Source organism: Barbus barbus (assembly GCF_936440315.1).
Source record: "Barbus barbus genome assembly, chromosome: 2".
In the NCBI taxonomy this organism is placed as follows: domain Eukaryota; kingdom Metazoa; phylum Chordata; class Actinopteri; order Cypriniformes; family Cyprinidae; genus Barbus; species Barbus barbus.
Genome location: NC_136730.1, coordinates 9,132,643 through 9,276,821, shown reverse-complemented (window position 1 = coordinate 9,276,821; position 144,179 = coordinate 9,132,643). Strand labels below are relative to the sequence as shown.

The 144,179-nt window shown below is 37.0% G+C and overlaps 7 protein-coding genes across 15 annotated transcripts; 2 read left to right on the top strand and 5 right to left on the bottom strand.

The window, feature by feature from the left end:
• Positions 1-7,121: 7,121 nt before the first annotated feature.
• LOC306882127 (uncharacterized protein) lies at positions 7,122-9,264 on the bottom strand. 2 transcript variants are annotated; one of them, XM_079436610.1, is made up of 7 exons: positions 9,163-9,264; positions 8,715-9,065; positions 8,520-8,633; positions 8,289-8,407; positions 7,877-7,984; positions 7,621-7,673; positions 7,141-7,507 (listed from the first exon to the last, which is right to left on the bottom strand). In XM_079436610.1, the coding sequence occupies exons 3-7, from the start codon at positions 8,552-8,554 to the stop codon at positions 7,379-7,381; spliced, it is 444 nt and encodes a 147-aa protein (XP_079292736.1). In that variant the 5' UTR covers positions 8,555-8,633; positions 8,715-9,065; positions 9,163-9,264; the 3' UTR covers positions 7,141-7,378. The 2 variants fall into 2 exon arrangements, with proteins under 2 accessions (XP_079292735.1, XP_079292736.1); XM_079436609.1 differs by having other exon boundaries at positions 7,122-7,507; positions 8,289-8,633; positions 9,163-9,258.
• Positions 9,265-26,985: 17,721 nt separating this feature from the next.
• nitr6a (novel immune-type receptor 6a) lies at positions 26,986-32,492 on the bottom strand. The gene is made up of 6 exons (XM_079432978.1): positions 32,461-32,492; positions 31,996-32,349; positions 31,789-31,863; positions 28,728-28,853; positions 28,545-28,576; positions 26,986-28,414 (listed from the first exon to the last, which is right to left on the bottom strand). Exons 2-6 carry the CDS (start codon positions 32,237-32,239, stop codon positions 28,286-28,288), a joined length of 606 nt encoding a protein of 201 aa, XP_079289104.1. The 5' UTR covers positions 32,240-32,349; positions 32,461-32,492; the 3' UTR covers positions 26,986-28,285.
• Positions 32,493-76,177: 43,685 nt separating this feature from the next.
• LOC306879526 (secretory phospholipase A2 receptor-like) lies at positions 76,178-78,933 on the top strand. 2 transcript variants are annotated; one of them, XM_079432533.1, is made up of 6 exons: positions 76,178-76,254; positions 76,384-76,447; positions 76,555-76,923; positions 77,819-78,160; positions 78,265-78,350; positions 78,502-78,933. In XM_079432533.1, the coding sequence occupies exons 1-6, from the start codon at positions 76,183-76,185 to the stop codon at positions 78,622-78,624; spliced, it is 1,056 nt and encodes a 351-aa protein (XP_079288659.1). In that variant the 5' UTR covers positions 76,178-76,182; the 3' UTR covers positions 78,625-78,933. The 2 variants fall into 2 exon arrangements, with proteins under 2 accessions (XP_079288659.1, XP_079288660.1); XM_079432534.1 differs by having other exon boundaries at positions 76,191-76,447.
• Positions 78,934-85,212: 6,279 nt separating this feature from the next.
• Positions 85,213-103,175, bottom strand: LOC306882110 (mitogen-activated protein kinase kinase kinase kinase 2-like). The gene is made up of 33 exons (XM_079436586.1): positions 103,101-103,175; positions 102,840-103,014; positions 99,229-99,286; positions 98,709-98,799; positions 98,288-98,352; positions 97,152-97,207; positions 97,003-97,050; positions 96,735-96,777; positions 96,582-96,654; positions 95,414-95,545; positions 95,262-95,324; positions 95,053-95,134; positions 94,602-94,709; positions 93,769-93,847; positions 92,243-92,301; positions 92,044-92,090; positions 91,913-91,951; positions 91,574-91,607; positions 91,337-91,490; positions 91,086-91,249; positions 90,159-90,200; positions 89,849-89,933; positions 89,641-89,720; positions 89,470-89,530; positions 89,127-89,250; positions 88,992-89,050; positions 88,753-88,856; positions 87,591-87,762; positions 87,317-87,385; positions 87,146-87,232; positions 86,999-87,069; positions 86,212-86,267; positions 85,213-86,109 (listed from the first exon to the last, which is right to left on the bottom strand). The coding sequence occupies exons 2-33, from the start codon at positions 102,948-102,950 to the stop codon at positions 86,022-86,024; spliced, it is 2,604 nt and encodes an 867-aa protein (XP_079292712.1). The 5' UTR covers positions 102,951-103,014; positions 103,101-103,175; the 3' UTR covers positions 85,213-86,021.
• A 578-nt stretch (positions 103,176-103,753) lies between these two features.
• LOC306882090 (menin-like) lies at positions 103,754-109,499 on the bottom strand. Of its 4 annotated transcripts, none has more exons than XM_079436551.1 (10): positions 109,315-109,499; positions 107,688-108,159; positions 107,377-107,585; positions 106,893-107,021; positions 106,658-106,698; positions 106,454-106,541; positions 106,226-106,362; positions 105,172-105,310; positions 104,888-105,022; positions 103,754-104,805 (listed from the first exon to the last, which is right to left on the bottom strand). In XM_079436551.1, exons 2-10 carry the CDS (start codon positions 108,121-108,123, stop codon positions 104,305-104,307), a joined length of 1,815 nt encoding a protein of 604 aa, XP_079292677.1. In that variant the 5' UTR covers positions 108,124-108,159; positions 109,315-109,499; the 3' UTR covers positions 103,754-104,304. The 4 variants fall into 4 exon arrangements, with proteins under 4 accessions (XP_079292677.1, XP_079292675.1, XP_079292678.1 ...); XM_079436549.1 differs by having other exon boundaries at positions 103,761-104,805; positions 104,888-105,061; positions 109,315-109,472; XM_079436552.1 differs by having other exon boundaries at positions 103,761-104,805; positions 109,011-109,446.
• A 3,182-nt stretch (positions 109,500-112,681) lies between these two features.
• Positions 112,682-134,302, top strand: LOC306887379 (reticulon-3-B-like). 3 transcript variants are annotated; one of them, XM_079445061.1, is made up of 10 exons: positions 112,702-112,958; positions 117,673-117,723; positions 120,592-120,959; positions 121,200-123,471; positions 127,312-127,519; positions 129,071-129,209; positions 129,546-129,615; positions 129,766-129,812; positions 131,871-131,929; positions 132,094-134,300. In XM_079445061.1, exons 1-10 carry the CDS (start codon positions 112,865-112,867, stop codon positions 132,140-132,142), a joined length of 3,357 nt encoding a protein of 1,118 aa, XP_079301187.1. In that variant the 5' UTR covers positions 112,702-112,864; the 3' UTR covers positions 132,143-134,300. The 3 variants fall into 3 exon arrangements, with proteins under 3 accessions (XP_079301186.1, XP_079301187.1, XP_079301185.1); XM_079445059.1 differs by lacking the exons at positions 120,592-120,959; positions 121,200-123,471 and having other exon boundaries at positions 117,673-117,717; positions 132,094-134,301; XM_079445060.1 differs by lacking the exons at positions 117,673-117,723; positions 120,592-120,959; positions 121,200-123,471 and having other exon boundaries at positions 112,682-112,958; positions 132,094-134,302.
• A 430-nt stretch (positions 134,303-134,732) lies between these two features.
• Positions 134,733-142,075, bottom strand: LOC306887365 (zinc finger translocation-associated protein-like). Of its 2 annotated transcripts, none has more exons than XM_079445036.1 (5): positions 141,592-142,075; positions 139,727-140,215; positions 138,547-138,894; positions 137,623-138,066; positions 134,733-136,619 (listed from the first exon to the last, which is right to left on the bottom strand). In XM_079445036.1, the coding sequence occupies exons 1-5, from the start codon at positions 141,716-141,718 to the stop codon at positions 136,135-136,137; spliced, it is 1,893 nt and encodes a 630-aa protein (XP_079301162.1). In that variant the 5' UTR covers positions 141,719-142,075; the 3' UTR covers positions 134,733-136,134. The 2 variants fall into 2 exon arrangements, with proteins under 2 accessions (XP_079301162.1, XP_079301163.1); XM_079445037.1 differs by having other exon boundaries at positions 134,853-136,619; positions 139,727-140,140; positions 141,592-142,014.
• Between the last annotated feature and the right edge of the window lie 2,104 nt (positions 142,076-144,179).

Sequence of the window (144,179 nt, the reverse complement as noted above, 5' to 3'; positions counted from 1 at the left end):
AAGTATGGGTTACCATAAGTGGCTACACGTCATGTAACTTTAGGTATGCTTTCGGTATATCTAAATATTGAGGAATTATTTATTCCCAGATACAGGGAATTGGGTTACAACACTCTAGAAAAAAATAAAAACATGAAGCTCTTGAAAGAGACAAAAGACTTAATTTGCTTATCAAATTTCACTATCAGATTTAACAGTTTTTCACATGTGATTTAACAAAAGGAGATATAACACCGGTTTAAGGGAGAAATTTTAGGGGCTTCTGAAGGGCCAAACACAAGGATCTCTCTCTCTTTTTTTTTTTTTTTACTCTAATAATAAAGAAAATGTAGAGACATCCAGGCTTTAACATCAGAAATGCATTCAACTAGAGAGTCAAGGAATGTTTATAAAAAAAAAAGAAAAAAAAAAAAGATAGTGTCAATGTAAATTGTAATAGCCATTACTGTTTGTTACGTAACGTGCTCCAGGAAACAGGGAGTTCAGTGAAAATAGGGGTTTTTTTTTTAATCGTGCAAACAGAAATAACAGCATAAACATAACTTTAAGACTCGACAACACTAGACATCAAACTGAATGCTTATAAAGCAAACGGAAACAAAGGAGTAAACGAGATAATTAACACAAGACAGGTGAACAGGATGAACGATGATTAACTAATGACAGGAACTACCAAATAAGTGCAAAACAGAACTAAAAGGAAACCGACATGTAACACTGTTTATATGAACAAAAATTATTATACATCATGTAATTATTGCAATACAACATTGTGGAAGATATTTATTGACTGGTTTTTCAGTCATTACACAGTACAGTTCATTAACAGAATTTATTCTGTTTATCAAAAATAATTGGCAGAATTACACAAAATTATAGTTTTAATGATTAATATGAGCTAATATACAACAATGTTTTGCCATTGTCTTGATTTGTCAAACCCGAACACACCCGAATATGTCCTTAAAGCTGGTATTTCTTTTAATTCTTTGTGCATTTGGCGATGGCGGGTGAAAACCAAAAGGCCACTTTCTCTTCCTTGTACTACAAGAAAAAGAGCGTTCCAGACAATATAGTTTCTATTTCCATATGATGATTATAGTAATAATCATAAGTGGTTTTAAATCTGGAGTGTTTAATTTGGCAAACCTGTTCATTTGTTATTGACACGTCCTCATCAGTAGTCTGGATTTGCTTATATTTGCTTTCTGTTGCATTAATAGACTCTGTAATAAATGAGACAATAGTCAGACCTCACATGAGTTAAACAGCAATAGAAGCAAGAGATGATTTCAAACACTTACCATTTCTCCTCGTGCAACACAGAAGAATATTGATGGTAATATTTGATGTCAGGAGCACCAAATATTGTTGTCTAAGTTGTCTAAATCTTGAGGAACAATATTTGATCAAGGAATGCATACACAGGTATTCAGCATGAACAATTTGAGTAGTTGATTAGGAAGCTTTCATATTAAAGATAAAAATGGAAGTGTTTTCATACAAAAAAGTTTAGAATTTAGCACTGTACAACTGAAAAGTTCCGAGCAACAAACAGAAAGAGTTGTCTTGGCTAACCAAAGGTGTCAGATATGTTGAAATGCTGACACTTACCAGGATTGTGTTTAGAAACGTTTCCAAATAAAGCCTCCCCACATGTGGCCAGTGCACAGTTAATTCCCGTTTGTGAGGAACTGAACTTTTTCTTTGGGAGGTTGTACTCACAGGTCGGTGAAAGACAGTCAGCTTCAGAGCTTCTCACACATCCATCACTTGTGTTTCCATGAACATAAATGAATCCTGGAGGAGATTCTCCAGATCCATGTTTGAACCAGTAGAGACGATTTTCACCTCCACCACTCATTTTCAATTGAACATTGTAGAGGCACATTCATGTTCAATCTTGGGCAGCTTTGTACTCGTGGGTTTGCGGATTTCTGCTCCTAGAATGGACGACCTTTTGAGTAAATAACTTTTTGATTGTTTGTTTTACCATCATTATAATGACCACTCAGAGGTTGTGAGCTCTTACTCACCTTTAATAACCAGACGAGTGCCAATTCCAAATATAACTATATTAGAGAAAGAGAAAGCACAATAGTACCTGCCTGAATCTGATTGTAAGGCATTTACAATTGTCAGATTATAACTGTCAGTCCCTCTTACAGCATCAAAATGATTCCTTTTAAATTCATCATGAAATTGGCTTTTTGATTAATGGAGAAGTGAGGAAATGAGACATGGTTCTTCTCCAGTGACTTGCTTGTACCAAGATGTTATGCTTATTTGTTCTGTTTTAATCGAGCAGGACAAAACCACAGGATCTCCTTCATGAACTGATACAACTGGGTGCATACAAATGTCTCCATATATTGCCTTAACTGCTAAAAGATTGCAAACAATGCTTAAATTCTGATGATCCTTACAAAAGTATTATTTACCATTATTTGTTAAATTTATTTCAGTATTATTGAAATGACACTTACGGATTTCATACAAGAGGAAGATCATCACACAAACCTTTCTGTCCATTTTATCGTCATCCAGATCATTCTGTGCTCAGGCTAAAAAAAGTATTTCACACAGAGTTAACTGCTATATACACTTATACCTTAAGATCACATGGTTCTGTTAGTCAGCAAATCATCATCCATTTCCTGAACTTGACACAGTTGTATGTGCAACGCTTCCAACCCACACAAATTATTTCTGTAGGCAAAAAAGATTGATCTATGTAGAATATTCCTGGATGAAGTATTTACCTTTTTTCCCCAAAAAGTGCATTTTATTTTTATTTTGTTTTCAGCCTAAAATTATTAAAAACAAATCAATTAAAATGATTATTTATTTTTATTTAATTTTTAAGTATCCACATTTGACTATTAAATATAGTTACAAGTACATACTATATGGACAAATAAAGTTAAACTGGGCAATATTTAATTATCATCTTCCAACAAATGTTTATTATTTTTTTAATATTAATAGTTTGATTCAGGCCATATGTAAATTAAAATGCACTGTAACCTTTGACACAGAAAATCCCTGTCCATGGTCCTGAAATTACACAACTCTTGGATGTTGTGCTGATTTGTGAGCACAAAAAGCAATATCATATTTTGATGCACCATATTTAGTGTTCTAATTAATAAATGAAATGTGATATTATTATAATGCACATCACATTTCATATGATCATCTTTGATTGGGCCAATGTTGATATTGCCTTCATCACCTTCTCTTCATTCTGCAGCTGTACTAATCACTAATAAACACAATTTGTATTTTTAAATACAGTATATTACATTTTTCTGTTGTATTATATTTTAAAATATTTAATAAGTCTGTGATTTGAATCTATTTTATTATTTATCTTAGCTCTTGATGAACCACAACTTAAAGGTGAATTATGGGATTTTTTTCAATGTTAAAGTACTTTTTAAAATACTTGTAGCATAATAAATATATTTAAATATCTTATAACTGTTCATGTTGAGACAATGTTAAGCAGCTTTAACTTACAGTAGAGTAACATTAAGCTATTAGTAGGTTATTTTGAAACACTGGCCCTCTATGGTGCTATACCAGTGCTATAACAGTTAACTTTACTGTGTTTTGTGAGCATTACGATGTAGCTCGACACAGCAATGTTGACTTGACTGATGGTGTGTGATTAAGGTGCGACTACCTGTTTGTATGAACACGAAACCGCCTGAGAGTTATTTTTGCAATTTGGTAATTATATAGTGTACTTCATCTTTAAATTAAAACCCTTGCAGATTTGTGTATTTCATGTATATTTTTGGCCTGCCATCTAAACTATAATTTACACAAACAATGAGCTGAAAATCCTTCACATCAGAAGGTAAGGTTAGTGTGTATGAGCAGGCTAAATTGTATTTTTGAAAACTTTAAAGCTTTGTTTAACTAGAGCAGTGTCCTATGAGTTGTTTAATTTTTTAAAAAAATTTTAACTAGTGCAGTGTCCTATGAGAACAAATGTAACACTTTAAATCAAAGGTCTTTGTAGTTCAGTCTCAGGCGTGATGCCCTAAGTCTAAGAAGCTGTAAATGCATGTGACTGCTTTTGACACCTTTTTTTTTTAGCAACATCAGTCGCTGTGTGGAAACTTTTGACCATTAACATCGAGATCTACTGAAGACTGAAGGCTGTTTGATCTTTCCATTCTGTTTTCACTTTCATGCACGGACCACAAACGCAACACTGAGACCGACAGTCTGCACTGTGACCTCATAAATGAGGTCGCTGATCTGTCTGCTCTGTTTTCCACTGTAATGCTAAATAACACGTAATATTAATAATAATTAATGATAATAATAATAATAATAAAATGTAACATCCTTACACATTTGTCAGATGTTATAAATACATACATATATATATATATTAACTATAATATATATTATATTTAATACACATAGTACATATATTACCTCTTTGAAGAAACTGTATAAAGAAACATACACCGATCTAAATATTATATTTAGAAATGTACATATATTTAATGAAGTAACTTTCAATGTCAATGGTGTGATAAAATAGAAACTGTCTTTTTTTCTATTACTGTATAAAGCTGAACCTATTTCTATTGAAGCGGCAAAAAAAAAGGGTAACAAAACGACCACAAAATATCAAGACCTTACAATCAATTTTATATCTTTTGTGTAATATTCTAACTTTGATGGCGTTAGTTTTCTCTTCTTGCTCAGTTCTTCTTGTTTTCAGCAGCAGGGAGAGCACAGTATAAGTGAAAAACATTTACATTAACTTTTAATTGATGAACTATGATTAAATGTATGCACTGTACATAGTTTATTGTATACTTATTTAACTCTTGTGCTGTGCTATAAATCCTTTACTTAAGTTGGTGTTCTGTTCACACAGTCCCTGCTTGTATGTCATTTTATCTTGGATTCTATCTTTTTGCCAGCTTCTTTTCTTTTAATTTCTTTTAATTAGCAATTGTATTTCTTTTTGGAACTGATTGGTCATATAGGCTTCATTGATCTGATCTGATCTAATGCACATCAGTTTTTGAGTAAAAATAAACATAATTTGTGAATAATTTTGTCAAAATTCACTTAAAAACTCAGGTGTATAAGCTCAGATCACTGAGGCCTACAACCAACTATGCTAATTTAATTCCATGTTTGTGCTAACTTGTGCTAAATGAAAGAAAACAAGCTGATAAAAAGATTGAGTTCAATATTTTGTGATAAAATCGCAAAATGAAAGATTTACACACAATTTTTAGTTGTAGGCCGGTAATTTTTTACTGAGAACAGTAACAAGCAAAGTCTTAGTCCAATGTAACAACTTTAACTAGTATTTTCAAGAAAAAAGACAATCCTCTCTGGGTCAAAATGACCAGAACAAAACATGAGGGGTAAACAACTCAAATACATAATTTTGGGTTTAATTTATATAAATATACACATTTATATACACATGAATGAATGTCTTTAGTAATATGTAACAAGTAAAATTGTCCAGTAAGATCTCAGAGACTTTTTTTTTTTTTTTTTTGGGTGGGCTATTTGTGTTTTTGGTAATGGAAAGGGATGTGAAGACAGGTTGGCGTAAGTATTTTTTGTGGTTTTGATGCAGCAAGTGTTGTGGAAGAAAAATAAATGGGTCTTGTGTTGCGGGTGGAAACTTAAACCATGATGCATGTTCATGCTCACACTGAGAGCAAAGGTGTTGATCCATTTTTACTTTGTTTATTTTTTAGGTGTTTTATTTTGATCATTTATGTATGTATGTATTTTTATTTGTATTTTATTTTATTTGTAACATACTATAATTGTATGTGTGCGTGTTTATTTCACAGGGACAATTCAAAATAACATCACTGCAGCAGTTTTAAACTTCTAGTACAGAAATAAGAAATATAACAACCAACAAACAATCTAAAATTCAACACACAGTAATACAATATATGTGACCCTGGACCACAAAATCAGTCTTAAATAGCATGGTTATGTTTGTAGCAATAGCCAAAAATATTTTGTATGGGTCAAAATTATCTATTTTTCTAAAATCATTAGGATATTAAGTAAAGGTCAAGTTCCATGAAGATATTTTGCAAATTTCCTACAGTAAATATATTACAACTTAATTTTTTATTAGTAATATGCATTGCTAAGAACTAAATATGGACAACTTTAAAGATGATTTTCTCAATATTTTTATTTGTTTATTTATTTTGTTTTTGAACCCTCAGATTCCAGATTTTCAATCTCAGCCAAATATTGTCCTATCCTAACAAACCATACATCAATGGAAAGATTATTTATACAGCTTTCATATGAGGTATAAATCTCAATTTCCAAAAATTGACCCTTACGACTGGTTTTGTGGTTCAGAGACACATATGTGTAAAAAATTAGAAATAACCAATTATGTAAAATAATTGTACTCTAAATAAAATAATGATCAAAAGATTTATTCTGTTTAAGACAAAATGATTCTGGATTAACCAAATGATGTATTTTGATCAAAGTTGCAAGCATACAGTACAAGCTGATCCGCTGATGTTCACCTCAGCAGTTTCTACTCTACACTAAGCAGTTTCTTCCTGTCACTCACTCAGCAGGATATGATGTCATTCACTCACTCAGCCCCTCTTTTTGTTTGACTCAAGTGTTTAACCTGACCAGATTTCATTAGATTTCTCTTACTTTTCTTCTGGACTTTTAATGAAATGAAGAGATTTTCCTGGTGGGAGTCATGTTTTCTTCTGTCTCTGACTTTAATCATGAGAAGAGCTTGTGCCACAGAGTGAAGAGAGAGAGAGTGGGCTGAGTAGGTGTAAAATAGGTCAAAGTTACTGCAGACAGCCTTATGCATGTCGATTGGGAGAAGACTGTCTAAAGCTCTTTTGTGTAGTTTGAGCAATTGATTAAATCTTACTACAGAACAGGTGTGTAAACTGGGCTAACTTTCTATGGCATGACATTGTGGTTTGTGGTGTCGATCTTAAACTTTAATCAGATCCTGCTACCATTCACATTCAAAATAAATTAAATCTTGCACAAATTTGTGTTTTTATCACCAATCATGTTGCAATGGTATCTGAAAATGAAATACACAGAGCATGGGGGTCTGTTTCTGTTTTTAATAAGACAAACATATTGCTCAAATGACACTTTATTCACATACAGTACGACATCAACACTAAAGCACATTAAGCATGAGACAGATGTCTGCAGTAATTTACAGAATAAAGAGACTGATTGTAAATATTTAAGTTTCATATTTATTCAGAGCATAACATAATAACAATTATGATTTATCACATGGTTTTCAAAGTGGCTCTGGTTAGCAAACAATATTAGCAACTATGCATATACAGTATTACAATACAGAGTTTTTTAATTTCAGTCCAGAGTATTCTGTATGCCTTTTCCTCTCTTCTCGCGGCTGTCTTGAGCTTTGGTTTGTGAATTTTAAGGCAGCATAATTCAAATCAGAGGTCCCGTGGTACTAAAATAAAAAATAATATATAAACATTTCCATTAAGTGCTGCACATCATCTACGCCACGTTTGTATAAATACTTGAATTAAAAAAAAAAAAATCTGTCCGTGTAATACAAACCTGTACACTTGACGCTATATTATCTGTAGCATAAACTTGCTGAGATGTGTTGCCTGTTATAAGATAAAATATTAGATGATTTTTAGTACTTTAAAATGACATTGATAGTTTCCTGTGTAGGTTAAAAGGAATTGTGTTAATTTTATTCCATAAATGTTACATGAATGATCTGAATAATACAAAATACTGAATATTTTTCATCTAATGTATATTATATGACGTATTATATACATAAATACATCAAGTCAGCTGTTACCTTTCGTCTTTTTCATGCAAAGTAGAATATTACTGATGAAGCTTATGGTCAGCAGTGCTGCAAGGCCAAATAGAATGTAGATCTTCATGTGTTGGCCTTTATGTTCATCTGAAAAAGTAACAAATAGCTTGAATGCACCGCATGCTGTGTCCCTGAACTACATGCAGCATGCAATTAAAGAAGCATGCGATTTGCATCAACAACGATGCATTTCATTTCAATAACGCTTTATGCGCACTGCAGTATTCTGTGTTATATACAGTGTAACATGTCAAAAATAGACAGGTTTTGTCTAATCATTGTTCAGTAGCTCCCTAAAGTGACATGGAATTAAGTCTTGCTGAGTCATTGCCCATAAAATGGCTGTTCAGGATGTATATAACTTGTTATCAATTGTATTTAACACACTTACCATCAGAAGCCAGATTAATTCCATGTCCAAATAAAATTTCCCGACATGTGACCACAGCACAGTAGTACGTCCCAGCATCAGAAGGCTTGATGTTTCCCATAGAGAGACTGTAGACACAGCTATTGGCAGGAGAAACAGTCACTGAGCTGTTTTTACAGCTTCCTTGAGTGTAAATGATTCCTGAATTAGATTTTCCTGAGCCATGTCTGAACCAGTAGACTTTCTGCTCACCTCCACAACTCTCTTGTTCGTTTTGGATTGCACATTGTAGAGTCCCATTTCCATCTGATGATGTTATTCCAGGATGAGGCTGCTGCAGCATATGAATCTTGTTGGATTTAGAACCTGTTGAAGGAATGCAATGAATTTAAGACTGTAAAATTGCACTTATTTCAGAAAAGGTTAATCTAAATGTTTACCACTCACCTCGAACCGCTAGATTAGTCCCTGCTCCAAAGTAGACAATGTTAGAAAAAGAAACAGCACAATAATATGTGGCAGAATCAGATTGTGCAGTTCTTTGAATAGTCAGATTAAAGCAGCCAATCCCTGCATCTACTTTAAAACGTTTTGACTTTTTAAAATCATCATAAAGTACATTATCTTGAGTCCAATGATATGAAGAGGCTACAAGAACTGGTCTTTCTCCCAGAGTCTGTTTGAACCACATAACTCTATTCAGTTGGTCTTTTGGGTGAAAGCAGTGAAATGTCACATCATCACCCACTTCAGCTGCTACATTTTCCATCTGCAGAATACTCCCAGAATATTGCATAGCTGTAAAATAATGTGCAGACATATAGGCGACATGGTGAAAAGTAAAGAAAGCTCAATAAAACTTGTGAAACCATTACTACTTTAGATTTGTACTTACATGGTTTAAAAAAGAAAACACATGCAATGAAGAGAATGACATACATTTTCAAATGACCTTCAGTGCTCAACCTTAGATTGTGTGAAACCTTTCCTCTGCTCTGAGTGGAAGCACTATCACATCATTGCATTGGCTCTCTGAGCTTACAAGTCATTGCCCATTTCCTTGTTCAACTTGTGCTTCAAACGGATGTGTTCAATTTTCATATAATCTTTAATGTTTTGTAAAGTATTACAGTATATTTATATCCATTTATAGCCTCAAAGGATTTAAACTGAGTATAAATGAAGTTACACACATATAAAATAACTAGCATTGTTTAAACTCAACACACTGATGAAGTTTCTACATCAGACAAAAGAACATTTCTCTTTATAGCACATGTCAGATTAAGGCCAATAAACTGACAATGTGAACTGATGATAATGAGTTATGAAACAACTACTGTGTTCAAATATTCAAATAAATCCAAATGACATCTTGCTACTGGGAGACTATATGTACAGTAAATCTTTATGTAAAAGCATTTGCAGGATTATTGATGAAAAAATATTGTGTAAGTGACTTTACAAGAGCATAATATGTTGGAAATCAAAATAGAAATATCTCTGTCTGTGTTTCTCTATTTGTGATCCCTCGCTGCCATCACCTGGTAGCTTATAATAGTATATGCTACATTATTGTCACGTGACCTCATCATATTGCATGTTTCAGCAAATGGCATCCAGTTGTCATCTTGGAAATTTAAAACAGTTCAGAATTTTGTTAAAACATAGTCAACATTAATCAAAACAGACCATTTTTAATCAAAGATTCATCAGTGCACATTATTTTGAAGAAAAAAAATAAACCACTAGAAACAGAAGGTCAAATGAAGTGCATTGCATTGTGGGATTGGAATGGTGCAACTTTATGAATTTAGAGAGTGGGTTCAACAAATATTATGTCAAATTAAGTTTAGTACTCACTATTTATCATTGGTCAAACAAATACAGTTCATACACTACATCATTTATTGCATGCTAAATTAAAATGTAAAGTATAAGCCTGCATGGATATGATTATGAAGAGTGTGACATTAATGTAACTAAAACCCAACACTTTTCCACCACTTTCCTACCACTCAATGCTTTTCCCCCCGCATTGAATATCCTGTTTCACTCAAAACACGTTCTGTTGAATTTAAGTTTTGCCTGATCTAATAATGAGTAAAGATGTATATATTTAAATATTATATTTGATATTTTTTCTACTGTATTCCTAACTCTAGAAATGGAAAGTCAAATAGAGTGCATTGCATTGTGGGATTAATTATTCAACATGGCATGCTCTGTCATAGAGGAAGTAATTGTATTGTGTTAGAGATGAATGACCAAATCAGAAGGATGACCTAAATCGAATTAGTCAAAGTTTAAAGGTTTATACAAGTGATGAACACAGTACTTTCACATCTAGTTACACCTTTACAGGATGTGGTTATGCTTTTATAGAATTTTGCACGTCGTCTTTAAGAAGTGTTAATGTTAACACATTTAACACACTGCAGAATAAGCACAGACGTGCAAAGACAGATTTGATCTTAATCTTAATATGGAATATTATGGTACGTTTTGACAGTCAGCAGCAATAAGTTTCAAATCTTGTCTCGCAACTTCAGAGTACGTTGTCTCCTCTAGGTTCCTCTTTCTCTGACCTCTTTTTGTGGAAAGGTTCAGGGCAGCATAGTTAATGTCATCAGTGTTGCTGTAATAGAGGAGAGAATAAGAAATTGTTATTATTTTTGTAGCACTCTATTAAGTTACAAGAGTTAACTGTTATTTACACATCTGACTGTCCAAACCTGAACTCTTGTTGTATCGTCATTAGTAGTCTGGATTTGTTGAGCCATTCTATCTGTTAGAAGTCAAATAAAGCATTATGAGAAGGTCTATGATGATGATGATGATGATGATAATAATAATAATAATAATGCTCAAACTAAAAGATCGGAAAAATTGTGAAGAAACTGGGTCTTACCTTTTTTTCTAAATGTATACAGAGTAAAATATTGACTGTAAAACTGACTGTACACAGCACTGCAAGGCCAATTAAAAAAAAATATTGCATCCTCTCACTATTAAATTCATCTGAAACACAAGAAAAATGGTGCAACTTTATGAATTTAAAATACTAAAATGCAAATAGTTTCTCAAATTTAAGAGACTTTGTTTACTTTATATTATAGCAGTAATAGTATTAGAAGTCCTTAAACCAGAAGTTTGTCACACTTCTGAATACAGAAATAATAATAATAATAATAATAATTGTAACAAAAACAACAACCACAATAATAATGATAATAAAGCATTTGGACTCATCTATCTTATCTTTGAAACTTGGTATTATTTATATTTCTCGTATGTGACCCTAGACCACAAAAGCAGTCTTAAGATGCTGGGGTATATTTGTAGCAATAGCCAAAAATACATTGTATGGGCCAAAATTATTGATTTTTCTTTTATGCCAAAAATCATTAGGAGATTAAGTAAAGATCATGTTCCATGAAGATATTTTGTAAATTTCCTACTGTACATTAATTTTTTATTAGTAATATGCATTGCTAAAAACTTCATTTGGACAACTTTAAAGGCGATTTTCTCAGTATTTTTATTTTTTTGCACCCTCAGATTCCAGATTTTCAAATAGTTGTATCTCAGCCAAATATTGTCCTATCCTAACAAACCATACATCAATGGAAAGCTCATTTATTCGCCTCATTTATTCAGCTTCACAAAATTGACCCTTAAAACTGGTTTTGTGGTCCAGGGTCACATATAGTAAACTGCTTGCAATAGTTCTACTTCCTAAGTCGCTTTGGATAAAAATATGTCTGCTAAAAAATAATATTTAAAAAAAAAAGTCTGCTAAAAAAACATAATGCACTTACCTTCAATGAACAATGTTGTGCCATTTCCAAATAAAACTTCATCACAAGTTACCACAGCACAGTAGTATAGTCCAGCATCAGAGAGACCAACATTCATCTTTGGGAGGTTGTACAGACAGCTCTGCGTATGAAAGGAGGCTACAGATTTCTTTTTACACTCATTGTTTATGTCTCCATGAGTATAAACCATTCCTGGATGGATTGTGTCTGAACTGCGTCTGTACCAGTAGACTAGTTGTACTCCTTTCTGACACATCTTCGCCTCTACTGGGCACTGCAGAGTCACATTGCTTCCTGGCTTCATAACACCAAGCACAGGTTGTTGAAAAACAGCAGGTTTGATGTCTGAATCTATAAGGGAAAAAATAACTACAATAAAACTTGACAATGAAAGGAATCGTCTATCCTAAAAAAGTTTATATCAATATCATAACCCTCACCTTTAACCAGCAAAACAGTTCCAATGCTGAAGGAAATAATATTAGCAAAGGCAGCACCACAGAAATATGTGCCTGAATCAGATTTCAAGGTCCCCAGGATGGTTAAGTTAAAGCTATCGACTTTTCGCACTGCATGGAAATGATATGCTTCAAAGTCAGGAGAAAATTCATTCAGTTGAGAGTGGTGATATGATGAGACTATTAAGACAGGTTTCTCTTCAAGAACCTGTTTATACCATAGTGCTCGGTGTAACCGATCATTTAAAATAAGACAAGGTAGCAAAACATCGCCTCCCTCTTTTACAGTTAAAACCTGATCCACATGAGCAACACTGCAGTTGTGTTCACCTGTTAGAAAAATTATTAACATAGTATTCAAAAATGATATGTAGATGTTATTATTCATTTTATCTTCTTCCTGAGTCTTTTGTGCTTCTGGCTACACGAGTTTCTGAGTCTAAGAATCAGTTTGCTCTCTGAGGTACAGTATGACTTCATCATGTGACTGCATTGGTTCTCTACATGCACAAATTACTGCCTGTTTCCTGAAGTAAGCTGCTAAGTATAGTATGTAAACAGCTGCAACTAGTAAACATCTAATCTTGCCAGCAGGCCAGATGAATGAAATTTAGCGAGACGTGTAGGGTGACGCCATACAAAAATCTCAATAAATATGTTACAATATTTTATGATATATGAACTATATTATAACATTGTGGGACAAGTACATGGTATGATGATACTAAAACATTAGTAGTAGTCTATAAGAGGAAGAAGTAAGAAAACAAACATTTGAAGAAGAGTTGTATAAAGATCATAGATTCACAAATGGAAGCTCTTTTATGGTATTGCTAACACGTGTTTATAGCGGATAAAGAGTATATCTGCATACCGGTTTGTGTGCATTACTGTTATCTGACTGCCATTACCTGGACGTGACTAGTAGTACTATATACAAGTACATACTACATCTACTATATCTTTTTCCATGTTTGGGTCAATTTTGGATTGTTTTTAATAACAGTTATTAACAGTTATCAGTTTTTTTGTCTGTTGCAAGATTTTTTTCCTCATTTGCAAAATGTTGCCCCTCTCCATGGTGCTGAATTTAATTGTAAGTTATTGTAAACCTACAATTTTTTTTCATGTTTTAATGTGTACAATTAAGACATCATAATGTACATTTAGACATTGAATTACATGATGACCACACACTCCTATTGCCCTTTAAGACAACAGCATAAAAATCTACAAAAGACAGTAATAGACGTATTTCCTTAATCACTTTGTCAACTGTAAACAGCACTGAGATTAACTTTGTCTTGCAGCTGAGACTACATGATGTGACATTCTTTAAAAAAAAATTACAGACAAAAAAACCTTTCTCTAAAGTCAATATTATGCAAAACCATTAAGAATGAGGAAATCCTTGTTTTATGCTTCTTGTTTGACGGACAGATGCATAAACTACGGAGGTTGCCTCCTCGCGGCTCTTCATTTTTCGTGTAGGCTGGTTAGGAGAAAACTTCAGTGATGCATAATTTTCAGAGTCTATATCTGCAGTCTAATAGAAGAATGATATAATTTTAGGAATATTCAGTTAATATTCATATTCAATTATATATAAAACACAGTTATTAACAATTATCAACACAGTTTTTTTTGTCCATTGATATACAGAGCTGGGTAGATTACTTGCTAATTGTAATCCGTTACTGATTCCAAATTACATAACAAAAATTGTAGTCAGTTTAGGTAATATAATCAGATTACTTTTAGATTACTTTTGACCTAACTCGTTTATCACATTGATTTAAACAGGATAATCTTATACCATAATGATGTAAAAATACAAAGAGTGAGAAAGTATATTCCTTTCATTGTAATTAACAACATGAAGTGCATTAAACATTATATTACATCAAGCTTTCGCAAACTGTGGTTCGTAAATGAACTTCAGGGGGGTTTTGAATTTAATGAAAGGCAAAGATGTAATTAAATCGTAAAAATGTAAAATTAAAATAAATCATTTTAAAATGACAAAATAATTTGCTTACTAAAAAAGAAGAAATATTTTATGCTTACCTGCACACCTTATGTCCATTAACCAATGTCAGAGAACCGTGAACATGCAAATGTGATACTTAATTATTAAAATATTTATTTTCAAAATCTCAGGGGTACTTATAGGGGTCATTGATTATGATTTCACTTTTTTAACGTTAGTTAGTGTGTAATGTTGCTGTTTGAGCATAAACAACATCTGCAAAGTTACGATGCTCAAAGTTCAATGCAAACAGTAAATATATTAGGTGAAAGAGGTTCAGATGACAAAACGTTTGAGGATGTCTGCAAATAAGAAATAACGAGAATTTGTGCATTATAATCAGTTTGAAAGACAAAAGCCTTTCAATAATACATAATAATACATATTTAACAGTACGTTAAATAACCTACTGAGTGATAATTCAAATAAAAATGAATGTGTTCATCAGTAGTTGATGCAATATTGAAACACTTCTTAAACTTGAAATGATTTTTGTAAATCCAGTACTTGCACCTGACTAGTCTATGTGTGAATGTCCATAAAACTGGACTTTCTGAGTGTATATTAGCAGTAGGCTATTTTAGAAAGGGACATTTAAAAGATAAAAAAGGAATTAGAGAGAATTAATAAATGATGAATGTATTATTATTGTGTGAATAATATGTAATCAATAAAAAAGTAACTGTAGTCTGATTACGAGTATTTTAAAATGTAACTTACTCTAATTACAAGTACTTAATTTTTGGAATCTGATTACGTAATCCAGATTATATGTAATCAGTTACTACCCAGCTCTGTATATATATATATATATATATATATATATATATATAAACGTGTGTGTGTGTGTGTGTGTGTGTGTGTGTGTGTCCTGGATTATTTATAAATATCTTAAATGACTAATGGGCATAATTTTTTGTCAGGCAAAGTTTAAGCACTTTCCCCCATTGCATATTGCATAGTATAAAGCTTACCTGGGCTGTAGACTGTAAATGGTCAACACCTTAAAAATGTATCATAAAAAGAAACATTAAAAGTCTATATATATATATATATATATACATATAATTTGGTGATAACTGGTGATAATAAAATTAATTATTGCAATATTTTTATTTTTGTTAAATGTTTTTAGACAATGCAATTTTGTGAGTTGAATAAAATGTCCCTACCTTTGCGTGTAGCTCTTCTCCATAACAGCACCATGATTATATTCACTATCACTGATATCAATAATACAACGGAGAGCAGTGTGATTACATAAGTCATTGTTTTCTGGGGAACAACTGGAAAAAAAAGGCTTAATTTTATCATCTAAATATACATAATCCAAATGGAAATAATAAAATAACTTTTTTACTGTTTATTAATATTTGAAGTCTCTGAAAACTAAGTACTGATTTGGGAAATCTATTGCAAGAATATGAAAAGGATATTATAAGGATAAAGGATATATATAAAGGATACGAGCAAAAAAGCTTCGTTTACCATCAGCCATCAGTTTAGTTCCATTTCCAGCGATTAGCTTTCCACATGTGACCACACTGCAGAAGTAAGTTTCATCACTGGAGAGGCTTTTGGGGACTTTGTGCACACACCTCTGTACAGTTGATCCAGTCACAGAGATCTTCTCACACTGATCTTTTCTGTCTCCATCAGTGTAAATGAATCCTGAATGGGACTCTCTTGGTTTGTATCTAAGCCAGAAGACACTCTGCCCTCCTGAGCAACTCTCACCAAAGATTGAACAATGAAGAGTCACTGAGTCTCCCACATAATGTGAGTCTAAAACAGGATGCTGAATGACTTTAATTGGCTTTGCCTCTATAATGAAAAATAATATAATATTAGTACTGGCAGCAATAACAATAAAAACAAAGTTTTAAATCAAAATTAAAAGTCACAGATCTCACATTCTAGTCTTCCCACTCACTGTTAACTGTCAGATAAGTTCCCCCTGCAAAGTACAGCTTCTCATAAAGTAGCACACCACAATGGTAAAAGGCGGCATCTCTGGAGGAAATCTTGGGGAATATTAATGCAGATTTCTTGTCATAGACTTTGAATTGAAGTTGCGATTCATTTAGAAATTCTTCTTGAAGTTTTGTCTCCTGGTAATATGTGGAAACTATAGGGTTTAATTTTTGCCCTGGGATTTGTTTCAGCCAAACCCAGGCCACAACTGGATCAGCAGTGGTGTGGCATTCCAGGATGACCGAACCACCCACTGGTGCTGTGACTGAGACGTTTGGCTGAAAAACATTGGGGATCATAGATACACCTAAAATAAACAAAGAAAGTCCTGATGAGTCCTGGGAAGTCAATCATTTGGCATATTTTTTTGTATACATTCTCAAACCATACTAGAAAACATGATCATCTGCTCAAGTGCTGCTACCATTAAAGCAAAAGAAAGACCAAATACTTAGAAATTCATATGTATTTTTCAATTAAACTCAAATTTTTAAACCCAATTATTCAGATAATTTAATATATCATAAAAATATTTTAATACATATATACTAAATAAATAAATTCTAATATGTATATGTATAAATTACTTACTTGATATGCAAGACATAAGAATATATGCACGCAGAGCAAACGTCTTGAGAGCTGGCATCAGAGCAGTCTCCATCCTGAGAACCAAATGAGAATATGGCATATAAAATGAAAAAAAAAAAAACCTTCAGTATATCATGTATGCAAATTGTCCAAACTACGAAACATTTTCTCATTGGCCAAGTTAAGTTATAATCATATATACCTTCTCTGTCTTGCAGTTGACACCCCTTGTCCTCATTAACGTTTCCATGCGAATAAACAAGTCTTTGACCTAGTGGACTTCCTGCAGTCGACACAAAACAAATGCCAGGCCCCAAAAGACAGACAATCCTTATTATTCCACGTTAAGAAAAGAAAAATTTCCTTTTCAGACAATTACAAAATGCAATTTGGATAATAAACATTTCATTTTTCCATTCTTCATTTGTATCGTCACATCTGTGTATTTAACTTTCCTGTAGTGAACTTTACTATCTAATAGATCGTTGAGGCCCTATGACACCAGTTATTTGATACAAAGTAGACACAGATCTATTGTTGAGTACTGTGAATGTTATGGATAAGCAACAACATGTCACATATTGTATAATATAACAATCAGATTATTTATCTAAAGGTCAAAGGGTCAGCAAACAGTACTCTGTCTTTGTGTATTGCATATTAGCAGATGTGCTGTATAAAGAAAATGTACATAACTTCAATTATTTACAGTCATTTGTTCATGTAGGCCAATTTACACACATGTAAGTTTTGGGGGTCTGTGGATGCTTTCTGGTTGGTTGAGATGGACATAAGTGGTTAGCGTTTCAGAAACTCTGGTCTAGACCATTTTAACAAACATGTTTTGGAAAGGTAACATTCAGCACTCTGTAATGCATCTGTTCATAAAGTCTTATTTTTAATTTATTGTTACCTATGATAAATGAAGACCATGATGATAAATGCTCTGAGGATTTTACATAAACACACATTTTTCCTTGATACATATGACCATGTAAATCCAACTGCAGATTTCAACAGAAATAGAAACTTAACAACTTTGTGAAAGTAGATTCAAGTTTTCATTTTAAAACAACCTATGAACCTTGCTTAGTTGTGTGTCTACACAAATAGTTAAAGGGATAGTCCACCCAAAAATCTATTATTTACTTGCGCTCCCATTGTTCCAAAGCTGTATTACTTTCTGTCTTCTGCAGAACATAAAATAATATATTTTAAAGAATTCTGGTGACTAAACAGTTTGATTCCCACTGACTTCCACTATATGGACAAAAATTACAGTGGAGTCAATGGGAACTGAAGATCTTTGGTCACCAACATTTTTCACAATAACTTTTTTCAAGCTGCTTAAAGGGATAGTTCACTTGAATGAATGAATGAATGAATGAAAGAAAGAAAGAAAGAAAGAAAGAAAGAAAGAAAGAAAGAAAGAAAGAAAGAAAGAAAGAAAGAAAGAAAGAAAGAAAGAAAGAAAGTTCACTTTTTACTTACTATTATAATTTTTTCCATACAATGGAAGTCAATGGGCACCAATATCGTTTGGTTACCAACATTCTTCAAAATATCATTTTGTGTGTGTGTTCCACAGAAGAAAGAAAGTCATACTGGTTTGAAACCAATCATGACAGTTTGTGTGTGTGTGTGTGTGTGTGTGTTTTGGGGGGAGGGGGGTTGCATGGGTGTGTGTGTGTGTGTGTGTGTGTGTGCGCGTGCATTTTTGTGACAAATAAGGACATAAATTTGTATAATAACATGGGTATGACATAGGTATTGCAAGGAGAAGGTGACTTATGAGGACAAAACGCTTATAAATCATACAGAGTGAGATTTTTTTTTTTTGAGAAAGTAAAAAGGCACAAAGTGTCCTGTAAGGGGTAGGTTTAGGTGTACAGCAATAGCACATACAGTTTGTACAGTATAAAACCATTACGCCTATGGAATGTCCCTGCAATTCACAAAAAAACGAAGTTCAAGCATTTTAAATTTGTGTTAACTGTATGCATTTTGTGTAAGAGCAACAAGAAATGTGTTAATTGTATAGCCTACACAGACAGATGTTGTGCTAACTGTGTTATGAGTTTAGGAAAATTGTTAAAAGTATTGAAAAAAATTGTCATAGCGATTGTAAAAAACTGTAATAGTGTTTTGCATCTTGTTTTGACCAATGCGCATGTCTGAGCAGTTTTCTCCTACACTAGTGTGGTTACATTTATTGTAAAAGGTCACCGGTGACACAAGCACAAACATAACTGAAATCAGGTCAGCACAACACACATCCTGAAAACAGAAACAAGAGAAGACCACAACATTAGACCAATGCACATGCTGAGACACATTTTGCAGCTGACCGCAAAGAGCACACTTTGACCATTCTAAAAGGGAGAAACTAATGTGGGTTGGTTATCTCACGTCAAAACACTTAGATAAAAAGCCTGTGTGTTTGTGTTTGTGTGTGTGTGTGTGTGTGTGTGTGTGTGTGTGTGTGCACGCAAAGACATAAAAGTAATTTTTTAGAAAAAAATAATTAAACACAAATTCCCAAGAATTCTGCTTTGAAATTTTTATAGAGTTTTAGAGTTTACTTTTATAGAGCGGGTTTATAAAGTTTAAGGGGGAAAAAAATCTTGCTGTATAATTTCAATGCAATTTTTTGTAATATAACTTATGTGAGTTAATTTAGGATTCTGAAAATCAAACGATGACATCAATCCCTCACAGGCCTAAGGTTTAAAACACAAGGTACGCCACTAAAAGGAGCCAAACACAACCATAAAGGAGACAGATCGCTCAAAACTGCAACACTCAATATAGCTGCTAGGGGGAAGGAAGTCAATGAACCAAAAGAGTAAATTGGATCATCTGTTTGTTTTAGATGCACATGCACATTTTCTGGACAAACCTGTAAAGTTTCATTAAGTGTTGACATATGTTTGTTTTTTTCATTATCCATTTCCCATTCAAGTAAATGCAGCAGGAGCTGCATGCCTATAAAATGTTTCCCCAGGGGTGTTACTAAAGTTACTCTAGACCAGTAGGTGGAGGCAAAGCACCTTTAAGCTGGTTTAAGAGCTGGTTTGAGAAAGAAAAAGAGGAAAAGGAGGAGGAGGAAGATGTTGTTTTGATTAAAACTTAGTGCTCATCTTTGTTAATGTAAAAGCACACACTGAAAAAAGAGCATAGCATTTTGTGAATCTGTTTTTTTGTTGTTGTTGTTTGGGAGTTAGGTAAGTCAGCTGTATTTTTATTTTATGTTTGGTCCTCGACCAGAGCAATTTCTTTTCTTGTTTTTGGGAATCCACCACCACGACCTTATCTTTGTATTCCCCTCTCGTATGCAACTATTCCACGGGGTGTGATAGTTAGGCATTCCCTGCATAAGTTATGAAACTGATTTGCCATTGATTTGATAAGGAAATCTATGAATGGCTTATGTACATGTCAGCTTTTGAATGAAATAAAATAATAAAAATAAAATATTTTAGATCATAAGCAAATGTATAGCTGTCCCATAGAATTATTCAACTGAAGTCCCGCTCCCCAAACTGCCCCCAAAATTAGTATTTATTCAGTATTTCACTAAGATTAACTGGATTTAATGCATGCAAATCAACTCACTTGTGTGCGTGAACTGTTTTTGTTAAGTAAAAGTTGTATATGGCTCTTACATGGCTCTCACTTTTTCGTCTAATCAAATGTATCCAGATGAAAATAGGTTGCTGATGGTATTTTAATATACAAATTAATTACCCTCAAAAGGCTGTTTTATTCTATATAGGGAATAGTTACAGTGGCTGCCATATGGAGATCACATGACCAAATGCTCACTTTTTTTCAGAGGATCCTTGAGACAGAGTCAAGGACTGTGATTGGTTCTGGGGGAAAATATAAAATAAATATTTTAAAGCATCACACTGGCAAACAACGACACTTCAAGTAATATTGTTATTATTACTATTGCTCGGCATATGTGTTTTCATTATTGTCATTATTATATTTAACAAGATTGATATTTGTTGTTGTGTATTTTTAAATTTAAATATATTATTCACAATCAAGCATATTTGTCTTGAATAAATGGAAATGGATAAAAAATAAATGGATTTTGTACATAGGATGCTTCTCACAGCACTGTTAGTAGGCAAGTATAAAAATATGTTTATGTTTTACATTTAAGTTTAAAAAGAATACATTCTTACATTGACTTGAACAGCCCTGATCAGTTTCAATGTATCTTTTTCAAGGATGTGCAAATATTCCATGGTGCACTTCTTATCATTATTACATTGTCAATGAGTTCAAGAACTAGACTGAGGCTCAAGATTACTACAGAAAATACTACTCTGATTTAGCAACATTTGACAACAAGGAGGAACACAACCAAGTCGTTCAAACTCTGGTGAGTGGAGGTTACACTGACGATGTTTGGATAGGAATGTATGATGATCGCTAGCTGGAGATGGTCCAATGGTGAAAAAAAATGACGCACACCAACTGGGCAATAAACGAACCAGACAGCTAGCAAAATATATGGTAAAGATGTGGTATGCTCTTTAATAGAGGATTTTGGTATGATCGGCATTGTGCAGTGTCCCTTGCTGTCTTGTGCTATAATGGTAATTGAATCTGCTTTTCTAACTTGACTAACATAACTAAAAAAAATAGAATGTCTAAATTAACTATATGCCCACAGCCACAACAAAAACAACTGTCTTAATCCAAGAGATTAAAAATTGGAGTGAAGCTTTAAAATACTGCAGACTGTATCACAATGATTTGGCTAAAATAGGAAACCAAGATGAGAACACAAAACTGAAACTGCTGATCAACAACAATAATGTGGTAAGAGCTTTCATGGGTTTATACAGAGACACCTGGAAATGGTCAGATCAGAGTAGCTCTGTATTCAGGGCTTGGATGTTCTCTGAACACAATAATTTCGGGGGAGTTGAATTTTGTGTGCAACTGAATTTGCCAAGTGCATCATGGGGTGATGTATCATATTCAAAGAAACTCAGATTTGTCTGTGGCGCTGGTAAGCTTGTTTGCTAGTGTTTGAGTGATCATAGAATAAAGACAATACGGTGTTTACTGTTTTAAATTACTGATCTGATTATTTAAATCCCTGTAGCAAAGAAGATTCAAGTACTGAGAATAAATTTACAGTCAGCACTGAACCTTAATGTCGGTGATTTTAACAGCACCATTTTACAGCAGGTCAGTGTTAAAAAGATACACAATGATTTTGTAATGAGGGTAATCATATTCCATATGCTCTTTATCTTTCATAATATCTGCTCTGTGTTAAATAATGTAAATTTTTCAATGACACATGAAACATGTTTATAATGATTATAAGCTCCAGCGGTCGATGGTTCTGTTTGTCTTCAGTTGCAGCAAAAGCTGAGGGAACTGGGACTGCAGAATAACACCAAGCTGATATGGAGGACACAACTCAATGAACAAATATTTCACGCCCTAAACACAACAAACAACTAGCTATGTAAAACTGTAAAATGAATGTTTTCAGAAGAATAGCTAAGAATATATTATAATTAATTGGTATGTCTTGTATGTGGTGTAAGTTAGCATAGTTTCTAATAAATATAGTTTTGTATTGTTGTGTTCAGTGAATTTTAATAGTGCAAGAAGTAATGAAGCTCTACCTGTTTAATTGAAGTTGCTTCCTATGTTTAGCGTGAATGTATTAGGAAACTCTTTTCTAAAATGTTTATATTTATATCTGAATAATCTGTTTGGCATGTATGGGACATTCTGCTGTCCTTAGACCAAAATGAGTCAAAAAAAAGTGGTGGAGGTAAATAAAAATTAAAGAATTGTGAAGTAGCAGCATACAGTGGCCTGTTCATGTTCTGTTGTTTTAATTTAATTAACTGAGCTAAGTCATTAAAAATGTTAAAAGTGTAGATCTATGCATTTCAGCTGCACGTCCTTCTTCAGGTGTATCAAATTTTCAAACTAGTCTACTTAAACAATTAGTAAGCAATCATCAAAGACAGCTGGTTGTTTAGTTGGAGTGGCTAAGGCTCTCGTATTTATACCAAGCATAACAAAGAGAAAAAAAAATCTCTCTCTCTCTATTGTATACGTGCATATACACAAAATAAATAAATAAAAAAATAAAAAGCAAAATAAAAACAAATAATTAAAAAAAATACAAAATAAACACTTTTCAAGTTATCAAACCTAAAAAAAAATACACTACAAAGAGAAACTCATATTATTTCATTAATTTATGAAATTGAATTTCATTTATTTCATCAATGTTGTAGGAATCTCATTTTAGTTCGCATTCGCATTTTTTTTTAACACTGCATTTGTAACTTAAGTAACGTAATTTTATTGACATAAGTAGCTGTAATCAAATTACATAAATTTAAAATGTAACTCATTACTTTACTGCGTTACCAGGAAAAGTAATTAGATTACAGTAACGCTTTACTGAGTAACGCGTTATACCCAACTCTGATAATAATAATAATAATATACATACATACATACATACATACATTGGCGACATTCGACTCTTGCATCGGGGGTGGGGGGGGGACAAAAGCAACAAAAAAAGGTAAAGAAAATAATTTTCAGATGTATGCATCAAAACAATGCCCTACAACGCATCAAAATAGTCAAGAATAACTTGAGGTTGCATGAGTTTACTAAACTGTGGAGCTTTGACTCTTGTTGCTGATTTGAATAGTGATGCTTCCCGTTTTAAGTGGCCTATCATTTTTAACCAGAAATGTGCACGCATTCCTGATGTTCATCTGTGTCTTTTTCCTGTGTCAGGAAACACGTTAGGAAAAAATAAATGATCAGCAATCCTTGACTATTCTGTCATAAATTGCATACCATTCATTTCTTAACTTTCTGTCATCCGTTACTGGAAATGAAATTACTGGTTGGTTGATGTGTCCTGATCTCAATAAAGTTTACACACCCTTTCAGTCCATGAATTGGATCTTGCTCAGGATGCGCGCTGTTTGTGGGAGTTTGTTTGGCCAGGACCGCTTCCAGAATAAATCACTGAGGCATTTTTGTCCCCTCCATTGCTTTGGTTATCACTATCACTGTGGTAATCACTGATATTTCTCGAATGAATCTAGCATAAATATGCAGATGCCATTCCTGAAACGTTGCAGCATGTATGTGTCCAAAAAATTTCTCCCATTATTATCACTAAAAACATCACCCATCTTAGTTCATTGCAATCTCACAAAGTTCTGTTATAATCAATGAAGCTCTCTGAACTACACAATGAATCTCTTATATACATCACCTCTGCACTATGAGACAATTCACAAGCGTGCAAAACTGCAGCGCTTTCAGAGGTGAGTGAATTCTGAAAACTCTAACATTTCTGATTGGCCATTGCGTTGTAACCACTGCGATTGGTTACATTGCTCAATGCCGCAAAAACACATTGGATAGTTCGCGGTGGGCAAGTGTTGCCAACTTAGCAATTTTGTTGCTAAATTTTGCAACTTTTCAGACTACCCAAGCAACTTTTCTTCTCAAAGCACCTAAAAACAAATTTAGCTATTTTTAAAAATTTGTTGGCCCACTATTAGCCGCATTGTCATGTATCATGTATTTGTTCATGTTTTCCTGCAAACACTCGCGACATGATTGACCAGATTCTGAGAATAGTCTTCATCTAAAAAAAATTATGAAAAAGTATAGAGTGGTATCAGCTAGTGGGGTAGGCCATCAAAATCAACATTAAAACTTTAAAAATATATTTAGAAGAGAGGATTTCAGTAATAGGTATTTAAAGTGAAGTGACATTCAGCCAAGTATGGTGACCCATACTTGGAATTCATGCTCTGCATTTAACCCATCCTTCGTGCACACACACAGCAGTGAACACACACACACCGTGAACACACACCCGGAGCAGTGGGCAGCCATTTATGCTGCGGCGGCTCCCGGGGAGCAGTTGGGGGTTTGGTGCCTTGCTCAAGGGCACCTCAGTCGTGGTATTGAGGGTGGAGAGAGCGCTGGACATTCACTCCCCCCACCTACAATCCCTGCCTGTCGGAGACTCGAACCCGCAACCTTCGGATTACAAGTCCGACGCTCTAACCATCAGGCCACGACTTCCCCTATTTGTTATCCTGATACATATTTCTGTTGTGCAAATATATTTCCTGTATAAATGATTACGTCTATAACCTTTTCAAAGGGAATGTAGTATAATGTTATGGTTCTTAATTGTGGTCACATTATCTACACTTTAATCTCAAGCGGAAATGGTGAAAGAAACGAGTACGACAAATAAAATGTGCACATCATCATCAGCTATCGGAACAAGAGCTCTAGATGTAGTGGCGTAAGAAAAAAGTAATTTAAAACAACATTTACAAAAATACAGCCAGATGATCATGAGTGGGTTTTCTGTGCGTATGATAATTTTCTCAGTGACTTGGTCTCTTGAGTTACATAGGGAGCACAAAAAAAATTCCTTGATATTTTGTGTCTGTAGCCTTTTCAAGACTGTGTACAACCTCAAACTTTACTGAATGTGTAGCTTTGAGCACAATGGTTAGATATGTTTCAGTTGTAAGTGTAAAACAGCACACCTTAATTTTCGTGTCGATACTTAATGGGGTCTCACATCAAATAGATGGATAATTGTCCTAAAAAAAGAAATACCCACAAACACTCAAGAATTTTTTCTTAATTTTCATTTATTTCTATAAACACTGAATGCTGATGGCTCTCAGAGAGAAGGCCTCACCTACAGTACAGTCATATTAATGACATATGCAGTGCAACAAACAAAATGTGAGGCGGTTCATCCATACTCCTGATCATCTGACTTAGTAAAATGTCAGTCACAATAGATCAAGAGGAGGATTTCTGTATTCTGTATGCATTATTGCAATTTTTCTTAAATTATGTATACACTTTTGCATTCTGTAATTCAATTATTTTTAGTCAATTCGTTTTGGGCAAAGATAATTCCTATGTAAAGATTATGTTGAATTTGTTCTATAACCTTTACAAAAGCGTGGAACATCATATAGTTCTCAAACTATGTTTGCATTACATCAAATAAATATGACAGAAGTGGAGAAGCAAAGATGTTTAGCACGTGCACACATTGTAGATGCTTACGTACACCAGAGATGTTGCTTTATTTGAGTCAAAGAAGATGGCGATAGTGACTGATAATATTCTTTAATGTTTAATGTCATTGTGTTGAAAAAGATTCTGTGGAAAAACACCTCAAGGGAAATAATTTGAAATGGAGGTTTGTCAAAATAATAAAAAGTTCAGTCAAATGTTCAAGAATTTTCTTAAATTAATAAGTATGTGCTCGTCATGCAATCTTTCCCATGCAAGGATTAGCATGAACTTGCCGAGGAGTCTTAAAACAAACACAGCCAAACAAACGAAATGTGAATTGTGTCATCTGCTTTCTGAGCAAGATGACTAAATCCAGTGGAGTGATAAAAATATTATTTACAAATCCGCGTTTAATAAACTTTCACAATTGTTTGCCAAACAGATTTTCTGAATTCTATATGCATTATAAACATTTTCTTTTCTTGCTATACTCTCTTTCTTAGTGATTTTGTCTCTTGAAATGTACAAAAGGTTATAGATTAAATTGATCAATACTCTTTACAAGAGTGTGGAAATTTTAACATGCTCAAACTTGAATGTGCAGCTTTCAGTGCAATAGTTTGATTTGTTTCAGTTGTAATAGATCTAAGGGTAAAACAGCAAAACTTAATTTTTGTGTTGATGCTTCGTGTGCGCACATTGTGGACAGACACAAAGTTGCACTAAAAGAAATATCTCAAAGAGAAAAGACTGTTACTTAATTTTCATTTATTCCTATTGTGATGACAGGTCACAAAGAGGTGTCTTCACCTAAAAACATACACAGTCCAACAAACAAATTGTGAACGGCCATCTGAAATCGTGATAAAATGACTAAAACTAGTAATGTTAGAAAAATTTTATTTACAAAAGATTGTGATTCTTAGATGAGACACATCCCTAACAAAATCTGTTGGCATGCAAACATACTCATAAATGTTTTGGCACAGCTGTTTACACATATAGTATGAGAACTGTACATTGTATCACTTGCCATAGCAAATTCATTACCAGTTTATTAGGGTCAAAAAAATTATGATAATAGTTGAAACATCCTTGTACTTCTCTTTCATGTTGAAAACACAGATGCTGGCCCTTTAATCATTTAGTAAACCATTTCAAATGGCATGATACCTACAAGAGTCAAATAGTCAAAATGTACAAGTTTTGTGTTCTAGGTGAGAAATTTACACCAATAAAGGTTTCATGAACATTAGAAAACAACATGTATTCCCTGTGGCTGTTAATTTGAAACAATAAATCATTTGAAAACGTAGGTCTGTCAAATGAGAAAAGTTCAGTCATACATTTCAAATACTTTTCTGAAGTAAAAATGTATGTGTTTGTCACAAACACACCCAAAGAGTTTTCTACTCATGTGAGAAAAGTACTTGGGTCAGGCTATTTTAAAGAAATTAAAGAATAAAACTCAAGTTTAATTTAAAGACAATAGACAGCATGACTTGCTTTAGTGACACAATGCGTTTAAAACTTGTAAACATGTTTATCATTGTCATACAATCAAAACAGTGATGTCTTAGCTATCAACATTTAGCCTATAGAGCAAACAAACAATGATCCTGTTAAGGTGACAATACGCACCCCTTTGCTTAGCCATTTTTCCACAATCAGGAAGAACCCAACACCTCCAGACTGGACGTTAGCTACACGTCAGGAAGGAACTCCATAAAAACGCCATGTTTTTATGAGAGATAAAAACATCATAAATACAGTCATAAATCCATCAAAAGTCAAATCTAACATCTGTTTTGATCTTTTCATTTACACACCCTACTGTCATGTCAGTCAGGGGTGACAGGACTCCGGTGACATGACAGTCAGGGTGACAGAGGGGTCAAATAGCCATAAATCATCAACACATATGTACACATTTGACATATGACAACCTGTCAATCAGTCTGACACATGGTATTGGTTACAACTACTTTGCAGTATTTGATTTTGGACTCTATCAGTGCAATCAAAATCATTTTTTGAAGAAACACTGTTATAGCGTTATAGCATGTGATCTCTCTGCCTGTAGTTCACTTCACTGTATTCAGCCAAGTGTCTGTTGTTCGATCTTCTGGCTGGAAGAGCAGGGGCAAAACTGACAGCTGCATAATTCACATCTGAATTTTCAATCTGTTAAAAAAAACATATTTCTTTTTATTTCATTTTTTCGGTTTCTAATCTTAATGGATTAGAAGTACATATGAGAATGTTTTAGAAAACGGATTTCATATGTAAAAAATATATATTAAATTAAAATTACCTCGCATGATGGTAATGTTTCATTTTTAGATCCTTCAAAATGTGCAGAAAATGAAACTTTCAATTAACATTTAAATTGTTTTGCTCATAATATTACAATGTGTAAAACTTTAGATCACTATTTTATGCATTTAATCTCTTAACAAATGGAAAGTGTGAGTGTGAATGTGAGTGTGAATTTTACCTTTTTGCCTTTTACTCCAGCGTTTAAAATAATCAACCATAAGTGCGATTATTAGTATCGCAAACACAACATTGAAGGATATCAAGCAAAGTAACACAGGATTCCATACCATCTGATTATTGCTATCTGAAATGGAGGGGGGGGAAACAGAGAAGAATTTAATAAAGCAACAACGTGCTTCTTTCTTAAAATACTGTGAATTAGGGCGATATGACGATATATACAGGGGCGTGTCTAGAGCATTTTAAATGGGGGGGCCAGTCTGGGGCACTGCCTTAAAAGAGGGTGGCCGGGGGGAGGGGTTGGATACACGATGTTAATAGGCCTATATTATATACAGAGGTGGGTAGAGTACCCAAAAACTGTACTCAAGTAAAAGTAAAAGTACTTCTAGAAATATTTACTCAAGTAAAAGTAAAAGTAATCGTCTGAATAGTTACTTGAGTAAGAGTAAAAAAGTATCGGATAAAAAAACTACTCAAGTAGTTAGTTACTAGTTACTTTGGATCATATAGGTACTGAATATAGTCTATTTTTATTTTTATTTTTATCTTCTGTTCTGCAAAATGTAAACAAATGTAGCCTATATTACATAAATATAGTAAAAATATGAATATTAATTGTGTCTAGAACAGGCCGCGCGCCGCTGCTCAGAGCTAACGCGGGTTCCGCGGGTGTTCATTTCATACTCTGTGACAGTTTATTTAATGTATAAATTATACATTGCATTTAATGTAAGGTACATGTACAACAAACTGGTGATGTCATAGTGGTATCGTGGCCTATACCTGTGAACAGTAGACAGCACACGCGGTGTTCATCTAATAAAAGATCTTCATATAGCTCTAGCAAACAAGCCTTTGCAGATTTGCTTTCAACTGACTGTAGATCCAAAGCCACGTCTTCATCGCTCTTGATGTTCTTAAACTCTCTGTTATCTGAGAGAGAACCGCTTCAGAGACTCAGCGCGTGCGGCAGGGAACTGAACGAATCATTCAAACTGATTCGCGAACCGATTCACTGGTTTGCCAACTGGTTTGATAAAGCCTTTAAACAGAATCGACTCAAAAGAAAGAATCATTCGCGAATGGGCATAGTTCATTGCCCAGAGAAAAGTAGATGGCGCGTTTGGAATAAACCAAAGCATTTTTAACTTGTATTTCATTAAGATACAGTAACGAGAGGAGCGTCGCCCACAGTAACGAAGTAAAAGTACCGTTTTTTTCTCTAAAAATATACTTGAGTAAGAGTACAAGTACCCATTTTAAAATATACTCTAAAAGTATTAGTTACCCAAAAAATGTACTCAAGTAAATGTAACAAAGTAAATGTAACTCGTTACTACCCACCTCTGAGTGAGACCCGAGCCAATTCATAAAAGAACAATGTAGATTTAAAAAATGCGTAACATTATGCGCTCTCGACATCTGTCATTTAGATCACGCTAAAATGCCTAAAATTAATAAAGAAGAGAAGAAAGCGGCCCTAGGCAGCTGCCTACACATGCCAAGATACGCCAGATGCAGTTAGAAATTAACTAAAAACAAGCCTATCGCAAGACATCTGGTAGGGGGGGCACCTGGGGTGGCCAGCCAAATTTCAGGGGGGGGCGGTGCCACCCCTGGCCACCACGTAGACACGCCCCTGGATATATATCGGATGGACGAAATAAAAAGTCTATCGTTTCATATTATGTTCATATTATGTTTCGTGGTGTCGCAAAATACATTGTTTACAGTAATACTTTTTCATCATTTGGATGACTGTGATCTTTACACGCCACCATGGGACATGAAGTGGAGACAGAACCAGGTGGAGAACGAGAAAACGACGAGCTCGTTCCTAAACAAGAGAGACTACATCTGTAGCATGGGCAAGCGTTTTTAAGCAAACAACAGAGCTATATGTGTGCGCTTTTTTGTTTCTGTGTGAGAGGAGCACGCTTTTTCTTTTTTTCTTTTTTGCTGCTTTATTGGCTTTGAATGATTACATAAACACACTTATATGCGTCAGAATCCCAGTCTTTGGAAGTATCCTCATAAACACAGCGATTTAGGTCTTAAGACAGAGTAAACAGCTGAAAGTGAAAACACGTATGTAACTGTATATTGGATCCGGACTTCAGTCTTAAAGGGGAAGCTGTCCAATATTTGTTCTGTCTGCCATTCATATTAATCATAGCACATTGCTAGAAAATCTCGCACTGCTCGACTAATTCACTTTTGTAACTTTAATAGGAAGAAATAATTAAAAAATAATAATAATAATAATGATATACTTATATATTTAGATATATGTATAGAATCTATACATAATACACGTGTTAATTACATCTATCATAGATAGATAGACAGATATAATTAACACAGATTTAAACAACGTATGTAGCATTTCTTATTTATTGTAGTTTTTGTCCTATTGCTTGCAATTAGTTTCTTATCCTTATTTCATCACTGACTGTTTATTTATCTTCAGTGAGCTTGAGTTGTGTTTTGTTCAGGCTTCTATTAGTTTGATATTGGCATTGGTGACAAGGATTATGAAAATTCTATGGTATCAAAGATTTTAATATCATAAAAACCTTTTTAAAAGAAAAAAATTACTATTTCGTGATATAAAATTAGTCATATCGTGAAATAAAATTTTGGTTATATCGCCAATCCCTACTGTGAATACACTGCTGCACATAGTTGTGTTCTCTGTATAGACACCTTCCCATGACTTGTCAAAAACATCTGGACATTTAAGAAATATATTTTTACAGTGTTTAAATGTCATTGCATTTGCTGCCAAAATCAAGTGGCATTAATTGTAAAGCAAGAATGCAAGCACACTTTTCAAGAAAAAAAACATTTCGCAAAAAGGTTTATATTTTAAATAATAAAACAATGGACATCAGATTACACGTGTAATCTGTGAGTAGAACTGTCGTAATATATTCAGTAAGCATACTTTGAGACCTGTTGGGGAAAAGTAACTGGAATAGCTGTAAAATAAAAAAATAAATATCCCCTTGGTTGGATAATTTGTATAAAGCAATAGATCATAGCAATAAATTTACCAGTATTTTTGAAAGTGGTTCCATTCACAACTTTTGTCTCCTCACATCCCATGTTAATGTCTTTGGACTCATGTCCTTAGAAGCAGCAAATATAGATGTCAAGGAATATGATGATTTTAAATTACTTATAAACAAGATAAGTTAGTTATAATAGTCTATACTACAAAAGAAAATTTATAAGACAATAGCATGTTGAATATATTTTACCTGTTAGCATCAGATGTGCTCCAGACATAAATTCTATTTTATTCAAGAAAACTGTCCCGCAGTAGTAATTTCCGATGTCCTCCTTGGTTGTAGCTGTGATGTTGAGGTGAAAAGAATCTTCACTTGCTGAAATATCAAATCTCCCATCTTTAAATTCATTCTCAAATTGGATATTATTCCAATAATTGTATGATAGTGCAATAAGACAAGGGATTTGTCCAATTTTCTGTTTATACCAAACCATTGTGTTGCCAAAATGTTTTTTTGTTGAGAAACATTTGATTGTAACATCATCTCCCAGCTGGAACGTTTGCAATGAGACAATTTCACCACTGCTATCAGGTCGAACTCCAGCTGAAACAGAACAGAACAGAGATTTTATTTTAAAGACTAAATGTGTACACATACATGGAATTGACCAGTAAATAAATATTTAAACAGTGGAAAGAGTGTATATATACTTACGAGCCCAAAAGATCAAAATTGCCCAAATGATCATGTCTGAGGCAATGAATGTGCGAAACTGCTTTTTAAAAGACTTGCATGTGATGTGATTGGACACTTTGAAACCAAGACAGAATTGAATAAGACTGTGATTGGTTGAAATCGATCTGGTATCTCTCACTCCACTCCCAAATTGAAGAAAATTGTAACTAAATTTATGGGGTGATGATCAATAACTGTGTCACTTTATTGTCTGTGATTAAAGACTGTCAAGGCATGCAAAAAAATTAGTTTTGTGTAGCTATATAGCCCTGCTCCTGGACTTCAAATTGTCAAATTTAATGGCAGCAAGATCAGTTTGTGAAGGCATCACTGTTACATATCACATTTTAGACATGTCAGTCTCCAGATTTACATTAAAATATACAGGGACAATTACAGAATTCCCAATTTAACATACAAGTAGTATTATGTGTGTGGGGGGGGCTATATTCAATGGCTGTAAAATCTTAAGTATATGAACTGAAGTGGAAAGTCCAAAGTTTGAAAAGTCCAAATCATTTTGCTATTTTTAGTACTTAAAAATTAAAACTGACAATGGAAATGCAACCTATTCTCTTTCAAGGTTATTTATTTTATGTCTCCAATCTTTGAGATAAATCTTGGACTACACAATGCATGCAAAAGATAACAGTATGTGAACTTGACACAAATTGTTTTTATATAAAAAAGTGCTGCTTGTGCAGTTTGTGGTTTTCTTGTTTTTCTAAAAATGGCCATCAGAAACAACCGCCGACCACATCAGCACCATATATAGTAATCATAGAGAAACAGGTCACAACGAGACGGACGTACATCCTGTGATTACATGAGAGTGAAAGTGCAGGTGCAATTTTTAAGCTCATAGGTGTAACACTGCCTCTGAAATGTTTCATGACCACAGTGTTAATGCATTGGAAAATTGAGAATGCAGAAGACCGTTGCATATTCAGGCTTCTTCTGTTATAGGTGTTTGTGGCAACCACATATTTAATGTGTGAACAAAATAACCTAAAGTTCAATATGCAGCTACAATTTCCTCACAGCTTGACAATGAGTATGTTATTATAAACAAGAGCACACCCACAAATGAGAATCCACATACCTACAGAGTTTTTATTTAGGTAATTTATTCAGAAATAACTTCATCCCACTCCAACTAGTGTTGATGAGGCCTTAAAATGCCATTAAACATATGTTGTTATTTAACGTTCTCTGTTACGAACGTAACCTCGGTTGCCTGAGATACGGGAACGAGTACTGCATCTTGCTAAAGACGCTTTTGGAAAAAGTCTTTTTTCTCCTGAACTGAAGCCTTATTCAATCACGCAGTGTAACTGCACGGCCATCGGTTCGTGCAGTCCATTAAAGACGAACCAATGGCTCGGCAGCGGTGCTGCACGAACCTATGGCTGTGAAGCCCGCCAGAATGGGTGGAGCCTTCTGGCTATATAAGCGGCCACTTTGCCACAGGATTTAGGTTACTTCGACTGAAGCGGCGACTGAGTCACGTCTAGCAACGCAGTACTCGTTCCCCTATCTCAGGGAACCGAGGTTACGTTCATAACAGAGTACGTTCCCTTTTGATACTTCACTCATACTGCATCTTGCTAAAGACACTTTGGGAACACAGTACAATCATGCCGTACTAAGGTAGAGGAACAACCACATGTGTAATCTTGTCCTAGACACCTCAGGGTCCAAGGGAACATGAACAGCAAGCAGGTTAAGCTCAGACCCTACCTTGGGTGATCGTTCAAAAAGACTTGCACAACCTCAGCACCCATGGGGCTGAGAGCGCACAAACAGATCCTCTGATGGGTTTGAACATGTTATTGCCAAATTTCCACTCAGAATGGTACTGCAGAAGCAGGAACATTAAACAAAGAACCCTTGCCTGTAAGGCAGGAACATCTAGGTTATAAAACCTAGTGAATGTGGAAGGCGAGGCCCAGCCGGCCGCCGCACAAATTTCTGCAATGCTCATAAATTTCTGCGATGGCTTCCTAGACCACGCCCAGGAAGAGGCGACACCTCTGGTTGAATGGGCTCTTACTCCTATGGGGCATTGTAGGTCCAAGAAAGAGTAGGCTAGCAGAATAGCATCAACTACCCACTTAGAAAGTCTCTGCTTTGTGGCTGGATGCCCTTTGGCGTGTCCACCGAAGCAGAGAAAGAGCTGTTAAGACTGCCTAAAGGGCGTGGAACGCTCAATGTAGACCTTCAGTGCCCTAACGGGGCAGAGTAGATTCAGCTCCTGATCCTCCTCTGAGGGAGAAAGCGCAGAGAAAGTAATCACCTCTGCTTTGAATGGAGTGGAGAGCACCTTAGGTATCCAGGCCCGAACAGAGTCGTCAGGCCCGAACTCCAGGCAATTAGGGCTCACAGAGAGTGCTTGTAAGTCTCCCATAAGTTTTACCAATGCTAGCACCAGTAGCAGAGCGGTTTTTAACAACAGGGTCCGGAGGCCCACAGACTGCAGCGGCTTGAAGGGGGTATCCCTTAGGGCCCTTAGAACAGTGGGCAGGTCCCACATAGAGACAGTGAGGGAGCAGGGCAGGTTCAGCCTTCTGGCCCCTCTCAGAAAACGGACAACAAGGTTATCTCTGCTCACCGACTGACCCGCTATAGGGGCGTGAGAAGCCGCTACATAGACCTTGAGTGTGAATGGGGAGCCCCTTATCCAGCAGCTCCTGCAGGAAGGACATTATCACTGATACGTCACAGATGGACGGGTCCTCGCCATGGTCTGAACACCAGGCGAAGAACACTGACCATTTAATGGCATAGAGGGGTCTTGTAGCCAGAGCTGTAGCCTGAGAAATTGTGTTTAGAAATACTCTGGGAGCCATGCAGGCTCCCGTTTAGTGGCCAAATATGCAGAGCCCACAGCTCTGGCCGAGGGTGCCAAATTGTCCTGTTCACCTGAGAAAGAAATTCCTGTCCCAGGGGAATGGGCCATGGGGCTGCTACAAGCAGCTGTGAAAGCTTGGCCAACCAATACTGGTTCCTCCACCACGAGAACTCTGCATTCCTGTTCCACAATTCGCCTGATTCCCTGCGGGATCAGAGCAACCAGGGGAAAGCATAGAGCAGGAGATTGGGCTATTCATGGGCCAACACATTCTTGTCCTTGGAATAATAGATTGGGCAATGAGAATAGTCTTTTGAGGTGAAGGTGTGTACTTCCGCCTTGCCAAAGATTTCCCAAATTTACTGAACCGTCTGCGAATGAAGCATCCACTCCTCTGAGGGGACCTTGGTTCGTGACAACATGTCTGCTCCTTGGTTCAGTTTGCCCGGAACATGTACTGCTCTCAGCGAGCGCAGGTTGAGCTGAGCCCATTCCAGGTGGCACTCTGCTAGCACAAAAAGGTGCCTCGATGACAGCCCCCCTTCATGATTTATGTAGAACACCACAGTCATGCTGTTTGAGCGGATCAGGACGTGGTGTCCCCTCAGGTCTGGTAAGAAGGTTTGACAGGCCCGACATACTGCCAGCATTTCTAGGCAGTTGATATGCAGACTGTCCACCCTTTTTGACCAATGGCCAAATGACGAGCAGAGCTCCCCAACCAGTGTTGTACACATCTGTCGAGATTTCTTTCCTCCTGTAGACCATTCCCAGGGGAACGCCCTGTTCCATCCATTGAACATTCTTCCAGGGGGCCAGGGCTGATACATAGGCCAGGTTCACCTTGATAAGCAGGCATTTGTGATGCCATGCATGGGATGGAACTCGTGGTTTCAGCCAGTACCGAAGGGGACGCATTTGAACCAGGCCCAACCGTAGCACTGGAGACGCTGCAGCCATAAGGTCCAGTAGCTTCTGAAATGCCTTGAGGGGGCGAGAGCCACCGGCTTTGAAAGAGGTCACAAGCTGCTGTAGGGCTACAGCGTGCTCTGTCGTGACCATCGATCTTATGTGAGTTGAGCACTGTTCCCAGGAACGAAACTCGTTGGCTGGGGGACAGTGCACTCTTGGCAACGTTCACCCTGAGCCCCAGGCATTCTAGGTGGCTGAGGAGCAGGGCTCTGTGAGATAGTGACTCCGCCTCTGACTGGGCCAGAACGAGCCAGTCGTTGAGGTAATTGAGAATGCGGATTCCCTTCTGTCTCAGGGGGGAGAGAGAGCCGCATCTATGCACTTTGTAAACATGCGTGGAGCCAGGGACAGCCCAAAGGGAAGGACCGTGTATTGATAAGCCACTCCCTCAAAGGCGAATCTCAAGAATTGCCTGTGGTGAGGGGCTATCTGGATGTGAAAGTAGGTGTATTTCAAGTCCAGAGAAAAGAACCGGTCCTCTGGGCGGATTTGAGAAAGGATCTGTTTCAGTGTAGTCATCCTGAACGGCCGTTTCATGAGGGCACGATTCAGGCACCTTAGATCAGGGATGAGCCGCAGGTCGCCATCCTTTTTGGGGATGAAGAAGTAATGGCTGTAAAAGCCTGACTCGCTCTGGGCTGGGGGAACCACCTCTATGGCCCTTTCACCAGCAGATTTCTCATTTTGGCGCACAGGATGTGCACGTTCTAGCTCTGCACCGAAGTGGGGACCACTCCATCGAAGTGCGGTGGTCTCCGTGCAAATTGAAGTGAATAGCCTCGTTTTATTACCCCAAAAACCCACTCTGACACTCCGGGGATGGCTTGCCATACCTTAGCCTGGGAAGACAGGGGTTGGATTAGTTCAAGTGCCTGGTATCTGCAAGGGGACACAGTACTCGTGAGAAATGGAAGAGGAAAACTGCTCTCTTTTTGAAATTGTTTGTGTTTTATTTGGGTCGCTATAACAGCATATCTCCGCTTGGGCGCTTGAACAGACCCAGAGTTTGCAGCAAACACATCTCCGACCGCACCCGGAACTAGACAGGGTGACTGGCGGCTCACGAGAGGCAGTTTTGGGGGTGGTCTTGCTGCAACGAGACATGGCCCCCTACTCTTTCTGACCTTTGGAGCAGGGTGACACCGGCGGCGCGGGATTCAGCGCTATCTTGGGCCAGGGTCCCTGTCGTTTCAGAAACTGGTAGCATTTGGCCAAGGAGGAACGTCGTCAAGGCTCAGGCTTGGCTGGTTGGTTGGGTGGCGGCAGCAGGGGCTCCTGAGTCGGCACAGACTTGGGGTGGCTCGAGGCAGCTGCAGAGCTAGAGTGCTTTGGGAGAAGTGACAACATCTGTGCCTCAGTGAAACGCTCAGCAAAGCCCTCAACCGCTGGCCCAAACAGACCGTTGGGAGAGATCAGTGCGTCCAAGAACGGGACCTTGTCGCCATCTTTGATCGCCGTCAAGATCAGCCATTGGTCGCTAGACTAGACTGTCCATGGAGCATCCTATGCTTGAGCCGTGGCCTTGGTGGCGCGTAAGCCAGGTCTGTCACGCTCCTCTGCTCCCTGAGTTTCGCAGGGTCCGGGCCAGACCCCTCTGTGCTGGCGAGGAGTTTGGCCTGGAAGACCTGGAGAACCGCCATCGAATGGAGTACCGAGGCCGCTTGCCCAGCCGAAGAGTAGGCGCGTCCAGCGAGAGCCGAAGTCGTCCTACACGGCTTGGACGGATGGGCAGCCTTTGCCTTCCAGCCAATCGCAGTGGGCTGAGCTTCTCGTATCCCTTATCTTCAGCGCCATCGACCGAAGATAAGGTGGGTGAACCGGAGGTACGAAGGCATGCGGCGCAACATAACCTTATGAGCTCGTCATGGACCTCTGTATTACCGTATTAATCAACTCAGTTGTCTGAGGAGATGTAAACAGGCAGGCCAGAGGCATGGCAAGGGGACGCAGCCTCATAACATAAGTCTCATAACCTCTCGGGGAACCATGGTTACATGAGTAACCCGAGACGTTCCCCTTCTAGGGAACTCAACGTTGCGTCCTAGTGGACACTTTGGGGACCGATATCCCATCACGCCATGCCGAGGCGTATGCCTGTTCACCAGGGTTGGACTGGGACAAAAAAGAAATCGGCCCTGGCGTTTTGGCCCAGACTGGCCCACTACATACGATCAAAATACTACCCATCTTTGCACGCTATTAAAATTAAAAACTTCTAAAAAGTGTAATTTATTAATATAATAAAACTATAATCCACACTGATGAATCCTAAAACTATAGGCCTATATAGTTATGACATCCATCTTGTGTGTGCCTGTGTGTTTGAGGGAGAAGGGGAAGAGACATTATAACTTGTTGCTCAGATGATCACAGTTTCCCATAGTATAGCATTAAATAAACTGTAAACTTACTTAGTCAAATTTGTAAACTCCTTGGATGAACCTTTAGAAGCATAAGAAGGTATCCTGTGTGTTTGTGTGTGTGTGTGTATGTGCAGTGGTGTATAAAGTATCCAAAAGCCATACTCAAGTAAAAGTACAGGTATCTTACCAAAAAATGACTTTGGTAGAAGTTGAAGTCTTCGTTTAGAATATTACTTGAGTAAAAGTCTTAAAGTATATGATATTTATTGTACTTAAGTACGAAAAGTATTTTTAAAAATCTTAAATGTACTTAAGTACTGAAAGTAAATGTACAAGTAAATGCAAAATGGAAAAGAAGCAAATAAATATATATATAAAAAAATATTCATACAGCTTTAGTAGCAAGATTGTGTTAACTCTTTCTTCCATTTTGTATTTTTGGGTTACTTTTGGGAAGTACTTCATCTGGTACTTAGCGTCTTTCATTCCAACATAAGAAAACATTTCTGGAATCTGCATCCGAAATAGCATTTAGATATATTTACACAGTTTAATGTATCTCAGAGGGGACATGGATGCATTTAAACTGCAGTTACAGATGCATAAATAGGCCTAATGTTGTGTTTTTAACATAAAACATAGAATACTGATATTTGAAATAATTTAAAACATGAAAAAAAATTGTCAAAATATGAAATTAAAACCGCTAGTAGGTGACAACAAAGACTTTGGTGACAGAAAGTGACCATTAATGAGTGAGTCATTGAGATTCAACCGATTCATTCAAACGGCTGATTCATTCAGGAACAGAGCATTTGACTGTGTTAATGAGTGAATCACTGAATCATTAATTCAACCGATTCGTTCAAAAAGCGGATTCATTCAATAAGTACACCGTCCATTGCTCAGAGACGCAAAAGAGTGCTGGGATCTTTGTTTGGAACTATTTTCGTTGGCAAAATTTAGCATAAACAAGCAATAAGTCTAAAATGTAAGTCACTTATTGCTTTACTGAACTTGTATGAAATTATTATTAAATGTGTTCATGCTGAAATCTGCAGAAAAACGGTACTCTTTGTGTGATATAGATATAGAAGTTAACTATATTATATAAATATAAAAAGCATACAGAATCATTTTTGCCGTCTACAATTTAGAATGCCTGGAATTCCGAGTTTTAATACATTAATAAATCAACGTACGTGCACTCTGTGTGTGATTTGATGATATAGCCTACTTGATAATGTCAGATCACACATCATTACAACAACACTTACCCTATTATTGCAGAAGATATACTGTATATCGCACACCACAGACTCGACTTTGAGTGGAAAATGAATCATCCGCGATTGTGAGTGCACTTGTTTGCATGGTTTGCACATGAGCAAAGCTGTTCTAACTTGCAAACACCAGACCACTGATTCTCAAACCTGCTTTCCTGCAGTCTGTGTTCTTCTGACTATTTTGTTGTAAGTAACGAATATGCTTCGGGGAAATGTATCGGAGTAAAAGTAAAAATTGGCTGAAATATAAAAACTCACGTAGGCTACAGATACTCCCAAAAAATACTTAAGTACTGTAACGTATTACTTCGTTAAAATACACCACTATGTGAGTGTGTGTATGTGTGAGAGAGAGAGAGAGAGAGAGAACCCAAAAGGGGAGTTGTTTAAAGATGTGATTGGGTCAGACCAATGTCAATTAAGAAAATAACCAATGGGCTGCTGATTAAATGTCTCATGGGCCGGACTGTCTGGGGGGAAAAAATCCTAAACCGACTTTTTTTTAACAAATACATTAAACAGCCGCAAAGACCACAGCGCTGTCAACTATTTAGGCAGAAAAAACTATCGGCTGCTAAGAGTTTTATGGGCCGATCAGACTTTTATGGGCCGATCAGACAAATATGGTATGAGAAGATGTATAGGCCCGGCCCAAAAAGTACGTCGGCCCAGCGGGAAAATGCCCAGTCTGCCAGATGGCCAGTCCGCCCCTGCTGTTCACCTGTTGAGAGAGCACCAAGAAGGTGACAGACATACACCAAACCTTTCCTCAGAAAGGGGCCAGGCCACTGACGCCTCGGGCCGCTCACATAACTTGGTAAAATGAGGGAGCCCGATACCAGATAAGGGGGAACACCCTAACCAAGCTAAGAACACAAACATTCTCAGATAGCTATGCGAGTGATAGTAGCCAGATACATAAGACCACTGAGAGGCTGGAAGCCTAGAGGAGTTCTCAAGGTTGCTACCAACAATCCCAGGTAGGACACAGCTATCCGCAGATAGTTATATCCAAAAGGTCTAATGAAAAAGGACCTTCCTAAAGAGCTGCCCAGACCAAGGGAATGGCTATCTACTTAAAAGCCTGCAGGGGAGATAGCACTGCCTAGGCAAGGGTTCAGGGAGACCGCTACTTAAAAACCCCAAGAATGGGAGCAGTTATATAGCTATCCTCAGATAACTATATACTTCGGAAGGGGCTACCCGATGGGACCAAAACCAGGTAAAACCTTCCTATGAAGCTGCCCATACCACAAAGAGTGGGCTATCTACTTACGACCCTAGAAGGGGAGATAGTACTGTCTAGGCAAGGGCTCAGGAAGACCGCTACTTAAAAACCCTAGGAAGGGGAGCAGTCCATGAGCTAGCACTTAGATATCCTCAGATAGCTTGTGTGTGTAGGAAGGGCTACCCGAGGTGGAGGAGCAATCACAGAGCTAGTACAGAGCTATCCTTAGATAGCTAGGCTTTAGGAAAGGGACCACTGCAACTGCCAAGACCGCCAGTAGTGGGCTGTCCAATTATAAACCCTGTAAGGGAAGACAACACTATCTAGGAAAGGCAAGTTAGTTATTACACAGCTAGACTCAGATAGCTGTATTCAAGTAAGCCAAGAATACATAAGTGGAGTGGGGCCCCAGGTGACCGGGGCCTGAGCCAACTCAGAGAATGGGAACGAGGTTGAACGCGTAATCCATACCATATAGGATTTCAGAAAAGTGCGCAAGGTTCCTAGCGTGCACAATTACCACAATGTGGATTTTAGAAAGCGCACAAAGACTAGTGTGTACGCTCACCATAAACATGGATTTTAAGAATACTGTTACTAGGTTTTTGAAGTTTAGCCTAGGAGCTGCCTTGACAGGTCCTAGGCAGCAGATGCTCAAGGTGGAGTGGGCCCCAGGTCACCGGGGCCTGAGCTAACACGGAAAATGGGAATGAAGTTGAACGTGTAACCCATTCCATATAGGATTTTAGGAAGGACACAAGAGCTAGTGTGTATCCTTACCCTAGAAAATAGCTGTCCTCAGACTGCTATGTTCCAAAGCAAAACAGCCTGAGCTGGAGCATAATCATCTGTAGATGGCTACACTCTGAGCAGAGACTGTTCCTTTAATACCTGCTCTAGACTACTGAAGCACCCTGGGAGAGAATGCTAGCAGCTTCATTCCATAGAGCCTTCAGTATATCCAGGCACAGCTGAGCTGAATTTAGATCCGCCCACAAACTAAAAAGACTAAATGCTCACACTTCATCGTTATAGCAACGCGAGCAATATCTGCGGCATCCGGCAACCCGATAGTCGCGGGTATGCAGACACCGCAGATCAGCCGAGCCGCAGCAACGGCGTGCCCCGCGTCCCTCGGGAATCGGAACAAACGTGAGCAGACGCATCAACGTGACTCATCACAAAGAGCGCGTGGTCGCCGAGACAAAGACACAAAGGTAGAATATGCCCTCAAGTGTTAGAATCCCAACATGGAGGCACATAGCCCCCAAAGCGCTGCTCGACTCACCAGGATGATGCTTCACAAACACTCAACAGACAGACGGCTCCGAAGACAACAAAAGTTGGTGACGTATTCAGCAGGTGCCCTTTTATACTTTCGGGTACCCGCCTAGGACGTCACGGGCCACATGGACCAATAGGATTGGAGTTGTTTTACACATGCTTCAGGTACCGGTCACGCAGACAGCGTTCCCCAAAGTGGGGTAATATGTTTATATGTTTATATAAATATATAAACATATTTCCTTGTGCCTTAAAATCTTAATACATTTTATGACCACATGAGGAAAGTTATCCTGCGTGATACTCAGCAGCAATGCTAATATTACTTTAATTTTTATTTTTTTTTTAAGTTTGATTCATCTGTCCCCTGAAGAAGAGTTTCTGCTGTTGGCTTCTTGCAATGACTTTTAATCAAACACACCTTCACAAAGTTATGAAACCCTGCAGACCTGCAAAGATAAGGACACAAACCTCTTACCAATCATGTCACATTCTCACAGCAAAACTTGCACTTCTAATTTCTTTACTTTTCTCATTTCTAAGAGAAATGTGATTTCTTTCTGTGGGGTTTTGAATCTCACCATTTACTCTTGTCTTTTAGTTTAGGAGGCTGGAAGCTGCTCTTAGACATCAACATCAAAGCTCTACAAAATAAAATAAAACCTTAGATCAAAAATGCTTTGTGACAGGGCATTTTCTGTTAAATGAGTCATTCTGACTGCATGAGATGAAGATGAAACACTGCCCATATATCACAGATGGTTATATCCACCCTTCTTTTCCACTAAAGCCACCTCAGGGGCCATCCTAACAAAACAAAACTAAAAAAACATTTCCATTAGATATATCACAGCCCGCTGCTGTCAGTCTGGTTGTCTTTTGGGATTATGTAAAGAGTAAAGGAGTGAATTCATTCACTCAGCATCTGGAAGTATTTTAGATAATGCAATATTTCTGTATTGTTATAAATATATAATATAAAACCACACACACACACATATAAGTGTGTGTATCAAGATTTAAAAAAAAAAAATTATGAATTAGCCTCACCTGGAGGGTTTCCCTATTGATGTAAGCAATCTGTTTTTCATTTAAAGGTCCAGTTACTGTGAAGGGCATACTATTTTAACTCTCATTTACCTGGGGCAGTGGTTAAATGCAGACGTTAAACTCTCAAAAGACCTCAAAAATTGTTAGGATGGAAATTAATAGTGGTTTGTGGAAAATATTCCTCTCGTTTTATGTTGTGTTCCCGACCCCCCCAAAAAAGAAAAACATCATTTACTCACCAAAGGATCCTCTGCCGTGAATGGGGGACCTCAGATTGGGAGTCCAAACAGCTGATAATAACATCACAATAATCCACAAATATTGGAAGTAATCCACAAGATGCTTGTTTGAGGGTTAACATGGATTATTGGATTTAATAATTCATATTTTGACCAGAAGCAACGGTTTAAAGATGAAACACCTTAATGGTGAATTTGTTTCTTACAAAAATGCACCTTTTCACACTTACATATAATAAATAAAATAAAGTTTATGCGTATTTAGCATGCTGTTCGAGCGGAGGGCTCCGTGCTCGGAATTTTGGCCCGAACCCAGACTACCCCCTACAGGTTAGGACAGGAATAGATGTAAGTGCGGCGAAGGGGTGGCGGAGGGATGCTGGAAAACTGTCAAGGAACAGAGGTAAGTCTGCTGTGTATATATACACACACCTCTTATCTTGTTAACTGGATTGATTACTGATTGTGTTCCTCTCGTATTAATTAGGTTAATTATCTGGACATGCTCCTCCTGAACTTTGTTAATAAAACATCATTACAAGATGTTAACTAATGGGCTGGAGTTGTGTGCATTACTTGTGGATTATTGTGTTGTTTTAATCAGCTGTTTAGACTCTCATTCACTGCAGAGGATCCACTGGTGAGCAAGTGATGTAATGATAAAATTATCCAAATCTGTTTCGAAACAAACTCATCTACATCTTGGATGGCCTGAGGGGAGGTACATTTTTAGGAAATTCCTTTAAGATGCTAAATAATAACGGATGCCGGTGCAGGACAGGGACACTGGGGAGGCCTCCAGGGAAGAACAGGAAACTCTGGGAACCATGATGGGTCAGGAGACTTGGGGAGCCATGGTGGGTCAGGAGACTCGGGGAGCCATGGCGGGACAGGAGACTCTGGTGCCATGGCGAGACAAGAGGCTCGGGGAGCCATGGTGGATGAGCCATAGAGGCTCTGACCAATGTCCCGAGCATGGCCACTATGGCTACCACGACCACGGGTATATAGCCCCCCCCCCCCCAAAAAAAAATACACCCGGAGCAGTGGGCAGCCAATGGCGCCCGGGGAGCAGTTGGGGGTTCGGTGCCTTGCTCAAGGCTATATGCGTCACCGTGCCCACAAGTGATTTCATTGGCTTTTCAGAGGAAATGCGGTTGAGTACATGTTTAAGCTATGATGATATACATGATATACATCGTACATGATATTAATATATCCAATATAGTAAACAATATTTTATAAATTTCTTAATTATCTACATGGCATATTAATATACCAAACTTCATTTCATTCTTACTTCTAAGCAAGAATTCACTTACTGCTTTTGACTTGTCACATATTTGTGCATTGAGGACTATAAATAACAACGAATAATGTTTATTTACAACTTTGTTTGTTTATGGCTGTTTTTGTTTTTATTTATGCATTTACTTGTATTTTATGTATTTATTTTTATGTTAAAATAATAAGTCATGTAATAACTTATGTAAAATAATAAGTTATGTTAAAATAAGTTTCTTGGAAACATGTTAAAGTTTTACAGTTATGAATTAACTTAATAATGAAGTGGATAATGGTAACATTATCATTACTGTTTTCATAAGAAATACATGACAATTATTAGTTCTAATATCAAAACCTCCAATTACAATAAATTATTTGCATGTGTGTACAGTTTATAGGCCTATTGTCAGGCTTGTGTTTGTTGTGTCTTGTGTTTTTGCCCATATTTGGTCCTTCCTGTTTCCTGTCCTCATTTAGTTTGATTATCTGTTAATTTGGTTCCAGGTGTGCCCTGTCTTCCCCTCGTTATGTTCAGTATTTATAGTGTGTTCTGCCCTGTGTTTCCTGTCCGGTATTGAATTGTCTACACCCTGCTCTTCATGTGTGTACCTGGCTATCTTGTGAAATAAAGACTGTGATTGTGAATCTCCTTCATCTCCTCGTTCATGCGCTGTAGCAGCCAAACCGTGACACCTATAGATATGGATAGATTAAAAGTTAGCTTGGACTGATCGGTGGTCGTTTCTGATGGCCATTTTTAGAAAAACAAGAAAACCACAAACTGTTTTCACACAAGCAGCACTTCATCAAAACAAATATTATATATATTATTATATATATTATATACAAAAAAGTAAAGAGTGTAAAGACCATCGACTCTACCGTGCGACTCCACCGGGCAGGGACACCGGCAAGGGATAGTAGTAGCTTTTTATTTAATTTTTTCATTGATATGTTTATTATTGAAATGTTGTTGTTATATGCATGTGTTAATTTTATTTAATTTCTTTATTTTCTTAAATATGTGGGTAGATAGTATTTATAGAGTTGTAACTTTTTAGTTTTAGTTACTTTTTCTTATTTGTAAGTCGCTTTGGACAAAAGCGTCTGCTAAATGACAAAAGTAAGTAAAGTAAGTATATATATATATATATATATATATATATATATATATATATATATTAGATCTTTTGTATGCATTGTGAATTCCATGATTTATCACAAACATTAGAGATATAAAATATATCAGTGTTTACCCTAGATGGAGTAAGCTTATTTAAACAGGCAGACCTTACTGCACTGCTATGATTTACTGAATACAAAAATGCAAATCTACTATAGTAGTTTATTTACTTTACTTACCACTTCCAGAATAAAATTTCCTTTTTACAGTGTAATTATACATTTAAGTACTGAGTAATATGAATTAACTACATGTACTTACTATATGGTTAGGGTTAGGATTAGAGTTTGTCATATGGGTACTTGCATGTGATTATGCATAAGTAATTGTTATTATAACAGTAATTACATGTAATATGTGTAACACCTTACCATATATTCTTACCACTGCAGACAGATTTGAGTTTATATGAACATGATACATCAATCCTTTTGACAAGGACAGTTTTGCACACAATACTTTTCCAAATAGATTATCGTGTTCAGTAGACTTCCAAAACCTAAATAAGGACTTATTCTTATCTGACCACTTCCAGGTGTCTTTGTATAAACCGATGTAAGCTGATTCCACATTATTTTATTAGTTTATTAGTGATAAGAAGCTTATTAGTGGCACAAACAGTGTGTTGCTTCATGTCAAATCGGATTAGAGGACAGGAAATCAGAATCAGAAAGAGCTTTTATTGCCAAGTATGCTAGCGCATACAAGGAATTTGTTTTAGTGTCATAAGCTTCCAGTTCACAGAGACAACAACAACACGCAGTCAATAGCTGTTTTGGTCAAACAAATTCTCTATACACGTAAACAAATACACATTTTCACTTACCTACTAACATTGCTGTGAGAAGCATCCTGTGTACAAACTTCATTACTTTATTTATTAGACAAATGTGATGGATTATGAAGAATATGTGACAATTTTAAGTAAAGAAATGCACAACCACAAAAGTACTATTGAAAATACTGTGAATACACATAATAATTTGCTTGATGTTATGCTCTCTTTTTTGTTTAGAACCATCCACAGTCCTTGATTTTGCCTTAAGGTTGTTCCCTTTCTGAAGATCCTTTTGATTTGACATTAAAAATTACTATACAAGAGTCATGTGCAACATTTACATTGCAAAATGTAAATCTTTGCAGATTGAAAAGACATGCAAATTGTGAGTTGATTTACATTCATCTATTTAAATTCTGTTATTGTTAGGAAGTACAAGTAGTACAATAAATACTTTGTGTACTCTGAAGAAAAACTAATTTCAGGGCAGTTTGGGGGTGGGACCTGCACCACTCCCGCAACTGCCATTGAGATTAATTGGAATGCTATACTGTATATTTGTGTTTGACCTAAAAAATGTTTAATTTTTTTGTTTTTTTTTGTCGGTTTCATGCAAATCAAGCAGCACAGGATTGCAGGTCAATTCTTCAGAATGAGTCAGGCAATGGTGTCTGTAAAGAACTTTTGCCACCATATTCAAAAGCAGACGTGCGCTTGAGATGCTCAGATTTCCTTATAAAATCAAAGGCAGTTTTGGTACTCGCACTGGGAACAACTCGTAACTACCAATTCAACACATATTCAAACATTTTTAAGCTCAAATTTCAAATTGTACAACTGATAATAACATCACAATAATCCACAAATATTGGAAGTAATCCACAACATGCTTGTTTGAGGGTTAACATTGATTATTGGGTTTATTAATTCATATTTTGACCAGAAGCAACGGTTTAAAGATGAAACACGTTAATGGTGAATTTGTTTCTTACAAAAATGCACCTTTTCACACTTACATATAATAAATAAAATAAAGTTTATGCGTATTTAGCATGCTGTTCGAGCGGAGGGCTCCGAGCTCGGAATTTTGGCCCGAACCCAGACTACCCCCTACAGGTTAGGACAGGAATAGATGTAAGTGCGGCGAAGGGGTGGCGGAGGGATGCTGGAAAACTGTCAAGGAACAGAGGTAAGTCTGCTGTGTATATATACACACACCTCTTATCTTGTTAACTGGATTGATTACTGATTGTGTTCCTCTCGTATTAATTAGGTTAATTATCTGGACATGCTCCTCCTGAACTTTGTTAATAAAACATCATTACAAGATGTTAACTAATGGGCTGGAGTTGTGTGGATTACTTGTGGATTATTGTGTTGTTTTAATCAGCTGTTTAGACTCTCATTCACTGCAGAGGATCCACTGGTGAGCAAGTGATGTAATGATAAAATTATCCAAATCTGTTTCGAAACAAACTCATCTACATCTTGGATGGCCTGAGGGGAGGTACATTTTTAGGAAATTCCTTTAAGATGCTAAATAATAACGGATGCCGGTGCAGGACAGGGACACTGGGGAGGCCTCCAGGGAAGAACAGGAAACTCTGGGAACCATGATGGGTCAGGAGACTTGGGGAGCCATGGCGGGACAGGAGACTCTGGTGCCATGGCGAGACAAGAGGCTCGGGGAGCCATGGTGGATGAGCCATAGTGGCTCTGACCAATGTCCCGAGCATGGCCACTATGGCTACCACGACCACGGGTATATAGCCCCCCCCCAAAAAAATACACCCGGAGCAGTGGGCAGCCAATGGCGCCCGGGGAGCAGTTGGGGGTTCGGTGCCTTGCTCAAGGCTATATGCGTCACCGCGCCCACAAGTGATTTCATTGGCTTTTCAGAGGAAATGCGGTTGAGTACATGTTTAAGCTATGATGATATACATGATATACATCGTACATGATATTAATATATCCAATATAGTAAACAATATTTTATAAATTTGTTAATTATCTACATGGCATATTAATATACCAAACTTCATTTCATTCTTACTTCTAAGCAAGAATTCACTTACTGCTTTTGACTTGTCACATATTTGTGCATTGAGGACTATAAATAACAACGAATAATGTTTATTTACAACTTTGTTTGTTTATGGCTGTTTTTGTTTTTATTTATGCATTTACTTGTATTTTATGTATTTATTTTTATGTTAAAATAATAAGTTATGTTAAAATAAGTTTCTTGGAAACATGTTAAAGTTTTACAGTTATGAATTAACTTAATAATGAAGTGGATAATGGTAACATTATCATTACTGTTTTCATAAGAAATACATGACAATTATTAGTTCTAATATCAAAACCTCCAATTACACTAAATTATTTGCATGTGTGTACAGTTTATAGGCCTATTGTCAGGCTTGTGTTTGTTGTGTCTTGTGTTTTTGCCCATATTTGGTCCTTCCTGTTTCCTGTCCTCATTTAGTTTGATTATCTGTTAATTTGGTTCCAGGTGTGCCCTGTCTTCCCCTCGTTATGTTCAGTATTTATAGTGTGTTCTGCCCTGTGTTTCCTGTCCGGTATTGAATTGTCTACACCCTGCTCTACATGTGTGTACCTGGCTATCTTGTGAAATAAAGACTGTGATTGTGAATCTCCTTCATCTCCTCGTTCATGCGCTGTAGCAGCCAAACCGTGACACCTATAGATATGGATAGATTAAAAGTTAGCTTGGACTGATCGGTGGTCGTTTCTGATGGCCATCTTTAGAAAAACAAGAAAACCACAAACTGTTTTCACACAAGCAGCACTTCATCAAAACAAATATTATATATATATATATATATATATATATATATATTAGATCTTTTGTATGCATTGTGAATTCCATGATTTATCACAAACATTAGAGATATAAAATATATCAGTGTTTACCCTAGATGGAGTAAGCTTATTTAAACAGGCAGACCTTACTGCACTGCTATGATTTACTGAATACAAAAATGCAAATCTACTATAGTAGTTTATTTACTTTACTTACCACTTCCAGAATAAAGTTTCCTTTTTACAGTGTAATTATACATTTAAGTACTGAGTAATATGAATTAACTACATGTACTTACTATATGGTTAGGGTTAGGATTAGAGTTTGTCATATGGGTACTTGCATGTGATTATGCATAAGTAATTGTTATTATAACAGTAATTACATGTAATATGTGTAACACCTTACCATATATTCTTACCACTGCAGACAGATTTGAGTTTATATGAACATGATACATCAATCCTTTTGACAAGGACAGTTTTGCACACAATACTTTTCCAAATAGATTATCGGGTTCAGTAGACTTCCAAAACCTAAATAAGGACTTATTCTGATCTGACCACTTCCAGGTGTCTTTGTATAAACCGATGTAAGCTGATTCCACATTATTTTATTAGTTTATTAGTGATAAGAATCTTATTAGTGGCACAAACAGTGTGTTGCTTCATGTCAAATCGGATTAGAGGACAGGAAATCAGAATCAGAAAGAGCTTTTATTGCCAAGTATGCTAGCGCATACAAGGAATTTGTTTTAGTGTCATAAGCTTCCAGTTCACAGAGACAACAACAACACGCAGTCAATAGCTGTTTTGGTCAAACAAATTCTCTATACACGTAAACAAATACACATTTTAACTTACCTACTAACATTGCTGTGAGAAGCATCCTGTGTACAAACTTCATTACTTTATTTATTAGACAAATGTGATGGATTATGAAGAATGTGACAATTTTAAGTAAAGAAATGCACAACCACAAAAGTACTATTGAAAATACTGTGAATACACATAATAATTTGCTTGATGTTATGCTCTCTTTTTTGTTTAGAACCATCCACAGTCCTTGATTTTGCCTTAAGGTTGTTCCCTTTCTGAAGATCCTTTTGATTTGACATTAAAAATTACTATACAAGAGTCATGTGCAACATTTACATTGCAAAATGTAAATCTTTGCAGATTGAAAAGACATGCAAATTGTGAGTTGATTTGCATTCATCTATTTAAATTCTGTTATTGTTAGGAAGTACAAGTAGTACAATAAATACTTTGTGTACTCTGAAGAAAAACTAATTTCAGGGCAGTTTGGGGGTGGGACCTGCACCACTCCCGCAACTGCCATTGAGATGAATTGGAATGCTATACTGTATATTTGTTTTTGACCTAAAAAATGTTTTTATTTTTATTTTATTTTTTTGTCAGTTTCATGCAAATCAAGCAGCACAGGATTGCAGGTCAATTCTTCAGAATGAGTCAGGCAATGGTGTCTGTAAAGAACTTTTGCCACCATATTCAAAAGCAGACGTGCGCTTGAGATGCTCAGATTTCCTTATAAAATCAAAGGCAGTTTTGGTACTCGCACTGGGAACAACTCGTAACTACCAATTCAACACAAATTCAAACATTTTTAAGCTCAAATTTCATTGTTCAACCAAAACTGAAAAACCATGTTCTGAATCTTTGAAGATGAGTTGTACAGATATGGTGTTTGAAAAATATAAACAGTAATTTTGTTTACTGAGGAAAATTACTTTAATATCAACAAATGCAAACAGAATGACCACAAGCTTGCCTTGAGGAACAATGTGCTTTATAGTTCATAATAGTGACTGTCCCTTTTAAAATACCACAAAAGGTTAAACCCCAACTGTCCTTCCTTAACCAAAAAAAAAAAAAATGATGTGCTGCTGACAGACAATAATTAACAAAACTTATCTGAAATCTGTACGTAAATATGTGGTTATCATTTTGCTATTTAGTTAACTTTAAAACTAAAGATTGCAACCTTTTGTTTTAAAGTTAAAAGGGTTTTGCAATGCAATCCCACAGAAGCAGCATTGTGGGTTCCCCAATGAACCTTTCAGTGAATAGCTCTGCAAAAACCTCTTTTTTATGAAGAACATTTTAATCTAAAGAATCCCTTCTCTATATAAATAACATTTTGTGCAGTGGAGAAGTTTCATGAATGTTCAAGTTTCTTCATGGGACTCTTTACAGTTGTGTGTATATAGCCGTTATAGCCTACACAAGTAACATATACTGTGTTTCTGATTAAATAAAGCAGTAATTAATGTCATAAACTAATTAGTATATTTTGATTTAAAGGTCAGAAGCTATAGCTTGCATGGAAAAAAAATTACAAACATGACACTTAAATTAAATAATTTTTATATACTGATTTATTCATTAATGTCCTCTAAAGGATTTTCAGAACTCTTTTGCTTTAGACCATCTACAAATGTTAAATCTTATAAATAAAATAAAATGTTAGGGTTAACACTGCATCTTTCTTGGGGGAAACCTGCATCTTTCTGTGGGGGAGGGGGAATGCAAAGATTGATATATAGTTTATTTATAGTTATTTTCAAAGCTTCAATATGCCATCAAAATAACTTTCATTGTGGATTATTTAATTCTAACAAATAATTCTTATTAAAAACTAACCAAAATGTAAAATATTTTGCTTATAATTTCTGCACAGGAGAGACTTGGTGTTGTTTCCAAACAAAAAGGAAATATATCGATATCGGCCAAAATGATTTGGAAAAAATCAGCATATCAGATATCGGCAAAGATCCAATATCGTGCATCCCTAACTCCACCAGGTAGGCCCATAATCAGTGGAAATGCATCACTGACAGAGCCGACATAACAGTATTTTCACTTCTTTATAAAACCTTATGTATTCATGCTTCCCTCTTATATTCAAGACAGTACTCATGTCCTTAAAGGGTTAATTCAACCAAAAATGAAAATTAGCCTGTGTTTTACTTATCCTCAATGCATCCTAGGTGTGTATGACTTTTTTCTTTCAGACGAATCCAATCGGAGTTCTATTAAAAATTATCCTGGCTCTTCCACGCATCATCATTGCACTGAGGGGGGTGTTTTCTTTCACTAGTCCACAAGACGTCAAATAAAATGTGCACATCCATAATAAAACGTGCCTCACACAGCTCTGGGGCGTGAATAAAGGTTTCCTGCAGCGAATCCATGCATTTTTGTAAGAAAATATCCATATTTCAAACGTAATAAACACTTTTCTAATCGCATATAATTGTGTGTATAAAGATTTTTTTTAAATAATTAATTAGCCTCGCCTGGAGGGTTTCCCTGCAGATGTAAGCAATCTGTTTTTCCTTTAAAGGTCCACTTACTGTGAAGGGCATTTTATATTAACTCTCATTTAACTGGGGCAGTGTTACATGTTGATCTGTTTTAGTTTAGTTTTCTATGTCTCCGTCATCCTACCTAGTTTGTTTCCATGGTTATTAGTTAATTAGCTCCACACCTGTTTTTGTTTCTCCTTGATTGTGTTTAGTATTTAAAGCCTGTGTTCTCCCCTGTTCCCTTGTCTGCTATCGTTTTGGATTTGTTTGATTGTGCCCAGTTCCTTCTGCGGATTATTAAAATAACTCTTTGATTTGACTCCTTCGTCGTGCGCTTTGCTTTACACACCAAACACGTAACAGAATAGCAGACCAACAAGTGAGTAATTTAGCGGCGTATTTTTTTCTGTCCTCTCCCGGAATGGAGTTCTCAGCCGTCCAACTCCTGTGCCTGGAGCTGATGGACCGTTCGCTGGAGGACCATACCAGGGACTTTCTCGTGCCTTCTTCACATGATCTGGCTTGCCTTACCCACTTCCCTGACCGCTCGCTCTGTACTTTCTACATCACCAGCCTGAGCGACCGGTGTAAGGCACGCCTGCCAGCAAACGGTCCCAAGGAGGATTTTGCCGCTTTCGTGGAGGAGGTGCTGAAGAGAAATGGACTGTATTTCTCCGTCTGCCCGACCGAGAAAAAACCCCACTCACGAACCAGAGACCAGTCAGCTGTCATCTCGCTGCACGGAGCTACTGCCTGAGCCCACTACAGATGGAGAGCCTGAGCCCTCTGCGACTGAGCCAACCATCGCCACGGAGCCTGAGCCTCTTTCATCTTCTGACCAAGTGTGTGAGCCGGCAACATTGTCCATCCCTGAGGGAGTTTTGGTGGTGATCGAGGGCTTGGAGGGAAGCCCTGCCCACACTCCCGCGACTGAGGGTGAGCTGTATCTGGTTTCTGTGAGCTACAAAGAGGAACTCATGGGCATTTTCAAGATGGACCTAATAGACTGGTTTGGAGAAGTATTAACCTGTGCTCCTGAATCTCCTGCGTCTCCGCTGGTTCCGTCCAGCCCTGAATCTCCTGAGTCTCCGCTGGTTCCGCCCAGCTCATGTCCTCCTGTGTTCCCTCCCAACCTCCCTCTCAGTGTCTGCCTTGCGCTCTGAACCGCCGCCTCAGGACTTCCCGTCTCCAGCTCCGCCCAGGCGTGTGGATCCCCTGTCTCCACCTCCAACCTCCGAACATTGGACTACACTTCGGTCCTCTGACCCGTCGGCTCCGCCTTGGCTCCTAGCTCCCTTGTCTCCACCGTGGCCCGTCATCCCACTCCACCGGGCTCCCTCGTCCCTCCGGCTCCGCCTTGGTCAGTCATCGACCATCCACTGCCTCGGGACTCTACTCCTCCGTCTTCACCTCATCACTCCTTCCCTCTGGCTCTGTCAGGCTCCTCCTTCCCTTCAGCTCCACCTTCATCCTCAGTCGCACCGGCTCATAAGCCATTAGTTGATGTTAGTTAGTGGGTAGTTAATGAGTTGACACAAAGACACATTAACAAATCATCAAATTAAATACCATTAATCATGCTGTAAAAGTGTACTCATTCCTTTACACCACCAATACAACAAACAATGATTTTTAGTTATTTTATTATCCATTTACATAATTTAATATATACGGACTCAAAAGAAAGTCCAAACATAACGTTACCTCTAAAGGTCATATTTCGTATTCAGAAGCACAAAACAATGCTGTTAATAACTGTACAAAAGTAAAAAAAAAAAAAGGGAAATACAAACATGACTTTAATTCAATGTAAACACGAAAGCAAGATTGAAACCAAACTTTTTTTACATGACTTTAATTCGGTTTGGACATTTATTAGATTAAAATATCGACATTAATGTAACAACAAACCTTATGCATTGAGTGAGTGCATAGAGTGTGCCACTAATTGAGTGTCCCACCGGAAACAACCCTTACATACTAGTTCCGTTTATTTGAAATCATTAAATTATTGTTCGTTGAAAGTATTAGTGCCATTAATTAGACAGATGGATCTGTTAAATCAAACATTTAAAATAGACCAATAAATAATACTAATATTTTGTATGATTCGTTTATCAGCTCGCTTGGCGCAGAAGGTTTGTTGTTACGATAATCTCAATATTTTAATCTAATAAATGTCTTCTGCTTTTGTAAACCGGATTAAAGTCATGTTAGCATTTCGCTTTTTTTCTGGAAAGTTATGTACAGTAATTAACAGCATTGTTTTGACCTTCTGTGCGTCTTTAGAGGTAACATTATGTTTGGACTTTCTTTTAATGAATAATAAAATAACTAAAAATCATTGTTTGTTGTATTGGTGGTTTAAAGGAATAAGGAGTACACTCTTACAGCATGTTTAATGGTATTTAATTTGATGATTTGTTAATGTGTCTTTATATCAACTCATGATTAACTACCCACTAACTAACATCAACTAATGGCTTATTAAAGTTGATTTTGACATGACTTTACTTGAGAGGGCCTGTAACAGGACGAACAAGACGTGAGGCGTGCGGATCCATGTGCAAGCTTTTATTTATAAACATGGTCAATTCACAGGCAGGGTCAAACAACAGCAGACAGGTATGGCACGGGCAAGACACAGAGTAATCCTAGAGAAAGCGTGGGTCGACGATCGGCGAACAATATCCAACAGGGCAAGGCAGAGAGATAATCCAGGTACACGAGCAAAGATCCAAACGAGGGGCAAACAGAGAGTCTGAAGGGCAAGGCAAAGGGTTAATCCAGGAAACACGGGCAGGAATCAACTAGAAAACACACAAGGCAAGGCTATGATAAATGAGAGGGCTCCGTAGAGTAGCTATCGCTATGATATACGCTAAACAATACTCGGCGATCACAGAGAGAAAGTCCAAGGCTTATAAAGAGTGTGCGATTGGGTGATAGTGATTGTGAGATAGTTCTCAGCTGTGAGCGTGATTAGTGTAATCAGCTGTGTGTGTGTCGTCCGTGCAATGGATGATGGGAAATGCAGTCCAGTGTGCTGTGTGGTGTGAGAGTCAATATGATGGAGAGGCGACCTCTGGTGGCTATCGGGCAGAAGGCCACAGACCGGATTCGTGACAGGGCCCAACATAACTAATTCATTATTAACTACCCACTAACTAACATCAAATAAAGGCTTATTAAAGTTGATTTTGACATTACTTTACTTGAGAGGGCCCAATCATAATAAATTCACTGTTAACTACATACTAAACTCAGCTAATGATTTATGTTATACTTTCTATCAAACACACATGTACTAACACAGAGTATTCAGCCCGGTTAAGAGATGCTGTGTGGATTTTCAAGAAGACAGAGAGCGGAGGTACAGGATCATCACGGCTGTGTCTAGATGGGGAGTGATTTCTTTCCAGTTTGAGCATTTCTTTATGATTGTTTTACAAATGTTTTTTGTGGGTTTTGGGTTTTTATTTTTTATTAATCTGTGTATAAAAGTCACAATAGGGTGAGTTTAAAGGGAAAGAGAAGAACATCATCAGTCATTAGTGTATTTAGTATTTTCTACACTTGATGAGGAGGATCAACTAATCCTTTGCCACCCAATAATGTTTATGACAAAGCTGAAGATGCCAAATGCTCAAATTATGATAGTATTAAATTGTTAAAATTAATGTAACATTCAGAGTATTTCTTATTCCTTCTTAAAGAGGTTGTTTGATTTAGTTTACCAATAAATGTTAATTAATGCATTAACTATCAAACATGTACTAACATTATTCATGCATGCCATTATTCATGCATGAATCCGTATGACTCCAGTAGTTGAGGATAGCTCTTCGTTAGTTCATAATTAGTTAACTCCTTTAATAATCATTAGCAGGGGCGGTTTCTCCATTAGGGCGATCGGGTGATGCACCACCAAAGCGTGAAAGGGAGGGATTTTTTTCCTTTCACATTCAATCACAGTGTTACGCTAGCTTTCACTCTTCTGTAGTGTTTATTCTGCCTCTGGAAATATAGTCCAGTCAGCATCGGTCACGTTCTGTGTAGTACCGCCCCTTTTTTTTGTTTTTCTGTCAGATTGAGAATCGCCCCGAGTGTTCCCATAGACTTCCATAAAAAGATTTATTTATTTTTTTCAAACTGCAGGCACTGCAATACAATCTCAATGGGTTCCCCCCTGGTTATCGTCATCATGCGTAAAGGCCCGTTCACACCAAGCACGATAAAGATAACTATAAAGATAACGACATTAGCGTCCACACCAGCGAACGATATCGTCTGTTAGTGCATTCCAAAGGGGATATATTGCCCTCCAAAGGGCACTTGAGAAAACAATCATGGCCGCCATATTGAAGTGCTCAGAATTAGCCACTACAAAGGGCCCTTCGTAATGAAGGATTTCGAAGGGTACAGCTGATGGACACTTCGGGCTCCCATGATCCTTTGCGCTGATTCTTTGCATGATGATGGCGCCTCCATATAATGACGCTGTAACAATCTCAATATTAGCGATGTCACATCAAATAAAATACAAACAGTTCAGTCATTTCACGATGCAAAAGAGACGTATATTATATAAACACCCAGATTAAACACATCACTAATCACACACATGAGCAAAGTCCACCTTGTCGTGACTTATCGTAGATCCCTTAGTCTTTGCACTAAAAGAGGAGTTGAGTACTTCTTACCGCAACCTTCGTTAGTCCCAGACAAATGTACCCAAGTCCTTTGTGCTGCATTGCATCAAAAAGTCCAATGTCACGAAACACTCCAAAACATCACAAGTAAATCCTGCCAGCGAGGCATGCTGCAAACAAGGATATCCACCTGGTAAACTAGAGGTCCGTCAATTGGAAAAGTTCCCAGGAAAACAACACCCCACACATTGGTTCCTACCCCCTTATATACATAGGCAATCATCATCCATAAAGAAAACATTAAACAGGAAGAAACAAAAACAGGAATTAATACAAGAGTCCAGCACAGCATTATAGGAAATGGAGTCAAGAACTTCAGAGTATTAGAAATCAAGATACAACTTGATAACCTTAATCCAATTTCCATTCTTGGATAACACGCTGACATAAATTAAATATAAATATGTAGAGGTGCTACACGCAGAAGGGCACTTCAAGAAACAGTTGTTTGGTCCCCTTCACCCTACAACCCTTCGAAGCTCTCACTCAGGAGGGTAAACCCTTTGAAGGGATTATGGCATAGGGATGAGCCCTTCCGAATGGAATGCAGGGTGCTTATTCTAAGCGCATGTGCCGCTTTAAATTCTGGAGCACATTATAGCAGGATGGATTCTGATTGGCTGTCAGTGTTTTTATCGTTTTTTAGAACTATATCTTTATCGTTTTTCAAACCTTATAAACCCCCCAAGTCAGATTCCCAGTGAAATGCTCTCCGACAGCAAATGCAATGAGTTTGCTTCCTTCTTTTCTGAGAAGATCAATAATATCAGAAAGGAGATTGGCACATCCTCAAGTTATGCAGAGGTCACACAGATTCGACCGCAATTTCAAAAAGAAGTGACTATGTGTGTTTTTAAAAAAAATTATAACAATTTTGGAAGAAATAGTACAGCACCTTAAATCTTCAACCTGCTATCTTGACTATCCTTTTTCAAAAATGTGCTTAACTGTTTAGAAGCTGATCTCTTAGAAGTGGTGAACGCCTCACTTCTTTCTGGGACTTTTCTAAACTCCCTTAAAACTGCAGTTGTTAAGCCCTTTCTGAAAAAGCGCAATCTTGATAACACCATGTTGAGCAACTATAGACCCATATCAAATCTTCCTTTCATAGGTAAGATTATTGAAAAGGTAGTTTTTAATCAGCTGAACAACTACTTAAACTCAAATGGATACCTGGACAATTTTCAATCTGGTTTCCGAGCACATCACAGCACAGAGACAGCACTCATTAAGATAATAAATGATATTCGCTTCAATTCTGATTCTGGCAAAATATCAGTGCTGGTACTACTAGATCTTAGTGCTGCGTTTGACACTGTCGATCATAACATACTTCTAGAGAGACTGGAAAACTGGGTCGGGCTTTCTGGGATGGCACTCAAATGGTTCAGGTCATACTTAGAAGGGAGAGGTTATTATGTGTGTATAGGAGAGCATAAGTCTAAGTGGACGGCCATGACATGTGGAGTCCCACAAGGCTCAATTCTTGCACCGCTCTTGTTTAGCCTGTATATGCTCCCACTAAGTCAGATAATGAGGAAGAACCAAACTGCCTATCACAGCTATGCTGATGATACCCAGATTTACCTAGCCTTATCTCCAAATGACTACAGCCCCATTGACTCCCTCTGCGAATGCATTGATGAAATTAACAGTTGGATGTGCCAGAACTTTCTTCAGTTAAACAAGGAGAAAACTGAAGTCATTGCATTTGGAAACAAAGATGAAGTTCTGAAGGTGAATGCATACCTTGACTCTAGGGGTCAAACAACTAAAAATCAAGTCAGAAATCTTGGGGTGATTCTGAAGACAGACCTTAGTTCCAGTAGTCATGTCAAAGCAGTAACTAAATCATCATACTATCATCTCAAAAGCATTGCAAGAATTAGATGTTTTGTTTCCAATCAAGACTTGGAGAAACTTGTTCATGCCTTTATCACCAGCAGGGTGGATTGCTGTAATGGTCTCCTCACCGGCCTTCCCAAGAAGACCATTAGACAACTGCAGCTCATCCAGAATGCTGCTGCCAGGATTCTGACTAGAACCAGAAAATCTGAGCATATCACACCAGTCCTCAGGTCCTTACACTGGCTTCCAGTTACATTTAGGATTGATTTTAAAGTACTTTTACTTGTTTATAAGTCAATCAATGGCCCAGGACCTAAATATATTGCTGATATGCTCACTGAATATAAACCGAACAGGCCACTCAGATCATTAGGATCGAGTCAGTTAGAAATACCAAGGGTTCACACAAAACAAGAGGAGTCTGCTTTTAGCTATTATGCTGCCCGCAGTTGGAACCAGCTTCCAGAAGAGATCAGATGTGCTAAAACATTAGCCACATTTAAATCAAGACTCAAAACTCATCTGTTTAACTGTGCATTTGTTGAATGAGCACTGTGCTATATGTCCGAACTGATTGCAATTAATTTTATGTATAATCATTTTCTTTAAATTTATTTTAAATCAATTTCTATATCATTTTAAAATTCCTTGTTTTTATTCTTTTTATTTCCATGTTTTATTGATTTTTAATGTCTATTTTACTTTCTTTTATCTAAAGCACTTTGAATTACCACTAAATGTGCTATATAAATAAACTTGCCTTGCCTTGCCTATCGTTATCTTTATCGTTATCGTGCTTGGTGTGACCGGGCCTTAACCTTAACTTGTGCAGCGATTGGTCGAAACCAACATACCGCTAATAAGAAATATGAAGTCAGGACTAGTCTGTATGGGCTGAATAAAGTAATCCAGTATCTTACCAGTGAAGTTTTGATGGATGACGATTTTAATGGAGGTAAATACGATCATAGTCAGTGACCTACATGAATCGTAACTTGCATTATTAGACGTGCGCGAGTCCGTTATTATTGCAAATAAACAAACAGTGTATGTGCGCTGTCTGATAGCTTTATGAGCACATTTCAGTATGATCGCATGTCTGGCAAGTGTTTTATAATGGACACTCGCTGAAAAAGCGTGTTTTTATAGAAGTTTGCTATGTACAGTGTATATTGGCATCAACATTCACTCTGACAGAGGAACTGTTCACTGGTCATGTTGAGCTGCCTTCAGATCACCACCCTCAACAAATTCATGTTTTTATTGATTTTTATTTATTTATTTTATTTGTGTTTTGCTCTGTTTAATCATTCTGAATAGAGATCCGTGTATATTTATATAACTTTAAGGCGACTGGGAAAGTGGTCTGTTGGCGTCTCCGAGTGGTCCTGCTTGGTACTGCAGCTTGACTTTTAGTTAGAAGTATAGACAATGGTCTAAACAAATGTAACGTTTATTTATTTTTCTCACAGATTTTGCTGTTGCACTGTATACATCAATTTTGAATTATTATTAAAATTAAAAACAAAATGTTTTCATTTTTCTTGAAAAAAGCTTGCAGAAAATATAGTTTTGTGAGAATCATGAATTTAGTAAAACTATTTTCTTTATTTAAAATGTTTTATGTCTTAGTCCTATTCTTTTTGTTATACTGGGATAAATCATATCGGGATGTATGCTAAAATTTTTGGATGTGGCGCTCCACCTAGAAACTTTGCCACCAGCTGCCACTGGTTATTAGTATGCGATGAATAAAGTATTAAATAAATATCTGTTTAGAAACAAACTCATCTACATCTTGGACGGCCTGAGGGGAGGTATATTTTCAGCAAATTCCTTTAAGATGCTAAATAATAAATCTATCATTTATAATATTTTCATTATTCTCAAATACATTACTGTACCTGTGGTAAGTGCCACAATGTTGTCATGCTTACACTCCATCATTGTTATCTCCTGCTGAATGGATGTGATGTCATCACTGGAATAAGGAGTGAAGGACAAGAAAAATAGTACATACCACGGGGGAAAAAAATGTCTATAATAAAATGTTTAATGTATTTTAGCTTAGAATGCAGTGATTGACAAATCTGAAACAACTATTCCAGAGAGCCATGCAAAAATAGCTTCAATTCATGTGACACAATGCAGTCAAATCATTAGTGCATTACAGAGAGGCTTCTGAGAACTGCAATTATGTGAAAACATTGTGCTTATTACATATTACATCTAAATCCTTCATACAAAGATTTGTCTCGGTTACATAGGTAACCCCCGTTCCCTGAAGGAGGGAACGGAGACGTACGTCGGACTGACCAATGAATAGGAATCTCGCTAGAGAGGCCAATCTGCTTTGAGTGTAACTAAAACGAGCCAATGCACATTGGCATGCAATCATATGCAGCAGCTGCTCGCGGTTATATAATGATATATTATATAACCGTTGCATCTTCAGGTTTTCGCTGAGGAGCCGAACAGGTAAGGCGGCAGCATCAGCGTGGTCCAGCGACTGTGGTGACGGGACGTACGTAACCCTTGTTCCCTTCCCTCCTTAAGGGAACGAGGCTTACCTATGTAACGGAGAAGTCGCGGCACAAAGTTCCTGAAGACGAATAGGAATCCCTACCAAAGCGCCACAGGAGCTGCCCCCTTCCAGCGCTCTGTAGCAAGCCTCCTGTACCCCCTTGCTTAAGGACGGTGGGACAGGGCAAACACAGAGTGTCTATCACTGCTGTTCCCCAAAACCCATTCAGTGAGACTATTGGATAACACTGGGAAAGCGTACCCTTTCACTGGATAGGAACGCTGCGGAAGCCACATCCTCCCCCAAAGGAGTTATGTGGAGAAGTACATATGGAATAACCCCGTAGGGCTGTACTACATATGGAAGTACTGGGGTGACTCCAACCTGATGAGAGGTGGGTTCTTCCAGAGGGAAAGACACTGGTTTAGTTACTGCCGCTGCAGCTGCCATATGCCCCAGGAGCCTCTGAGAAAGTTTCAGTGGGACCGCTGTCCTGCTCCTGAATGTATTCAGGCAGTTCAACACCGACTGAGCACGTTCTTCTGTGAGGCGTGCTGACTATTTGACTGAATCCAACTCCATACCGAGAAAAGAGATCCTCTGCACTGGGGCGAGTTTGCTCTTTTCCCAGTTGACCTGAAGGCCCAACTGGCTGAGGTGACCAAGCACCAAATCCTTGTGTGTTCACATAACTGCTCCCGAGACTGAGCAAGAATGAGCCAGTCGTCGAGAACAAGGGATCCCTCCACGACTTTCGTGAAGACACGGGGAGACAGGGCCAGCCCGAAGGGCAGGACCTTGTACTGATATGCTCGACCCTCGAACATTAAGTGCAGAAACGGCCTGTGTCAATGAAGAATCGAGACATGAAAGTACGCGTCATTCAGGTCGATCTCTGCAAACCAATCTCGGGGACGGATGCACTCGAAAATGCGTTTCTGCATGAGCATCTTGAACAGTAGCTTGTGAAGGTGCCGATTCAAAACTCGCAGGTCCAAGATCGGTTGTAACCCACCGCTTTTCTTGGGTACAATGAAGTAAGGGCTGTAAAACCCTGACCTCATATCAGCTGGAGGGACCGGCTCTATAGCGTCCTTCGCCAGTAGGACTTCGATCTCCGCACGTAAGACATGGGCATTGACAGCTTTCACTGAATTGAAGTGGACCCCTCTGAACTTGGGGGGATGCCGGGCGAACTGAATCGCATAGCTGAGATGATAAAAACTGCTCTTTTATTGCTCTTATTGAAAATTTGGGTACCGCTGGCTGTTGGGCCAGCAGCGGAACAGAAAAAAAAAGGAACAAAGGATTTACCACCAGGCCCTCCTCCGGGAGAAGGGGCGGTGCAGTCACCATCTCCTGAAGAGCAGTCCCAACCATCTCCGGGTTGCCCGTCCTAGGGCCTCTTGCTCTTGGCTTTGCCGCCCCTCTTAGCAGGGCCTGGACTGGCTGGGGACGCCACTTACAACTGGCTCCATGGTGCCGCCTTGGGTGGAGGCTGCTGCTGCGGCGGGGGAGCGGGGGCAGCCACAGGGAGTTGCCCTCGGCGACGAGCAGGCTGATGTGCTGCGGGCGACGGAGTGGATGCAGCAGCGGACCGCCTTGGCAGGATGTGACTGATCGCCTCAGACTGCTTCTGTACAGCCGAGAACTAGTGGGCGAAGTTCTCGACCGAAGAGGCCGGTCTGGGACACGGGGGAATTAAGGAACCTGACTTTGTCTGTATCCCTCATGTTGACCAGACACAGCCAGAGTTGGCGTTCCTGGACCACCGAAGTGGACATCGCATGACCCACTGACCGCGCCGTAACTATAACCTTCGTCGCCCGAAGCACGAGGTCCGTTGCAGCACGAAGTTCCTGAAGAACTTGCGGGTCATGACCACCCTCGTGCAGGCCTCTCAGTGCCTTGGCCTGATGGACCTGCAACAACACCATAGCGTGTAAGCGGAAGCGGCTTCCCCACAAGTCTGGTAAGCCTTGCTGGTAAGGTCCAACGAGTGCTTACAGGCCCAGGAAGGGAGAGACGGCTCCCCCCACCAGGTGGAGCAAGGGCACAGTTGCATGGCACTGGCCCGCTCCACAGGGGGGATGCGCGTGTAACCCTTAGCCGCACCGCCATCAAGAGTCGTGAGGGAGGAGGACCCAACGGCACGGTTTTGGGCAGTAAAAGGTGCCTTCCACGTGCTGGTGAGCTCTTCATGCACTTCCGGGAAGAAAGGAACAGGGGTGGGTGGCTAAGAACCAGCTCGTGCCACCCCGAGAAACCAATCGTCCAGCCTCGAGGGCTCGGGACACGGTGGAGGATTCCACACAAGATCAACCCTGTTGTCGGCCCTGGAAAGCATAGCCATCATTTCAGGATCCGTAGCAACAGCTACCATACCAGAAGGAGGCAACTGCGCCGACGCATCATCTCCAGAAAAGTCTGACTCACCCTCTGATACAGCTATCGACATCCGGTCATCGGGAGGAGCGCCAAAGGATACGGCTGGTGCACACCTTTGAAATGGCCCACCGCACTCCCCCGGCAGCTCTACTGGCTGTGGAGTGCAGGAGGAATGAGGGTTCCTAGGGGGTTGGTTCCCCGAAAGAAGCACACTCACTGTAATCCTCAGATCACCAGTGCCACCGCTCACAGCATCCCTCTGAGGAGGATTGGAAAGAGGCAGTGGCACTGGGACTCCGCCCCTTTGCAGGAACTGGAGTCTCGACCACAACTCCGAGATGGTCATCTTCCCACAGTGACTCATCCACAAACACTGCCTCAGCGTATGCTAAACCCAGACAGCGCTCGTGACCATCCGCCGGCGCCAAGTGACGACCGCATCCAGAAACACACAAGTAGAACATCATCTTTAAAAATACGCAAACTCTCACTTACTGTGTAAACTCTTTTAGAGACTTTGCTGTTTTAATGAGTGCTGAAGCACGCAGGGGAATTGCCACGGCAACCCAGACAGGGATTGTGCAGCCTGTCGTGTGCTCTCTCTCTCTCGTAGACGCTCTCTTACCAGCTGTAAATCAGCTTTTACGTGCTCTTTTCACGAATTCGCCTGCCTATTCAGCCCTGCCAGCTAATGGTAAACAAAACTTGGCTTGCTGTCCGCGAAGGAGGCTCGAACCCAAGGCTCGGCTCAAACTCTGAGTAAGAACCTCCCCTATGATGGTAAGGTGTGGAGGGAAAAAAAAGAAAAAAAAGAGGAATTTAGAGGAGGAGAAGGGGTGGTGGAGGGATGCCGGAAGAACTGACACTGGAACGGACCAATGACTGCTTATATACGGTCGTAGCGGTAATTGACAGGACTGGATGAGTAGGGCTCCTCCCGAACCTGCATTTTGGAACTTAATTTCACGAGTTCGCCTGCCCATTCAGCCCTGCCAGATAATGGTAAACAAAACTTGGCTTGCTGTCCGCGAAGGAGGCTCGAACCCCCCAAAAGTAAGAACCCCCCAAAAAAGGCTTATAAACAAGACAGCAAGCTGGCGATCAATTGCGAACAATTTGGTGGTAGAGAAATTTAAAAGAATTTGATAATTTCCCCCCAAAAAGACGCATCTGACATGTTGAGGAGAAAAAAGGCTCCTGCAGGAGCGGAGAGAAGATCACTGCTGCTGCAGTGAAGTAATTTTTGGAGCAATGGGGGCTACGGTGGGAGCGATGGGGAAGAATTCTGCAGCAGAAAAATAAACAAAATGATTAATGTGGACCGAAATTGCTGCTGCTGGGGTGCGCTAATAAGGATTTGTCACTACTGCGGTAGTGAAAAAGGAAGATTATATTTTGCTGCGAAGGCGAAGTTATTAATAAAAGATTATAGGTTGATTGCTGCTGTAATTATTGATGGGTTAGATATCACTGCTGAGGCAGTAGAATTATGAAAATTATTGTAGGGGGAATTCATAGGTGTGACAATATGGTAGTAATAAGTGATTTTTCAGGGGAAAATCACTGCTGTGGCAGTAAGAAATAAAATGGCCAATTTGAGAACAGTGTAAAAATGTTACTGCTGCGGCAGTTACATACTGAAGTTTTGCTGGGTGGCAAGGGGGTCCAAGACGTACAGTTGCCTTAGGGAAATCCCGTGCTGGGTAGAAGGGTCTCAGCACTGACGTGGTATGAGCTGCGGGGCGGAAATCCTGCTAATGCTGGGGATGGCAAATGAGAATCTAGATGACTAGGTAGAGATTTTTGGATGTTAAGTTAATGGCAGGGCAACGTTGATCGAAGATTAGTTTATAGAAACATTGGAATGATTTACTGGAACATCAGATTTGGTATGGAGTTAATCACCTAAATTTCTGAAAGGGAAAAAGTGGAAAAGACAGCAATTTGGATTTTAAATCCAGTTATAAGTTTAAATATTGCTATTTGGGTGGCTGTAAAGAGCGTGCAAGAAGGACGTTCAGCTGATGTAGGTGGTGGATAGCTAGTAAGGGGAAAGACGAGGCAGACATCTTTGTGGAGGCAGCCTCGCGCTGGTGCACTTCTGAGAGAAAGGTTATAGGAAGAAAAGATAGGTATGCAAAGGAGCAGCCAGAGCGGTTCCTTGTTGCGGAGGCAGCCTCACGCTGGAGGCCGCTTTGGCGAAAACTGAGGAGGAAAATGGAGCGCAGTGAAGATGGGTGTGTTTTGGGCAAGGCAAAGTAGCAGTAGGAGCCAAGTTTTAGACAAGGAGTGTCTGTTCACTCCTAATCAAATTACATATACACAAATAATGTGCTCCATTTTCATGGCATGAAAAAGGGAAATTAGCACTTTAGTTTGATCTGAAAAGGCATGATGCATAAATGTAGTCTATATCATTATGATCTCAACTAGCAGAATGCAACAAGGAACTTTAATATTAAAGCTTAAGATATAACCAGGTACGCAAATGTAAGCAGTACACAGTAAGCTTTGTGCAACGTTTTGGATTATATTTTTGTGAAACATTGGTAAAGCATTGTAAATCACATATGATATTTAAAGCAGTTAATCCCGATTCAAATGAGCCTATGCACGCTATAAAGCGATGTATAATAGACCTTAAGATAATGTTTATGGAGTGCAGTGATCTACTATTTGACTGAAGCTGTGAAATTCCGAATATCGGGATCCGGTCACGTCGCAATGATGAATCCAGTGTTGGGGAGTAGTTAACTACAAGTAGCGACGCTACTAACTTAACTACATTTTTCAGTAGCTTGGCAGTAGCTCAGTTGCTTTTTAAACAGTGTAGCTTTTCCAGTAGCTAACTACTTTTTGCAGCAAGTAGCGGTGTAGCGCGAGCAAAAGCTACATTGCGTTTTGTCGAGCCTGCGCGAATCAGCGCGATGCAAGGATATTCTTCTTGTTAGATTACAAACTCATTTTTTGCCATTACCGCCACCTGTTGTTTAATCACGCATCTTGCGGCTAACGGTTCACTGACGTACAGAAGTGGGTTGACACACCCATATTATCCATGATGGAGCAAGACGTGGCGGCAGATTTGGAGGATGGAGAAACAACTAACGTTAATTACCCATGGCCTTATTTGTCCAAGTTCATGTCTCTCAAAGAAACGACAAGTAAAGGTTACACTTTTTGTAACAGTCTGAGATATTTGAGTGTTGTGTGTAATAAAACAATACTCTTTGAAATCATAATTGTATTGCATTGTTTTAAACACTAAATATTTTACTTAAAACATTCCTCAGACACTTGTTCAGTTATTTATAATATACGTTGTTCAAAAAAATCTAAAGTAGTTTCAATGTAGCTAGCTACTTTTTGATAGTAACTTGTAGTAGCTAACTACTTTTCCAAAAGGGTAGCTTGACTGTAGTTTAACTACTTTAACTTACGAGTAGCTTGTAGCTTGTCAAACTACAGTTTCAGAGTAGCTTCCCCAACACTGGATGAATCAGTGTTGAAAACGTAGAGGTGATTGACAGGACTGGATGAGTAGGTTCCTCCCAAACCTGAATTTGGGAACTTCATTAAGCGCACCGTTTATCAGCCATGAGAACAGCTTTTGCAGCTCTTTATGCTTAAAAAGGCAAAAAAAAAAAGATAAGAAAAGGAAAACAGAGAGAATCCGACCCCGCTGCTGTACTGTACACCCACACTTCCACACAAAAGAGATCGTTCCGCAGACACTCTTTTAGACCACTTCCAGCAGAGAACAACTCTTCGGCTCCGAAGTAAAAAGCTGAAGATGCAACACACAGCAGGTGTATATACCCGCACTGCAAGGTGAGCAGCTGCTGCATATGATTGCATGCCAATGTGCATTGGCTCGTTTTAGTTACACTCAAAGCAGATTGGCCTCTCTAGCAAGATTCCTATTTGTCGGTCAGTCCGACGTACTTCGAATGTGACTGACTGAATGGGAACAATCCAATAAAGCCCCTATAATTTTGAGAGATTATTATAGAAACAGTATTCGCCTTGTGACGAGCGTCCCGAGCTCTCATCAGCGTTGCCCTGGAAACGCACCAGGAACACCTGCCCCCACTCATCAAGGCTGAAGCGGCCGCACCTGTTCCTCCTTAGCCCGCGGCCAGATAAGCCGCTTGAGGCTGGGAGTCGGGGAGAAGTGTGGTGACAGGAGGACACACCTGGGAACGTGTTGGGTTGGATCGCTGGACGGAGGTTCCGCTGGACACGAGGGAGGAGAGATGAGCGGAAGTGATGTGGATTCAGGAAGTGACCCAGAAACGGATGGAATGGATGGCGGAGAATTAGAAACGTTAGAAAGCAACTGGAAAGTAGTAGAAAGTCGGAAAAGGAAGAAGTCGTGGGGGCTAACTCCTGAACAACAGTCTCAAAGACCTAAAGTAGAGTATAAGGTAAAGCTGCAATTCGTGGTAGAATCAGATAAAACAGTTAACCCATTCAAATTAACAAAGGCATTGAATGAAGCCATAGGGAAAATAACAGCAAAAATGTTGAGAGATGGTAGTCTAATTATAACATGCAGAGATGAGAATCAGCAAAAATCAGCACTGGGCCTAAAAACGCTAATGGGGAAAAAGATAGCATGCTCTATGTTTGGTGATAGGAAATGGGTGAAAGGAGTGATATCAGGAGTATCAACAGACATATCAACAGAATCTATTAAGGAAAAGTTAACAGGAGCAAAATTAGTTGATGTGAGGAGATTAAAATATGTTAAAGAGAAACAAAAGTTCGACAGTCTATCAGTCATGATTCAGTTTGACGCAGAAAGGCTCCCAGAAAAAGTATATCTGGGATATGTTAGCTACAGAGTAAGACAATATATTCCACCAGCAATAAGATGCTTTAAATGTCAGAGATTTGGACACATTGCTGAAACATGTAAAGGAAAACAAAGATGTGCTAGGTGTGGAGGAGAACATGAGTACGGAAAATGTGAGTCTGGCGTCCCTCCTAAATGCTGTAACTGTGGAAGTAATCATAGCGCTGGTTATGGGGGATGCAAGGTCAGGAAAGAAGCAGAAAAAGTTCAGTTCATAAGAACAACAGAAGGAATTTCGTATGCTGATGCAGTAAAGCAAGTACAGAATAAGATCGAATTACACAATGTAGGTCCGGTAGAGGAACGCACAGTAAGGTTACGGGAACATGCGGAACATGCAAAAATTAACGAAAATTTGCTGCTGATTGATAAGATGTCCTTCTTAGCATTTATGGCGGAAGTAATAAACTGTTCAGCACAAACAGTAAGCCGTACCGAAAAAATCAAAATAATTCTCAGGGCAGCTGGGAAATACTTGAATGCTGAAGAAATTACGGTTGAACAAATAAATGAGAAATTAAGGGCACAAACAACTAATTCACAGACAGTATGTGGTGGATCTTAATGGTGATAACAATAATTCAGTGGAATGCCAGAAGTCTTTTAGCAAATGGACAAGAGTTTAAGAAATTCATCTCAGACAAAACTGATAAACCTCATGTTATTTGTATTCAAGAATCATGGCTTAAACCACACTTGAGTTTTGTACTGAATGGCTATATGGCAGTTAGGAAAGATAGGAGCAATGAAAATGGTGGAGGAGTGATAACATTTATCAAATCAGAAATAACATATAATATGGTGGAGATTAAGGAAGATTGTGAGGCAGTAGCTGTAGAAGTTTGGTCAGGAGCTCAGAAAATACGAGTGGTTAATTTTTATAACCCATGTAAAAGATTAGATAGTGAGTTATTGACAAAAATAGGGGACGAAAGCAGATCAAGTCAGATTTGGTGTGGGGACTTTAATGCTCATAACACGTTATGGGGGAGTACAAGAACAGATATCAATGGAAGGGAAGTAGAGGACTTTTTAGAAAGGAATAACTTGGTTTGTGTTAATGATGGGCGTGCTACAAGACTGGACATACATAAAATGAAATATTCTGCAATAGATTTAACAGTAATGTCAGATAATATGGCAAAAAATAGTAGATGGGACATTGATTACAGTAATTTGATGGGAAGTGATCATTTTCCAATCAAAATTAGAATTGGATTTGAGCTAGAAGAATCTAACATTGAAATGAATTCTAGATGGAAATTTAAAACCGCAGATTGGCATAAATTTAAAGAAAGTTGTGAGCAAAGATTTATGAAATTAAACTGTTCAACAGAGGATATAGATTTTTATAATGACAGCATATGTGAAATTTTATGTGATGTATCTGAAAAAATCATAGGGAAAACAGTAGGAAGAACACAAAAGAAAAATGTACCATGGTGGACGGTAGAATGTAGTGAGGCTATTAAAGAAAGAAATAGATATTTATGGAAGGTAAGGAAAAACTATTCTATTGAGGATTTAATTTCGTATATAAAAGCACAGGCAATTGTAAGGAGAGTTATCCGAGCAGCAAAAAGGACATACTGGAGAGAATATTGTGGGACAATAGGGAAAAGTATAAATATTAGTGAGATCTGGGGAATGATAAGGAAAATGGGAGGAATAAGAAAATCAAACAGAATCCCATTACTGAAAAATGGAAACTATGTTTGCAAAAGTAATAAAGATAAAGCAGAAGTTTTAGCAGAAGCATTTGGTAAAATCAATAGCAATAATAATATATCTGAAGATATGAAGGAAATAAGACAACAGCAAATTAGAGGTAATTCAAGTTCATTAGCCAAAAAGGGGACATCTGGAAGTTCTATGGATGCAGACTTCACTTTATATGAACTTGTGCAGGCTCTAGAGGGAAGTAATCATACCTCTCCAGGAAAGGACGAAATCAGTTATGAGATGATCAAACATCTATCAAGAAATACATTACTGACAATATTAAGTCTTTACAACAAAATATGGAGGCAAGGGAAATTACCATATTCATGGAAATTAGGGATAATCATACCAATAGCAAAGCCTGGGAAGGATCATTCAATACCTAGCAATTATAGACCAATTGCTCTGACGTCTAACTTGTGTAAAATTATGGAGAAAATGGTAATATCTCGATTAAATTATTTTTTGGAATCAAGGAAACTAATACATGAGTATCAAAGTGGGTTTAGAAAGGGATGTAGCACATTGGATGCTGTAGTATGTTTAGAAAATGAAATCAGGAAAGCTCAAGTGAATAAAGAAATGGTCATAGGAGTGTTTTTTTGATATTGAGAAAGCTTATGACATGCTATGGAAAGAAGGATTGCTAATTAAATTAAATCTGATGGGCATAGACGGAAGACTGTTTAATTGGATAATGGATTTCCTAAAACAACGGAGAATTCAAGTGAGAATAGAAAATGAATACTCAGACATATACAAGATAGATAATGGAACCCCGCAAGGTAGTGTATGCAGCCCAATATTATTTAATATCATGATTAATGGTATCTTTGAAAACATAGGTCCAGGAATAGGCAGGTCACTTTATGCAGATGATGGAGCTTTATGGATAAGAGGGAAGAACCTAAAATATTTGCAAAGAAAAATGCAGAAAGCAATTGAGGCTGTGGAGAAGTGGACCAAACAGTGGGGATTCCGGTTGTCGGTGGAAAAAACCCAGGTCATCTGCTTCTCTAAAAAAAGGAAAATTCCAGATGTAAAATTAAAACTATATGGACTAACATTAGAACAAGTGTCTACTATCAGATACCTGGGAATGTGGATGGATGCAAGGCTCACATTTGGGGAACACATACAAAAGGTTGTGGATAAGTGCAAGAAAGGTATAAACATAATGAGATGTTTAGCAGGAGTGGAATGGGGAGCTTCAAATCAATCTCTTAAGAAAATATACTTTGCAATAATTAGATCTACAATAGACTATGGTAGAATAATATATGGATCAGCAGCAAAAAGTCTAATATCCAAAATAGATGTAATTCAAAATCAAGCACTCAGAATTTGCTGTGGAGCTGTCAGATCATCTCCTGTGGCGGCAATACAAGTGGAGATGGGAGAAATGCCTCTTGATATTCGTGAACTCCAGCTTAAACTGGTATACTGGACGAGTCTTAGGGGACATTCTTCGAACCATCCAGTCAAAAATGTGTTGAGAAATTGTTGGGAATATGAGAAAGCCCAAATTAAAAGTTTCGGATGGGAGATAGAGAAGCTTACCCAGACTATAGGGATAGATAAGCTTAACATTAGTCCAACAGTAGTATTGCCTGCTTCCCCTCCGTGGCTCAATTCAATGCCTTGTGTAGATATCAAATTAACACTAAGCATTAAAGATAGACGTAACATAGTCCCAATCGCAACAATTGTTCAACAACACCTTAGAAATGAATATCCTTATTCAAAACAAATATTTACAGATGGCTCCAAAGACCCGGGTACGGGACGAACATCATCAGCAATTTACATACCTACATTAAGGTACAGTAATGCAAAAAGAACGACAGATAATATATCAGTATATACAGCTGAGATGGTGGCCATTATGATGGCATTGCAATGGATTGAAGAAACAAAACAAACATGTACAATAATTTGTTCAGATTCTCTATCAGCCCTTAACAGTCTAACGAGTGGTAAATCAGATACTAGACAAGACATTTTAACAGAAATATTACAGAACCTATACAGAGTCAATCAAATGAATATAACAGTAGCATTTATGTGGGTTCCGGCACATGTAGGAGTAGACGGTAATGATGAAGTGGATAAACTGGCAAAGAGGGCTCTAAGACATGATAACATAGAAATTGATCTCCCTCTGGGAAAATCTGAAGTCAAGAGAATAATAAAAACAGCTCTAAATCAAATTTGGCAAAAAAAGTGGGATAAAGGACATAAAGGACGACATATGCACAACATACAAAATAAAGTAGGTTTAATAAGAGCAAGCTTTGGCAATAGAAGGGAAGATACAATAATTTCTCGCCTGAGAATTGGACATACAGCACTAAATAAATCACTACAGTTGATAGGGAAACACGACAATGGACAATGTACCAAATGTGGTCAGCCAGAGACTATAGAACATGTCATATTTCATTGCGGAGCATACAAAAGAGAAAGATTACAATTTAAAAATGACTTGATGCAAATAGGAATCAACACAATAAATATGGAAAGTGTTCTAAGTAGTTCATATAAAGTTTATGAAGTATTGATTCATTTTTTTAAATCAATATATTCCTTTAAGAGAATTTAGTATATTCCTTTTTTTTTTTTTTCTCATCTCCCCCCATTCTGTTCATTCCTAAACATCCAATCCCCACTTCCTGCGTTACCTCATGAAAACAGAGCTCATTCTCCAAACCCCCAGTAGATGGCGATATGCACCAAAAGTTGGATGCCAACCGCCATAACTGAAGAAGAAGAAGAAGAAGAAGAGTCGGGGAGAGACCTCTCCAGATGGAAGAAGCGCTAACCGACACTGTGGCTGTATCCGAAATCGCCCCCTATACCCTCAAATAGTGCACTATTTGAGGGGACGGCCATTTTAAGTGGTGTTCGAAACCTTAGTGGATGTTCTCGAGTGCACTCATTCAATCCCACAATGCACCGCAAAAACGAGTGTACAAGCGATGTACACTCAACGGCTAGAGAATCCCCAGAATGCACTGCGAGAGTCGCGCGCCGAGTGAATTCCCGCGGCTGTGTCCAAATTCAGGGTCTGCATCCTTCGGAGTACTCATTTGAAGGATGTTACGTCACAGCGCCGCGACGAAGGCTGTCCAAATTCGTAGGATCCTTCAAATGCGGCCCACAAATACGTCCTCCTTTTCCCCGAATTGGAAGGATGGGTGTGGTGGATCCTTTCCCGTCCTACCTATCCCATAATTCTTTTCGGCAGAGCGTAATGGCGGACGAAGCGAGCGGTAGCGGAGTGGGAGAGGAGTTTCTCTGACAAAACAAGCTAAAGTTTATGCTTCGGCTCAATGAATTTGTAGGAGAAATTAGTAGAATACTTAAAAACAAATAAAAATAGGCTATAATGGCTTACCTGGATGTGACTGTCTTGTAGTCTGATATAAAAAACTCTCCGACAACGAGCAAAGAAAGTATTTAATTTATTTAATTGCTTTATTTCTTCCAAAAGAATTAAAATGAGGAGAATAACTCTTTGTTTGTCCATTTTCCCGCTTCTTGCTTGGCGCTGTCACGGTTGCTAGGCGACAGGATATGAGCAACGGGTAAGGGAGGGAACTGAAAGAAGGGTAGGCTGTCCAAATTCACAAACACCGACTTCCGGGTTTTGCGGACGTCGGAGGATCCCTCCTCCTTCAACCGGGTAGGAAGGATCCTAAGGAGGATGCAGACCCTGAATTTGGACACAGCCCGCGTCTCACCAGAAGATGGCGCCCGCAGCTGAATCATCCATTCATTGATTTTAGAAGCGCTCGTCCACGGCGTAATACAGTGGAATACAACAAAGGTACAAAATTAATTGTAAAAATTGACTATTAGGGTTTATACATAATTTCCGTGACAAGAGTTCAAGATAAATCCTTCAATCTTACTATTGGAGCTGCCCGTTTCAAATGATTATTTAACAGGAAGCAAACTATGCAAAAGCGGCAGTCCTTCCGGTGCACTTGGTGTACGAATTCACTCACTCGTTTTCATTCACTCCTTCAAGTGAACTATATGAGTGGACTAATGTAGGGAATAGTGAATGAGGGTATAGGGGGCGATTTCGGATACAGCCTGTCTCTACTCTCTGTTGCAGAAACGAGCGTCTGAGCGACCCAGCCTGCACCTCGCACCACGCCGGTCCACCACGCCAAGGAAGAGCACCGAGAGCACCTCAGCACGCACACTCACCTTCCACCGCTTCTTCACTTAATAAATCCACCCTCCAGGGTATTTATCCGAGCTCTCCTTGTCGTGTGATTCTTCCACCCCGCCACAGCCTCTAAATGTTTACTTATACCTTTCAGGCAGCATGTCTTTAAGGATTCAGAACATTGTTTTTTTCTCTAAAGAAGGTCAGTTTTAGTTGAAGGCCATGAATTTTGGCCCTAAGAGCTTATGAGTGAATTTGTGTGGGACTGATTACGTGTTCTCAGCAAGAGTAAGGAAACTGATTTGCCACTGATTTTATAAGGAAATCTATGAATGTCTTATATGCCAGATTTGAATGCAATAAAATAATATTGATTTTAGATTATTAGCAAATGTAAAATAGCTTTTCCATTCAGTTGTTCAATTGGTGAAAGTACCACTCCCCAAACTGCCCCAAAATGAGTATTTCTTCAGTATTCTACTAAGTTTAACAGGATTTAATCAAATTTATGCAAATCAGCTCACTTGTGTCCGTGAAATGTTTTTGTTAAGTAAATGTTACACAATCGCATTTTATGTCAAATCAGATGCATCCAGGTCAAAATAGTTTGCTGATGGTAATTTATTATGCAAATGAATTACCCTGAAAAGGCTGTTTTATTCTATATAAGGGCAGTCCAGTTACATTGGCTGCCATGTGGAGACCACATGACCAAATACCCACTTTCTCTTGAATTTTCCCTTTTTCCTGAGCTGCTATTAATGGCTATAGGGTGGTCATTTGATAGCTTGAAATGCAGTGTATTTTACACTCTGGTCTGATAGGGTTAGTTAGTGAAAGGGAGCATCCTCAAGGCAGAGTCAAGGTCTGTTGTTGTTTCTATGGAAAAAGAAAAGAAAATAATAATTTTCAAGTTTATTCGTTATTGTTATTAATAAGACTTGATTTTTGTTGCTTTGTTTTTAAATTAAATATATTATTCACAATCTATCAGATTTTTCTAATAAACAAAAACATGGAGATTGTACCCAGGATGCTTCTCACAGCACTGTTAGTAGGTAAGTATAAAAAAATTTATGTGTTTAATAAGTTTACAAAATAATGTTAAACAACAGTTCCTTACATTCCTTACAGAACAAAACAACTAATTAACTTCTTTTTCAAGGATTTGCAAATCTTCCGTGGTGCTCTTCTCATTTTTACATCATCGATGAGTTCAAGAACTGGACTGAGGCTCAAGGTTACTGCAGAAAATACTACTATGATTTAGCATCATTTGAGAACACGGAGGAACACGACCAAGTCGTTCAAACTCTGGTGAGCAGAGGTTACACTGACCATGTTTGGACAGGAATGTATGATGATCGCTACAGCTGGAGATGGTCTAATGGTGAAAAAAAAATGACATACACCAGCTGGAGAGGAAACGAACCAGACAGCTATCAATCAAACGAGGCTTGTGCTGTTTTAGTTAATACAGGATTATGGACTGATCAGTCATGTGCAGTGCCCCATTTTGTCTTGTGTTATAATGGTAATTAAATGTGCTTTTCTAACTTTACTAATTATATATGTGACCCTGGACCACAAACCCAGTCATAAGGGTCAATATTTCGAAATATGAAAGCTGAATAAATAAGCTTTCGATTGATATATTGTTTGTTAGGATAGGACAATATTTGGCCGAGATACAACTATTTGAAAATCTTGAATTTGAGGGTGCAAAAAAATCTAAATATTTAGAAAATCGCCTTTAAAGCTGTCCAAATGAAGTCCTTAGCAATGCATTTTACTAATCAAAAATTAAGTTTTGATATATTTACAGTAGGAAATTTACAAAATATCTTTATGGAACATGATCTTTACTTAAACTGTTACTCCACACCAAAATGAAAATTTTGACATTAATCACTTACCCCCATGTCGTTCCAAACCCGTAAAGGCTTGCTTTGTTCGTCCTCGCAACGAATTGATGAATAAATGTCGTTATTTTTATTTTCTTTGCGTACAAACACTATTCTCATCGCTTCATAAAATTCAGATTGAACCACTGAAGGCAGATGGACTATTCTGACGATGCTTTTCATACTTTTATGGATCTTGACATTGCAATTTACTATGCAGTCAATGGGACAGTCACAAGCCTCCCGGTTTTCATCCAAAATATCTTAAATTGTGTTCCGAGGACGACCGAAACTTTTACGGGTTTGGAACGATGGGGGTAAGTGAATATTGACAAAATTTTCATTTTGGGGTGGAGTATCCCTTTAATACCCTAATGATTTTTGGCATAAAAGAAAAATCTATAATTTTGACTCATGCAGTGTATTTTTGGCTAAAAGACTGGTTTTGTGGTCCAGGGTCACATACAGTATATATTCAAAAATAACTAAACAAATAGAATGTCTAAATTAACTATATGCCCACAGCCACAACGAAAACAACTGTCTTAATCCAAGAGACGAAAAGTTGGAGTGAAGCTTTAAAATACTGCAGACTGTATCACACTGATTTGGCTAAAATAGAAAACCAAGATGAGAACACACAACTAAAGTTGCTGCTCAGAGACCAGAATGTGGGTAGAGCGTACATGGGTTTATACAGAGACACCTGGAAATGGTCAGATCAGAGTAGCTCTGTATTCAGGGCTTGGATTTTCCCTGAACCCAATAATTATGGGGGAGTTGAATTTTGTGCGCAACTGAATTTGAAGAATGCGAAATGGGGTGATGTATCATGTTCAAACAAACTCAGATTTGTCTGTGGCACTGGTAAGAAATCCTTTTTGTTTGCTGGTGTTTGAGTGATCATAGAATAAAGCCAATACAGTGTTTACTGTTGCAAAATACTGATTTGATTATTTAAATCCCTGTAGCAAAGAAGATTCAAGTACTGAGAATAAATTTACAGTCAGCACTGAACCTTAATATCAGTGATTTTAACAGCACCATTTTACAGCAGGTCAGTGTTAAAATGATACACAATGGTTTTGCAACGAGGGTAACCATAGCCCGTATGCTCTTTAACTTTCGTGATATATGGTCTGTGTTAAGTAATGTAAATGTTTGAATGACACATGAAAATGTGTTTATGATGATCTGTTTGTCTTCAGTTCCAGCAAAAGCTGCCGAGTAACACCAAGCTGACATGGCGGACACAACCTGATGGACAAATATTTCACACCCTGAGCGAAGCTAACACAAAAAATGACAAGCTATGTAAAACTGTAACATGAATGTTTTCAGAAAAATAGCTCAGAATGTGTTTTGTAGGGCTTTTATGTGGTGTAAGTTAGCATAGTTTCTAAAAAATGTATTGTATTGTTGTGTTCGGTGAATTTTAATAGTGCAATAAGTAATGAAGTTCTACCTGTTTAAATGAAGTTGCTTCCTATATCTAGTATGAACGTCTTAAGAAATTATTTTCTTATTTTATTTATCTGAATAATTAGTTTGACATGTATGGGACATTCTGTTCTTAGGTCTAACTGAGTCAACAAAGGTGGTGGTGACAAATAAAATTGTAATATTTGTGAAGTAGCAGCATACTGTGGCCTGTTCATGTTCTCTTGTTTTACAACACTGAATCACACTGGATTTAATTTGGTGGCATTTTTGCCATAATCTTGTGATATCTCTGTGTGAAGTCCTATAATTTTATATATGAAATGAGTAAATTCTCAAATTAACCACTGTAAATGTGATATGAGCAAAATGAATCATACCTCAATACAATGTACAATGTCATCAACCAAAGTAAAGACATCAGCTGAGGTTAAGAATTAAGTATCTGAAATTTACAGGGACAAGATATGTATTTTCATTAATAATTCAGACATCTTTGCAAAACAACATGAGCCGAGAAGGCTGCACTGGTCTCTTCACATAATCACCGGTGCTCTTTGGATAATGTGAGGTAAATATCAAACTGAAAAGATGAAATACTCAAGGCACTTGTATAATAATAAAAAATAAAGCCTTTAATTTCCAGGCCTTCTTCAGAATAAAAATCAATTATTCAAACAAGTCTTTTTAAACAATTAGTAAGCAATCACCAGTAAGCAATAATAAATAATAAGAAAAATATATATAATTAAAGAACAAAATAATATTAAATAAATGAAGATAAAGGAAATATATATATAATAATAATATACAGTATATACATGTATAATATGCATGCATATAACAATATAAATACAGACTCATTCAACACCAAAAATGTAAATCATTACAAAAAAAAAAGGAAAAATTATTTCTTCATTAACTAACCATTGTTTTTTCTGGGGGACATCATATACATCTATGATGTCCCAGTTAGAATTTTTAATATGTTTAGAATTAGGATTAGAAAATTTTTGCATTCTATTCTCCTTAATAATTGTTTATTCATAGATTTAACTCTGTCTGTGGCTCTTGTTAGAACCTTCAAATCATAACCTCTCTGTCGAAATCTAATAGTCATATCCTGTAACTGAATTTCAAAATCATTTTCTAAATCACAAATACGTTTCAGTCTTTGGAACTGGCCATGTGGAATATTCTCAATCAGCCAATGTGGATGAAAAGTATTAGCTCTAAGAATGAAATTTTTGATCCGTTCATTTTTCTAAAAAGAGAGCAGGGGAGAGTGCAGTACATTCACATAAAAAGGAATTTTTTGCTTAAGGAAGGAGAGATGGGGTTTAACATGTTGATGTACTGCAAATGAAAAGGGACAGTCGCTATTATGAACTACTCGTTAGCTTGTGGTTATTCTGTTTGCATTTGTTGATACTGAAGTCATTTTCATCAGTAAACTAAATTATTGTTTATGCTTTTCAGACAAAATGTATTTGCAATACATTTTCAAAGATTCAGAACATGTTTTTTCAGTTTTGGTTGAACACCATGAAATTTGAGCAGGAAAATGTCTGAATTTGTGTTGGATTGGTAGTTATGAGTTGTTCCCAGTGTGAATATCAAAGCTGCCTTTGATTTGATAAGGAAATCTGAGTGTCTCAAGCGCACGTCTGGTTTTGAATATGGTGGCAAAAGTTCTTTACAGACAATATTGCCTGACTCATTCTGAAGAATTTGCCTGCAATCCCTTGTACACTCTTAAAAATAAAGGTGCTTCACGATGCCATAGAATAACCTTTTTGTCTAAATGATTCCATAAAGAACCTTTAACATCTGAAGAACCTTTCTGATTCACAAAAGGTTCTTTGTGGTGAAAGAAGGTTCTTCAGATTATAAAAAGGTAAGAAAGAGATGGTTCTTTAAAGAACCTTTGACTGAATGGTTCTTTGTGGAACTAAAAATGGTTCTTATATGGCATCGCTTGAATTTTTATTTTCTAAGAGTGGTAAGTCCAGTGTATGTGCAATACACAAATATTTTTAGAAACAAAATTGCTGTAATTTATCAAAAGGGTTTGTTTATGTTCCAAAGGTTGTAGTACACTCTTAGTTACAAGACTGATTTACTACAGGTGAGATTTTGCCTTTTTTCAACATGCTGTCCCAACAGCAACTGAGCAACTAATATGCAAATGAGATACAGTATAGATACATTGTGTTTAATGGGAAAACCAGTTTATGGAAATTTGTACAGACATATTGCATAAAACAAAATGGTATATCAAATCATTTTGTTATATATTTTATAACATAGTTGAGAATCATCCTAAAACAAAGTTTAGAAGAAAAAAATCCTGAAACCTAAAAATGCATTGGTGATTTAAAAAAAAAAATCCCATTGTTTTTGCCTTTTTGATGTCTATTCATGCCATTTTATTTTTAGGAAAACTTAGTCCTAGTGTCCTCTACAGATGACATAGAAAAAAATATGAATAAAATATATTTTTTCAAAAATGTTAATTTTCCATTTTTTTCTAATGCTCTAAACAATGTAATGACATGAAAAAATACTAAATTCACAAAGCTTTTTTTGGGGGGGTCTCAGGAGGATATAGCGGACACATGACAGAATCGGGCAATGAAGTCAGCACACGCTTTTGACGCGTGCCATTTTGAGAACACTACAGAAAGAGCACGTTTTCGCCTGTGTGGATACTTCAAAAGACGTTTGCTCTGCCTGTTTGGTTTACCTGTAACACGTTCAGAACGTGCGTTTTGTCCGACTCCAAACGCATGTATTCGACGCCCATTTCCTGTTATGATAAACTGCGTTTTTGGTGACTCCAAAGCGCGCGTCAAGAACGCGCGTTTCATAGGAAATCACACGTAGAAGACGCGCATTTGCTGTCAAAGCGCACGCTTTTGACGTGTCAGTGTGCAATCAGACGCCCGAGCAGGCGTTTATGAGCACTTTGGCTTTCCATATGTGCTTGTGTTTTTGTTTTGTGTGAGCACATGGCTGGTCTTGTTTAGTTCCATGTGCTCTCATGTCAAGTGTCTTGACCCCACCCACCTTGTTTCCTGATTATTGGTTAATTTGCCCCACCTGTGTTTACTCGTTACCCTTCTCATTTGCTCCCTTTATAATCTCCTTGGCTGTATCCGAAATCGCCCCCATACCCTCATTCACTATTCACTATATAGAAACAACAAAGTGCAGAAGTGCGTACGATGTAAGCAAGATATTAATTTCACAATGTAAGCAACTTCAGTGAGTAATGGGAGTTTTTGAGAGTGCTTTAATTCTGGCTAAGTCAATGATAATGTTATTTGATAATGTAAAGGAGTGTCTATTTACACTTAGTGCAAATAGCCCACCTTTTGGCAGAGGCTATTTACACTAATTCCGCCCACCAAGTGTGATTGGGACTGTCAAGATTATTAAAAAAACTACTATGAACCAACAGCTCCAGTGGCGTAGATGGCGCGATCGACTAGGGTTCGAACTCACCTTTTGCCAAATTTTTTCAATCTTTTCAAATCTCATATCACATTTTAAAGGCATTTATTTTTAATAAAAATTAAAGAAATAACCAAAAAGTTGAAAATAAAGTATCGGGTAGGGTTAGGGTAGGTGTAGGGAAGGCTTTATTGTATCAATAAAGTGGCACCCATTTAATAATCTGAATTAAAATTATAATTCCATACGTTATTTCATACTGATTTATAATGTAATACAATACTGAAGTGCAGATAATTGCCACTATTTTGCAACAAGTAGTGTAAATAGCAGAAAATCCTGCTATTTTAACAGTGTAAATATAATCTATAGCTGTTTTCACTTAGTGTAAATAGAATCCATTGCTATTTGAACTTAAGAAAAATGACCGCAATTTCAACTATAGCAAAACCATGATTATTTTTTTAAAGGGGAGAATACACAGCTAGATCTTAAACGGTGGATCGTTTAGCATTGTTATCACAATATTGCCCAGTAAATCTGCTTAGTGTAAAGAATTAAGCCAGGTAACATAACTTACTGTAAGCTGCTTTTGAAACGATGTGTAATGTGGATTCTATGCAAATAAATAATGAACCAAGTTGAAGATTCCTTATTATTAGAGATGGCGAACAATGATAAGCGATCAAATAAATGAATGAATGAAACTTAATCCTTACAAACAAGTGGCCAGGGATCAAAGAGCTGCCACAGATAATATTTCCATATATGATTTTCTTTTATTTGTAGTGTGAGGGCTTACAGTTTAATGCAAATCACTGTATATTAAATCTACAGAGATCAATTACTAAGCCATATCTTATTTGAGTTGTTATCGAGTTTCTGTTTAACTTTCGTACGTGTCCCGTAGTGAATGTAGACATTTTATAGGCTATTATTTTATGTTTATGTGATTCAACTTAAGATCACGTTGGAATGATTAACGCTTACTGTATCAACATAGGGTTAATCAAAAGCAGAGGTATTTTTTAATGCAGACACTGATAAGGGCTAACGTATGGCATCTATTAATATCTGCAGGAAATACATCTGCTTTTTCAGCTTTCTAAGGCTGAAAAACGCAAGTTTTTCACACCGGCTGTGCAAAGGGATATGGCAAATGATGTAAAGTGAGCCTTAACTACTCCAACGCGATCTTAAGTAGAATAATAGAAACATTAAATAATATCGACGTCTGTATTCACTATATTACCCAGTTTCCGCTGTAGCTCACGTGACCTAAATTCCCAGAATGCATTGCAGCTGTGTCGACACATTACCAGGCTCTATAATGGCCTCTGCTCAAGCACTGTTTTCACGCCGAAAATCGGCTGAGCTTCTTGTTCCCACAATGCAAAGCGTAATTAAAAAAATACGAAAAAACACCTGTAAAAACCAAATACGGAAAAATTCCTTCAAATTATTATGGTATATTGTACTGTATTTTTACGGACTTTTTTTTACAGTGTATATATATATATATGTATGTATACAGAGCATGGGTAGTAACTGATTACATGTCATCTGGATTACGTAATCAGATTAAAAAAAATAAGTACTTGTAATTAGAGTAAATTACATTTTAAAATACTCGTACTCAGACTACATTTTATGGATTACATGATTACATATTATTCATAAATTATTGATTCTCCCTAATTTCTCTTTTTCATCTTTTGCATTTTCTAAAATAGCCATTATATAGATATTATATATGTATATATAGTCCAGTTTTGTGGACATTCACACAGAGATCAGTCATTAGTCAGGTGGCGACAGCATTTGACCACTGGATTTACAAAAATAATTTCAGGTTTAAGAAGGATTTCAACATTGCATCAACTACTGATGAACACATTCATTTTTATTTGAATTATTACTCTGTAGGTTTTTTTTAACCATGTATTATTAATGAATTAAAATGCACATATTCACATTATTACTTAGTTACATGTTATGCAGGCATTCCAAAACTTTTTGTCGAATATATTTGCTTTAAGTACCCCTGAGACTTTAAAATATATATTTCAATAATTAAGTGTCACATTTGCATGTTCACGGTTTCTTTGATGTTGATTAATGATCACATGGCATGCAGGTAAATAAAAATATTTCATCTTTTTTAGTAAGTGTTTTATTTAAACAAAGACTATAGAAATACAAAGACTGTTCACTCCTATAGGCCTACTTATGAATGGGAGAAACTGCAATGCGCAATATGTAGGAATAGTCCCACCTTCTAAATGAAAGGGCCAAATTTCCCATAGAAATCTGACTAGACCAGCTAATGCACATGCACAGTATAAGCAGGTTATGATTCCGCATGCACATTGGCTGGTCTAGCCTGAAAAATAAGCTTTTTAAATGCTATTTGATCATAAGAAACAACATTCATTGGGCCATTAATTTCAGATTTTTGTTGCTGATTTGACATATGTAATTTAATTGTGAGTTCTTTATGAGTCCAGATCTGGAATCAGTAACGGATTACAATTTGTAAGTAATCTACCCAGCTCTGCATATATATATATATATACAACCTTCTCTTTCAAGGTTATATATTTTATATCTCAAATGTTTGAGATAAATCATGGACTTCAGATACGGCATAGAAAAGGTCTAAAAAAAAAAAAGTTTGTTTTGATGAAGTGCTGCTGGTGTGAAAACAGTTTGTGGTTTCCTTGTTTTTCTAGAGATGGCCATCAGAAACGACCAAAGACCACATCAGCACCATATATAGTAATCGTAGAGTAACAGGTCACAACGGGACAGACATACATCCTGTGTGTACATGAAAGTGCAGGCGCAGTTTTTAAGTCATAGGTGTAACACTGCCACTAAAATGCTTCATGATCAAATTTTTGAAAATAGATGACTATATGTAACTTTAATGTAAGGTTAAATCTGCACCTATATTTTTTTATATTATAAACAAGAGCACACCTATTCATGAGGATCCACATACCTACAGACACAAAGTTTTTATTTAGGTCATTTATTGAGGAAATCAAACCCACTTGTGTTGATGGGGCAATAATATGTCATTAAACATCAGTTGTTTATATGTAATAACATAATGCATATTAACTAATATAATTATACATAATTTGTGTATGTGTATTTATTTTAAAAAATCTAAATAATAACATTTAATAAAAACAAATTATTTCACATACATTTCTGTTGTTACAATATTCATCTACTATAAATCAATGGTTTTAATTTTTTAAGCTTTAGCTCCCTCTTGAGGATTGATACAGTTAGTAATTAAAAATTAACCAACAATACAGAGCAATTAACTGAGAAAGATTAACTAAAATTCTGCTTATTTCTACACAGTCCTGTAAACCTATACAAACTCATCTGTTATTTGCCTTCTCTTCACTAAAAATAATATCAGGATATGATTATTAAGACATCTGGTACAGTTTGGTTTCAATGTATCAGTTTATTAGTAGTTATCACAATCCTTCTATCACAAAATATCACATGATCTTTTTAATTTAAATACATTCATTTAATCCAGATTATTTCATATGAGAGTTTACTGACAACAATGACAAAAACACCTTTAGAGGGACAAACAAAAAGAACCAAGGCTTGGGCTTTCCTTTTTGTATCCTCACAATGTGTACCAGTGAGATTGATTGAAGGACTGTGTTCACACAGACACACAGGGCAGATGCACAGCTCTGAAAGTCTCTGTATATTACCAGTTTTCATGCATTCTGTCTCTCAAACGCCCATCTTGTTATCATGCATGTTATTTAGAGGTTCTGTCTGCTGGCTTTCCTCAGTAGCTGCTCTCGTGACCTGTTAAAATGTATAAATTGCTAGTGGCTGAAGGGTTTTCAGTTGGGGTGCTTTGCAAAACAATGTCTCTGCAAACCAAGATTGGAGAAAAACACATTAAGAAGAATGAAATGCAATTTCTATTCAAGTTAAAAAGAAAATAATGAAAAGTGATGGAAGAGAGTCAATACCTGTGCGTGCCTAAAACTTTGAATACTCGGCTTTTGTCTGTGATTTCCTGTGTTACCTACAATCAATAAATGATGACAATATGTGACCCTGGGCCACAAAACCAGTCTTAAGTTGCTGGGGTATATTTGTAGCAATAGCCAAAAATACATTGTATGGGTCAAAATTATTTATTTTTCTTTTATGCCAAAAATCATTAGGAGATTAAGTAAAGATCATGTTCCATGAAGATATTTTGTAAATTTCTTACCGTAAATATATCAAAACATCATTTTTGATTAGTAATATGCATTGCTAAGAACTTCATTTGGACAAATTTAAAGGTGATTTTCTCAATATTAAGATTTTTTTGCACCCCCAGATTCCAGATTTTCAAATAGTAACAAACCATACATCAATGGAAAGCTTATTTATTCAGCTTCGAAAAATTGACACTTAAGACTGGTTTTGTGGTCCAGGGTCACATATGTACTGATAAATAATTAGACAGGTACATCTGGTTAGGCGCCATATTTCATTTTTGACAAGAATGAAAACGAGGCTGTGAGGGAAAGTCTTGCCATTTTTACAATGGCACGCATAAAGCTTCTACATTATATAATTTTCACAACTCACAACTTTCAAAACTGTTTTATGAAATATGTCTTTTGAATTTTTTTTTTTTTTTAGACAGACATTTAATCTGTACTTAAATCCTTCACAGCCTCATTTTCATTCCTGTCAAAAATTAAATACAGCTCTACCCTGACTGGAGTTTATTAAAATGCACAAAACATCGTAACTCTTTACCTCACAGTTGTGCAGACTAAGTCCTTTAAGCCCATGATTCCAGAAAGATAAAACACTTTCTTCTAAACAAACTGTTGAAAAACAGCACATGAAAACTTATGCCACTTGTATCATTTCATACTATATTTTCATATGTCAGGTTTGTACCTAAAGTCTCAATAGGGAAGTCAAACTCCAGTTTGGATGCTAACTCCTTGCTGGGGACACCCTGCATATCGACAATCTTCACCGTTTCTAAAAGATGACAGTGAGGATTCATTTACAATATAAGTATCAGTGCATGCTTTAGAAGTTGATTCATGTATTAATCATACATACTTTCCAGTGCAATTAAAACTGTGTCTCTGTCCAGCTGTGTCACTTGTACAGCTCTTACTGTCTCACTGTCTAAGGAAAGGCACAAAGATCACACATTCACATACGTGTCAATGAATAAAACATAGTATAAGCCCATACAAAATTTGTGTTTCATATTTTCTTTAGTGTGAGGAAAAATCTGTTGAATTCATAGGAATGGGTTTAAATGTGATGTTTGTTGTGCAATTCTTCAGCCCTGAGTTCATGCAAGACCAGCAGTCAGTCAATCACTTACCTGGCTGAGGGTTTGGTGTGCCGTTCAGATGAATGATGTCAAACTTTAGCTGTGGTTCATTTTGCTGTTGAAGGCTTTCCTGGACGCCCACGCAGAGCTGAGGAAGCTCATCTGTCATTAACACCAGCAGCTCAAAGATGGGCAATGGGTCCGGCAGGGGCACAGCAATGTGCTTCAATGAGAAGATGATAAGAAAGGAGAAATATAATGAGAGAACAACTGCATGCACAGGCTCTTGTTAGTGAAAGCATAATTTTGTTTGTTTAGTAGCAATAAATGATTTTCTTGTAAATAAAATTGCCATAAATTAATAATTGTAAATTCAACATCAAGTTAATGTTTTATTATGCAAACAAGACTATTAACCTCAAAGTTTGACATAATGAAATAATAGTAAGAACATTTTAATTTGAAATGGCACAGTTTGTTGAACTTTTAGATAAAATCTTAATATATGCATACATATGTTTGTTTGTTTTTTGAGTATCATATTTGACACATCAGACTTTTTTGGCTCATTTAATGTGTTATAGGAGAATATGGTGCTCGTAATAAAGGAGGAAAAAACAGCAGATAGAGCAAAAATATGCAATTTCGTGCAGCTGCTGTTATTTTTATGGCCAGAAAATAAGATGAAATTCTAATTGCTTTTAATGTAAATCAATGAGATGAATTTAGAAGACTTCATATAAATATCAGTTGTCACTCTGTATCTCCCAGTAATATGTCTTAGATGATATTTAAATGCTTAGTTTTATCATCTCTTTTATTGTGGAGGGCAAACCATATAATGCAATACAATGATGATTGAGAGATTGACAATTTCCTCAAAAGTCTGCTGTATCATATTTGAAATTCATTTTTTTATATTCTTAAAAAAATGGATGATCAAGTAAATCAAAGTTGCTTCAGTCCAGCAAGTGTTCCTCTTGAAATGCTGCTAACAATATAAAATTGATTCTTGTGTTTACTTTATAAAAATTATTAACGTTTTTATAGCAAAAAGACATGTGAACCACAACCTGAAGGTGGAAAAGGGCTTTTACTTGCTAAAAAATATAAACTGTCAATCTGAAGACAACAGACATGCATTTTGAGATCATTTAGAGGCCTTAGAAAAGTATCATATACGATACAGTAAGCTTTATAGGTTTACTGCTACCTTGAGGTGCATGAACTTCTGCAGCGGTTCATACCACAATAGTAGCACAAGACCAGAGGGAACTGCAGCACATAAGAACGTGCTGTCTGTGTATGGGTTACGAGCTGATGAACAAAAAACAAGAAAATATGGCTTTCAGTATTTTTACATCTTAACCAATAACAGAAGGTCAGCAAAAACATTGATCAGGATAAAATTAATAAGCATTGATCTATTATGATGTAGGAATTCACCCTCACCCACGCTGCACTTCCGACATCCCTTAGTGTCTGCAATCTTCACTGACACAGCAAACTTCCTGTGAAAAGATTATTTTGAATTCCAAATGAACAACATATAAGCTGAATTATTAACATTGTATGTGTTTATGTGACCTGTGGATGATCCGTTCTGTGAAGCGGTTGGTGCCGAGGGACAAATGACCCTGTTTCCTCTGCAAGTGGCCTCGCTGCTCAAACAGAGCTGTCAGTCTATGAGAGTAGAGATGAGACGACTTACCTAAGAATAGAATAGAATAGAATAGAATAGAATAGAATAGAATAGCCGTTTACAGACCACTGAGGTGAACATGAGGTCCACATGTACATTTTATTTATTTATTTATTTATTTTTAGAAAAGCAGTTTGAACACAGTGCATGATTTCTAAAAATGGTTGGCTGTTACTGGTATCACAACATCTAATACTTCAACCATGTAACTATACAAATGTTACATACCAGAGATGGACATTAAGATATTGTTCATGACGTAAAGCCAAGTGCATCTCTGTGGAAGCAACTGCAACAGAGATCAGGAGTAAAAACAATATTAGCCATTAAAAATAAGATGTTTCTCTCTCATGTTTTATTTTATGACAGAAACAGTTATTGGGTAAAAATAATAAATACCTTTTCTAAGGTGTCTTCATGCAGTTCATTTAAGTTAAGGATATAAACACCCTCCTCCGCACCCAGAATTAAATACTGATCTATGAGGAAATTATAGAGAAATCAGAATTCAATACTCTGATTCTGTATTAAGCTTTTCAATCTATATTTAAATTACATTTTATTTTCATCACAATTCTGGACCAGTAAGATGAATAGAAATCTGTACCTCTTGTTTTGGGCAAAACCCATGTTTCTGCACAGTGAATTTTCAGTGGACATCCATTAAATACTTTAGTAAAACAGGCTCCCATCTATGCAACATGAATTAAACAAAGTTTCATATATATACAGTAGTTCATCATCAGATGTAAATCTTAAGATACAGTACATTCTTAGGTTCATAGATACTGGGCCCAAAGGTGCATTAATGATAAACTAGTCCTTAGTTATATATTATTATGCAACATGTCACACTCAAATTTTGTAATAGCCAGGTTTAACACATTTAAAAGGTGCTATTAGATGGTTAAACTTACATAGACTTGGGGAGTGGGAGGAAGTCCATGAGAATCGGCTCTCTATGAATTAAAGGTTAAAAATACAAGGAACAGTTTCTATATGATCTTTAGTCTCTTTTTAGTTTGTCAGTAATACTTTTAGAGACTCAAAAAATATACAAAATGTGTATTAACATTTATAATAGGTTTTTGAGATCTGTCCATGGTGCTGAAACATTTAGCATTACGCTAACAAAATAATGTGATAGATGTAATGAAATAACACCAAAATAGTTTATCTAATAATTTTTCAACCAATTAAATGAATTAAAAACTACTTAATAGTGGTTGACTAATGTAGGTTTTTCAATGACCAATTTAATGTTGATATATTTAGATACATAAAAGACACAAAATCTGTACAAGGAATGCAGTACGTGTAATAATTTATATCTGACACGGTGTTTGATAAACGGTGTTAACTAGTTAACTAAGGTTCGGGAGCGAGGCCACGCCTCTACCAATTACCTCACATCCTGAATCCTTCATATATCTGCCGCCTTATTCCGTGCTGTTTGCCTCTTTCTCTCGAACCCACCCTTCCCTCCCCTTTTAATCAAATCAGCTATCCTTATTCTCTTCTTTTCAGGTTGCATCGGGGGGTCCTAATCGTCTGGCCTAAATATACAAACGAGATGATACCCCCATCCTGAGTCTCTCCGGGCCATCAATTCCAGATGCCCAGTTCAACCTGACCATCATCATATCCCCTTTACCTTTTCATCCTCTTCCAACTCATCCCTAACATTCTGAACAATAAACTATTAATTTACATATTTGGCTGTGGCATGGTCGTTGCTCGTGAAAGGGACATTAATGTAGCTGAGATACATTGAAGTGTGGGACACAAGCACACATAAGTGTAAGTCTGTCATATGTAACATATACCAACATTATGTAACTCACAGAGTCCTCTGTTTTCTTCCTCATGGTGCTCCACTCCGGAGAGAGAGCCGTGTCTCTGCTGAGAGTCCTTGTAAGAGTCCTCTGTTTGTCCTGTGTATCATTACCATCAGGAACACAAGGGTCGCTGTGCCGCACGTCCTGACTGCCTGAACACCTCAACAACACTGGCAAAATACAAAGAGAGAAATGCTTTAAAACTCTGTACGGTGAATTTCCTAGGTGTCTTGTACTTTATGTTCCGATATCAATACCTGATGTAGGACGTAATACAGTTTCAGGGCAAAGAGTACCACTGGGTGTAAGGTTCTTGTCTTCCAGATCAGAGTCTAATGAGCTCATGGGAGGAAGTGATGTCGTAGCAGAGACAGGTGGTGGGCTGAACAGTTCACTTTTCCTCTTACTCCACTATGAAACATCAGAAACTGTTTACAGCCTTGCATCATTTTTATATCATCATAAATTAATCATCAGGACAGGTTCTCAAATACCTCAAAATATGAGTGTCTTTTTACTGTCAAACTCCTGAAAGAGAAAGAAAGTTCAATGACAAAATATTTGTCACACACATGTGCAAATTATACTTCTGCGGGTGAGTTTAAAATTGTGCATAAAAACAGGTACTAACAAATTGTAATTTAAATAATTATAAAAAGTAGAAAAACTATTTAGAAAGAGACTATTACTAGAAATACACACACACTCACATAAATGATATCTACTAACAAAAAATATAATAATTAAGGCATAATTTCACTTTTTATCTGATGTCTTTTTTTGGCAAAAGATACCATTCCACAAGATGGCGCCAAAATATAAGTTTGTCCCACCTCTGCTGTAACTCCTCCTCCACACTTTCCAAAAGACCCCTGCAGTAATTAATACATTTCAAAAGAAAGGTTATAATAACTGTTTAGTCCGTAGTGCAATTATAAGTCCACTTAAATCAATCAGCACTCACGGTGACTCTGGTTCATCTCCAGATATGCTCCAATCATCACACGATCCCTGAGAACATAAACATACTTGATTCTATTTTTTTCAAGTGATAAGCATGTATTATGACACAAAATATTTTATGACGTGTAAAAGAATGTGGATTGGGTTTTGTTTGTCTCACTGGCTTATAGAGAACATCACTAAGAACAATAAAAACTGACCATGTCAGGATAGGGTTCAGTCTCTTTCCTCCTGGGAGGGGTAAACTTAACCAGGTCAACTGTCAAACAACAAACACATATTACATATTACTGCACTTATAGTCTTCATTTATCCATTTTTACCATTCAAAAGTTTGGGATTTGTTTTTTTTCATGTTTTTGAAAGCAGTCACTTATGCTCACAAAGGCTGCATTTATTAGATAAAAAATACAGTAAAATCAGTATTACTGTAAAATTTTAAACTGTAATATTTTAGTATATTTTATAATGTCATTTATGTCTGTGATGGCAAAGCTGATTTTTCAGCATCATTCTTCGAAATCATTCTAATACCGTATGATGATTTGGTGCTTAGGAACCATTTCTTGTTATCAATGTTAAAAACAGTTCTGCTGCTTAATATTTTTGTGGAAACTGTGATACATTATCTTGCAGAATTCTTTGATGAATAGAAAGTTCAAAATAACATTTATTTGAAATACTAATTAATGCATTGTTTGCAGAATAAAAGTATTAAGTTCTTAAATTTAAAAAAAATCTTACTGACCCCTTTTGAATAGTAGTGTAAATATCCATAAATCTGGACAATATTAATCCATATTCAGTAATCATGTTGTTCAGATTTTTTAACATGTTAGAATGTGGTTTTCTTGTAGGTTGCATATATGCGAGACCTCCAAGAACTTCATATATGTACATAATACATAGTTTGAACATCACTTCCTCATCTGCTCTAAAGAAGCTTCATTGTCTGTCTGCCTGATTTGTCTGCCTGTGAATGCTGTAATCTTACAGTCAAGAGTGTTGACAATGGATTCTCAGTGAAAGTGGCATCAACTTGCCACACGATAACACACACACGCATCGGACTCTCCGCTTGGCTTCGAATGTGAGCACTAGATCCAGTTCACGCGAGTGAGTGTGTGAGGGGGATGGATAAGCACATGCCATAGACGTGTGCTAAACAGTACCAGCTCTATGAGTTGTGTGCCTCTTGACATCACTGAAGCTATGCTCAATAGCAGCCTTGTTAAAACAGCACATCCTCTGCTACACTTCCATACATTAAACTTTCTAATCATGCACACGCTGAAATCAAAATAGACACTGGAGTGACAGTGAACTTCAGAAAACAGATAAAAACATAATATAGTCAAAAAAGATATGGCCAAAAATGTGTTTGCTACTCATTTTTACAGATAATACATGATTATCTTGTAATCATTTTTATCTTGACCATTTTATCTTAATATTTTACATTGTCTTGTAATTGTTATGAATAAAAAAGACAAGAAAGCAAAAGAAAGAAAAATAGAATATAGGATGCAAAAATAGAATTTAGGCACACTTACCGGCTGATACAGACAATATAAAAATAATATATATTTAATATATATATATATATATATTATTATATATAATAATTAGGACTGAATAGTGTGTACTGTATGTTAATAATATGGTAAATATAAATGGTTATGTACAATTTCTATTGGAAATAAGGACAATGTTAACAAGAACTTACACTGTTCTTCTGATAAACTTCTCTCCACTGGCATATGTTTCCCTTTAGACTGGATTCTATCTGGGGCTGTATCGTTTGCCTTTAACACACACACAAATATCACCACTAAAAAAACTGTACACTTTGACAAACTGAACTCTGACATGAATATTTGAGAAAAGCATTAAATGACTTTATAATTAGGGAAAGGCTTCCCAAGAATCCTGAGCATTGCCTCTCCTTATAATGTTCTTTATTTATCCTTGTTTGGACAAATATTGTTTGGATGACATGGGGATATGAAAGTAAGTTTAAATCATTTTCAATCAATCAAGTAATTTAAGTCTTGCTTAATGATTTATGATACAATTAAATTAACTTCCTAAACAGAAAAACCTAAGATCAGCTTGGATTAGATGGCATGCTGAATTTAACACAGATGAAAACGAGGCTGTGAGGAATAGATTTACAGTCTTTACAAAGGCACACACTGTATAAAGGTCCTTTGTACTGTAATTTTCACAACTTGACTTTCAAAACCGTTTACAGTTTTCATCTACTAAACGTTTCTGCAGGAAAGATGCTTTGTCAGCTGAACAATCAGTATGTTGTTAAACAACCGTACTGTACTTATGTCCTCACAGCCTCATTTTCATTCCTGTCAGAAATTAAATATGGCGCTACCCTGTGTTCATGTCACGTCAAAATTACCATAATTATGTATAAATTGCTAAAGAGGTTTTGCATAAAAAAAAGAGTCATTTCTGAGTCAGAGGACATGAATAGCTCAGAGTAGTGTTGTTATCTCATAATTACAGTAATTGCAACATAATGTGAGCGTGTCTTATTCTCACCTCTTCACTCTCCTCAAGACTGGGTGGATGATGGAGGTCTGGGTTACTTGCCATGTCCAGTAGCTCAATCATCAATTTTCTGGTGAGTAACTGTGTTACGAAAGGGTGCTGGGGAGAGAGACAATGGCAACAATGATCAACTTTTCTAGAAATATAAAATTTATTCAAATGCAGTATTGTACATTTAATGTTCTCTTGTAGGAATGCTCCACTAAGGAGTTTTTCAGCAAAAAAACAATCACAAATTTTTCTTGATCAGCCAATACCGATCCAGATTTTACTTAGATCTTCTGTTAGATACATGATATGCATCCTTTCTAACCATTATTTAAAAATAAATACATCAAAACACGTTTTATGACCACACAAGGAAAGTTATTATAGGGGTATGTGATATTCAGTAGCAATGCTAATATTAACTTTTGATTTTTGAGTTTGATTCATCTGTCACCTGGAGAAGAGTTTCTGCTGTTGGCCTCTTGCGAGGCCTTTTGATCAAACACATCTTCACAAAGCTATGAAACCCTGCAGACCTGCGGAGACAAGGACACAAACCTTTCACCAATCATGTCAGGTACTAATGGGAAAACTGGCACTTTTCTTTACTTTTTCCATTTCTAAGAGAAATGTCCTTTCTTTCTGTGGGGTTTTGAATCTCACCATTTGCTCTTGTCCTTTAGTTTGGGAGGCTGGAAGCTGCTCTTAGACATCAACATCAGAGCTCTACAACAGAAAATAAAACCTCAGTTCAAAAATGCTTTGTTATGGGGTATTTTCTGTTTTGGTAAATTAATTAAATGAGTCATTCTGACCGCATGGGATGAAGGTCAAACATAGGTGGCTGTAGCTCTGCCAGCTCAATGGCAGTGATGCCAACTGCCCAGATATCACACAGATGGTTATATCCACCCTTCTTTTCCACTGCTGCCACCTCAGGGGCCATCCTAACAAAACAAAGACAAGTTTCCATTAGACACATCATAGCCAGCAGTAAAATGTAAAGAGTAAAGGAGTGAATGGAAAGGGGGCATATGGAAATGTTTTGGGTCATGCATTCTTTTTGTATTGTCATGTATTGTTAAAAACCTGTAAATATAATAAAATCGCAGACATACACACACTACCGTTCAAAGGTTTGGGGTTGGTAACATTTTATTTATATTTTCAAAGACCGTCTTATGCTCACTAGGCTGCATTTATTTGTATTTTGTAATGTAGTATTCAAAAATACAGTAAAACAGTAATATTGTGAAATATTATTGCATTTTAAAATACCTGTTTTCTATTTTATCATATTTTAAAATGTAATTTATTCCTGTGTGGGCAAAGCTGAATTTTCAGCATCATTACTCCAGTCTTCAGTGTAACATGATCCTTTAGAAATAATTTTAATATACTGAGTTGCTGCTCAATAAACATGTCTTATTACTATCAACGCTGAAAAGAATTGTACAGCTTTTTTGTGTTATGTTTCTTTGATGAACCAAATGTTCAAAAGAGAAAATAACAGCATTTATTTGAAATGGAAATCTTTTGTAACATTATAAATGACTTTACTGTCACTTTGGATAAATTAATGTATCAGAATAAATGTACTCATTTCTTTCCAAAACAAACAAACAAAAATCTTACCAAAGCCACATTTTGAACAATGAAGTAGATATTATGTAGCTACAGCTTATTAAGCAGATAGATTTAAATATACAGTTCACCTAAAAATTCTGTCATCATTTACACATCATGTGTTTTTCCCAAAAGTATTTGGTAAATGCAGACCTGGTCATTTCTCCTTTTGTGTTTTATGAAAGTAAGCAAGTCATAAGGATTTGGAATGACACGGGGGGGATGAGTAAATTAATCTATGGGTCAACTATTCCTTTGTACTAATCATAAGAGACAGTATGATAATTGCTTTACAAGACAATCCAGACAGTGTGATTCTGCAGGACTCAAGGGCAAATCTCTGTGCAGACGGCTCACCAGTAGGGAGTTCCTATGAAGGACTTCCTCTTGGCAACAGAAGCACTGATCTCAGCCGCAACCCCAAAATCAGCTACAGAGAGAGAATGAGAGAGAGATACAATTATCCAAAATGCGCTGCTTCAGATGTCTGTCTGACATAAAATCACTTACCCAGCTTGACATCTCCTCGATCAGTAAGAAGAATATTAGCTCCCTATATTAGAAGAGAAAATTCAGCTTTGTCATCACAGGAATACATTTTTAAATTTAATAAAATAAAAAATAAAAAGTTATTTTAAATTGTAATAATCTTTCAAAATATTGCTGCTTTTACTAGATTTTTTATCAATTAATGTAGTCGAGATCACTAGAGACTTCATTAAAAAATCCTAAAGACCCCAAACATTTAAACAGTATTGTTATGAAAAGCCTCATTCACCTTAATGTCTCTGTGTATTTTGCCTGTCTCATGGAGATGATTCAACCCCTGGGTAAGACGAGAACAGAAATCTTCTCAAAATGTAGGGATGTGTCATTGAGAAAGATTTATGCATCCAAAGAACTTTTAAAATAATGAATTAGCCTCACCTGGAGTGTTTCCCTGCAGATGTAAGCAATCTGTTTTTCCTTTAAAGGTCCAGTTACTGTGAAGGGCATATTATATTAACACTCACTTAACTGGGACAGTGGTTAAATGCAGACATTAAACTCTCAAAGGAAAAAAACACCTCAAAAATGTGAGATGGAGTTGTTTTTAGGAACAGCCTGAAATTTATAGTGGTTTGTTGAAAATATTATTTTATGCAGTTTTCACATCCCAGATTTAACAAAAAAAAAAGCAATAAAGTCATATGTGGCAATATGAAGGTGATAAAGAATTTTCTTTTTTGAGTGATCTATTAGTTTTGCCCCTGTTTCACAGACAGGGCTTGAGCCTAGTCCTAGACTAAAATGTAAGTCTGAGCTGTTTCAACTGAAAGAAACTCGCAATGACTGATCTTAAAATATATCAGTGCCAGTGGTTTGTCTCAAGATGCACACCAATAATGTTTTTTCCTAAGCACATTTATAAAAATGACTTAAATGTCCTAATTGAACTATGGCCTAATCCTGGCTTAGTCTAAGCCCTGTCTGTGAAACCGGGCCTAAAATGCTTAAAGGAACGGTTCGCAAAAAATGAAAATTTGCTGAAAATGTACTCACCCTCAGGCCATCCAAGATGAGTTTGCTTCTTTATTGAAACAGATTTGGAGAAATTTAGCATTGCATCTCACCGATGTATCCTCTGCAGTGAATGGGCGCCGTCAGAATGAGAGTCCAAACAGCTGATCTATGCACTCACGTTTTGGCCAGAAATGATGATTTAAGGATAAAACAGCTTACTAATTAATTTATTTATTACAAACATGAAGCTTTTCCTTCATAAGACATTAATTGGTGGACTGGAGTTGTGTGGAGTGAATTATTGTGATGTTTTTATCATCTGTTTGGATTCTCATTCTGACGGCACCCATTCACTCCAGAGGACCCATCTGTGAGCAAGTGATGTAATGCTAAATTTCTCCTAATCTGTTCTAATGAAGAAACAAACTCCTCTACATCTTGCATGGCCTGAGGGTAACTACATTTTCATCAAATTCCTTTCAAATGCGTAATACCTCTTGCCTGTGATTTTCAATAGTCTCAAATGCTTGCACCGAATTTTTATGTTATTTACTGTATACCTTGGTAGATATCCTGCAGTGATCCTCCCCCACAGTATTCCATGCAGATCCACAATTTAGTATTCCTGAAAAGTTGAACAGTTCAGTGCCTGGACTTTTGAGTCAACGCACACAAAACATTTTCAAAAGATACATACGCACACACCCATAACTTACAAACATGACAAGAATCTCATAAGCAAAGCTTGTGAGTGGGAATGCATGCCTTTGAAATAATATTCGGGAATGCACAAATCATCTAGAGCATGTGCTGACACATGTCAGCAGCTATTTACAAAACCTATTAAACATGTCTTGGTGATTTGTATTCCATACTTGATTTTGTAACTCCTGTAGGGGTATAAACATGTTGTGGAATGCACCTTTCTATGCCCTGACAACTACTGGAGAAATACCAGGAAAGGCGCAATCATTACTGTACCTGTGGTAAGTGCCATAATAGGCCACAACGTTCTTATGCTTACACTCCTTCATCATTGTTATCTCCTGCTGGATGGAGGTGATGTCATCACCTGAATAAACAGTGATCAGAACAACAAAAAGAGTATATACTGACGACAAAATGGTCTATAATAACAAAATATTTCAAGTATTTTACTTCAGAAAGCAGCGATTGACAAATCTGAAACAACTATTCCACTGAAGCCATGTAAAAATAGCTTCAATTCATGTGACAATGCAGTCCAATCATTTTTAAAGTAGTAGTGCACTGAGGCTTCTGAGAACTATAATTATGTGTAAATATAGAGTTCATTACAATATAAATCCTTCATACAAGGAATCAATCCAATAAAACCTCTATAATTTTGAGAGATTAGTTAGAAACAGCATTTGCCTTTAAATGTTTATTGTATGTTTTCTACAGCACTGAAGCATGAAAATCTCCCAAAATGCAAATGTGTTCTGGTCAAACACGTATAACATTAAAACTACTCACACACCTGGATCCAGTTTAACAATTTTGATAGCAGCCATTTCTGAGCTCCTAATGTTTCGAGCCTGAAAGAAAATAGATACAATTACATGATGAACTGAAAAATCAGATTGCACTTTGTCTTTTACAACAATATTAATTATAAACTGGAGAATTAGGTTTAGCTGCATTTCAACTAATAGCTGATATGCATCTGTGAATGTGCACACATTTTTTATTAATAAGTCTATACCATTCAAATGTTTGGAGTTGGTAAGATTTTTTGAAAGAAGTTTCTTATGCTGCTCACTAAGGCTGCAATTATGTGATCAAAAATATAGTAAAAACTGTAATATTGTTAATTATCATTATAAATATATTAGTACTGTAATATAATTTAAAATGGAATTTATTCATGTAATGGCAAATCTGAATGTTCAGCGAGCCTTCGGTGTCACAAGATCCTTTAGAAATCATTCTAATATAGTGATTTGTTGTTCAGGAAACATTTCTTATTATTATCAATATAATAAACAATTGTTATGCTTAATGTTGTTGTAGAAACCATGATACATTTCATTTATTGCATCCTAAATAAAAATAAAAATGCTAATTAAAAGGGTGTAATTTCACTTGCAGTTAAAATAACTATCTATAATACCTGGAAAAATAATTGTTTAATTTCTTAATGGAATTATTAGAATGTTGTCACTTTTTAGGTTTTAGGTTTAAAAACACAATTCAGCCTTATTAAAGTCTCTGCAGCATTTATATATATATATTTGTTTTGGTTTTCAAATAAACATTTTGCAGCATACGTAAATGAGCAAATGTAACATAGAGGTGGATAAATGTGACTTTAAGGCCATGTTTACTTTGGTGAAATGTTCGGGATGCTGTAGGAAAGCCAGGAACAGATCCAGCTCTCCTGGCAGGCATCTTAATGACAAATATCCTAGTGTCAGTGGCAGCCTGCTGTGTCCTTCACTGTAACCTTGTCCTGTAGCTGCTGCCAGGAGCTGATGTTCTTCATATTTCTAGACCGTACGATGCTGTACCAATAGTTAATCACTCATTCTATTTAGGTTTCTATCAATTTACTATAAAACCACTAATACCTCTTGCCAAGCTGATATGCATCTGTGACTGTGCATAAATTTGATATTAATAAGTCTATACCATTCAAATATTTGAGGTTGGTAAGATTTTTTGAAAGACGTCTCTTATGCTCACTAAGGCTGCAATTATTTGATCAAAAATATAGTAAAACTGTAATATTGTGAATTATTATTACAACTATATTAGGACTGTAATATATTTTAAAATGCTATTTATTCTGGCAAAGTTGAATGTTCAGCGAGTCTTCGGTGTCACAAGATTCTTCAGAAATCATTCTTATATACCGATTCCATCAATTTACTATAATACCACTTATACCACATGCCAAGGATTCATCAAACTCATTTAGCTAAGGATTTAAAGGAATAGTTTATCCAAAAAAGAAAATTTGCTCAGAATGTACTCACCCTCAGGCAATCCAATACATGGATGAGTCTCTTTCTTAATAGGGACATATTTGGAGAAATTTAGCATTACATCATAGGCTCACCAATGGATCCTCTGCAGTGAATGGGTGCTGTCAGAATTAGAGTCCAAACAGCTGATAAAAACATCACAGTAATCCACAAGCAATCGATATGACTCCAGTCCATCAACTATCATCTTGGTAAGCTAAAAGTTGCAGGTTTGTAATGAACAAATACATAATCAAGACCATGTTTAACTTTAAACTGTTGTTTTTGGCTAAAAGAGTCCTCTTTCACTGAAAAAAACAATATTTCAACAAATATGTTGATGGATTTTGATGGGAGGACAAGAAGAACCACTTTTTCCCAGCATTATTAAGAACTAGTATTTTGATCAGAAACAATAATGTAAAGTTAAAATGCTTTAATGATGGATTTGTTTCTTACAAACAGTCTTTTGCTCCACAAGACATTGATGAAATAGACTAGTGTGGATTACTCATGGATTACTGTGATGTTGTTATCAGCTGTTTGGACCCTCATTCTGATGTTCCCTATTCACTGCATAAAATCCATTGTCGAGCAAGTGATGCAATCATACATTTCTCTAAATCTGTATCTAAAAATCTAATCTAAATTTTTGATGGCCTGAGGGTGATTAAATATTCAGCATCTTTTTATTTTTGGGTAAACTCTTCCTTTAAATAGCCAGCTCGTGCACATGAAACGTGTTCTATACATACAGAGAGTTTTATTTAATACTTATGATCAGGCCAATTATGAATAGAAACCAGCAGACAAAAAAGTTTGTCAGGAAGGTGGACCTCCATTTTTGCTTTCAGCTAGTCATAAACATAACAAATTGACCATTTCTGGACAAAACCTGGAACTTCACTGAGCTGTCTTCCTGTTGTTTTTCCTGGCATGCCAGAGAGCTTCCTGTCATGACTGAAGCGACAGTGTAACGTTCACTTTATGGTTTAGCTGTGCAACCTGAAATAACGCAGCCACAATGGCCAACAGAACAATGGCTTGGGTTGGATATCTGTCCACACTTTGACCAGATATCTCCAAAGCTTGTTATTCTTTATGTTGGCATGGTCTGACCTCACAAGTCCATCAAATGCAAAACAGACTGTTTTGTTGAAATGCAGCTGGGAATCCTCACCATGGAATATTTTTAGATCTCGAGAACTTTCTGAGTCCAAGTTGGGAGAGCTAGAGGACACTAGAAAGGATTCTTTGTGCATTGTAAGATGGGCATTGTAAGGGTTGTTGGTTCACCCACTGAATTATCATAAAGTGGACTGTGTTGGGGATTGCTACACAACAGTGACATGATCTCCACATTAAACATATAAAAAGAGACAAAATACACACGAACACCAACAACATATTTGCACCTTACAAACGTACACTAGCACACCTGAAGGAGGCATACATTTGCAACATTCCACAAATGTTGCGGTTGTGCCAGTGGATTGCTCTTCTATCAAGTCAAATTTCTAAGCCAACTGTAAGCTATTCCACTTTAGAATCACATCTGATACACTTTTAAACTATGCTGTTTTGCATGTAAACTTTGACGACAGACTGGCTGAAGTTACGTGTTTTGTAGAGGAAATACCTAGATGGCCTAAAAAAATATATTTAGCCACAATAAAAAATAAACAGTACACGGATGTCAGTCTGTGCGCATCAGTTTGTGTTCACTGTGTTAGATGGTGTCAATGCACACATGCTGTGACTTCTAGAAAACTCAACAATCCAGTCTGTCAACTAACATCATGGATCTGGTTTCTTGAAATATTCAGCCTAATCAAGGAAATTAATCACAACAGCAACTGAGTGAAAAAATAATGTCAACTTTAGCTTTACAAGGTATCAGATGGTACTTTGACATTTAACATGGTGTTGAATGATAATCATACCATGAGTATACTCATAGTGCATTCATGGTACTGGTACTGCAGATAGCCTAATGTGACTGCACTGATGTCTAAATACTTACCATGGTATCATATACAAAGTAATACAAGCAACATGCATCAATATCATACTCACTGCTTAAACACTCACCACTGACTGAGTAATAAAAACAGTTCATTCTCACCTTAAAGACATCTCCATAAGTGCCACTCCCGATTCTTTGAATAATCTCATAATCATCCAGGGGATCCAAAAATGAAACTCCTATTGTATTCATGCCTACGGCTCTTTGCATGCTTCACTTATTCTTGACAGCTGTCACAGTTTGGTGTGCGGTAAACTCATCTCATCCCGATGCGCTGTCATCAAAAGTGGCGAAGAGATTGAATGATAATAATAAAAATGTATAGATTTATCTATAACGCAATGCAAAGCAAAAACGAACCTTCACATCCAATTTATCAGGGAAATCACGGTCTTCGTCTTACAATCCTTCTCACACAAGCGCACCCGTAGACTCACAGCAGCAGCGTCCGATGCGTAAACGAATCCTTTGGAGTCGAATCTTTTCAATGCATCGGTTTGCAAAACGGGTTCGAACGATTCATTAACGAATAGATCTGACCAGGTCCCAGCTGCTCTCAAGCAAATCACGGACTGGTTAAAACGAGAATGTCTCTTTTGGACACGTCCCGTTACAACATACATACTGGTTTTAATAAATAAACGTTTATTTAAATGTACTAAAAAAAAATACTTTGAAAACTTTTAGTATTATTTTATGCAAATGGTGTAAGGTTCTACCTTATTTATGTTTAAGGTAAAGCTGGGCACGTCGAATAGCAATAAACACAATTTTAGCTAAACGAAATAAAAACGACAAAAATAAACCTCAATACATTAAGTCTGGATACTACTAGGCTCTAAAGACCTCGGTTACGTAAAAGAATCACCTTCAAAAGAACCTTTGAAATGAACTATTCTAAAGAACCGATTCGCAGCGTTTGCGCATGTGCTTAGCATCAATGGGCGACCACATTGCAACTATTTACATACAATAACCCTTCAACATGGATGACAGTAAATAAAGGCCAGTAAAACACTCACTTGTTTTGTTGTTTATTTAGTGGAAAATACACTTTCACATTAAGAAAATAGCTTTTTAACTGAAGCACTGCATTTTGCATTTTTCAACATATGAAATCCAGCAGTTATGTGGGCAATAACAAAACAAGTGCAAGACCTACATACATAGGCTGAAAATCCTAATATTTTATCAACACATTAAACTTGTGAAGCAAATAAATGTTTGAAAAAAAAAAAAAGCTGAAAACAGAATGGCATCTTTTCTAAAATCCTGATAAAACAAAAGATAATCACTTTGGCTTGTAATTTGGATTTTATCTAATAGAACGTTGTAATAATAGAAAATTAAGGCAAAATCAATAAAATTACTTATACTATACAATGAAATGATAAAGCAAAATTGCTGGTGTATGATAGGATTTCTAACTTGTAATTGGTTATATTTAAACTCAGCATCAGCTTATAAAGACATTTGATAACAGCCCATTTGCAGGTAAAACAAAAGGAACTTCACTCCAGGTGAAAATTTAAAATTTTGAGGGGGGGGGTATAAATGTGTAATTTTAAAGAGTCTTGCGAGGGCGTTTCATGAAGGACAAGGTGTAATCTCCAGAAGGTGTGGGTTTCTGTCTCTTCATCTGCACTTGGGACTGGGCTGTGAGCTGCAGTTTAATGGCACTTGAGTTGATCTTGGCCGCAGAGAGGAGCTCCTTCATACCCTTCATCTTCTCACTGTGGAAAACCACCACCGGCCCTCCCTGCACTACGGGTGGCTGGGTAGGAGAAGGTGTGGGACTTGGGGATGAGGGCTCATTTTTGCCATCGGCCTCTTTACCTCGAGTGCCAGCAGAAGAACGTCTGCGTCCTGCTTCCCCTCCCACCATTTTGGGCACTAGATTTTGAGGAAGCAACGCTGCACTTGGAGATGATGGCCCTGCTTGTTCATCTAACTTGGATTCTCGCCTCGGGCCCCGTCTACGCCCCTCACGCTGGTCTTCACTGGATTGGTCATCGTCATCCACTGGTTCTGCATCCTTGGTGATGATTGACACTTTTTGCCTAATCTGAAAAAGAGCAAGTGCATAAAGTATGGTGATAAATATCATTTTAATGAAACTTAAAATTGAGAAAACAGAGGGGTTTTACCTGTGCATCAAAGCGACTAAGGGACTGAACCAGGTAGGTGGCCCAGCCTACATGAAGCACTGGCGTTGGACTTCCTTCTTCCCATTTACAAATACCATCATAGAACCGAAGTAAGTGAGCAAAGCACTCTGGGTCCTGAAGGGCAGACAAAGCAGTTACCTGTCTGGGCTGGTCCTTTGTGGTAAAGGTATGAATAGAGGACAAGAGAAAGACTTCTTCATAACTTTGTTCTAGATAATAAAATACATATATTTTTAAATGTTTATATTTATGTAAAATTAAACCTCCTTTTCCGTTTCATCAGCCCCTTCACCACCACTTTCAGCAGCAGTTGCTGTCTCTTTAAGGAGGGTGGGAATGACATCATTAGCGATGTCAAAAAACTCCTTATATATCTCCTCATCCTCCCTGCAGTAGTTATAACTATAGACCAAAAAAAGTAATGGAATTAAACATTGAATTTTGTTTTTGACTTGACTGAAGCAATATTAAATTACATAAAAAATAATAAATGTATATAAATATATATATATATATATATATATATATATATATATATATATATATATATATATATATATATATATATACACACATATACATACACACACACACATATACATAGATATAGATATATAGCAGACACACACATATGTATTTATATTGTGTATACAAATACATATAAAAGCACAAACACTGTATATAACAATGCTTACTGAAGATTACATTGTTTATAAACACAGCAAGACTGTCATAGCTCAAAGCGGCACAGACAAAATGAAAATACGTCAGAAGGACAGAGGGTAGGAGACAGCTAATGTTGTCATGAAGGAAGAGGAAACAGGAAGATCAGGAAAAGGAAGTGGATGGGAGTGAGCAGTGGTTTTAGGCGTGCTTTGTGCAGACATCCTTCAGGACATTAGAATACAGTATTTTTAGCATTCTGTCCACTGCACTGTGTTTAGAGGGAGGAAAGTACAGCTCTTCTCTCCTGACAGGGACCAATGCCAAGGCTAAGACAGGAATGAGCTTTCTAAAGACAAACAGCGTGAGGCAAAACAGACAATGCTGGCAAAGGCCACATTTTCCATTCTGTAAGAACATTCAAGAGGCTTGAGAATTATCACATTGTCATCTAATCATGATGTGCAGCAGTAATAGACACATTACTCACATTGGCAATACCATTTATGCAAACGTAATAAACACTGCCCCCTGCTGTTGAAGTAAAATTAAAATTGAGAAAATTTATTTAGTTGTGTCTGATTATTACTTTATCAGAAACAACTAAAAATTCTGTATCATTTAATAGTTTGATTTCTACAAAGTTTGACTTACTCTTGCATTACTGAAGCAGCCTCTGCCCAGGCACCCAAAGCCTCCTGGACATTTCTGTGCCTATAATAATACCCTCCTAGATACATGAAAGGGTATATGTGCTCGTTGTTGTAATATTTTTTAGCCGACTCAACAGCCTGAAATTAAAAAAATATATATATATACAGATTAGTGTACTTTAATAAAGACAACCTAGTAAATATCTCTGATAAAGCTTAAGTCATAAACCTTTAGGTGAATGGAGAGAGGGCTTTCCTTGCCAGTCATTGGTTCCTGATCTTCAAGGTCAGCCAAAGTGCCCATTGCCATAGGATACCTTCAACACACCAAATACAAGAGAACAAACATTCAGAATGGTTCTATACAATATTCAGATCAAATGAGTCACATCCCAGCTCTGAATTTGTCTGATCTATTAGAAACATTTCACACCTCTCCAAATCCCCTCGATCATATAACAGCCATAACAGCCTCTACAAGAAAAAATAAAATGCATTAAAAAAATGATCTGAATGACAACAGATACATAAATATTCATGTGTACATAATGTATATGCCAACGTTATGAAAGATAACAGTACATAAGAGAGATGAAACAGCCAATATAAGGCAGGAAACGTAGGATGATGTAGTGAAAGTTTAAAACAAATCAAATTTGAAGACATACTTGCTGGAGCTGGAGTAACTCTGTGCTGTCGGTGTGCACATCTAGAGATGGATTGATGGCGCAAACCATGAACGCTACCTCCATATTCCTGTTGCATTTCATGTAGGAGCCTTTAAGATACAGCCAGCTCTAAGAAGACAGCAAGAAAGAAAAATAGACTAGCAGATTTATAACATGCTTTTTAAAATTTGCACTACTACTTAACAATTTGGTGTCAGTGACATTTAATGTTTTTCTTATGCTCACCAAGGTTACATTTATTTGATGATTCTTTGATAAATAGAAAGTTCATAATAGCATTTATTTGAAATAAAATATCTTGACTGTCATTTTTGAACAATTTAATGCATCCTTGCTGAAAATTTTGTATTTTATTTTAATCATTCTCAACCCAAACTATTGTACGGTAGTGTATGCATGGTGTTTATGAATATACAGAAGTTTATAATATCATGGTAAACATAAATAATAGAACATAACATACCCTTTCAGTGATTCCAGCACTGACAGTCTGACCTCTTCTGTCTTCGTTGCCCTTCCCATGCCATGTGACCTCTGCAGTCTCTTCCCCGCCCTTGCCAAAGATCACCCAAGCGTGGTCCTCAGAGAGAGCCAGATGAACATCCTTCAGGCCCAACACCTGACACGCAGCCACCACTGCAAAAGCTACTCCTGAGCTGTCCAGCTTTGTGCCTTATGGAAAGAGAGACAAAACAAAAATGCCGTTTGAGTTTGCAAGGCCAATTTGCTACTATTTCTTTAAATATACAAATTAACAGAGCCTGTAAGTTCTACCTGTGATAAGACTGAAGAGGGACTGAATATGTGCCCTGTCCTTGAAATACGTCCGGCTAAGACTGTTCCAGATCACATCTGAGACCTTTTTCACTAGCTCACGGCTGGAACCGCCGGCCGGTCTGCGGTATTGTGACAGGTCCACAGCACCAAGAATCTGGACGGTGAAGCGTTCGTAGAGGGCAGATATGAGATTCAGCTCTACTGTAGGGAAGCAAGAGTCAACACATTCAGGTTTAAGAGGTTCAAAGCGAACGCCCGGGACATTGACAGGAACAAATCTGTTGACAGCCAGGAAGTGCTCTACAAAACCCAGCACAAGGGACAGCAGAGCCAAGTCTGGTTCTGGGTTGCTAAACTCAGATTCGAAAAGCTGCACTACTCCATCGATGCCCCGAAGAGGGAAATGCTTCTTCTGAGCTGACCGAATCCCCATGGTTAGTGGTTGAGTTCAATCCCAGTCTGATTCAATCTAAAAAATATAAACAAATAATTAACTAAATAATATATAATATGGTGTAATCTTAAGAAATGAATTAGGGCTGCAAAACAATTAATCTCGATTAATCGCATTCAAAAGAAAAGTTTGTTTACATACTACATGACATGTGTACTTATTACATATAATTATTACGCAAGTATATATAAATACACACATACATGTTAAGGAAAAATATGTTAGATTTATATATAAAATATTCATATTTATACATATAATATATATATATATATATATACACACACATGCATTTTTTAAGTATAAACGTGTATTTATATATACATAATAAACAGTACACACATATATAGTATGTAAATAAACTTTTTGAATGCGATTAATCGTTTTGCAGCCCTAAAATTAATACACAATATTATACAACAGTTTTTATTGAAAGTGACATCCAAGTAACAGCTTTAATCAACATATTTCAGCCCAGTGTACTCCCTCATTGTGTTCTGTAGATACAAACAATTATAAGAAATATTTCTTATCTAATTTAATGAGTGCCTGATAGTGTGTGCAGGAGTTCAGACTAATCTTTGCTTACCAGACTATATTTATAAGGAAAAAATGGCTAAGTTTTGGTATTATACTACAGTACTTTAATGGAGCTGCACAATAACAATGGGTTTTATTTTATTATGTTTTTTTTATGCCAAGTAGTGACCATAACTTAGGGGAACTCCCAGAGACACGTGTAAGACCATACCTATGTCCCAAATATGAAATGTAACATTAAATTTGACATGTAAAAGTTTAAATGCAAAATACAGCTTTTGGCCTGGCTGAACATGACATTAGACTGGTTTAATATGTTAACTTACTGTATTATTGTTTTCTTTATCCGTACCGAAGGCAATATTTTAAGCCAGCTGTTTTGCTTTATAAAAAAAAATCATGATAACCTAGATATTACCAAAAAAGGAGCCAGTGCGTGAAATTTGAGCATGGAAAACAACGCAAGAGCAACCCATGTGCGTATGGGCGGACATCTGCGTGATGATGCTGCAGCTAGTTAGATTAGACTATATTATCCTGCTGTTTTCCAGGCGTTTTACAGTGAATAAATTGTTCTTTTCTTACTTTCTAGACAATAAAGCACCGCTCGGGCTCATTCTCGCCACATACCTTTGCTGAAATTACATCCACATGCTTTTGTTTTGCCGCGCAGCAGACAGACAGACAGACAGACAGACAGGCGTTTCTACAAACACATGAGAAGTATGCAATCTGTTCTCACGTCAAAACATTGTATCGACTGGGTTATGCTTATTACTATTGTGAACAGATCAGCGACACAAAAAGTGCTTCCTGTTATATAGAGGAATTTTGGGAAATGTAGTCTACTAGTTTATCTTTGCGGTTGGCGAACTAGTTTTTGGCGCATTATCGCCACCAATTGGACTGGAGCGTAATGCGTCGACAGGCAGATTAAGAAGTATTACAGTTTTTCTCGATTGCTAAAACACTATAAGCAGGCTTTTTAACTAAAATTTCAAAACTATAACGCAATTTTTAAAACAGCACACCCATTTCCCTAAACTATAAACACTGTTCCCCTGCTTTCTACACACAAATCCCTACATTCTCAGTGCTTACACCACGTGGTCACTTAGAAAGCACTAGCATTCAATATTGTTCACTCAAGTCTGCACAGTTTGAGCTCAATTAGCACACAATTACCCAAGTGGAAACACTAGGAGTCCAAATGTATCACACACCAATCAGAATCTTCAATGGATTGATAAAAGGGCCAAAGTCAGCTTACAGTGTTTCTCAGTGGGTTTGGTGCATTTCTCAGATCAGAAATGAAATTCTCAAAACTATTCGTTCAACCTCCACATCATCTAGTCACTTGTGCACATCAAACGACATTTCTCACTTTTGATCAAGTTGTGATTGCTTTGGTACATTCATGCAACTAATTGTACATTATCAGTTGCTATTGTCATGTTGCTCAAAATGTATTATATAGTTCAAAACCTCAAGTCGTTAGTTCATCGTATAAGTCATTACGGTAAATGCAAAATGGTTGATCTGGTTGTCATAAACTGTCAAGCATATTTTCTACACATTTCTATTAGACTTTTTATAAATTTGCGATGAATTGTTCATGTGAATCTTGACTTTCACTAATGAAGAGAAGATAGATCAACCAATGATAAAGCAATTCTCTGAAATAGCTCAAAGTGTCTCATGAACCTTCAAATGGAAAGCATATATAGACAGAGGACAACACAAGAGTTACAAATTCTGACATTGGTCTTTCTCATTTTTATTTTCGCCTTTGTGCCCATATTTCTTTTCTGTTTCACAATGACGTTGTAATGTGTGTGTTTTTTGTTTGTTTTTTTGTCAGACCAGTAAAAGGGTAACTGTGAATCATATCCAGTCTTTTTCAATCAATATCCCACATACAGCAATGTGTAAATTTGTACTTGAAATGGATATATGGCATACGTAAGAAGTGCACCCTTCTGCATTTCAGTACAGTAACTGTCATCCAAACTGTTCCCATAGTTTACTTCAGGTAATACTTACAGAGTACGGTGTTATATTAACAACATGACTAAGCGTCTTGCCTATCTTGTTTGTGAACAATGACACAAGGACTTTTCATTCTGATAGCACTGATATGTTCATTGACCAATAATAACTTTTGAGAGATTTTGAATAAGTTAAAGGCTTTTGCAGGAAATCCATTGTGTGGTGCTGTTTGTTCAAATTGTTTTCAGAAATGCACATACTTCTTTGCAAATATTACAGTAAGGATGATTCGAGAAATGCACCAAAGTGACTGAGAAAATTCAGCTCTGAAAAATTCAGGTTTGAAACAATGGATCCAGAGAGACATGAAGGAAGAGGTCGAAGACACCACAGAGGAGGAGAGAAAGAGGAAGAGGAAGAGAAGAAGGAGGAGGAGGATGACAAAATGGAAGAGAAAGAGGAGGGGCAAGGGCAAGAAGACAAGCAGTCTCAGATATTTTAGTTGATGTATGCCAGGGTTGGATCAAGCATGCAAGAGGATTTTACCCCGGCTGCCTGGCCAGGGCCAATATAGCCTGTGATATTGAAGAGGTTCTTTGGCCTGTCCCAGACCAAAGACGGGATGCTGGGGCAGAATAATTATTTTTGTTGTTGTTTGATGTATTGTACTGTGCTCTACAGTACATTAAATTAAGAAATAAACAATTAGGAAGTGCCACAAGCAACGCTTTTTACTGGTTTTTGTAGTATTGTTTTGAATTTATCTCATCGGTGTGTAAAACTGTGTTGTAGTGTGTGTGTGTGTGTGCATGTTTATGTGGTTTATGAGGACACAAATTTGTATAATGACATGGGTATGACAGAGGTATTACAATATGAAGGTGGTTTATGAGGACACTGCCTATGTCCCCGTAATTCAAAAGGCTTAAAAAAACATACTAAATGGTGTTTTTTTGAAAATCTAAAAATGCTAAGTTTAGGTGTAGGGTTGGTGTAGGGCAATAGCACACACAGTTTGTTCAGTATAAAAACCATTACGCCTATGGAGAGTCCCCATAAACCACAAAAACCAACATGTGTGTGTGTGTGTGTGTGTGTGTGTGTGTGAGTGAGTGTGTGCTTGAGGGTTTGTGTTTCATGCCTGAGAGCAAAGTTTGGTGTTGTTTTGAAAGTTGTTTTGAGTTGTTTTGAGTGGAGAGCTTCATTTTGACCTGAATATAGGACGTTTGGGGAACTGAGTTAGAAGTTATGGATTTGAATTTAGAGTTTTGCAAAAAAAAAAAAAAAAGGCATAATATTAAGTAATGTGTTTAACAATCGAGAAAAACTGTAATTCTGCTTTTATATATTTTTTTCTTCATCGTTTTCTCGGTCCTGAGGGAAACATGGTCAAACGTTTCCTTTTCTTCAACATCATAACAAGCAAACGAGGACATGTCTGTTGTTAACCAAAAGAGGGCGCGGTTGAACAAGAAATTAAACGCTGACCCAATATTTATTGTCATGGTAGAAAATAACTCCAGAGCACAAATGCGAAAACATTACATAATCACGCCCCATAGAGTTACACAGCGTTTAGTGTATCTTTTTTTAAATAGGCGAGGATAGATTAGATATCAACCTAACCCAAACCGTCCGTAGCTTTCAGGGTTATTAACAACTGTATGTATATTCAAGACGGCAGAGTAAAATGAAAAATATGTGACAATTCAGAATGATATTATCGTAAGATTTTTTTTAACGACTGAAAATATATAACAAACACTTATAGGTAATAGTTTAGAGCATAATTTTCATACAGAATGCATTTGTTTACAACACGTGATGCAGTCTGTATGAGAAAAGTCAGAGGTCTATCTCTGATACTTATGGGACACGTGAAGGAATTTAATTTTTTGTGGCACATTATCGAATCAAAATAGTTTTATGGCGTACCCCTTTAAACAAAAAAAAAATCGACCTCTCACCCTAATCTCTCTCTCTCTCTCGTGTACCCGCCCTATTTGTCTTCCACCGCCCCCGTCCACTGCATCATTCAGGCAGGTTCACCTAATGTGCTTGCGCAGGCTCGGCGACGCCGCTGCTGTGTTAGGAAATACTCGGTGAATCGGGAACGTTCAGAGTATCAATCAGCAGCCAGACCTCAAACGACACTTCTAAACTACAGCTCCTGTAGAACAACACGACGAACATGGCAGATCCAATGACCCAATCTTCTCAGATTTCTTCGTCTCAAGGCCTGAACGATGGGCATTCTGCATCGTCCAAAGACTCCAAGTTTTCCGGTAAGAGAACGTTAACGTCATACAACAGTTTCGTTGAAGTGTGTTCTATTTGTTTTGAAGTTTAGCGGCGAATTTTACTGATGTTCCAAATGGAAGTGCATTTGGCAGGTCGCACGGAATAGTGCGTTTAAGGACAATACCAGATCATATAGCGTAAATCAGATCGATTTGAACGAATGCACAAGTTTAAATGCCTTGAAGCCAGTACTGTGGCTCTCTGGCGTTATGTAATAGTCTTGCACTGTTTATTTCTCACGTACACTTTCCATATCGCCTCCTTTTGGGCATAGTAGGAGGGTTTTTGGCGTTACACTTTACAGGCAGAAATGGCATGGCGGATGTTGGACTCAGAATGCATGTGTTCTCATCTACAGCTTTGACCTGACGTTTATTTTTAGGAAAAGGCCACGGAGAAATATGGGGACACATAATACCCCTTTGAACCCAAGCTGAAATGGGCACATGTTGCGGCTCAGCTGATGATCTGCACTGCAGATGCATCCGAAACTGGAAGACAGTGTAAACGAAGGAAGAACCTACATACACCCCCCATCTACTGTGCTAGCGACGCGACAAGTTAGAATAATCAATGCAGCTGTCTAGAACCGATTATCAATTGTTCTTTTGAGTCGGATCTGGTCAAAGAATCAGAACTGAATCGGTGCTAGCTGTTTTCAATTTGAACCAAGAGTTGGGAAATGTTTAAATTAGATTTTAATATTTTAAATATGCCCAGTCAGGGTGACGTAATTACGTCATGGCGTAAAAATAATTTTCTAGGTTCTTTAAAATGGACTGAATTACCTTCTCTACTGCCAAGTTCAATTACATACAAGGATTGATTTGGTAATAAAATGTTCTTGCTTGTCCCGTTGCTTGCGGTAAACACATACACACACAAATATATATATATATATATATATATATATATATATATATATACACATACATACATACATACATAATGTGTATATGTAAGAAATGGTAAACAAACCCCTTGCCCTAATAAATGCAGTTAAGTTGGCCCATATGTACACATTATAAGTCCTTCTGTTGATGTGATGCGCTGCCCTTTGTTCAGTTCCTGTATATTTTTCCATTGTGAAAACAATGCAGTATGGTTTTTGTTGACTTGGGATGTTGGTTCAGTGCTTTTTAGGTCGTCAGCAATATATGAAGCGCTTCTGGCCTCCTTGGTTTGGCTTCATTAAGGCGTCTGGGAATCGAATAAAATTAGAACATGAAGTTAAGACTCATGACGTCAGTTTTCATCACCCTTTCAAATCGTTTGATGCCTTCAAATGCTTTTTTGGGTCTTGCGCTTAGACACATTGACTTCAGTTACTGTAGGTATCATAATCCGAATATTGCTGGAAGGATGTAGACACAATGACTGGCCTACAGGCTTACTATCACAGACGCCATATGTGAAGGTGACACATTGGACTGGATGGTTAAATTTAGCTGGCCCTCCAAGACACAATCTGAGATGCCTGTCTGGGTGCCATTGGCATGTTGCACATACTAAAAGCCTGTATGTAAATACAAGGTATTAAATGATGCCAGACCTAGTTGTGAAATGTTGTTTTAATCCAATATTCTGGGTTAAATTCAGGTTAAGCTCTATCAGTAGAATTTGTAGCTGTGAACTAACCGTTATGTTCTTTAATTTGGAAATCTGTGGAGCAAGCATGCTGTGGTTGCTTCATAGGCCTCTTTTGCAAGTGCATTTTTTTTTCCAAGTCGATGATTCTTGTGAAAATTATGACTGTGGGAAGTTGATTCATAACTTGCCTATTATTTGTATTTTTTAAAATATATTTTATGTAAAAATTTAAATGCATACGAGTGAAATTGTATATTTCATGTGTTACATCATGTGTCGGGGGAAGTCGTGGCCTAATGGTTAGAGAGTCGGACTCGTAATCGAAAGGTTGCGAGTTCGAGCCCCCGGCCGGCAGGAATTGTAGGTGGGGGGAGGGAATGTCCAGCGCTCTCTCCACCCTCAATACCACGACTGAGGTGCCCTTGAGCAAGGCACCGAACCCCCAACTGCTCCCCGGGCGCTGCAGCATGGCTGCCCACTGCTCCGGGTGTGTGTTCACGGTGTGTGTGTGTGTGTGTGTGCGTGCATTTGTTCACTACTCACTGCTGTGTGTGTGCACTTGGATGGGTTAAACGCAGAGCACCAATTTCGAGTATGGGTCACCATACTTGACAATACGTCACGACTTTACTTTACTTTACTTTACGGTTAGTCACTTTTTTACTTACTACAGTTTTTTGTCTTTCCTGGTTAATTTTGAATGAGATGTCAAGTTATCTTTCAGGTGTATTTAAATGAATGCAACTTAATTATAAATTATTATAATTAAAGCTATGTGCAAATAAATTATAGAGAGAGAGTTATGCATGCAGCTTTAATACTTCTTATGCGTTTGCATTTTGCTAACAAACATAGTTCCTGTCAACATTCCAAAAGTATTTTGTCAGCTACCCCTAGATGTTTTTCGTAGATCTTAACTTGTATTCAACCCAGAACAATCTGTTTAAAATGTCATGCTATATGAGACCAAGAGATCATATTAAAATCAAATTCATGTTTGCTATATCAATACTGTCTTTTGCTTTGTCAGAAAACAGTCTCTCTCGGCCTCTCCCTTCTGTCTGGGCACTATCCCTAAGGTCAATACAGCTGGCTGAGGCAGCACTCTTAAAGATTTAGGAGTCATCATTAAGTCCCCTCAGGAATAGAGCTGATATTGCTGGCATGACAGAGATGCCACACAGGCTTTTCTAGTGTCAGAGGCCAATCCAGTCCCACTTTAAGCATTGCCCTGTAACCCAAGCCATCTTGGTGCATTTAACCTCTGCCCTCGCAATAGATGCTATCTGTCTATCAGATCCTTGGATTACTACACCTTATTTCCTTATTAAATGTTTGCCGGCTAAACATGACTAACCGACCTTGGTAGGATATCAGATTGTGATGCCATAATTGCACCACGTGGTTTCTGCTGTCACAAAAAGTGAATCAGATTCTATATGGCTGACTCATAAGTGGGAAAAAACTACAATCAAGATGACAGAGGGTGTGTGGATTTGTCAGGGTTTTGGTGTCCAGATCAATGGCGCAAGGTGTGTAGCTTATTCAAAGCTTTTGGGTGTGGTTTGGGTAAGGAATGCCGTGAAGCAGGGGTACACTCCTTGTTATTTGTGACCAGTAGAGCGTGCCTTATTTAAGACTGTTGCGTTACTCGATCAACCTGTTCTCTTTAACTTTCTCACCACTCTCGCTGTTGGCACTCCTTGTTCTTGTTGAGATTCCAGAGTAGATTAATCCCATTCTGGTGACCTAGCGTTGCCTTTACAGCCTGATGATCGATCCAACTGTTGTAAGTGGCTTCTGGATGAATGCAAATATTGTTTGCTTCCAAATCACATGCATTTTTGAAGTGTGGCTGAAAATGGCTTCCCTTAACAGGTTACATAACACAGTGGTGCAACATGTGGGTGCTTTGCAGGGTTAGATGTCAGAAAGTATGGGAGGGATCATTGAAAATTCCATGAGAAAGTTCCACCATTTGACTATTATGAGTAAGTATTGTACACTATGCAGCTGAATCATCAAGGAATGTGTATATAATTAGTTCTGTTTGTACAGAAAAAAAGTGCTTTAATAGGTAGTTTATGTGTATAATACACATGAAAAAATAATCATGTTAAAATTTGTATTAATGTATACGCAAAAGTGTTTATTTTAGGTACTGTGACTGGTCACTTTTTATTTTATTTTTTAATCAGCTTTATGGAAGTTTTTTCCTCAAATTTAAAATGGTGAATCAAATGTTCAAACTGTCAAATATTAAATCAAATTCTAAAAATGTATGCTCAAACGATAAATCAAATGTAGTTTAATTTCTTCATTTGTAGTACTCAACTATAACAAAAATAAAATAAAATCTAATTTGATTTTTTTCTTTAACAATTAATCAAAGCCCAGTCACAATTAAAACTATAATTAAATGCTTATGTAATAAAGTTGTCCTATGAGACTTGCCAATTAAATACAATCTGTGGCCATTTTGATCATTTGATTTTATGTATTTTATTTTACATTTTAACCATTTAATTCAGCATTTGTTTTAGGAAAAACTTCCATACACTATTTTTTTTTGCCTTCACTGGTGTTACAGTGAATTTTAGTAAAGTACAGTATTCTGTGAAGTCTTTCATGTAGTATAAGCTGCATGCATAAAAGACAGAGGAATGCTTTTTTGGAATAGCTTTACAAAGATGAGAGCATCTCACACCATCACTAATGGTTCAATAGTAGATTAGATGCTCACCCTTATGTTATTACAAATCTGTATCGCACAAAAGGTCTTTTTTTTCTGTACATTAAAAGTCGACAAGATAAAATGTTTGGACTTCAAACATTTTTGTAGTCCACAGAAGAAAATTGCTCGGGTTTAGAACGATATGAAGCTGAGTAAATAACTTTTTTTTTCTCTCTCTCTCTATTCCTTGTCAAGTAAAGCGCTTAGTTATTTGCTGTCAGCTCTTTTTTTATTTCTTTTGTTTTTCTAGATTCTTGAGATGTAAAAGGTGCTTCGCTGGGCATTTCACTAACATTTTCCCCTTTCAAATGTAGAGTATAAGAAGGATACTGAGACTTTTCTTCTCATTCTTCTGTCCTATTTTATTTTTTCAGATTCCTTTTTTTCTTCGCCTGTATCTCTCATTCAGTCTCCTCAAGGCAAGTGTATAGTTCTCTTATGATGCTCGCCTGCTTCTCTACCTTTTATCTTTCTCTCCATGCTCCTCTGTCATCTCTGTTCTATTAAGTATGCTATATCCCACTGGGCTGCTGCTATGATGCTCTCCATCCCTCTCGCCAGTGACCCTCTCCTCCTCTATACCAGACTAGATGTTCACAGTAAGACCATCTTTTGGAGTTTTTCCTTTTAGGAGTAGGAAATGAAGCAGAGGACACAGAAAGAAGCTACCAATTGTTTTACTAAAGAATTAGATCCTTATCTCTCAAGCTAGAACCCAACCGGTTTCTGTGGAATATCATCAGAATGTCCTCTCCTTCAATCTGTATGGTCTTGATAATTAAGTTCTTACCTAAACATTAACAATCAAATTCATAGTTAGTCTCACACCTGCACGCCAGTTGACCGTGTACTGTGCAGTCCAACCACCCTCCCTGACAAGTTTTGTAACAAGACCCTTGTGGTTACTAATGGTGACCCCCTTGCAATCATGCACGTTGGAATCCATAATTAACAGCCAAGTTCCTCCTGTTTTCAACAGTTTCTGAAATCCTCAAACATGGATTAACTTCGTGAATGCTCTTCAACTGAGGTCATCCAAATTTCTGTGGCTTGTCATCTAATGCCTTATTTGATCTAACACAGTCTCTACTTGGCTCTGTAAATCCAACAATACCCTGTAGTATATGGTTTCCCGGGCTAAAAAGTTGAACGTAGCCATTCCTGGCAATAATTTGTGGCTATCACCTCCCATTTACCATTAGTATCCCCTGTCATTTCATCGTCCACCCCACATCTGACGTGGTTCACAGATTAAAAATGGGAAAGCTAAATCCCCACAGATGCTAGAAATTCAATCGGCTCCAGTCTATACCCACTGCAAACATGATTTAGGTCACCGTTACTGTGGGTCCAGCTTAATCCCAAGATTGCCACCGTATTTTAAGATAGCAGAGAAGTTCAAGTTCACTTTGTGCGAGAGCAGAATCCTAAAAATGGATCAGGTTGGTGTGCCTGAGGATTCATGTCCTTGATGTCCCCCCTCCCCTACGACAAGCTGTGTTTGGAGCTACACCCCCAACACCGCACTGGTCCTGAAGGTAGAGCGCCACTGGGGAGGGATCTAGCAACAGGATGCTGCTTGGGGTTACATCCCCATGGCTGCTGCAGCTGACTCTTCACCTGCTTTTTCCATGCATTTTGCATGTTGTCTTTTACCACAGAGTAAGAGGAAGTCATCAGATTTCAGTCTTTTTGTTTGTTTGTTTGTCATTTAGTTTCATGTCTGTTTACTTTAAGGATTTTGATCATTGTAGACCCATTGTTGACCTATTTATATATAGGAAGCATTAGCATTAAGTGGATCTTGAGTAAATTCTTCAGATATCATAGGTATCCCTTCAATGTTAGAAATGTCATTATCATGTAGAAATTCATTTCAGTTTATAATATTAGCTATTTAAAGTTAGTTTAAATACTTTTTTGATTATGTGAAATATTTTGCATATTTTTTCATAAAGATATACCATTTAAACGACTCATCATAATAGCGTTTCTTAGTTTGCACAATGAATACTTAACCATACCACAATCTTAAAGAGATGTAGGGACAAAAGTCTTTAAGTTGAAACAGTGGTGAGCAACAACATGTAAACTGACATGTAAAGTACAATAAGTTACATATTGTCCGTTTTATGTACATATAAATTGAATCTATTTTCAGAAGGCTTTCCTCTTACTGGGTAGGCCCTATAATAAAAAGAAGGGAGAAAATACTAGTTTCTCGTCAGTTGCAGTGCACATGTTTTTTTACTAGCAGAAATGTAGCCTACAGCATGCAAATTCTAAGATTTTATCTTTTAAAGTAAAACCAGGAAATGGAAGGTTTGTAAAGGGACAAAATAATTAGAACGTTAGAATGTGGTAGTCATGGTGTGTTATGGTACCCGTAGTCCCTCCAGAACTGGTTTTATGACCCTACTGGAGAGTCAAGAGAAATTATTTAACTTAAAATTGTTTAGCATATGTGATGGAAACATTGTATTTAGATGTGCCTTGTTACCTGCCTACCTCCACATAGTCCCTGTGATGGCAGAATTGTTCATCTTTCGGACACAGCCATTGTGTTGCATGGTGAAGTGGTCAGAATTTCCAGCATTCACTTTGCTGTATTCCCTGTGCTCTTATAATTCTGGCCTCATTGTCATCTACACCATAATTTGATTTCTTTATCATCTCTCTTTTTGAGATGGTTTGATAGTTGAGGCATAATTTAGACAGCCCTTTAGTAGAATCTGAAATAACAGTGCTTTAATTTTTTAACAAATTGATTTCTTTAGTAATTTGCTTGAGGGTAATGAGTACTTCATTTTGTTTGTCTGTTTTAATTGTTTTTGTTTGGGGGGGGGGGGTGTCATCTGAAGTAAACAGTTGTGTAAATCTGCCCTTACATGTATAATACATTAAAACCATTAAGAATCCTTTTGTGTGTCATTGAGATTCCTCAATGGTATCAGCACATTGTCAAGCTGGCATGCAGACATCAAACTCCATCCATTAATATGTGAGACCATGCAGTGTGTGCATGATCGCTTTAGCTTCAGTTAAATGGATGCAAGCAAATTAAGCATCTTGGGGAATGCTCCATAAAGTTCCAATGTAGCTGCTGATTGCTAAAGTTGTTGGGATCTTTGGCTCTGAAATTTTAATTCTTGATTTGTTTAAGACGATCCTATACAAACCTGAGCTTCAGCATGTTCCCCTGCTTTAGCAAATCGGAATTAAGGTAAAGTATGCCTTGATCTTTATTTCCAACCCTCCTTTTCCTCCTCTTTCCTGCTGCATGATGGATGCAGACAAAAGAGTGGTACTGGGCTCTGACAAACCTTCAGAAAATATGGCCACATCTCTTCGCTTTTCTTCTCAGTCAAGTTCCTTTTCACCAGTTGCTTATGGAACAGACTCCTCAGGATCACCTGCTGACAACATAGATTGTACCTTCAAAGAGAAACGGGAGCTTTTTGATTCATCTTTTGGCTCTCAAAAGCAGGACTCTCCTATAAAGGCATCCCCAGTGTCTGAGAGAATCAAAGCACTAGAAGCTTTAGCTGCAAAGCAGAATGATTTTGATAGAAGTGATGGGGGGTTTCCACATTTTAAAGAGCGTCACTATGAGAAGTCCCCTACTGAATCACATGGAATTTCCTCCCGCTTGTCCTTTCAGAAAAGGACAACATCAAATGAGCAGGATTCTTCAGAATTACCTTTTCAGAAAAGGACAATGTCAAATGAGCAGGAATCTCCAGATTCATCCTTTCAGAAAAGGACCATGTCAAATGAGCAGGAATCTCCAGATTCATCCTTTCAGAAAAGGACCATGTCAAATGAGCAGGAATCTCCAGATTCATCCTTTCAGAAAAGGATCATGTCAAATGAGCAGGAATCTCCAGATTCATCCTTTCAGAAAAGGGCCATGTCAAATGAGAAGGAATCTCCAGAATCACCCTTTGAAGTGCTTGGAGACGAAAGGCGTGGAAGTGACTTTGAGGACACCGCTGACTGGATGAGAGCTCACTTACCTCCAGCACCAGATTTCAACATTGAAGATCCTGATCTTGATGAGGGAAATGATTCTTGCATGGTGCAAGAGAGCCCATCCAAAGTGATGAAACCAAACAAAGTTGATACAGCAGAAGTTCCAGAACCTTTTGCAGGAGTTCCTGATCAGTTTATGGACAGTCCCATAAAAGTGCCAGATGACATCAATCAGTCAAAGGATGATGACAAAAATCAATCAAAACAAGAGAGTGTTGAGGACGATTCTGAATTTGACCTAAACTTTTTACCAACAGCCTATATGTGGGACAAACAAGAGAAAGCTGATATGGGCACTCAAGGCTATCAGATATTCCCTGACAATCAAGAGCATCCTTCCTCCCCTGCTCCTCCTGCAGATTTTGAGTCTCCATCACCCCCTGTATCCCAACAGATGGAGCCTAGTTCTACACAACATTCCAGTGTTTCAAAGGGAAACTTGGAGCCTGCTGAAATCCAAGAGGTAGACAGCTCTGGGGAGTCAGATGATACTGTGATTGAGGAAACCATGAGCATCCCAACAGTGGGAAACGATGACCTTGATACCAAAACCCACAAGGAAGACGAGACTGTTCCAACCACTGAAAAACAGCCAATTCAGGTACCTATTATTAATGTAATTGAAACCGAGGAACAAGTTTTAAGTGATGATGAGGAACCACTTGAGGTGGAAGTGGAAGAGGAGGAGGAGTATGAAAAGTGTCAGATATTGCAAGGTGATGGAAAAAGGTCACCAGAGCAACACGACCCAGAGGTTCCAGAACAAGTATCTGTGGAAACTCTACATGATGAGCATAAACCTGACCATGGCATTTCCTCTCATACAAATCAAAATGACTCTGATACTGAGCGCTCTCCTGAACACAAGGTGATTGAAGATGATTATGAAAGTGGCATTTTTCTCCAGTCCTCTCCGGACTCTGGAGGCCTGAATTCAGAGGACTCTCAAGAGCTTATGTCTCAGAATTTAGTGACCTTTGAACCCCTTAAAGAGCCATCCCTTGATAAAGACATAGACAAGGCCGCAGAAATACTTTCTGACCTTCCCCCTGACATCAGTTCCCCCTCAAATGAGCCCAATGATGTAGAGACTTACCTGGATCACTACGCCAGTGAAGAGCTTGCTTTAAAAGACCAGCTGAATTCATCTTATTTCAAGGAAAGTAAAGGTGAGAAAACGGAGCTTTCAAAGTCCAGCTGTCCTCAAGATAATCAAAATACCAGTGTCCAGGAATCCTTCGAACATATTCCTGATGATTTCAATGAGACACCCATCGAATGCAGGCTAGACTATGAATCTGTGCCTGAGCCTTCCCTATCTGACCCTTCATCTGATATTCCTGATGATATTGAAACTATAATCCCTCAAAATGAAATGCCAAGTGTTGATTCAGAAGATCAAAAGACATCCGTAGAAATCAATGCTTCAATCTTGCAGGAACAGGAGGAGTTGCCAATCCAGTCCATTGATCGACAGCCACCACTTCAAGAGAACCCACCTGCACCATTTCCCTCTTTTCACAATGAGCAGTCTAGCAAAGTCAGTGAAGATATTTATGGCCCTGTGGCAAACGAGGTTACTGAGGGATCAGTGATAACCAAGTCTGAACCTCGAGTTGTGCCCACCAAAGATCTTTTAGATAGACCGGATTCGCCAGAGACCCTGAGCGATACAGAGACGTTTGAAGCAGAATGTTCAGTAACAGCAGCGACTGACAGCTTCGTAGACTTCATGAGGGAGTGTCTTAAGTCACGGCAGGACGAGGAACCTGAGGTCCTCAGTCCCGGACACAAAGCTATAGACCAGAATCCCAAATTTGATGCTCCTGCGTCCTCTCCAGCTATGATCATGGACTTGGAGCAGGAGCACCTCACAATTTCTGTCTTGAAAGAGCTCGGGAGCAGCCAAGAGGACGAAGACAAGGATATCCCCACTATGAAGACTGTCCTAAAGCCTGATAACGCTCCACTTCCTACACCTAGACCTGAGACCTCAGTCACCTCATCATCTCACACTCGTCAAAACAAGTATCAGCCTGATGCCTTACTTCCCAAAGAGGTAGAGGCAATCGACATTTGGGTAGCAGAGGCCTACCACCTTGCAGAGCATGTCTTGACAGCAATACTAACCCATCTTACAGGTAACATGTCTTTCTTCTGGGCAAGTAGCCTGCTAACCCTGCACACACAGTATGCCCAGACACTAGACCTTACTTACCTCTTTTACTTTATAACTAAATTTTAATTTACTCAACTCTAACCTATAAGAATGCTTCTGAAAATGTCAGTAACTAAACACTCTCAAGCTATTACAATAGCCTTATGGAGATTAAATGTCTTGTTTGTTGTGAGACAATCTTTATTAAATGTACTGATGTATTTTTTTTTCAAAGACATGTCTCATGACCTTTAAAACACGATGGTACAATATTAAAAGTGATAAGTACCTGTATAAACATTCCTACAGGATGGCTGCATGCAAAGCCCTTGAAGTTAGATTGTACAGTTTTTCTTGTCTCAGGATTCATCTTTTTGTGTAACCTTCAGGAAATCAGGATAAATGTGTTGTTTAACAGGAGTAGCATTATCTTCCATTTGGCAGTTAGTACGCTATTGTTTTGTGTGTGTACTCATCTGGTGTGACACGAGAGAAGGTGATGCAGAATAATCAGTTTTGTGCAATTTCCACTCAAAAGGAGAAATGTTTGGCCTTTTTTTTACTTTTTACTAATTATAAAGATTCTAATGCATTCTCAAAATATGATTTTAAGTATTAAGTTTTGAACCTTGGATTCCTTTGAAGGATCCCATTATGATCAGAGTTAATGGAGAATAAATTTGCTTTTATATTTTAAGAATAGTTGGGTATCTACCAAAAAAAAGAACACTATAATTTTCTTTTGTTTACATTAGATAATGCATCTGGTATCATATACAATTTATTTTTTTTACCGAATTTAATACAGGTTAATGATAATTTATGAATATACTATATTCCATCCATCCATCAAATCGCCTGAGCAGCGGTGGCTCGTACAGTATACTATATTGTTATAAATATATTTTTTTGTTCATTTATGTTCCAACATAAGTATTTGAAGTTAACTATAGTAGTATCTGTAGAAATTAACTTTAACAAATCCTGTAAAAGTAACTGATGTTTAACCTTACTGTAAAGTGTTACCAATTCATATAGACAGTAATTAATTTCTTGCGCCAGATGCCATATATAGTTTTAACAGTGTAAGTGGCATATTTAATGGATATAGAACATATTCTTTGTCTCAGTCTTCTTGAGTTGTTTACTGTGGGTGAGATTTATTCATTTTTTGACAACGATTGCAACTTGGTATTTTAGCTGTCAATCACCCAAATACAGCTGACTGAGAGCTTTCCAGTGGTGTGAAAGTTTGTTTTAATGGGTGTGGGAGTTTCCACTTGGGTTTGGCAGAGCTGTAGATAATAGCATGTGGTTGTGTGAACTCGAGCATAGGTTTGGCTAATCGCTGTGCTCAATTATGTATTTATATGTATATGTAACTACAAATAAATATTCACATTAGGCATTAGATTTTTTCCAAATGGTCTGCCTTGTAAAATGTAGTAGTTTAATTTCACTTGAGACTTTAAAATGATGGGAAGCAAGTGCAAACATTTTAAGCACGCTGAAACAGACCATAGTGTATAAATATGGCCAATAGCCTTTAAATAACTGACCTCATTAGGGTTTCATTGCATGAAAATTGGCTCACGCTGTTCGTTTCTGAACATACAAATGAGCACTCACTGTGACAAAGAAAAACTGGAATTTTTAGCTGAAATTCTTGTACTTGGGTGGGATAGGTGATTTCATGCATGACTCTTAAATGATTCACACACACACACACGTGAACTCTTACATGGTTCCGCACCAATGCATTAGTTGGTGTATGTACCTTTAAGAGCCGAGCTCTGTGAGAACTAAAAGAGGCCACTGCGGCTCATCAGCCACTGGGACATGCTGTTGTATCTGGGTCCACTAACGCCAGCGAGGGAGGGAGGGAATGATAACGAATAACTGTTCTCAGCCTAGGCTGCCTCCCCGTGGGCACTAGCAAAGCATGCTGGGAGGAACTCAGACCCCTGCAGTGAGCAAGAAGGAAACCCCTCACATGCACTGAGCGTTTTAGTCCCTGAGCTGTGAGAGTGGACAAAAACAATGGTGCTCTCTCAGGCTCTGAATCATTTGCCACACACCATTGTGCTGTAGTTATGTCACGTTGACTGTTGTTGTAAACAATCTTTTTTCCTCTGGTTGCTCAACAGATATTCTTGTTTTTCAGTTTTTACCCACTTCCTCTTTTAAAATATAGCATTCAACTGACCAGAGCTCATTTAGAGTTCCAATTTTTTTTTCACAATTATTTTTGTCTGTTTAGTTGATTTGGTATCCCATGACATTTTATGAAGCATGTCTTGGGACATGACATGCAGGCATTTTTTTTTTTTTTTTTTTTTTTTTTTTTTCTGTTGTGAGAACTAGTAGGTACACTACTGTTCAAACGAGTTGGGGCTCAATAAGATTTTTGTTTAAAGAAAATTAATACTTTAATTAAGAAGGGATGCATTAAATTGATCAAAAGTGGCAGCAATGACAATGTTACAAATGATTTCTATTTCAAATAAAAGCTGTCCTTTTGAACTTCCTATTTATTAAAAAAAAAAAACAGTTTCCACTGAAATATTAAGCAGAACATTTTTCAACATGTTTTTGGTATTAATAATTGTTTTTGATAAATGTTTGGGAATGATTTCTAAAGGATCATGTGACAATGAAGATTAGAGTAATAGCTGCTGAAATCTCATCACAGTAATAAATGACATTTTTAAAATATATGAACATAGAAAACTTTTTTTTTAATTGTAATATTTCACAGTATTTCTGTTTTTACTGTACTTCTCATCAAATAAATGCAGCCTTGGTGAGTCGTCTTTAAAAATATATATTATTTTTGAAAGAAATATAATAAATTATACAACCCAATTTTTTTGAACCCTAATTATATATATTTATTTATTTATTAATTTACTTAATTATTTTGGCCTCTCCCACCTTGATGACCTTGACCTTGGCTGTATTCACCAATCATGCAAAAATGTAATTTTATGTGCCATATTATAGATGCCAACAGATATTAAATTTAGTATATTTAATAAAAATTTTATATTTAGTGATCAGTGCATTTCAGAGTTTAAAAGTTCTCTGAAAACTTGAGGGGAAAAGCTGTACCTGACCATGTATTGCTTGAATTGAATGCATGAATGCATTTACAGTCTCCTGGAGTGTGAACGCCATATCTGTTCTCGAGGTGATATATTAAAGCTGACAGACCAAACATAGTAACAGTGGACGACGTGGTTGTGTTTTCAACCAGCCAGCACTTGCACGTGTATGGTCTTGTTACACACATGCCCATGTTGGAATTCCTCCTCTAATAAGACAGTGTTTTGAAAACACTCTTTTCCAGGAAAATATATATGAGTGTATTATTCTGTTCTTCTGTTCTTCCTCCTTATGAAATGTCATGTTTGGAACACTTTATGTGTCCATGATTTCCTGAGAAATGGAAACGCACAGAGCCGAACCCCCTCAAGGCATCGCTCCACATGGAGAATGCCTTTTATGTAAGGCTTCTTTTAAAAGGTTCCTTTCACACCAAATCACCAGCCACTCAAAAACTGCATTACGTAACCGCAGTCATATGGAAAATATGAGCTCTATATTATTTATGAGAGACCTAATGATTTTGCAGTTCAGGTACAAAAAGAGAACCCATTAAAATAATGTGCTGCTGCCTTTTACAGCTGCAGGCTCGGGATTTAAAGTGTTTTACACCAGTTCAACAATTCATATCGTTCATTTTGTCACTATTTCTATGTCATGTAACGTTCATCGAAACATGCCACGCGCACGGTTTTCACTTACTCTCTCTGTCATACAGTGAATGACCTGGTGCACTGGCGGGACCCTAAGAAGTCAGGTGTGGTGTTTGGCGTGTCGCTGCTGCTGCTGCTTTCTCTGGCAGCATTTAGCGTGATCAGCGTGGTCTCCTACCTGCTGTTGGCCCTGCTCTGTGTCACCATCTCTTTCCGCATCTACAAATCTGTCATCCAGGCTGTGCAGAAGTCCAGCGACGGACATCCCTTCAAGTAAGAGCCTTGTCTTTTCAATACAGTGTCCTGCCAATAAACTCACTGTAATGTACATGTTTGAGAAAATTGCTTTGTGGTCTTGGATTTTCTGATGGGATCTTTTGACACTGTTTTTACTTAACCTGTTGTCTTCATAATTTAAAGTATGTGTGAATAAAGCTGCCAGGAAAATATTTATTTATAAAAATCGGTGGCATTTATGGTAAAATTCCAACAGCTGTGGTTGCCAGAACTTTGCTGTAAAAAAAAAAAAGCACTAATATCTGTTTTGAACCATTGTAATACACTAATAACCAGCAAACACAAGTGGAGATGAGAGTCACATGATGAATCAAAGCTCATCCCAAGCTATATATATGTATGTATGTATGTGTGTGTATATGATAATTCACACATTAAATAACATGGGCACAACCACATCATTTCCATAATGACCAGCGCAATCTACCAAGAGCAACGCAAATTAGCACCTGTTTTAAGACATGCTTTTTTGGGCAGTAAATAATGGCGCAAATGCCAGTAATTTGATGAGCGCAAACGTTAGTAAATCGCGTTGTGATTAATTTTAATAAATAAATGTTGCGTCTGAAAGGGAAACTCCTACAAATGCATATTCAATAAGATAGACACTAAAATAACTGTCCACACCTTTTTGAGTGCTAACTCATCACGACACATCTTTAGTAAATCCTGACAGTAATATTTTAACTCAAAGACTGTTTGTGCCAGTGCAAGCTGTTAGTAAATCTGGCCCAAAATGTACTAAACCCAATCATGGTGACACACATGATACTGAAATGTTGCAGTGAACATTAATTTAACAACATTAGATGTAAGATAAAACCCTAATTTACACAACTGATGAGAAAAAAACCTAAGAAGAAACTAGAGGCGTCATGCAGGGAATTCTGGGAGTGTCTATTTGTTTTTTTCACTGTAAATTATACAATGACTTTTTCTTTATCACTTCCAAAAACTGTAATTTTAACAGTGTTTTACTGTAAAATGACATTAAACGTAATTAGTTATTCACCGTATATAGTATGATAACTTACTGTTAACTAATTAATAGGTTTTTACAGTAGCATTTTTCCAGTCTTTTACTGTTAAAATCACAATCATTTTTTACAGCATATATATAATTATAGCTTTAAAATCTAGCTAGAAAAACAGTTTTGTGTGCAATTTAAATGTTTAACAAATGCCAAAATTTTATAAATATAAACTTTTCACTTTAGTTTCAGGTATGAATATAATTATTTATTATAATTTAAAATCTAATTTGTTATACAGTTAATATAATTCATTAACTGAGCATATTAAGCTGGTTTAGATGAAAGAAATATATGTTCTATATAGATGTTCTGAATATAGATAGTTACATCTATCTGTCTATCTGTCTATCTATCTTTCACCTTTAACATTGTAAGTCCATTTGGCACTTTTAATGTTAGGCTCTGTTACACTAAGTGTTGGTGCAGTGGTGCTCAGAGGTGTGTGGGTATTCAGTGGCAGGGCTAATTGGGTTGACCCGTGTTCCTGTGACAGGGCTCTGATGGAGAAAGATGTCACCGTGCCCCCCGAGACCTTCCGCAAGCACGTGGATGGCTGTCTTACCCACGTCAACCGTGTGCTCAAGCAGATGAGCCGCCTCTTTCTGGTCGAGGATCTGGTGGATTCCCTCAAGGTCAGTGCCAGCAATTATAAATGCTATGATTTAAAGAAATAGTTCACCAAAAAATGAATTGCTTTCAGAATTTATTCATCTACTTGTTCAAAACATGCATGATTTTCTCCTGTACATACAAAAAAATATATTCAATACAGTTTAAGCTTATAGTTATAATAAAATAGTAATATTATTATACTCCAGAAATTACAAGAGGCAACAATGAGCATTTATTTTTTTGCTATATTAGCTGTAGATGTTTTATTAAAGCATTGCATTTACTTCAAAATTCATAAAAATAATTGTGTTCTCAGGCTTTCTGTTCTTTTGACCCACATTACCTTCTGATTTCAGCTGGCAGTGGTTATGTGGCTGCTGACATATGTTGGAGCGGTCTTCAATGGCATCACTATCCTCATCCTCGGTAGGCCGAATGTGCCACTTTTAGAATCTCACTTAAATTTGAGGGGAACAAAATTTCTTCATTTAGTTATAGGCTGACCAATTGAGAATAAATCCACATAGATTTTAAGAATGATTGTAATGATCTCATATTGGGTGTTTTCTTTTCCAGCCGACATCCTGCTCTTCAGTGTACCGCCCATCTATGAGAAAAACAAGGTTAGAACTTGATCTTTCAGTTGCAAACTATGCACTGTGTGCTCCAAAAAAAGCATATATTGTGGGGGTCCAAATAAGAACTACTACTACTACTACTACTACTACTACTACTACTACTACTACTAATAATAATACGCTCAAGTATGGGGTCTGTAAGATTTAAGTTTTTATTTTATTTTATTTTTTTTTTATTTTTTTTTATTTATCAATGCTTGATGGTTTTTTTTGTAAACTGTGGTACGTTTTTTTTCAGGATTCTTTGAATATAATGTTCAAAATAAAATGGAACAGAAATCTTTTGGAGCATTTCTGTCACTTTTGATCAATTTAATGCATCCCTTCTGAAATAATTATTCTAATAATTATAATAAAATATTTTCCGTAGTAACTAATTTAGCTCTACCTAATCAAGGTGAGGGACAGAAGAGCATATGTTGTATTCACCTGCCTCCGTGTGTTAGCAATTAACTCTATAATGTTAACTAGTATTACAGGTTGCTCTTGTTACTCATGATCTTTAATGACACCGAGAAGTCTTGTACAAAGGAAATGGTTTCGCTACATTCATAACAAGTATAATATTTTAAAACTCTTACAAAGAGTTGCTTTAAAAAAAAAAAAGCATCTTATAATGGATGATACATGCTCAAATGCCTTTAGAGAGCAGGCGGCCCACTCAGAGCAAACAGTAATCAGTATGTATGATTATTACACCAGAGGGGTCTTATGTAAGTGCTTACTGTAGACTTGTCATACTCTTTACTTAAAGCATTTGTCAAGTCTTAAATTCTTATATAACAGTGATTGTTAAGGAGTGCCTGATGCAGTTTTTCCTCTTCCGACCTCTTCACAAATTAATTACAGCACTAATGTACGAATATAGTGATGCATCCATAATGGTGCCACAAAGCTCTGAACTGTCTCTTTAATTTCCGTGGCGCAGAGCACTATGCACTGACCTCAACTGCAGTAACCCAGTTTTTAATATCTTTACAGTGAGACAATTTAAAGCCACAACTCTCAATTATAGCTGTACTATGATGTGTCTATTTTAAATTGGTTTTTATTTTTATATTTGATCCGTTTTCTTTCATTTTAGTTAATGTTCTTTAGTCATTTTTGTTTTAAAAATACGCCCATATAGTTTTTATTTTTCTCATTTTTAGTTATTTTAGTACATCAAGTTCAAGTAAATGGAAAAAAGGGTGTTGTCTCAGCAACTAGCTGAAATAAAATACGTTTAAGTTTATTTTTAGATCATTTTGTTTTCAGTAACAAAAATGTGACACTCGACCACAAAACTAGTAATAAGGGTCAATTTTCCAAAATTGATATTTATACATCATCTGAAAGCTGAATAAATAAGCTTTCCATTGATGGACAATATTTGTCTGAGATGCAACTATTTAAAAATCTGGAATCTGAGGGTGCAAAAAATCTAAATATTGAGAAAATCGCCTTTAAAGTTGTCCAAAAGAAGTTCTTAATGCATATTACTAATCAAAAATTAAGTTTTGATATATTTACAGTAGGAAATGTACAAAATATTTTCATGGAACATGATCTTAATCTCCTAATGATTTTTGGCATAAAAGAAAAATCTATAATTTTGACCCATACAATGTATTTTTGGCTATTGCTACAAATATACCCCAGCGATTTAAGACTGGTTTTATGGTCCAGGGTCACAAATGTTTAATGGTAACAGACAATACGTTGATCTGACACATAATTTATGATGCTGTTTTCCAGCAATATATATTTATATCCACAAAAGTGACCTCAGTAAATATTCTGTATAGTTACAGAGTCCCTGCAGGTCCTTAAAGTCTTAAATTCAGTTTTGTCAATTTTATTAAATTAAATATATTTTTAATGCTATAAGAAAAGTTTCATTACATTCTTAAATTTGGGGACAGAAAAACAGAAATTACAATGCAACCTAATTCGATGATTAAACTTCAGAAGGCTATGATTTTATATAATAAATATTCACAAGCACAGTGATATTACAGTCATTGTTTCTTATGATGCAAGCTCTCTTTGCTCTTTCCACAGACCCAGATTGACCGTTACATTGACATTGCACGCACTCAAGTCAACACTACAATTGCCAAGTGAGTTTGCTTTGAGTAGAGTAATATAGTAAAAATGTATACCATCTGTGCCTGCTATTTATCTTTAAAGAACTGAATCAATTTGTGAGACCGTGATTCCACATAGTAACATTGCCACCTAATGGGCGTTTGCCTCATTTTTTTTTTTTTTCTTTCACCTTCAGGCTACAAGAGAAACTCCCAGGAGCCATGAAGCGCTGTAAAGCAGAATGATCCTCCTCTCCGATCCCTCGTTACCATGTTTACCATCCTTCTATCTTTAGCCGCCTCCCCTTACACTAAGCCCCGCCCCTTTCCCTCTCTTTCCCTGTTTAACCTCACACCTTAAAACAACCATCTGCACTGAACCAGCTAGTATGTAAAATCTAAAAAGCTTCTTGATATTCAATGTTAACTCTGCAGCTTATTAATGAGCATTAGGAAAAGAAGCTCGGGGCTCCAGGAGCTGGTGTTTTTCGACACAGGAAGTGATGTAATGCTACTGGATGCCCATTTTGAAGGCCAGTGCACGGAAGGATTTGTGAACTAGACTGAACCTATGACCTGGTTTTGAGTGTTGGATTGGGTGGTGCTGTAGTAATGAATAAAGACAGGTGTTTGACTCAAAAGCAAATGTCTGTACTTCAAAAAAAAAAAAAAGGAACATTTCACTGAAAAATGCTGCCAAAAAAAAAGAGAACTTTATGAAACATACTTTCCCCCCTCTTTGTTCTTCGACAAATGTGCACGTATTGATCTGAAATGCACTGAACAGTTCTAGACTTGCACGTTTTGATCAGTCAGGATGGATACCAGCAGTGATAATTCGGTCTAGTTCACTCTCCTCCCTGTTATTGGCGCAATTTTTAATTTTGTGTATGTATATATAGTTCGATTACAACAGGCTCTTTGCTGTGAAGTAGTTAGTGTTGCTTTTTATATTTAAAAAAAACAAATATACAGCTCTTATATTGGTCTCTTTCGCACCTCTCTCGCACTCAGTCATCTGAGTTGAGTTCACATGTAAATGTTATTATTACTCTTCAAATAATAGTTATTATATCTCGATTAGGATGGCTGCTTTAAGTCCCCTGTCTGACATTGGCTTCGTAACAATAAATATTAATAACCTTAAGATTGAGTTTTATGTATAGGATCGTCAGAGCACCAGAATATAGGAGAGGAAGGCAATAACTTTGTGCTTGATGTGATGTTGGCCCCACAAGTCATCGACTTTTGTTGAAACGGGGCCAGTGCCCATCATTTATGTCATTTAGAAAAGTAAGGCCGTTTTTTGTCAGCATTTCGGGGCATCGTTTACCACCTTGGGCACTGAAGAAGTTGAAATATTTAAAAAGGCTGCAAAGAACTATTATTTAAGCTGGATAATTACACTTACTAATCACATGTAGTAACACTATTTTTCCTTGAAAGTCAAAACCCCACTGTAAACACTGTTGGCTTTTAGGATACAGCTACAAGGGTGTGTTTACTTCAGAAAGGGAAGGGTAGCATTGTACAAATAGCTTCAGGTTGGGCCGCTGTGTTTGAAAGCAGCGTCAGTCCGTGCAAAAACTACTCGAATGCATTTATGCGCACAGTTACGATGTGATAAATGGATTATCTACCATATATCAAGTTACATTCATGTTGCTTTTGTTACTGCATAGTCTGCCAGCTCCTGATGGTTTTATTGCATTGTTCACTTAACATTCCAGCTGATGCAGTTGGAAGCATGTCCAAATTGGAAAACTGAAGTTTTAACATTAACAATTTCCATTACATTTTAAGGCTCCTTTCTAATGTACTTGGATTTGTTTCATGAATTTTCTCTCTCTCACCCTTTTTGTGTTTTATGCATGTTTACACACATGATCAGATTCAGACGGAAGTGTCTTGTCATTGTGTTGCTTAACTAGCATGTCCTACAGTCGAGATCACATGTGCGGTGTTGCTTTCGAAGAACAGGTCAAGCTCTGACAATTTGCATTACCACATTGTTTTTTTCGAGTTTAAGGGTAAATTATGACTATATAACTATTTTTTTTTTAAGAGATGCAAACCTCTCTGTTTAGGTTCTTCGTCTTATTATCTGCTTTCTTCTCTTCTGAGGTTCAGTTTAATATTTGTTTGCTTTTTTAACTTATTCCTGTAGTACCTTAGCATGTTTGCTGTTTCTTCTTTCCTGTGTTTCTCTCTGAGAAGGGTTGACGGAGGTCATTCTTTTTGCTTTTGACTCTTGAAGACTAGATGTGATGACTAACATCTACATTCAGTTTGTTAGTTTTTAATTAAGTTAATATGTGGGAGCTTTGGGGGGGGGAGTGCAAACAGGAAAACTTGTGGTCCCTGTAATGATGTCAAAGTGAACTTAATAAAAATGCCAAAAGCATTTGTAGTGCTTGTTTTTTTTCAGTTTGTTTGTTTTAATGAATGGCATAAACTAGTCCTTGCTATTCAATACTGTTCAAAATTTTGGAATAAGATTTAAAACAAAACATATTAATGCTTTTATTCAACAAGGGTACATTAACTAGATCAAAAGTGACTAAAAATACACAATTTTAAGCAGCTGTTTTTAACACTGACAATAATTTGATTACCAAATCAGAAGAAGGATATTAGAATGATTTCTGAAGGATCATGCGCGACTGAAGTAATGATGCTGAAAATTCAGCTTTACCATATCAGGAATAAAAAATATATTAAAATATAAACGTTTTTAAATTGTAATATTTCACAATATTACAGTTTTTACTGTATTTTTCAAATAAATGCACCCCTAGTGAACAAGAGACTTATTTAAAAAAAAAAAAAAAACCTTATAGATCACAAAGTTTAATTTGTACAGCTACAGTTGCATACATCTGAATCTTTCATTTTCATCAGAAATGTAAAAAAAAAGGTTTCAATTAATTATTTAAAGAACTAGGTTTTCCATATTGACATTAATGGACATTTTATTTATTATTGGTGTTGCAGTAAATTATACAAGAGAAAATCAAAAGTAATGATATTTAAATCCAAACTCAAGAAGGGAGTATATACATGTGATGAATGTAGTATCTTATATGTGTACATAACTTAAAATGTAATTGTTGATACGTTACTCCTAAATGCTGTAACCCTGAGAGTTTGAACCCCAAACCTTGTCATCACAAAGAAGATTGTATGCCATTTTCCAGAAATCTCCATAAGCAGATCTGTGGGACATTCCAAACTTTGAAATTGCCTCCAAGTTGCATTTGGTCAAGAAAAATGGTATTAAAAGAAGAGGTGAAACAATTGTGCATCCTCATGTGACACCAGTGCTGATGCATTAGTTTCAGTTCACTCTGTACAGGATTAAAGCGAGAACTGACAACGTTATGACTGTTGGTCATAGACAAGTGCAAGTGTGATGAGAAAGAAATTAGCAAAAAGGATATTTGTTAATGACCTATTTCATGCTGTACAGCATATCTTAAATAAATGCAACCAGTGTTGATGATTAGAGAACATGCATGCATTATCTGCTCATTTAATTGCACCTTTTTGATTAAATTCAATATGCAGAAAATTAATGATGAATAAAACACTCCCTGAGACATGGATCTCATTCAAAAGAAACTGGACTTTCCCTAAACAGAAAGTCCATGACATTTTTATTTCAATATAACTTTTTGGTGAACTGAACCAGTATAACATTATAAACCATATATTATATTTATGCTTTTTCTTTTAACGCAAAATGTGATTGACAAAATGGTATGTGAAATCAGATTTTTTTTTCTTCCACTGCTTAGTAACAGTCCCAAAAACTTGTACTGAGCACCCATTTTAAGTGCAGCAAGTAAAATAATATTGTTCACTGTAATGTGTGATGTCATGCAAAATGTCAAGCATGGGAAAGAATAACAGTCTTATAGTCTGCAAAAAGAGCAATGAATGTACAAATGCATTTAAGAGTGCTTATCCACAGAAGAGAAAATTTAAGGGGAAAATTAACTCTTTAAATGACATTGGTGGCTTCATGTTTCACTTTCAAAAGTGATTCAAGGATAAATATTCTTTTTAAGCTTATCAAACATTTCAGATGTCTTACTTTGTTAAGAGACAAAAAGTACATTAATTTTCCAACAATGTCACATCCTTCAAAAAAAGGTTTAACCCCGCAGCAAACTTCCTGAGTGAAGGAAAACAAAAAACAGGATGTCGAAAACTCATCCCTAACTCTTCTGTTTCAATTAAGTGCTCTGGCTCGTAGTGCATTCGGTATTAACATAAGCATTACCGTTAGCATTCTCTTTATGGCCGTGGTTCGAACCCGAAAAACAGTCATCTGAATGAAAGTGCGCTGAGATCTGGTTGTAGCAAAGCAGGACCAGCTGCCTCTCCTCTGGGTTGTAGTCCAGCGAGTGAGGGTGCACTTGAAGGATGTGTCTCTTGATGGTGCTGACCTTTAGCGTTGCAAGCGTAGCGCCACACACCATGCAGATCAATCCGTGCTTCCTGCAGTCGTAGTCCATCAGGAAGTCCATCTTCCAGCGGGCCTGGTAATTGCGCCGCTGGTCCTTCCCCGGGTAGTGCCTGTGCCGCCCTGCCATCTGTGTTGATGGTGTGATATTTGTGCTATTATTGTCTTCTGTTTCACCTCCTTGCTCTGTGGTTTTCACAGGAGACACCTGCGTATCACCAGCAGCATTTGCAGTGACAGGGCCACTTTGTGGGGCTTCAGTGGCAAACAAGAAAAAAAAGAGACACATTATTGTTTTTAAACAATATATTTGATTTATAACAGGATTTTTCTTTAACAATCCAACATTCTGTAACATCAGAACCAGATGTACAACATGAATATCTTTACATCCTTAAAACAAGATAAATTTACCTGAGAAGCTATTGTCTTTAGTTTTGAAGCTGCTTGCTTGCTAATTAAGCGAAAGCTAACTGAAAACACCAGGAAAGACAAATTAACTATTTTTAGCTTTTGAAATATAATGTTATGTAATTTAAAATCAATAACAATCTTATTTTCATGATTAAGTACAACTTGAATGTATACTTTGCAAAACTGATTTACCTGAGAAGCTAATTATCTTTAGTTTTCATACTGTTAGCTTGCTAAGCAAAGGCTAACTGAAAACACTAGGTGACAATTTTAGCTTCCAAAATATAATACTATATGTAATATGTAATTAAAGGCCATTAATTAACATACATTCATGATTAAGTATGTCTTGAATATCTTTGCATCCTTAAAACCAGATAGATTTACCTGAGAAGCTAATTTATCTTTAGTTATCAAGCTTTTAGCTTGCGAAGCAAAGGCTAACTGAAAACACTAGTAAAGAGAAATGTTTAATTTGACTTTTTAGCTTCTGAAATATAATGTGATATGTAATCATTTTTAAAGGACATTAATTAACATATTTTCGAGATCAAGTACATCTTGTATACCTTTACATCCTTAAAACAAGGTAAATTTACCCGAGAAGCTAAATAATCTTTCATTTTAGAGAGTCAGTTTTGCTTCTCAGGTTTAATTGATCTGGATTTAAAGAATTTTTATGGGAAACAAAGTCAGAATTGATTTTTAAAAACTTTGGTTCTAACTTCTGGTGTTTTTTTTTTCATATGATGATTTTCTTTTAATACAAAATGATGGCATTTACAGTGATGATAGTTTGTTTCTCTCTATATTTGATGTTGTGTGTCTAGTTGTCTGTACTTACCATCCTCTTTCGGTGTAGCCTTGTCGATTTTCTCCTCCTTTATCCAGGCGCTGACCACAGCATCTCTCTCACTTCGGCTGAGGCTGCTCGTCTCCGGATGGCACTCCTGGATGTGCTTGCGGAAGTTGCTGACCCTCGGCACAGGCAGGTGTTCAGAACACACCATACAGTAGCAGAGCGGGTTTTCTGGAGGACCGTACGCCACTAAATAATCCAGGCGGAGACGCCAGGGGCTGCCATATTTCAGTCTTCTCTTTCTGGGATAGTAAGGTAAGGACTGGGATCTCTGGCCAATGTCTGATGGATTCTCATCTCCTCTTGTGTAGTTCACCAAGCTTCCCTGAATGGGATCCACGTTCAGAGGGATAAACGAGGCTGAACCATCTAAGTTTATTTCTTTGGCATGTTGTTCTGATTTGATTTGAGGTTGTAAAGAGTGGGATTCTGCATGACAAATGAGAAATGCAAAGAGGAAAAAAATTATTAAAACTGAGAAGAAACTGGGTGTGTAATTTACAATTCAAGATGGCTATGTTGTTTTGCTTTTTACCAGGGTAAAAAGAAAAAATGAAGCAATTGCACCTTTGTAATAGACCATAGTCAATGACAAAAGGACATTATATTTATAATAAAAGCAATTGATGTGCTTTTATTTATGCTTTTTTTTTTGTTGTCTTGACTTTTTATAACAGAATTAAGACAATTCTTTTATTATGCATGGTAACTTTATAATAGTTAAAGCAATAAATTTCACAATATTATTGAAACATATGATTGAAAAATATTGTTTGTACTGCATTTTTGATCAAATAAATGCAGCTTTCACATATACAAGGTTTGGGATATGCACACATACACATACACACACCAGTATACAGACTCTTTTAAATTCTCTAATTTTGTCTGATTTGTTTTGTCTTTCACCTTCACCGTGCATCTTAGCCCAGGTCTGCAGGATGGAGTGCTTTTCCTCAGCGCTGTACAGCAACGAGTTCGGGTGCAGATCCAGCATGTGACTTTTGATGTGATCCAGGTGCAGCGAAGGCAACAGACAGCTGCATACCATGCATACTAGACGACCCTCCTCCGCCTGGTATTCCATCAGGAACTCCTGGCGGAACCAGGCGTGCAGCGAGTCGTTCAGGTAGCGCTCCATAACCTGAGCTGTGGGGCCTGGGAGCTCCTGGACCGAGGAGGCTGGAGGGGATGGTGTGACCCTGTTAATGCCAGACTGGGCCTGAAGTACTGGAGAGATGGAATCTCTAGGCTTGCCTAGAATGACGTGAAGAATGAGCACTTAATAATAATAATAAATTGAAGTTAATTATATGTTATGAAATGAAAAAAAATAATGCATCTTATTTATAATGTGCATTTCTCATACTCAAAGTAAATGATAATAATAAAATGAATTTAAAAAAATGTAAATGTTATGAAATAAAAAAATAAAAATAAAAATTATATCTTATCTTATTATTTTTCTCACATTCAAAGTGCTACAGTACAATATAAAAAAGAACTAAACAGAGATCAAATAATAATCGTATATAAAAATACAGTTTTGAGTTTCAGGCTTTTGAATTGACATTATGTGATTCATGAGATTTAAACACATTTCCCATTAAAATCTCATTACTGTATTGCATCCAGATGTTTAAATATTTTAGTTTTTAATTCTTATTACAGTAATGAAAATAGTCCTGCCCAGACAAAATTATTTTTAATTATTTAATAAATATTAGCATACATTAAAGGCTTTAAAGAGCATTTTACCATGACATATAGACATATTAAAATATTTATATAACTTTTGTAAATTATAATTAATTGTTTATAATATTTCAAATTTCTATTTCTATTTTTTTTTTTTTATCGAATTACATGAGTCCTGATAATTAGGGGTAGGCGAATGTGCATAATTAAAAATAATCCCACAAAAATAATATTAGATGGCAAAATATCTGTATTTTATTTTTACTTTTCTTTAAGCAAAATATTATTGATTTTTTGGGGGGGGTGAACCTTAACACATGTTTTGTCAGGGTTTCATATGATTCAGACATTTCACAAAAACACAAAGCAGCTCAAATAATTGTAAACAGACCTGTGGAGTGTCTGTTAATATCCAGAATCTCCTGTGACTCTGGAGGAACATCTGGATCGGGACATACTGGCTGGCTGTTTTCTCGATTCAAATGACTCTCCCATCCTGACCGGATCACATCTTTATCGGACTCGGTCCACAGCAGCGAGTACGGATGCTTCTGATTGATGTGCCTCTTGATGGTGCTTAACTTCAGGGTGGCCAGTGAACTGCCACACACCATGCAGATCATTCCTTGTCTCTGTGGGTCGAAGTCCATGAGGTACTCACTGCGCCAGTACTCATGGTAATAGCGCCGGTGGTCTCGGCCAGGTGTGTGCTTTGATGGAGGGGGGTCCTTTGTAGATGGTCCTGGGATTGGAGACAGAAGGAAAGGAGAGTCTACGTTCTCAGAGACAGACCAGTAACTGGTGCCTGGGGAGCATACAGAGGTGACAGGAACATCCTGGCTGTTATGAGATGTGAGAACATTAGTCACGTCCTCTTTACCTGAGGAGGACACAAAAAGTGAGTGTCACTGATGAAGTGTAATGTGAGATTATTACATTGTTTTTCAATTACAGGGAAATATAAAATAACAGAGGTAAATATGAAATGATGGAGATTAATTTTAAGTGAAAATGTATTTCCATCAGTCCTTTTTGTGCATATCTTTTTTTTTTTTTATAATCTGTATAGGTATATTCACAACATACTATATGTGCATGTTATACTAGACAAAAAATATTTATTTATTACTGTTACTCAAACAGGACTGTTGCTGAGAGGCTAAAGCTCATTCTCAAATATATTAAGTGAAGGGAAACAACAAAGTTTATAAGAAACTTTATAAGAAAATGTGAAAATTTTGTATTATTTGGTATTGTAAAATATGAAAATTATTCTGTATTTTGTATATTTTGTGATTCACAAATTATTTGATTTATATCTAATATATAACAAAAATTTAAAATGTCATAATAAATATAAAATTTTATATAATGTTAAAGCGTTTATTTGTCTACAAGCCAATTTATGCATCTATTAAAAATCTGTCAGCAAATCAAATCATTATTATTGTAAATAATAAGTAGTAGTAGTATTTTAATTTTAATATTGCTGATAGACTTAAAGTCATTCTCAAAAGACAAAAAAGTTAGTAATCTCGTTGGAAAATTTGCTAATTATTTTGTATTTCAGAAAGATAATTAAAAATATATATATAAACGACTGGTGAGTATTAAACAAATAGTAAATTTTGTGCATAAACCTACAAATATTCTGTCAGCATATATGAATACTTTCAGATATGATTATTATTTAGTCTGTTGCTGATAGGCTAAAAGTCATTGTCAAATATTATAACTAAAGTTCAAATGAAAAATATGCAAATTATTTTGTATTTCGGATATTTAATTATATACAATTTATTGATTTATAGTTAATATTCAATAATCAAAAATGTTGCCATAATGAATTATAAAATGTATATTATAATCTATCAGCATATTGTTATTTTTACTACTGGTAGTAGTCTCAAAATTTAAAGGATTCAAATAATTTTTCATTCAACAAAATAATAACGCCAATAATATTTTAGCACGATTTAAACGGATATCATTATCAAAGTGAAAATGTGGTCTTTCCGCAGGCCCATTTTTAGCACAAGGGGGCGGCGGCATGGTGCAGTACCGCGCACTTCCTCTAGGTAGTGATAGCGCATCGCGTACACATATGCAGCATGGTTATTTTGCCTTTGTTTATAGTGGAGCCCGAAAGATTAGGGGCCATGCCGCTGCATGCTATTGTTTGTCACGGGTTTTAACGCTTCCAAAAGAGAGCCATCGATCTAATGGTCAAAGTTAAATGCCTAACACAACATTTACCTGCTGAGAAGTCCCCCAAGTGTCCCCGCTGCGGTGTCGCCTCCTCTTCCTCAGCTTTTATTATTAATGAGCGAGATTCTGTCTGCTCAGCTTTGTGCACCGACTCTGTGGACTCCGCTTCATCCATACCTGTGTTATGCGATGTTAACGTACAGGACTCGGACCTTTTGTACGTAGAAATGTCACAACCGGAGGATTTGGTAGATGCATTCGTCGGGTGGTTGACTAAATATCTGAAACACGCACTCACCCATTACAGTGTGTGCAGGGTCTGTCTCTGCACTGAAGCCTCACCGCTGTTTGCTTTAACTAAACTTAACTTTACGAGACGATACAAGTCGCATTTACATCGAAGTTGGAATGCAGATCTGTCAAATGCTCGGTGACTTTAAGCCGTCTCCTGTTTGTATTTAGATGTTCTGCTTGTCTTCAGGGTGGAGAGCCGAGCTAGGGGCCCCTGGGGCTCCTTTAGGGGCTCCTGGGTAAATTTAAAGAGACAGTAGCTGTGATGTAGTGACGGGTGCACCATGGGGCCCATTTTGAAGCTTGCATTTTATATTTTACATAAGATTGTAACCAAAATTATGAATTTTGTACATGCCATTTAATATTAAATTAATTAATGAATTATAAAATAGGATTAAATTTTGTTTTCGAGTTTTCATTGGTATATTTATTTACAGACCGTTTTTGGGGAAAAACAGTTATTGTACATGAAATGACTGTGTAATGAAATTGTATTATTCATATTATTGATATTTGATGTGTTTCTTATATATGTATCCTTGTGTATTTTATTGTAAAATAGAATTTTTTAAAATTAGGGTGAATTCGGGTAATCTGGGACACCTAAGCTCCAGTGTGTTTATTTCCTGTTCTAACAAAGTTTAGTCAACAGGGCTTTTACTATAATTTTAGCATGGATGTAATGTGACTGAAATCAGTTCATGGGGGTGATTCCACAGAAAGGGACAGGGCACTTGTCAATCAAGAAGCTCCCCTGGGAATTGCATGACAAGGTCAGTGACATAGGATTCTGACTAAGGACATAAATCTGTCATAAATGAGACAATGTTCCTAATTGTTGTCAAATTATGTTTGTGATCTATTCAATCAACAAAATATGTATTAAAGTGTTGAAAATGTGGGGTTTTTTTTCTTTCAAACATTTTTTTGTTGTCCCACATTATCAAATATGATTGAGAATGTGGGACAGCATGCTTTGGGTAATCTGGGACAGTCTTCAAATGGGGGAAATATGCATTTAGGGACTTTATAAGTCTAATGACAAGGACCATACCCACACCCACACACACACAGTCAGCTAACATATGAAAATATCCATGGCCTTTAATTAACTCAATGAAATGTATTACAGAATACTATGGCACCACAGCGTCAGGAAAAGAGATGGCAACAGAAAGAACGAGGAAGAGAGAGCGAGAGGGAAATGAGAGAAATACGAAGAAGCTAAACCAAAGGAATGAGAGTAGAATGAAGGGAGCTATTGGTGATATTGTGTTTGGCATAAAGTATGGTGAATATAGGCTTTTTTAGGCCTAATACATATGTCCCAGATTACAAAGTGACCTGTTCCAGATTATCAAATTGAGGCAGAATTTTAGTTTTTTGTCACAAAAACACTAATAGGTGTGGTATGTCTCTTCTGGGTATAATATCTACATTCTTTCTTTTGGTGTGGTTAGAAAACATCTTAGGGCTTTCAAAAAAGACTAATAGTTACTTTTTCTTATTTGTAGGTCGCTTTGGATAAAGGCGTCTGCTAAATGACTAAAAGTAAAGTAAATGTAATGTGTTAGACAGATATCGAAATAAATAGCAGAATTCAAAAGTGTCCCAGATTACCCGAATTCACCCTAAATTGCATTCAATATTCGAAAAGTATGAATAAACATACATTTATGTTACATTTTTTCTTCGGTTTAAACAGTGCATCTGTATGTGTGTGTGTGTGTGTGTGTGTGTGTATACATACATACATAAGATAGATAATGCCTATAATAATAAAGCAAAGTAAAATCTGGTATTGTTAAAGCCACTGTTTACAAATTCATGAGCGACACAAAAAGGCATATTTTTGTGTGTAATTCGTGTAGGCACCTGATTCATATTGTCTGTGTTTGTTTGTTTTTTATGCTAAACGTAACTGTGTCGAGGCAGTGATTGCTTTAAGACCCTATTCGCCCACGCATGCTTTAAATTCCTACATCCTGGTATTTTAGTTATTTCTTCCCGTTGGGCCGTTGTCAAGGCACAGCCACAGATAGAAAGAAAGGCTGCTACGGGAAGCGACTGCAGTGTCCTGAGACTGAGCTTAAAGAAAGTTAGGTGCATTTAGCAGGTAAACAAACGCATGCTTCGCGCACTCGGTGTTGTCATGATGCCTTTTACTTTAAAGACACGACAGTGCACGAGCTGACACACTGACACACAGACCGCAGCTCAGGAGGGCAAATAGGGCAGATAGCTTGTTCAGTAAAATCACTGCAGTGTTGGCTAGGATGCTTTTATAATATAAATTGTAATAATTATAATATAAATATAAACTGTAAACACGCGCTGCCATT

Excerpts from the sequence above, each read along its gene's own strand:
- LOC306882110 (XM_079436586.1), bottom strand. The coding sequence starts at position 102,950 with ATGCAAAGAGCCGTAGGCATGAATACAATAGGAGTTTCATTTTTGGAT. Across the intron at positions 95,546-96,581 it reads TTCATAGGAACTCCCTACTG|GATGGCCCCTGAGGTGGCAG; the intron begins GTGAGCCGTCTG and ends TTGTTTTGTTAG. Across the intron at positions 93,848-94,601 it reads GTCTTGAGGAGAGTGAAGAG|GCAAACGATACAGCCCCAGA; the intron begins GTGAGAATAAGA and ends TGTGTGTTAAAG.
- LOC306882090 (XM_079436549.1), bottom strand. The coding sequence starts at position 108,123 with ATGGGGATTCGGTCAGCTCAGAAGAAGCATTTCCCTCTTCGGGGCATC. Across the intron at positions 107,586-107,687 it reads CCTCTTCAGTCTTATCACAG|GCACAAAGCTGGACAGCTCA; the intron begins GTAGAACTTACA and ends TCTTTCCATAAG. Across the intron at positions 105,311-106,225 it reads GCTGCTTCAGTAATGCAAGA|TTATAACTACTGCAGGGAGG; the intron begins GTAAGTCAAACT and ends TTTGGTCTATAG.
- LOC306879526 (XM_079432533.1), top strand. The coding sequence starts at position 76,183 with ATGCAGTGTATTTTACACTCTGGTCTGATAGGGTTAGTTAGTGAAAGG. Across the intron at positions 78,161-78,264 it reads CAGATTTGTCTGTGGCACTG|CAAAGAAGATTCAAGTACTG; the intron begins GTAAGAAATCCT and ends AAATCCCTGTAG. Across the intron at positions 78,351-78,501 it reads ACAGCACCATTTTACAGCAG|TTCCAGCAAAAGCTGCCGAG; the intron begins GTCAGTGTTAAA and ends GTTTGTCTTCAG.
- LOC306887365 (XM_079445036.1), bottom strand. The coding sequence starts at position 141,718 with ATGGATGAAGCGGAGTCCACAGAGTCGGTGCACAAAGCTGAGCAGACA. Across the intron at positions 138,895-139,726 it reads TATTAACAGACACTCCACAG|GCAAGCCTAGAGATTCCATC; the intron begins GTCTGTTTACAA and ends ACGTCATTCTAG. Across the intron at positions 136,620-137,622 it reads GGCTACACCGAAAGAGGATG|CCCCACAAAGTGGCCCTGTC; the intron begins GTAAGTACAGAC and ends TTGCCACTGAAG.
- LOC306887379 (XM_079445061.1), top strand. The coding sequence starts at position 112,865 with ATGGCAGATCCAATGACCCAATCTTCTCAGATTTCTTCGTCTCAAGGC. Across the intron at positions 129,210-129,545 it reads ATCTGGTGGATTCCCTCAAG|CTGGCAGTGGTTATGTGGCT; the intron begins GTCAGTGCCAGC and ends TTCTGATTTCAG. Across the intron at positions 129,813-131,870 it reads CCATCTATGAGAAAAACAAG|ACCCAGATTGACCGTTACAT; the intron begins GTTAGAACTTGA and ends CTCTTTCCACAG.
- nitr6a (XM_079432978.1), bottom strand. The coding sequence starts at position 32,239 with ATGGTTTGGTATAAACAGAAAATTGGACAAATCCCTTGTCTTATTGCA. Across the intron at positions 28,854-31,788 it reads AACCACTTTCAAAAATACTG|ATAGCAATAATCAGATGGTA; the intron begins GTAAATTTATTG and ends CCTCCATTTCAG. Across the intron at positions 28,577-28,727 it reads CTGGAGTAAAAGGCAAAAAG|GATCTAAAAATGAAACATTA; the intron begins GTAAAATTCACA and ends CACATTTTGAAG.
- LOC306882127 (XM_079436609.1), bottom strand. The coding sequence starts at position 9,208 with ATGTATGTCATTCTCTTCATTGCATGTGTTTTCTTTTTTAAACCAT. Across the intron at positions 7,985-8,288 it reads AATTAATCTGGCTTCTGATG|ATGAACATAAAGGCCAACAC; the intron begins GTAAGTGTGTTA and ends TTACTTTTTCAG. Across the intron at positions 7,508-7,620 it reads ATATAGCGTCAAGTGTACAG|TACCACGGGACCTCTGATTT; the intron begins GTTTGTATTACA and ends TTTTTATTTTAG.